The sequence below is a fragment of the Molothrus aeneus genome, chromosome 4, assembly GCF_037042795.1.
Source record: "Molothrus aeneus isolate 106 chromosome 4, BPBGC_Maene_1.0, whole genome shotgun sequence".
Taxonomy (NCBI): Eukaryota; Metazoa; Chordata; class Aves; order Passeriformes; family Icteridae; genus Molothrus; species Molothrus aeneus.
The window spans coordinates 60165972-60310150 of NC_089649.1; the positions used below are offsets into that span (position 1 = coordinate 60165972).

The 144179-nt window shown below is 38.8% G+C and overlaps 2 protein-coding genes and 1 long non-coding RNA gene across 4 annotated transcripts; 1 reads left to right on the top strand and 2 right to left on the bottom strand.

Annotated features, from left to right (window-relative positions):
* Positions 1–41698: 41698 nt before the first annotated feature.
* On the bottom strand, positions 41699–46940 carry LOC136555696 (uncharacterized). The gene is made up of 2 exons (XR_010783528.1): positions 46889–46940; positions 41699–43813 (listed from the first exon to the last, which is right to left on the bottom strand). It is a non-coding gene; the product is annotated as an uncharacterized lncRNA (long non-coding RNA).
* CLNK (cytokine dependent hematopoietic cell linker) lies at positions 43786–74380 on the top strand. Of its 2 annotated transcripts, XM_066549193.1 has the most exons (18): positions 43786–43876; positions 43999–44070; positions 45070–45119; positions 48447–48481; positions 50935–51097; positions 52795–52871; positions 53172–53217; positions 55391–55419; positions 55732–55751; positions 57185–57313; positions 60215–60242; positions 63049–63067; positions 64096–64159; positions 65280–65320; positions 67729–67862; positions 68179–68256; positions 68369–68524; positions 73813–74380. In XM_066549193.1, exons 3-18 carry the CDS (start codon positions 45095–45097, stop codon positions 73939–73941), a joined length of 1173 nt encoding a protein of 390 aa, XP_066405290.1. In that variant the 5' UTR covers positions 43786–43876; positions 43999–44070; positions 45070–45094; the 3' UTR covers positions 73942–74380. The 2 variants fall into 2 exon arrangements, with proteins under 2 accessions (XP_066405290.1, XP_066405289.1); XM_066549192.1 differs by lacking the exons at positions 43786–43876; positions 43999–44070; positions 45070–45119 and having other exon boundaries at positions 48410–48481.
* Positions 74381–75125: 745 nt separating this feature from the next.
* Positions 75126–87752, bottom strand: ZNF518B (zinc finger protein 518B). Its single transcript, XM_066548612.1, has 2 exons — positions 87621–87752; positions 75126–81104 (listed from the first exon to the last, which is right to left on the bottom strand). Exon 2 carries the CDS (start codon positions 80899–80901, stop codon positions 77677–77679), a length of 3225 nt encoding a protein of 1074 aa, XP_066404709.1. The 5' UTR covers positions 80902–81104; positions 87621–87752; the 3' UTR covers positions 75126–77676.
* Positions 87753–144179: the final 56427 nt, after the last annotated feature.

Consider the following 144179-nt stretch of genomic DNA (forward strand, 5'->3'; position numbering starts at 1 on the left):
CGCTTGGGGACACGGATCAGTGGTGAACACTACAGCTTTGGGTTAAAGGTTGTGCTTTACGATATTAGAGGTCTCTTCTAGCATTAAAAATTCTATGCTTCTATGAACAGTTTGCCACATGTCTTGAAAATAACCCGTTTAAACTTCTCTTTGAGCACAAAGGAAAGGTCAACAAACCACACTTGTGGTTCTCTCAAGCAGAGTGAGTGGCAACTGCAAGGCACAGATGAAGGCTGAGCATTAATTAGTTTGCCTAATTATCTCCATTATCTTCCTACCCCATGCTACTTTAGTCAGGACTAGATTTAGTCAGGACCAGGTTTAGTCAGGACTGCTTTCATGCCTGCTTTACCACATGGATGCTGGCTTGCCTGGGGGCTAAGGTGGAATCCCCTCTGCAGGGTGGCCTGAGGTGGGGGAAATTTGGGGCTGCTCCTGATTGTCATGAAAATAAGGTGGCCACAGGCAGGGCAGGGTGTCCAGCTGCTGCTTGTGGTCAGCACACACAGTGTGCAGGACTGAACTGGACGTGGCTCAGAGCAACCCCATCACTCCAGCTCCTGCTGAGTGGGGGGGGGCAGGCTAAGGTGGCCTCTGGGGGTCTCTCTTTTCACCCAAATTATGATTCAATAACATTGTCACTGAATGGTGATAAACAGTCTGGGACACTGCTCAACAGCACAGCAGAGAAGGTGGAGCCACAGCGTTGGTGTGGCCTTGGACGCAAGCTCAGGCAAAGCTCGTGGCAGGAGCTGATGGAGTGGGACAGTGTGTAATAACTCATACTTGACAAATGTTAGTAGTTAGATGCAAGCCTAAGGGAGCCTAATTCACATGTTAAGCTGCTTGGAAGAGTCTTCTTAAGCTGATACCTGAGGGCAGACCACAACAGAGAGCTGAGCAGGCTGGAGTCACTGCCTTGGCTTGCTGTTCACTGTGCTCATCAGCACTCAGAGATGCTTCTACATGGGCAGGGAATTGGGCAAAAAAAGTAAACAAGAGGCAGTGTGAATGGGAAAGGAAAAGGACCTATAAAATAGGAAAGTCTTTGATACTTGAAAGCAAAATTCAATGTTTTATCATTAGTTTTATAATATATTTAAGTATAAATCTGTTATTAATTTGATTAACAGTGGAACTTCTGTAAATATGAATCATTACTTCACAAGTTAATATTTGAAAGACATTTCACTGAATTGAAATTATTGGGGTTTTTTTCTTTTTACTGTTGAAAATTTGTCAAAGATATTAGAAAGAAGTGGTATTTGGCTCCTGCTGCTTACTGTGTGCAAGGACCTGCCAGGACCTCTCAGAAGGGGCATCACGTTCCCACCAGGCAGCTCCCACCTCTGGGGAGTTACCCAGGCTGTGTGCAGGAAGCTGCAAGGCCTTTCACATTAAACTTAGCTTTTCTAACTGAACCCTATAAACAAGGTCAGACCCAGCCAGGTGCATACATATAAGGTGCATGAGAGGACAGAGAAGGTTTCTGACTTCCTGTGGGCCATTTCAGCAGTTAAAATGTGTTAATACTGGTGGTTTGGGTGGTTAACATCTACCCCATTATTCTAGCAAGAGCTGCACTAACCCTCATGACCTCAAGCCCACTGGTTTCTTTTCCTTTTTGTTCTTCCTGATAGAAAGAGAGCAATTGATCATAAGTTTTGTACTATTATGGCTGGTTCTGCAGTAGTATTTATCTAGAAATCACCCAATCCAGGGCTCAGCTGACATCAGTGATGAAGCAGGTGCACTACATGAGCAAATATGCTTTGGCAAGATAAAGTGACATTTCAGCTAAAATTGTGATTCTGCAATAAAACCAGTTTCACGGGGTGGGGGGAAATCAACAAGGTCTATAAAGGCAGTGATAATTTTCAGCCTTCTTAAAGAGTGTTACAGATGGGGAAAAAAAAAAAATCTTACCTCAATCTCTATTCTGGTTTTACTTAACATGTAGAATGGATTTTAGGACTGAAGAGGCCTTAGCACTCCAGTCTGCATACATTGCTCTACTGTATTACAGTTTTATGATTTCTTTATGATTTATTATGAGTGCAATAACTGGCTTCACCTTTTAGTTTGGCGACTTCTCAACAGAAGAAAGAGATGAATTCTATAACGCTAATTATTTTATGGATAGCTCCTAAGAAGAGAATGTATTTTTCACCAAGGAAATTTGACAGTGATAGCTACATAACATAGTGAACACATAATTGTTTAATCCTGGCTTCAGATTGGAAGAGTTTTTTAACTATTCCTTCCATCCTGCTTGTCAAAAATTGGCACAAATTTCACAGATTTCCATTAGCCCTAGTTAGAATTAGTTTGTTTTGTAGCACATGACAGTTTTGTCACTTTTTTAAACTTTTCAGAGTTTTGCAGAGTTATAAGATTAGAAACTTTGGAAATATGTGACCTCAAAAGTTCAATAATTGTTTGATACCAGGAAACGTCTATTCCAAGCAGATCTGCTTCCCTTTGATATTAAAAAGGACGCATTTTTATTTACATTTCCCATTCCATTTTTGCATATAAGTCTAAAGAAAACCTATTACAACATAGAAGTAAAGCAGATGAAATTTAGATGCACCTGTGCTTTCATCATTATATAAAAATGTCTGAAAATTTTGCATGGCTCCCATTGCTGTAAATCAGCTCTGTGTCCCTAGAAATGGCTTAAATTAGATCAAATGAATTGGCTTTCCTTTTGATATATTCCAGAGACAAAACACAAAATGATGAGCTTATGGTGATTCCATCAAGAAGGTAGTTCCATTCTGATGGGTCTGCAATAGCAATTGACTCAGAACTAATTCTGAGATTCTCAATGCTCAAACTCCCTACCAATGGATACAAAGAGTAGAGTGCTCCTGCATGGCTAAAAGGCAATTTAATATATTTTTTAAAAATTTAATGAAACTATAAATGAACAAAACTTACTCAACAGAGTTAACATCCAAAAACCCAAATACCATGGTCTGGACATGCATTAAATACCTGGGTCTTCACAGTCCATTACTTGCTTCCATTAATTTACCTGTAAGGAGTTTTAATTAATTTCCAGAGGCGTTACAAATGCTATTACTTTCTCCCAGTAGAAACACGCATCTATCCTGACTGTTTTGAAATCTATGAATAAATAGAAATCACTCTAATCCTGCATGAACAGCTGAATCTCAGATACTCTTTTCTGAAGAATGACTCAACACATTGGACTAACAATTAAACTTAGGGTGCAATTAAAATTAGGATGAATTTATTATGCATTTTTTAAAGTTTTGATGTGCTTTCCAAGGATCTGTCCACATAGCTGTTCCAGAAGCTTCTTGTACACCATTAAGTAGTACAAAGTGCTGCAGATAAGCGAGGCCCCACTTGGCAAATAATGAATGTCATGTTACAATTATTTGTAGCTCCATGATACCTCAGCAATGCTATAGGATGAGTAATAGAGAAAGGAAGAACATGAAATGAGAGATGCAGAGATGCTACATACTAACTAAACCCAGAGTATCAAAGCTATCAGGTGGCAAAACTCAAACTTTTTATTGCCCTGTTCTTGACAGAAAACTGCCCTTAGAACTGGACTGTTCATGTGATAGCATCAGATATTTTAATTCAGTCTTTCTTATGAAAATGAAAAGCTTTTAATTTTCCAGTTTGGTCTATTGCAACATCTTCAGAAAAAATTTTATTAAGACTTCATTTAGACATTCTAAAACATCTATATGACTATAATATCATCAAAGATTTACTATGTAAATCCAGAGAACATTGCTTTATCTTTAGCAAACTGTAAGAACAGTTATGCATTGTATTCAGTTCATTCAATTTCAGAGACCCCCACAAATATACTGCAAGAAGGAAGAAGTGTTCCTTTGTCCCCTCACCTCCCACCTCTGCTTGCCTTGACAAGCAGGTTGATGTAAATTCAGGTCTAGTATTGATACACAGACCTTACTAAATATGTTTCCTACTCAACCATTTGGCAGTTTTGCCAAAAGCTGTGTTAGGAACATGCTGTCACTTACTTGAAGAAGGCCTATAATTTTGTTTTGAAAATGAGCTTGCGCTGCTTTATTTTTAAATTCAAGTATGAACTACTCTCAGATCAAGCATTAATAGGATAGAATAATTTAGGAACTCTGTGGCTAAACACAGCATTGATCACTGGATTGCTACTGACCTTATTCAAAAAACTGTCAGGGTATTCTTGGAAAAATTCCTTCCTGATGAACCTTTATAGGTATTTTAGAAGGGGGTATAAGTTAGCATATTACATACAAACCTTTCAGTACTTTGAAACGTCTACCTATTGTCATTATACTGCAAGGGTCCCACATTGCTAGAGTTTCATACCTCCTTGATGGTTCTTGTAGGCAGCTCCTCTAGGCACTGACTCTTCCTTGTCCTCACAGCAGCCAACTGACTCCAGTTCCCACCAATCCACTCTTTTATAGCACTCTTCTCATTGGCTACAGCTGTGGCCTGTTAACATCAGGCCTGCTCCTAATCTTTAGTAATTGGCTCAGCTGCAACTCTTTAGGGGGTAAGATTACTTTCTATACTACCTTTATTTACTTATATTCTATACTCCTACATCTACCAGCCATGAATTTGAGGTATCAGTTTATCATGGGGAGAGAGCTAAATCTCTACCCCTCAAAAAATCCGTATCAAATGCCATATGATAACCTGACCTTAGGCTCATCTATGCATCCCCTTATCACTCTAACATGGGTCTAGCCTATACCTACACCTGGATCCAGACCAGTTTATTTTTATCCATCATTGAAACTGGTATTTCCAGTATTTTTAATAGCTGTTTACTCTGTCAGTGTTTGTTTTCCACTATCACCTGCTCTCTAATGGAAATAATTTAAGCTTTAATCTTTTTGCCAGTCTGGGTTTTAGCACATGAAAGCACTGTCAGCTGTCAATTTTCTTAAGATAGGATTTAAAATAGAAAATAGCCAATATCAATATTTCTTTGTAAGAATAAGTTTACATTTAGGTCTGCCTTGCTTCTTCTACAAGTCCAGTGCATCAGCTTTGGCAAATATCACTGAAAATGAAGCAGCAGGATCAAAGAGTCCTGCACAGGTGGAGTCAGAGATGTGCACTCTGAGAACACAGTCATCTACCACTAAAGTCAGTGATTAAGCAGCAAATAGAGTTTCTGAGAAATTGGAATCAGCTTCCACTATTATCAGGTATGTTTTCTACAAAAAGTGATGGTAGGAAGGAATGTTCTCATGAGAACATTGTGTCACTAGCATGTAAGAAGCAAAAAAGCACTTTTTTTTTCCAGATATGAAAGCCAAAGTGAAAAAACAACCTTTAAGAATCTCCTATTTACTCAGATCAAGAGTTTTCCTTCTGGATTTACAATTTCCAGATGTTTCAGAATTATAATGCCAGCCTAAATTCTGATTTGACATCAAAAGGAGAGAAAAAGAATGAATAACAAGTTTCAAAGAGGAAGCAAAGGACAAAACCTGTTTATTGGAGGTTTATTATTTTATTATTATTTTAAAAATGTAAAAATGCATTTTTAAAAACAATTATTAAATGTCACACAGATGTCCCTGCATAAGTCACTTCTCCCAAAGCATTGATACTCCACACTCCCAGACGAAACCCTGAGTAAAATCACTCAATTATTTTATGTCTCCATTTAGGCAGCTACAAGGCTTGGGATAACAGGAGGTTTTCCAACCTCACAGCCCTTTGGTTATAAAATGTGCAATTGTTTAATTGGCTTGCTCACAATTACTACAAGTTTACGTGGTTCTGATCCTTTACAAAGTTATATCTGGACAAGTACAAAAGTTGCTTTATTATCTTTGGCCCAGCATGTGCACTCTGAGTCAAGGATGCCTGGAAAAGGGGGAAAGATACTCCTTTCTCAAGGGGAGCTGGGGGAAACCAATGGGAAAAAAGAGATACTCAGCACTTTAGTGGTATCCAGAGAGATTTCTTGAAAGAAAAACAATTAATCAATGTTTAACCAACATATACTAACTTTTAAGGACATAGATTAAGACACACACACATATATATATATATGTATGTATATATGTATACATTTTAAAATTTGCATAAATAAATTTCAGATCACTTAATTCAGTATTATCTTCTTTTACTTTTATAAGTGGCTCAGATTCTACCTTGGATTTTGACAAAAATAACAGAATTTAGGATCCTTAGTACAAACAAGTTTTTTAGTAAGCCTATCAGGGATAAAGCAATAATGATGTCTCGGAGCTACCAGGCCCTTTTAGTCAATACTCTACCACAAATTCTCTCAAGGCTTGTGTTTTTGTAGTCACAGCAAGTTGGCATCATCATTTTTTCCTTCTGTGCTCTGGCTTGACTTTGCCTCTCTCTAAATAAAAAGAAAAAAAACATTCCACCTAAATAGTTCCAACCTTAAAGTGATTATACATGTGCCTTTTTTTCCACTTGGAAAATTTTATCTCATAACTTCTGCAATCATAAGTTCAGGGCAGGGCCACATCCTCACTCAGCTAAGCCTTTTTAAGATTTATTAGCTTTCTACTAATAAGCATTGCATTTATTTCCTGTTTTTTAAAGTAGACTATTCTTTTCCTCACTTTGAGCTTTCTGTAAAGAAACTAGATTTTCCAACACCTTTTCTACCTCAGCATACTAGATGATCTTTAATGTCCCTTCCAAGCCAAACCATTCTGTGATTCTAGCATTCTAAAATAAATAAATAAATAAATAAATAAATAAATAAATAATGCTTGTATATTTCAAAATTACTTAATACTATGGCAAATATGATACATATAATTTTTAAGTTATCTTCAGAGTTTTTTGTTGGTATGAAGACATATTTATTGCAGTGCCAAAAATATCCTCTTTTTTCCCTGTGACAAATTATTTTATTCCTCTGCTTCCAGCAGGTGTCCAGGCAAGCTTAAAAACTAAAAAAATGGTAAAGATTGGCAGCTTCCCTCCTATTAAGTCCAACATATGGCTTTGCTTCTTCTGCCTTATAGGATGAAATTGGGTCTCCAATATCTGTGTGTCCCAAGCCCTAAGCACTTCATAGCACTTCTCCCCTTTTTATTCCTGTCAGAAGCAGGTAACTGATTCTTGTGAAACAGGATTTTTTTCTCCCAATTTAAAAGATGACAGATTCTCCCTCCAGCTGCTTTCCCTTTGAAACTGTTACACAAATTCTTTTCATTGATTTATATAACCTTCTAACTTTATATAACCTTCTAACTTTAACACTTGACCAAACTTAGTCAACTGCATGTTCTTATAGAGACTTATTCCCGACACAATTTTGTTTAGTTTAAATAACTCTTCTCTCCCTGTTACTTTCACTCCTAGTATGGAGAATCTCCTCCCAGACTTTGTTATACAAGCTATTCCTGTTTATTTTCATCAAATATAAATTTTGTTTACCTTCTCCTTACACTCTGCATTTCAATTTCTTATTTTCAGGTAAGATTCTAGAAAACATTCTTGCTCCCACTAACCAGCAACAAAATTTACATAAGGACCTTTTTTGGGAAATAATTTAATGAGAAAGAAGAAGTTGAGCATTGTAATTCTTTTGAATTTCTGAAGAAAACCAGACTTGATCACTCAAAAAGCAAGTAGATAACAATGGCAACACAAACACACCCACATCCACCTGGGGCCATATTTTGGCAAAGAACTGTCAATGATGGAGAAAAGTTATGAAAAGTTAATCTTCGGGACATTGTGATAAAAATTCACAGTGAAACTGAGAATTTTCCAGAATGATAAAGTAATAATACTCTGTTTTCTACAGCAAGGTGAGGATTTTTTAATCTTCTAGCCATAACCATGTAATCTGTTGTAAAGCAACATTCCAGATTTTTTCTTCCAAACAATGAAGACAAATGGACCTCTCCTAACAGACTCTTGTATGCCCAGTCTTCCTGTTTAACAAGCAACTAGTTATCTGCTTCACATTATTAGTAGTTAAATGGGAACTTAAATTTCCTGCTGAATAAGCAGCTATCAGGAAAAAAATTGTTATCCTATAGCCCATAGTTTGGAAGATAATATAATGTGCCTAAAACTTTTCAGTCATGGTGCAGCATTGCATTTCACTCATGGTGACATTTCAAGCAAACACAGAGAAGTGTCTGTCTTAAGATTGATCTGAGACCATAACCACAAACTCCAAGGCTCTGGATTTATTTTAGAAAAATGTTTATTAAAAAGTTAAATTTCCCTGTGATATTCAAATAGACTGAATGTGCAACTAATTCTTGCTCAGCCTGAGTCCCACTCAAGTAAAACTAAGTTTCTATGTAATCTTTCCAGATACTTCTTTCTCTCCTGAGTGGGGGATAAAGGTTGTTTCTATCCTTACCATTAATTTCATATAAACTTGAGCCATTTGGCACCTTTTTGGGTGAAGACACATCATGCTATTTAAAGTATTAACCTTTTTTAATCTACAGCTCTTTGAATTTGTTCTCTATCAAATTTTCAATTGGTTGTCCCCCTTAAGTCAGGTTGCCAACAAGAAATTATTCATTCTAGCACAGAAGCTCCTCAGCTGCAGGAATGCATAACTATAAGGCTGGCTAAAAAGATCCTCATTATTTTCTGACAACTCCTTAGGAACAGCTGTTTGAAAACACTGGAAAATAGGTTGCATTTGAATAATGTAGAGGTCCCTGTAAATGCAGCCTGATTCAAAGCAAAAGGAACAAAATGTCAAGGCTGGCTAATTTTAGTAGGGGTAAAACTGAATAGTTTTAAACTAATCTTTTCAGGTTTTCTGTTTCCAGCTCTGCCTAGATCCATCCTTCATCCTTGTTTTCCCTCTCCAAACCTTTATTTCTGCTTATCCCTGCCCTTCTATTTATAAAACACCAAGAGTAAACCCACTCTAACCTCAGCTCCAGCTCTATGCTCAAGCCCTCAGGCCACCCCTCATTTTCTTGTCCACCACAAAGCCCCAGAAGGGAGGATGCAGGAGGGGTTAGAACCTCTGCAGGCAATCCCACTGGCCTTCAAATCTGGACATTCAAAGCAACATTGCTAAACAAGGCCATTCTAGAGCTGAAGCACTTAGAAGAATTTTGGATGGGGTGTAAAAAAAAGCACACTCATTGTTTATTCCAGGAGTGTTTGAATTTTTTTTTAAGTATAGGCTTTATATGTTTTAGCTTTTTCTCTGAGGGTTAGAAACATAATTCCCATGTAAAGGAAAGCTGAATCTCACATAACCATGTGATCTGGGGGGCTGTGGCCTGTTAAAGACAAATAAAATGTGTTACAAGACTTACTCATGAGAACTGGCAGGAGTGAGTGCAATGATAGCATTTCAATCATCATAACAGAATGTTTGGAATCAAATATATAAAATCAGAATAAAATGTGACAAATACTTCTGCCAGTCTCAATTATATAAAAGTTTGTTTATATGCAGTGTACAAGCCAAATCTAAGTTGGCATAGTCCCTGTAAACCAGAATGAGGAAGAAAGCTCTAGACAAATATGAATAACGCTTTTTAAAAACAAAAGCTTATCTGAATCTCAACAAAAGTATTTCTCTTGAAGACATGATAACCATTACTTCTTATTTTATTTTCCCTATATAATGTATCCTTAGTGATTTTTTAGGAAGTTGTAGAAACAGATTTTTAAAGACAGAAGAATTAAGATGTAAAAATGAATTAGAATTGTGAGGCTTTGCTATGCTTCTTCTCATAATAAAAAACACAGTCACACCAGAAATTAATCATCACAAGCAATAACTTCTAAGAAATTGAGAATCACTGTCTTCTTGTCTATAAGATGTTGTTTTTCTTACAGTACTTAACACCATGGTGTCTTATGATGGTACACAACTAAGGAGCTTTCTTTTTTGGTGACTGTGCTTTTGGTGACTATTCCAGTTGAGAATCCCAACAAAATATATTACATTATGTGAAACAGATGTATCTGTTTTTTTTAAAATTCCAGCCACTCATAAAAATGATGATTTGAGTGCCCAGAACCATTGTTTGGAAAAAATATACTGAAAAAAATTGGTATTATCCAAATCAGTCCTTTGCATAAACACAGCAGTAGTGGAGCAAAGCACTTACTAGAAGGTAGCTTGTGATCAGCCTTCCTCCAGCAACACTGTTCATTGCTCTAAGTCAGTTCTCACCCTGCAGACTATTTCAGAGAAATCTTCATGCAACCATCTCTCTTAAAAAACCTGCTCTTTTCTAACCCTATTTCATTACTTTTCGGAATCATTCTATGTGCTATTTGAAGCAGCCATCTGCATTTAAATTATATATGTACTGGGAAAGTAAAATACTGCTCATTGGTGTGTGCTCCTGACATACATTCATAAACACAATTATTTGACACAATCATTCAATTCAAAGCATCAAAGTCCTAGAAAACATTTTCAATGTATTTGTCTCCTCAGTCACCTCATGATGTTCAGAAATTGCTGGTTTTTGTGAAGGGTTGGCTTTTGGTGGAGGGTACTAATGAGTTACACCCAGCCAGCAGGATGGACTATGTATACAATAAGAAGCATATGCCAAGATGAAAACTGCTTTAGTAACTGCCCAGAAGTGATATGAAGAACTAAATGTGTAAAAGAAATATGAATAACAAAAGAAAAAGCTGAAACCACATGTGAGACCTCAGCATAAAGAGACACTGACACACTTCCTATTCTGGTTTACTCTGAAGAACTAGTTCTCATTTGGTTTGCTAAACACTTTTGCTCTCATTTAATATGATGGTAGGTGTTTTTAGCATTTGCACTCCCATGTTAGAAAAGTGACCTTTTCTGTAGTATGCAGGGCAGCATTATATACTGGAGATTAAAATAATTTACAGATGCACCTTAACATATTAAATATATAATGCAAATGCAGAGAAATAATAAACATACAAAGTTCACCTGTAGATTTGCTTGCAAAATAATGAGTACATTGTAGAGAACTAGAGCCCTCAAGGGGTATTTCCTTGCATATTATGGGAACGTTATAGAAAAGTTAACATGGAAATGATTGTCTGTAGTACTAACAGTTCACAATAGACTCTGCTGACGACGGCTAATTAGAGGATCTGGCCATGAACAGCTATGGACCACATCCAGTGTTAGTAAGAGCAGTGCAAGCAATGTTGTATCTTCTCCGTTGTCCACAGATGAAAGATGTGAAAATGCAAAGGCAGTTCAAAGGAGGGCCAAAATAATGAATGAAAGTATAAGAAAAATAAACCCTATTATATGAGTCTTAAAGAGCTCAATTTATAAAATAAGTGCTTGATCATGAATACATGAAATAGTGGGAGGCCATTGAACCTTGCTGACAATGACATAACGAGATCCAATGACTAGAAATGGAAATTAGGCAACTGAACTTCAAAGTAGCTGAAATTTCACAAAAGATGACATTTCAGAGAAATTACACCGATTAAATAGTTCATCAACTTAGCTTTACTAACACCTTGAACCTGTAAAGTAAGATTAGATACATTTCTCCAGAACAGAATTACCTCATCTTTTGGAAGACATTTTTTGGCTTGTGATCATGGTTTGAAAGGAAGAATAAGACTGGAGAATCTTCCTGGGTTTGAACTCCTTGAATTGGATTATTATCAGGCATGTCTTTTATTTCTGAGCCCCAGGGAAACCAGGACCTGCAAGCACATCCCCCACAAGCTCTGTAGCACTGCATTAAGATAAGGATTAAAAATTTCATGCTTTTGGATTTTTCAAAATGCTTGTAAAGTATTGAAAATAGGTGTTTTGCCATGACACATTTTTTGGTTCAGTGTGGGGCAAAGGTTCTCACCCTCCAAAAGCAGCAGAGCTGAGCTATGGGGAAGGGTAAGACATAGAGAAGTATCACCCTCTAAGCCTCCCAATTAGTATATTTTGTAAATTAATTAATTAGTTAATCATGTAAGTTGATATAGGGAAATAAATTTACTCTCCAGTGAGGATGGCATAAACAATCATTTTCCACAATTTTATAACTTAAGAAGAGTAATTCTGCTTTCTCCATGTCATTTTCACTGCAGAAAAATCAATTCATTGTTACATGTAGTAAGCATTTATTTTCCAATTACCAAAGTCCTTGATCTTATGTATTATGCCTGATAAGCTGTAATATAAATATCAAACAAGTTCTCATGGACTACTGGTGTTTGACCTGATTAATTATATTAAATTAATTAAAAATAATGTAAAAATCTTAAATATTGCATTTAACATTTGGCCAGTCAGTGTAAACAAAAGGTGATACACAATACCTACATTCATATATATGCAAATATGATTAATTGCTTAAATAGAGCAATTTTACTAACAGAATCTTTCTTTTCCTGGTGCTACTAAAATATGATCAGATTTCTGTGTGTACTATTACTAATCTATTTCTTATAGTTTTTATATTCCTACTGCACTTAGAGAAAACCAAGAAAAATATTTTAATGATTTTCTGCCTTGGCCCAAATGACTCAGTTATTTCTCAGGTGGATACTAAGGATTATTATAATATTTTGCCCGTGTACACCTTTAAATGCATTTTAACCATGTGAGAATAATTTTCACCATTTCATGTAGAAAACTAGTATTCCAGCACTCAAAGTTTAAAGAAATTCTATGACAGAAAAATGGTGTTTATATATAGATACATTTTCTACTGGCAAAAAATAGCTGTATTTTGAAGATTTCTGCAAACTAAGCAGTCTCACAGATCTATAGGTGCTTAGATGACCTGAGCTGCAAGATTTCTGAGTGATTTCTAGATGACTCTTGCCAGCAGTTACTCTAAAAATTCCCTCCTTGCAGAGTTCTGCAGGGTCCTCCAACATCCTAAGTCCCAGCTCCACAGCAAAGGGTCTAGAAACAGGGAGATGTGACTTGTACTGAGTGGACTCCCAAAATTAATGGAAGTTTTCACCTGAATCCCTCATCAGTCAAATTTGGATAATAGCATGCCTTCACCTCCCAAGGGTGCTGTGAGGATTTATTAGATAATGTTTATCCAGTGCTCAAATACCACAGCAATCATGCCATAGGAAATCTGTCAAGTAAATACTCACTCTTCAAAGCAGGTTTCCAACAACATGACATAAAAAGATGAGGGACAAAGTTAAGAGCCAAGAAAGAATGAACTATTTCTGAGCAAATCCCACTCACTGAATGTATCTAGCAGGGCATCTTAATGTTTTGTTTTGGTTTTTTTGTTTGTTTTTAATCTAAACAAGAAATTAAATTGGGGAAAAGAGAATCCAAATAAGAATCCGAATAAATTTGCCCACACAAAAATTACAGCATATCTTAATTATGAGTACAGATGGAGCAACTTCCAGAAAACTTTTCTAAAGTTGAATATTTATACAATCTTTCAGAGATTAAAACACACAGTTAGATGTAGTTTACCATATATCTTTAATATCCTTCATGTACCACCATCCAGTGATGTGTTCTACTTTTTATGTAAATGAGAATCTATTTGCTAAGCTCTACAATTAATTCATTTTTATTTTTTTAACAAGCAGAAAGCTGAACTCTAGTTACCTGTTCCAGGAAATATGGCCAACCACAAAAAGATTAAATTTTTAAAAAGTACCTTACAAAAAAGATAAGCATATGCAGAGGTCTTCAAATTTTTCAGCTCAGTGTGAGTTTCTTCTAAATTCTCTATTTCTAAAATTAGCAAACTCACATTTGAACTTGTTCAATTCAAAGTAAAATTTTGACGTACTCAGTCCTGGGTCAGACACAAGTGTGAGATATGTTAATTTTTTTAAGAAAACATTCTAAAATTAAGTGGTAGTCATGCAAAAGGAAAGCAGTGCCCAGAAATCACTCTCAGCCATTGGTTTTTCTTTCTGAGCAGAGTATCAGCTAAGTGCCAATTCCAGTAGAAAGCAGCTGAATATAAGGGGATGTGTGCAGGAAACCAGTGAGAGATAATGGCTTCTCAACTAGACAGCTCAGCCCAAGAAGCCTTACAAAAGTGATGGTCTTGCCCACAGTATCTTGGCTTGGTTCCTGACTTGTGCTTCCTGCTGAGCCTTGAGCCAAAATTGGCTGAAGGTCTGTTGTGCCAGGGTGGACAGTGGCTTTGGGACAGGCAGCAAGTCCCACTTGACCCTTTTTGCAGCTGCATGTCACGTCAGAAGCCCAGTGCTCCTCAGGGTGGCAGAAAGTCACCCTAGGATCAGTGTGGTCCTCTGCACTGCACAGGTTAATGCAGGAGGAGAGCTGGGCATCCATGATGGACAGTGTAAAATCAGTGCTACCTTGGTGAAATATTGTGTTTATGTCTTCAGTACTTGATACTGAGGCACACAACATACAGGGGGGCTAATTTTAACTGTTTGAAACCCCTCCATATGCAAACGTTTCAGAGCAGGCACTAGAAGCAAAAAAAAAAAAAAAAAAAGAAATCATGCTTCTCATCTCTGGAATTTGGGAATTTGGAGTTCAGGTTGAGTCTATTTTATGAAAATTGAAAAGACTGAAAAGACATACTATGACATGTAAAGCCTGGGCAGTGTGATCGTGACTTTGAAACTCAGCAGAAAGAAAAGATACAGGAAAGCAACTGCCCCAACAACTCAGCCCCAACTTGTACCAATTAGAAACATGACACTAAATGTTATCTCACCATATCAGCTGAATTGGAAGAGGCAGAAATAAAGTAGGGGTTGAGTATTTTTTGAGGCAGAGGAATCAGGAGTGTTTAGCTGATCCTTTTGACAATCCCACATTAACACCAGGCACACCTGTGATAGGGGGGCATTCTGCTCCAAAAGCATGCTCATGGTGGTGGGAAACTTAGAAATATTTCACAAAGATATCTTTGGGTTTAATTGAAATGTACCATTGAACTTTTCCCCAACCTCAAACTTTCTTAGAGAGATATTCTTCCAATTTACACAAACTAATCTGAACATACTTACTCCACAAATGCATTGATGTCAGCAGCTTTTACCCAAACCCATATTTGATAACTCTGCAATTTAAACCCACAGGCTGAGTACAAAAAGCTACCTATGTTGAAAGTACCTAAGCTCATAATGATTTGTGCTGGTTTTAATTAGTATATTCTACAGGAAGCTGAATTGGAATAAAATATTAATAGATATTACTTTCATTGTTTAGCAGGCCTGATAGGTTTTTATTTCTTAAACAGTGCTGAAACTTCCATCTGATTTAAGTCACACTTCTTGACAGCACAGTATGCAAATTTCAAAGCTTGTGTCTCTGGGAAAACAAAATAAAATTAAACAAAGCCCATGCAAATGAGCATAATCAGCAATGAAAACTTGATTTGTTACCAGTCAAAACCTTTATCATTTTTTCAGTAAATTTTTGTACCTCACAGACTGACATTTTTTTGCTATATGCAAATATCACATTTCTAATCAACTTGGAGAAAAGGGGATAACTTCAATGGAAAGGAAACAAAAAATATTAATAAATTTGATCAAAGTATAGTGTCCTGGTGTAAAAATAGCAAAATTTATTCTGGTCAAGAAAAATAATACTGTACTGCAACCTCACCTGATCAGTAATTAAGCAAAGGCTCCCATAAGACTTCCCTGGAATAATGGTCTTTTAATTTAGCTTTGAAGAAGAATACATTTGGAATAAAAAGATATGCTCTAACCTCATTTATATTGACAGAGTTGATCTATTACTGTAGAGTCTGTGACCTTGGTAACACATAGACATTTTAGTATGGACATGATCTCCATTCAAAGAATTGCAGAGGCACATTGCACACGGAGCTTCCCCATTGGATACACCAGCCTTATTTATATTAGCATTTCATACAGGAGGTTCTGGCCTTGTAAGTGACACTGAGGAATGTATAAAAACAAAATTGAGAAGTCAGCAAATTGCCTTGTAAATAGAGGGGCATACTTTGCTTTTCAAGGCAGTATTATGAGCAAAAGTACTGTCTATAAGTACTGTCTATAAGTACTGTCTATAAAAGTACTGTCTATAAGGTGAGAACTGTCTATAAGTGATTGAAAAATAACCTTCCTAGAAATGTTTAATTACACTTCTGTAATGCTACAAGCACCTTCTTATTGCTTCAGGGAGGAGATGCTGAATAAACATGTTCCACATATACTAGAAATTCCTTTATGGATTTACCCATAAAATTATCCATAATCAAAACATAGCTTGGAAAAAAATTGGATGGACAAATGTTGTGGGTTTTTTTCACTGACCAAAACACAAGGACAATTTCTGTCAGACAGGATGTCATCTGTAGGGGCACAAGCATAAACAGTGTAGAAATAATAGGTCTTGCCCTGCTATTCACTAATTCCTTTCCTCAGCACAGGGTTTGTATGAACCCAGGTAAGACAGGAGGTTCCTGTTAAGCACTCATACTTTTAAATTTTCTTATAACCTTTCACTGAAACTGGAAAAACAAGTTTTCATTCCATTTATCTCAAAGCTGAGCTTATTCATCATCCAAATTTTGTTGTAAACACCGTCTTTTTGTGTTTGCCTTCCCATTATAATTGTATTGTTAGAAAACAAGTCCAGTGATTCTGGCATTGCATCCTGTGCTGGTGGCTGCCTGTAGTATTTAAGAATGTGAGGGATGTTCCCATGCTGTCATGACTAACATGGTAATTGACTAAACAGAAAAACAGAAGATGCAGAAATTAAATGAAGTAAATTGGAGATGTGAATGTAGGACATTTAATTCTTCATCCAAGAATAAAAGGGGGTAAACAGAAAAGAGAATGTCCTGTAATGCAGAAAAGACAATATTCTCCCAACCAGAAAAGGCAAAGTACAACCCATTCTTCTCTCTGACTCATAGAGAAAAATGATCTTTGCCTTTTTAATTCATGAAAGGGCACTTCTATTGGCCATATCAAGCCTCAGCTCTTCAGTATGGGAGGGCTGCAAGAGTGGCTCTACCAGGGACAGGAAGCCTCCTTTCCAGCACAGGGGAAATTGCAGGTCCAAGGCTGCCCAGCGTGCACTGAGCCTGTCTCCAGGCAGCCTGCAGCTCCACCAAGGCAGCCATGCAGATGGAAAGCTGGCAGGAGGTGAACCATGCTGTGTTTACATCTGTCCTGGGATGCTGCACTTTCAGAGGCACAAAGACACAGCCATTGAGTCCCTCCACTGTAAATGAGACATTTTCCCACAGTGAACAGCTTGGGTATTAAAGCAGTAATGTACCATTTACTAGGCAAAGTACTACTGATGTTAATTATAAAGCTAAAGCAACATTTTCTGAAGAAAAGAGACTTTGAGGGACTTTAAAATCTAACCATTTCAAGCCACTGAGAAATTTTCTAGGGAAGTAAGATTTTTCAAATTCCTCTCATTGAAACAGGAGGTCAGTTCTTGCACATTTTAGCTTTTGTCAATGTCTGTTCCTGGAATGCTGGTTACACAAAGAAATTGTGAGACTGGCCACTCCACAGCAGTAGCATTTACCTTATTGTTCAGCCATAAAAAGGCACATATTTGTCACAAACATTTTGCATTAAAGGTCATTCAGGAATCTTTGTTCACTCATAGCCAAATAATTGTTTTATAAATGGTACCTTTGTGAACTTTCTGAACTTAGTCTAACAAATTTTTGATTTCAAAAATTTCAAAACAAACTGTTTCAAGATGGCTGGGGTTTTTTCCCCCACTTTTTCTTCAGCTGAACTATTACTGGGTCCCAGTGTTAACAGAGTCTGCAAGCAGATGTAGATGAACTGAAATTATTTTTATCAACAATTAAAGCAAGTAAGTCTCAGCAAAAGAATACCACAGCCATGGAGTCATAAGCATAGCACAAAAACACTGTCCCTCAGAAACTGCCTCACAGCTCCAGAACTTTCTGTTCTGCAAAACATGAGCAAGAACAGACTTCTGGAACAAAACCAAAAGTCACGCTATTACTGCTTCAGCCAAAAAACAGACAAAAACCCTGACCTGAACACAAACCAAGCAGATGTGGAGGCATTTCTGCAATATACACCACAAAGGTCCATCCTGCAACAGACACTACTGGTGTCATCACTCCATCAAAATTCTTCCTAAGAATTCCTGTACCTACTCCTCCTCAGCAGGATGGTAAGGACTTCCCATAGTACAGCAATAAAAGGAAGAAGAAACTGAATTTGCAGTGGTGTTTTACAAAGGAAGCCATAGTGTGCATCTTCATTCTCTGAAGCAACAATTAATGAGAATAATAGGACTCATGTTGACTCCAGTTTATGCTAAACTGGCACTCTGCAGTTTTACAGACAATAATTATAAATTTGTTCATTTATCATAATGATGGTTCCATTCAATATTTTAATTACAATATTTTATTTATGCACAGAGCACTCAATGTTATGGTTTAAAATGTTTGCATTAAAAATCCCAAATAAAAATATAGCATGCTTTGCAAACACAGAAAAAATATCAATTGGTTTGTGGGTCACAGGCTGATTTATTGAGAATTGGAAATACCTATTCTATTTTTGACTGATTTCTTGAATGGAAAGCATATTTTCAGATAAAATACACTTTTTTTCCCTGAGAAATACAATAAGCCAGCATAAAAGCTATTGAAAGGGGGATAAGCTTACAACAGAGGTATTTGTATCATAAATTCTATCAGCAAGATTTTTTAGGGCTATACTGTTGGTGCCCCATGCATTCTAGTTTCTGGGCTCTCTAAAATGCTGCCAATGTTCTTGTGCTTGGACACCATTCCTGTACACTATAGACTGATGTTTTCAGGATATACATTTTTTCCCACAGCGACATTTTTTACAAAATGTTATTTTTAATATGAAAAAATATTCAATGAAGTATATCTTTAGAAACCTCATACATATTTCCTATTTACATATAGGTCTTATGTTTTAAAATACAAGGGAAAAACATTCTTCGTGTTCTCCAAAATAGTCTTATACATATGTAAAAAGGTTTACTGAAATCTCTTGAAACCGTGAGGTAAGAATAAGGACATTGTTCCCAAAATATTAATTTAGTTTTAAGGAATAGATAACCAAAATAGTCAAACATACCTTGAAATAATATGTAAGCTCTTTGAAAAGCTTTAGAAGTTGAGAAAATTTAAAATCAGGAGATATATTTTTCCCCCATTAAAATTAAGCAGCTGCCTGTTGAAACAGAATTTTTTTCTGTGTGTTAACATTTGAAATAGCTATTGCCACCCAGACAGAGCTGCTGAATATGGGTTAAGGCAGATGAGAATGAGAGAGCATGTTGTCTGTCTTAGTTCACTTTGAGATAGATTCTTAGAGAGGAAAGGATGAATATCTCACAGAGCTGATTGGTGCCAGGGCTGTTGTGGCCATCCACAGGAAACTCACCAAAACCCCACAGAATATTTGTCCACTTGCACCATTTCAACCTACCAGTGCCTCTGATCTTCAGACAGCTTTGTGGAGCATTTAGCAAAGCTGCAAAAATTTGTTTTACAGGGGAAACCACCTGGGCATTGTGCTAGCTTCAAACCCACACTCCGTGAAGGAAGAGCTCTGTGAGTTGCCTTTGATTCTTCCTATGATCTTCTGCTTTTGAAAGGTTTCTGCTGAAAAGTTTTATCCAAGGGATAAGCTTGTGTTCCATAGTCTGGTTTTGCTCCAGCAAATTTCTATCATATCTTGAAACCTGTGAATTTCATGGGATGAGGGTCCTAGGAATAGCCTGACACCTTGGGTGGTGGCTTTTGCCTTGAGCCTGCCTTGTTTAACAGTTTTCTTCTCAATTAAGAAAATCTATAGAGTCCCTATAAAGCAACTGTATTTTTTTTTTGCCTAATTCCACACACTGCATGTTTTTTCTGCATTACTAATTTCTGTTTCTGGGTGAAAGTTAGATATTATAATTGCATTACAAAGTTACACTTAATAAACCAATGCAAATAGTTTCCTTAATAACTGTCTTAACAGAGTGCTTTGGCAGCTTCTATTAGAGATATATTTTGTTACTGTGAAGCTTCTGGTTGCATTTCTGGCAAGATCAGGAATCAAATGAATGTGCTATTAAAATAAATTGAGCAACATGCTAATTATTGCCAGAAACGAATTAGTGAAGCCAGATTATGTTCATTTAAATCAGATAAATAAGTACTTCCTCCTACATGTAACTGCTTGTTGTTGCTGTAAAAGACAGCCTTTGAAAAAAATTTTGACAATGCATTTTGACAACGCCTTTTGACAATGCCTTTTGACAACTGCTTTTCATTTGCTGGTGAAATGACTATTTCAGTCTCTACCACTGTTTCCTGTTGTACCAAATACAATTGGCCTGGCGCTATAAAACGCTTCAAAATGAGATTGAGCAGCATAACAATTAAGCTTCCCAAAAATTCCCACACCTTAACTGTAGTCTCAAAACTGATTTTCTGAACCAGAAATATGGTAGTGTCTGTGGCAACTCCTACCCATTTCCATTAATCATTAATGTGAAAATACAGATGGCCAAATAAGCAAGAATACCCAGTGAAACGTTTACACGATGCCTCCCTAGTGTCAGTCTCAGCATGAAGATCTGGGCCCTGGAGGGCATTTTTAGCTATTTATAGGTTGAGTTAATGATATACAGAAGTGAAAACCAAATTCTTCAGTTCTTCCTTCAGAAGTACTTGACAAGGAGTCTGGCTATGATGTCAGTAGGATTTTCAAATCCAGTTTTCAAAGGTGTCTAAATGTTTTTAGAAGGCTATGTCCCGTTTTCAGTTTCAGAAGAAAGTTACTTGTTTGTTAACTCATATTTGGTTGTAAGAAAATGTATTTTTTTTTCTACATCAGCTCCATGTAGGTTTGGTTTTGGTTATTTCTTGTTGGGTTTGGGTTTGTTTGAGTTTTTAAAGAAAATGTAAATGTCCCGAAGAGCCTGTATATTTTTTTTCTAGGTCAAATAACAGTGGCAAAAATCCTTAAAGCACTAACAAGATATTAATAGAACAAACTTGCACTAGCTATCCAAATGAACAGACAGAGGCCTTCTCAGTTACAAAATGAAACATTTTAAAATGCTCAGCTCTTTAACATACTTGGTCACCCCAAGGATAATGCAGGTTCCTCTGATTTGCTCCAGTCTGATGTTTGGACAAATAACTCATGAAATTTCCTGCGGGGCCTTAAATTTGTTTGCACTGCACATCCCTCTTCTGAAAGTAAAAGCCCCAGGAAATCTGCTGCCTTTTGTGCAACAGAGCTAAACCAAAAGCAAAGCTACACATCTTCGCTTTTACCTGACTTTCATTTTGAAATTTCATTTAAGTAAGTATAATTGAAAGGTTTTGATTATTTTTTATTGTGTTTGGCAAGTAGTGCTTTGCTGAATTTTTAACTGTGCTTCATATGTTGACTAGTCAATTTTTCAGACACCACATAAAAGCTAATTCTCATTTTCTCATTACCCTCAGTTACGCTTTTTACAAACTCTTAGTGGCTTGGGGCCTTTTATTTTTCTTGCTTCTTTTTAAGTTGCATAGAAGCACTCCTTCTGAGCCTAGTTTATGGGAGATTGGATTTTTTTTGTTGTTGTTATTTTGACTAAGATGGTCCTTTAAGGACAGGGGCATGACTGGCATGTGCCCTGCTTCAGTTTGCTTGGCAAGGGGCCTCTGTACCACAGGGTTTTAGCCAAAAGAAACAGCCAATCTCCTTGACTCCTGCACAATGTGCTGCATGTCCTTGTGCTCCTGTGTTTGATGGGCAGTGGGAGAATGGCAGTGCAAAGCTCATCATGAAGAGCCAGCATTTTTCTTGTCTGCAAAAGACTTTGTGTTCCTGATGAAAAGCAGACATACAATTATAATTTCTTGTCATAACAGGCGTGGTTGGTAATTTTACTAGTCATATTTATTTCAAGGATTTTATTTCCAAAGGCCCCCACACCCACAGTAAAGGCAGACATCCAAATTCAGTAGGTGTAAACTGCCAGAAAAGTCACTTATCACAACACCTGTGTAGAGAAACTTAGAATAGTGTTACTTCTGCACTCTGACTGATTTCCAGCTTGATTAAGTTATAAGAAATAAGGAGTTATTTCTGTGATTCAGCTAAATAGGATTCTCAGTTGAATCTGCCAATGTATTCAAAGTTTTCTCCCTACTACATTTTTCATCCACCCTAATGACAACTTCAGTCTTTTAATATTCTCAAAGCAAGCTTTAGAAAAATAAAGGTCTTTTTCATGTGAGTTTTCTCTTTTGGTCCCCCTCTAACATAGACCTTGTATTTTAAGATCCAGTTTCCATCAAAATGCCTATAAATTTTCCAAAAAAGGGATTATTGGATAACTATGTAATTATTAAATTTATGGAAACACACTCACTTGCAATACTGTGAGCATTAACAGTTTACAGTTTGGCTCATGGTATCTTTGAATACTTTGAAATAGGTTCAACAAGTGCAAAGACACAAAGAAAATGTTGGCCAAACTGCTTCAAAAGCAATCACACATTCAATAGCAAATTTTCAGGTAGGTTTTTTCAGAATACAAAGGACTTTTCAGATGTTTGAAGCATAATGTTCAATATTTAAGGCAGGAAAAATAGCTTTCATTCTTGTAGTATCTGGCAACAGAAGTCAGCACTCTTTGGTGAACTTTTTTAAGAGAAGCTGTTTTGAGAAAAAATGCTGTTTCTTGCACATCTTCCAAAGTTTTAATCCTTTCTTAATTTTAAAATGGAATTAATGAATTCTTTTTCTCAGATATCCATCTGCTTTACCAACACTGTAATTCACATGTCATTATTGGCAACTTCCACTATCACAAACCCATTATTGTGATTCCAGAGAAAGAACAACCTGATCTAGAAATCTACCAAGAATACCAAAAACACAGAATAAATACAATCCATACAGAACAACAGCAGGAGAAAATTAACTGTAGAAAAATAAAACAGTTTGGTTCACTACCAATATGATTCAGCGACAGCTAAAACTGAGTTAAAGCATTTTAAAATAAACTGAATGTGCACACTCATGGGTGAATAGAAAGCTTAAGAATTTTTGTCTGTAAATGTAGGGCCAATTTAAAAAGAAAATGTAAAATAGGGTGAGGATAATAGAAAGCTCAGAAACAGTTGATATACATACAGTTCCAAGTCCCTGGCATTTTACAAGTTGCTGCACATTAGGAAAGCAGACAATAAGACTATTTTTTACTCTCACTGCAGTTATTAAGCTGAGAGAAAGTAATGGCAGTGGACAGTGATAGAGACAGAGTAAATGGAAAAGTTATAAATTCCATTTTTATGTCTAAATTATGTGACTACTGAGGCATCTATTAGGAAATATCAGGCAGAGACAAGCAGACAATTGGAAAATTGATTGAGTCATCAGCTTAAAAGTCTTGGCAATACAAGAGCTGACATCTCTGAAACAGCTTTTAGAATTCTAGATTTCTTCAACAAAATGGTAACGTCAAACTTTTGAAAACTCTGTGTGTGCGTTTGTGTGTTTGTGTATATACACAAGTATTGTAATTCCCTCTTTTGTGTCCAAGGAGTTTCACAGACCCATAGTGTTTAGATTTGGTTTTCAGAGATACTTTTCCAAATTTATGCTTGGTTTTTAAAATTTAAATTTCACTTTACAAATGCCAATAGAAATGAAGATCTGTACATACAAATTTCATTACTGACTGCACAGACAGTTATGATAGAACAATGTGTGCAATAAATGAAAATTTGTCCATGTACAAATGGAGATATCATTAAGGCCACTTTTAAAAACATGATCACAGTCATCATCATATCTTCAAACACCTGCAGATTAACACCTGCCAAAATTGAAGCATTTTCTCCTTAGAATAGAGGATCATTCAAGATAAGCCCTTTTCTAGTTTAGCAAAAATTCTTCTGAAAAAAAAAAGGTGCAAAAGTACTGAAAACAAATACATCTAGATTTTTAAGTCTCTAAATAAACAGTATGTCTATTTTTTCATCACAGACTCTTTTGAATATGTGCATTTCCCTGACTCAAGAATCATGAACAAGAAGTAAGTACTGTACCCAAATGTTTGCCAACCTCTCTTTGCCACGCAATATTTGGTTGTTATTGCATTCAACTATTGATTACTGATGTTAATTTTATGCTTCACTCATGCTAAGGGTTACATGGCATCAGTCACAGTCTTATCACATATCCTAATCTGTTACTGCCTTCTACTTTTTTCTGAAACTGCCATGTCCTACTTTATCTCCTGGTTCTCAAATCACCTCTCCAGGATGATTTCTGAAGGGTGACTTTAATTGCACTACACCTGCCTCTATATAAACTGAGTATAAACCTCTAAAGACTGAGTATATAAACCTCACCTGTCTTTGTAGGAGGGGATTTTAGGGTTTTTAAAGAAGCCCCATGCAAGTCATCCATTGAGGGGATGTGTGGGAGGAAGGGAAATCACAAACAAATTTCACACATGCCACTAAGGATCTTCCAATACCTGGGAAAAACAGATGTAGGACTCTAGACTCAGCTGTAGGGCACCTTTTTGCCCTACTCACCTCTAGCAGGGCAAAAAGGTGAGGCTTGATTTTGAAGCCAGTCAAAATACATTGAATGCATGACCAGACCCAAGCTCATATGGAGACTCAGTAGCACATCCTAGCAAGGACTGCAAGCTTTCCAAATCCCACTTGGATGTCCTTCACCGTGAAACACTGCCTCCCCCGGTGTTTCTTTTCAACTGGGGCCTTTGAACACAAAGTTTTTCAAAGCAGTTCCAGAGTCATATGTTAGTAGGTAGCTTCAGAATATATTTTTAATAATCTGGAGCCAATGGATTTTTTCCATGGGTAATAAGTGGACTTTAAAATTATTACTGTATCACTTTATCCCTAAAAATACTTCTCGTGTATAAGTATCCAAAATTAACAACTCATCTGGGAAATAGACTCAGTAACTTTTCACTTTCTTCATGTGTTTTTATTTTTTCTCTTGCATACTTCTCCAAATTTGTCTGCTTCTTGCAAAAATATTAAGACAGAAATGAGAGGCAAAGACTGAAAGCAACTTCTGTGTTTGTTTTAAGATATTTTTCCCAAAGGAGATATAACTGTCTAACAAGGTGACCCATCTTTCTTCTACTATGAGGCATCTTGTCTTTTACCCATAATGAGCACCTGAAATTCTGCTCAGGTTACCTCACTTTCACCACTTACACTGCTGTTGCAACACTGTGCCATGGATGCAATCCCTTTATCTTCATTTTAGGGTGGCTTGGCTTCTGGTAGCATCACAAAATTACTGTCCATTTGCTGCACTTAGCCATCCCCAACCTCTTCTCCTCTGTAGCAAACATCTAAAGCACACTGACTCATACCAGCTGTCTGGGAGCGTATGTGTTGCATCAGGATTCACCAGCACACACAGAAAGGAAATATTCAGCACTGAAATATATTCCCTTTGCTGCCAACCAATTCAGTTATAAGGAACAGAGCAATTCATATGCTGCCGGGAATGTGTGTTTTATTTCAAAACATGTCTCAGGTAATTGAGAGCAATTACTAAAATTGACAAAGGAAATAACTCCCCAAATCAGTCTTTTGTTTTAGATCCTTGTGTCTCAGACTTAAAAGCTTTACCTTCTTTCTCCTGTATATTTCTCATGCTCTACCCCTTGACTGTCTTTCCGCATTGACTCTTCTCCATGGGTTTTTCCATGTTTCCTTCAGTGCTCCCAAGTGATGGGAGCCCACCCCACAAGGCCTTCCTTTAAACACATTTAATTCCTTTAACAGATCCTCTGATTACTAACACAAAAATGTGATTTTGACACCTGGAAAGCTTTAATTTATTGTAATATTTAAGTGAACAAATCATAGCATGGTTGAGGTTGGAAAGTACCTCTGAAGTACCTCTGAAGTACCTCTGGAAAGTAACTCTGGTGGGTACCTCATCCAGCCTCCCTGCTCAAGCAGGATCAGCTAGAACAGCTTGTCTGGGCTTGTGTCCAGTTGAGTTCTAAATATCCTCATGGAAAGAGACTATAAGAAAACTGTGCCAATGTTTGACCACCCTCAGAACAAGGACATTTTTTCTTGCATTTAAACAGAATTTCCTGTATTTTAGTCTGTGTCCATTGCCTCTTGTTCTGTCACTGCACACTACAGAGTAAATCTTGGCTTCCTCTTTACTTCTTCCTGTCAGGTATTTATGAACACTGATAAGACGTTTCAAGCCTTCTCTTTTCCAGAGGGAACAGTACCAGCTCTCTCAGGCTGTCTTTGCATGAAAGATACTCTGGTCCTTTGATCATCATGATGGTTCTTTACTGGACCCACTCCAGCAAGTCCATCTGTTACCAGTTAGCCCCAAATGCCACACTCAGGGTGAGGCTGCACTGGTGCAGAGTCACCATCCTCAGCCTTGCTGGTAACACTGAGGATGCATCTTGCCTTCTTTACTGCTTCATGCTCAACATGGTGTCCACCAGGACCCCTGGGTTCTTCTCTGCCAAGCTGTGTTCCAGCCTCAGCAGAGATTGGTGAATGGAGCTGTTTCTTCCCATACACAGAAGTTTGAATTTCCTTTCTTGAGCTTTGTGAGTTTCCTCTCACGCCATTTCTCCATCCTGTCAAGGTGCCTCTGAATGACAGTACAAGAGAGTGCTGTATCAACAGCTCCTCCCAGTTTTCCATCTCCTGAAAGCTTGCTGAGGCTGCACTCTGTCACATGGGTCAGTAATGAAGATATTAAACAGTATTGGCCCCAGTATCAGCCCCTGGTGTACACCACTAGTGACTGGCCTCCAGCTGGAATTTCTGCCACTGATCACAATCCTTCAGACTTGGATATTCAGGCAGTTTTCAATAGATTCATACATGTATATGCACATTCTATTATGCTGTAGCTCTTTTTTCCTATTCTTGTCCCATTCTTCTATCATGTTAAAAAGGATGTTATCACATCCTGTACTTACTTTAATGTCCCTGACATTCCCAGAGTGGGGCTTGATAGAGCAATGCCTGTGACTGGTGTAGGAACTGTGCAGTTTGGGGAACAATAATTTTGCTTCAAGTATTGAATTTTGCTAATTTGCAGTTTTCTTCCAGGGGCAAAACCACATTTCACTTTTTTCATCTGCTGGCTTCAGGGAAGAGCTCAAATTCACAGGGAACATAAAGGAGGCCATGTAATTTCCTGCTTAAAGGTTTGCAAAACCCTGAGGTTTTGCATGTCACAGAGGCTACAACAGAAGATATACTTCAGAAGTTGTTATTTTTGGAGGCAGCAAGAGATCATAGTTTGGGGAGAGGGTGGGGTTACTGAAATCTTTTAAGGTATAACACTCTTTCATCCCAACTTGGATTCATCACACAGAATCACCTCACAACATTTCTACAGAGAACAGGGGACCTGCAGCTTCTGCCTACCACCCTAACAGGAATTATAAGGATCTGTGAAAAAGCCTTATTTTCTGTAAAAAAGCTCAGCATCTGCTTCATTTTCTCTTATGGTTATTTTTAGGCACCCCTGACACCAAGAAAATGTCACTGCAGAAACTTCCTACAGCTACCATGACTTGTAAAGAAACACTAATTCAGCTTAAACTAGACAGCTCACTATGGAGAGTAACATACCAACAGCAGCTCACTGCTTGATGAAAGCAATCTTGGAGGATTTACCTCCATGAGCAGGAAGGCTCTCAGTTCAAAAGCAGCTCTAGCAGATTCACCTTGACTGAAGTCCCTCTGGTAACTAAATTAAAGATATGGAGGCAGGTTTTATGCATGAGTTGAATTTCTGTGTGTGTAGGAGCACTGACATAAAACCTAGTACAAATTTGTGTTCTGGCAGGTCACAGGGTTACCAGCTGATCAACTGGTCAGCTCCTTACAGAAAAAAAAAAAAAAAAAAAAAGGTTAAAAAGTTTAAAAAGTTTGTGTACAATACCCAATAGCAGGTAATTCTATCTGAAAAATGATACCTATGCTGCACTTGCAGATATTTTTCTTCAGATGGGGAAAGGGAGTCTTGGGTTTAGCTAAATGAGGCTTAATTAATACTAATTTTTTGAGCTATTACAAAAAATACACTTAATTTTTAAGGAAGTTAGAGTTTCATGGGACACTGGACTTACAAACAAGAAGGGGCAAACACAATTTAGAAAATTAATAACCATTTCTGAGGTACTGACAGGTTTATATATATTTTGTAATAGATTTTATAGATGTCAAATATGTAACTAGACAGCTCTCTATCCTAGCTTACTCTTGTTTTTAAACTGTGATCCATGTGGGTCCCTTCCAACATAGGATATTCTATGATTCTATGACTGATCAGTGGCAGGACTCACCCAGTGCGGGTCTATAATTTTGAATGCTTAACAAAATCCAAAAGTATGGTCATGTGCTAATTTACACCATGACACACATTCTGTAAATACAGAAATGTATTAATCACTGAATGAACTACTGTAGATCCTTCAGCTGGCAGCAAAACACATGGCTGTGGACCTGCCCAGTATAACTTTGGTGGAAAAATCCCATATGTACAAAGTCACTTAGCATTTATCATATCAGAGTTACAGTCAGTAAAATAATACAAAATAAGTGATGCACATGTTTTCTATCATAAGAAAAATAAAAAGATACTCCCAAAACCTCTCAAAACCTTGCTGCAGTCAGTCCTCTGGTATAAAAAGCAAAGGCATAACCCATTATTCCTGATATTTTTAATTAAGACAACAAATGAAAATAATATCTCAAAAAGAACTTTCTTTGTGCATCATAAACAACATCAAAGAGCACAAGCAACCTTTGCTGTTCATTCTTCCACATACTCTTGCTCTTGCAGTGCAGTACAGAAATGGGGTTACCACAGGGTTTCTGGAACAGTGCACTCATCCTCCTTTCTGTTTTTTAACTTCATTTTCTCTCAAAGCTGACCAGAGGGAAAGAACACACAGCTGCAATTACTCTCTTCAAGGTCTAATAACAGCCATGCAATGCATCACTTTAAAATACATTTTTTAAATGAACAAGTTGCCCTCGAGCCTGAAGACTGGTGAAATCTCCCATGTTAGATCAAACCAGCACTTCTGGTGTCAGCCACAGCCCCTGCTGTGACTGCTCCTTTGAAGTGCTCACAGGTAGGGGCAGCTCAGCAGAGAATGCCCTGCTGTGCTAAACCAAGGAGCTTGAACCCAGAGACCTTATTTTCTGCTTGTTCTGGAAAAAAATCCTGCTGAGCTGCAGGCATATGAATTCAAATAGGAGGCCTATAGGTACATTAGAAATATTGCAATTGATTAAATGACATTTTGCATGGGAAAGGAGCTCAGATGTAAGCCAGAGTCTTTGTGTCTAAGTGAAACATAGCTATAAACCGAATTTCAACCTGTGTTTTAAAGCTGGTGGCTTACTTTTGCTGTGGGAGTGGGTTTTAACTACATCTGAGACTGAAGATGTGGCATCACCTGCCTCTAAAGTAGATACAGAGATGTCTCTCTGCATTCAGAAACAACTCTTCAAGTCAAGTTCCAGCTAAGCTACAGCAAATTTAAAGCCAGTGTTTTAAGACAGTGTATTTCTTTGTCTGCAGAGAGAAGCTTCAACCCCAGCTGTGAGTGCTTCAAAGGCACAGATTCCACAGCTGGTACTAGAGCTAGAATTAAGATGCCAGCTTCAACATATGCTAGATTTTATGATCCAAAGTTTTTCATCATCAGTTTTATCAATGTATACATTTTAATAAATTGGAAGACAGACATCTATAACACTAATTTGCAATTTTAAATACAGCTACACTCAAAAATATTATTTAGATGAAGGAGACATTTTAGAACTTGTGAATTATTTACATTTTTCAGAAGTTATCCTTTTCAAAGGATCAGACACATATACCTCCTGTAGTTTGGTAAGGTGCTGAAAGTAAGAAAGACTTGCCTTTATTAGCACATCTAGGTAGAACTTGCCTATGATCAGTCAAGGCATCTGAAATATTTATGCCATATACTGAGGAATGATTCCACATCCTAGCCAAGTACAATGTTCAAGCTGAAAAAAGGCCAGTGCTACTATATGGAAAGATGGCATTATTTCTCATAATTTGTTCTGAAATAACTAAAACACTTCAAGCACACAGCTTGGCATGTGAAGAGAGAGCCAAGAGTGAGAGTGCAGCTTTTGCCACCCTGTAAGAGTGGCAAAGCAGGTGAGAGCAGGCTCCTCATCACAGAGTCACTGTATCCGGGGAAGCTTGGCTCACACTGGGCTAGAGCACAGATTTCAGAATATTGCTTAAAAGAAATCCTGCTGATACATGCTTCAATAGTGCCTCCTAGATTAATCCACAGACACACCCCCCTCCCCTTTTCCCTGACCCACAGATAATGTGGTTCTGTCATTCTCCATCTCCTGAGTTCGGAGCCTAAAGAAAGGATGTAGAGGTGGGCAAGGGACACAATAGGAAAACTCCTGCTGGTCCATTGTCTACAGCCTCTATTGAGCCAATAGAACTGGAAAAGTATGTTAAGAACTGGCTTTTTGGAGGCTATCAATTCCATTTTTAGTCATGGCGTTTATTTCATCTGAATTGAAGCATGCTTTGAAGAGTTTGCCCTTTTATTTTTAATGAAAAATCTAAGTCAATATTTACAGCCTTACTGGCAAAAAGATATCTTAAAAAATCCTTAAGATTTTATTGGTGAAATAGCTTTATTTTGCCTTGTCTGAATTATTTCATACACAAAGCATTCTTGTGCATTTGGCTTTGTTTATGTGTTTCCTGTCCTTCAAAATGGAATGAAAAGGGACAAAAATGTAGAGAATGAGATGAAATCGGGAACAAAAGTGAAATTATACTGGAGGCAGCTCGAAGCTTCCTGAGAATCCTTTTTGCATACTCATTACATCTCCCATTTCCTCCCTCCTTCTCTAGGCAAGAGGGAACATTCCACTTTATTAGCCCACGATGAGAAGCAATACAATGTTTGCTATCTGGCCAGGCTGGAATTACTGTCAATTCAGCTGCTCTGTGCAAGAGACATTAAAGAGCATCTCTTACTGGGGTTTACATTTTGTCTGCAGCTATGAAGTTTTTCAGTCTTTTTAACAAGGGCAGTACAATGTCTTTGGAGGGATTATATGGTTGCCCTTTTCTTACTGCAACTTAAAGTACAATAGAGAAGCATTGAGTAACTATAGAGCTCTAATTAACTGGAGTGGCTCTGCTGATGTTATTAACCATGAGCATATAATTCAAGTGACTTCTGAATAGCCATAAAGCCCCAAGAGTGACATACAGCTCCATATTCACTTCATAACCATCTGTTATTATCAAAATTTGTTGGATTTTCCAGTTTATGGTGAAAGTTTTAAAATAATGCATCTCTGTGAGATGTTGGAAAATGCCAGACCATTTTCTAGATAGTCTGTGACTGGGGAATTAGGCAAAAATTATAATACATTTGTACAAAATATTAGTTTTTATTTTACTCTATCAAAGCAAATACATGCTTGTAATTCTTATTATCCTCTTTTTCCTCTCCAATGCAACATCCTTTTTTATTCTAATTCTTCATTCTGGGCAAGTTATGTACATCTGACATAACTGTAGCCTGCATTAGGGAGAAGTGGAAAACATACAATTCAAAGCCATTATGACTCTCCCTGCCCTGTGGTGCAGAGCTCAGCTTGTGAGAGTTGTCATAGCTCTATTAAGGTCAACATTCCAGCAACTGGTAGAGCATCTGATGCTCTTATGGTTTTGATCTGAACACACTCATTATTTCCTTCCCATCTGCTTTCCTTTACGTGCTAAACATTTCTGTTTCAATAACTATGTGCCTAGATTTTTACCTTTTAATTCACACAAGCACTTAAAAGTGGGACACAATCAGATCTAGGACTGGAGTTTGAGCCTAAAGTAACCAGACCTGATTACTTAGAGGTCTCTGAAAGGTGTTTGAGGTTAAGTGAATATCGCTGCTGCTATGGACAAAGAACCTCTGTTGGTCTGAGGCTGTATTATAATTATTACTGGAATCAGAGTTAGTGTAAAATTCTCAGAGAGTAAGCAGTGAGAAGATAGTTGTGTTGATGAATGACAGCAAGACCCATAGGGACGACAAATGTCACTCTACAAATGGATATGGTTTGTTGAGACACGGTAGTGTCTGGGGCAGAGGTAAGGAATTAAATGAGCATGAAGTGAATTAAATATCACGGTAAATTTTATTGGACTGGTAGATCTTGGATAAAAACTGTCCCAAGGGATGCAGAGCCAGGAGTCAAGGGAATTGATAGAACTGTCAGAGCAAGGGCTTTGCCAAGCAGTGACAGCCAGATTCAGCCCAGGGTCCAGATCAGACAAATTCATGGCAGTGAGGCAGGGGCAAGGCTAACATGGGAGGTCAGTTTGCTGGCCAGGGTTCTGACCTTGTCTGATGGGGGTAGGAAGGGTCAGACATAGCACCGTGGCTGCTGGGCAGGATCAAAATCATGCTGGAAATCCTTTGTGGGTTGAGGTCAATCAACAGGGTCCATGGACAGACATTGGCATGGCCTTGACTGAGATGGAGCCTGGAATTTCTGTGAATTCATTGTGTAGGTCCTGACAGCCCTTTTGGACTGAAATGGGATCCTGGGCCAGGGTGAATGGGGCTGGGCCAATGGCCCCAGGGTGGGCTGGTCAGAGCTGTAAGGACTATTAGTGTGCTCAGGGTCCTGCAGCAAATGATGAGTAGTGACAAGAGCCTCTGAACTACCTTTTGGCTTCAGAATTGGGGTTGAGGCTAAAGGCATAGATTTATGAGATAGCTTTAAACTGTGTCAGATAAACCCCCAGAATTAGGATGTGGGCTGACAACAGCAGTATGGTGGTTAGATCTATGAAAGGTTTCACTCAAGTACAGTTAAAGCTAAGTTCCACTCAGGGAATAAATAAATATAATAAAAGGCACAGTTTATTTCTAGATCAGTTTAGGCTAGGACAAGAGCTGTGAATTAATTTAGCTGCCTGATGAGTTGCACAGCAATGGCAAAAAAAGATAAATGAAGATAGATTTCTTGAGTTTTTTACTTCTGGGCATGAACAGGAATAAGTTGCAGATTGACCTAAAGCAAGGACAACGGGCTTACCTAATCTTCTTCCTTCAGAAAAATAGATGGGGTTTTGTGTATATGCCCATGGTCAATTTAGCATGGGCAAATACTGAACGTGGATCCCCTTCCAAAGAGGTTTTGGTTGTAATTGACATTATTGAGTGTTAGATTTTACTAATACTATGCTGGAAGCCGACACCAAAGTGTCAGCTTTAGCGAATCTGTACAACTAGATGGAAAATCATCCAGTCTTTCACAAGATTTTTCTGAAGCCACCCCTTTGGGCACATGATCACAGTAAGGTCAACTGGGTACAGGACCAGGGATCTTGGCCTCGAGAGTAAATCAGCTGGTATCATTTAGAACACCCTCAGGGACAAGCAGCAGAGTCTGCAGTTTTACTGTGCCAGTGGGTTAGCTGAAAGTAGGACATAGTATGACACATTATACAGACAGAAGAACCTCTGAGTCTGATGTGGTAATAGCCAAGGCAGAAGAGGATAAATGGTGCCTTCTTTTTGACTCTCCCAGATGTCTTTCCCTAGGTTTGGTCCCATATTGTAATGGGAGAAAAAATACCAACAATGGTAATTTTGGATGTATATTGAATGAAACTTTCATTTTTTGTAAATGGATTAAGTTTGACTTCAAAACACAGCATAACTCTTTTCAGCTTTCACCGAAGACATGGTGAAGCATCTTTTTTTCCTGCAGTGGAGCCTGTCAGTTCTCATTTGACTGACTTTCCCAGCTTAAGTTTTTATTTGCAGATATTTTTCACACACTTTCTTGACATTTAACCTTGCATGGACTGAAGTCCCAGGAAGCCAGGAGCTGGGGTAGCCAGCAGCATGAGCAGGTATCCAGCCGTGACTGCTGCAGCGTTTACACCTCCAGAGTGGGTCACAAATGTGGCCAAAAGTGAGGAGAGGGTTAGTCTAGGGTTAGTCAGGAACAGACACAACTTACAACGCAGGGCAGGTCAGGAACATGAGCTTTTATGCCAAGATGGATAATTGAGAGGGAGGAAGGGAGAAGTTTTCTGAAGAGGAGGACTTTTGTGTGTTTTCTATTTTCAGAGGCACTTAGCTACAGTCAGAGAAAAGCTACTCTTCTCAAACATGAGTGCTGACACTGAGTCAACAGCAGGTTAATTCAGCCATGTAATTTATATTTTAAGACCCCCAGTCTGACTGATATGAATGTTTAAATGAGTAAATATAATCTATTCAGCAAAGTCTCTCCACTTTCTCCCAAATGAAGCCTTTCTTATATTTGATTTTTCAGTGTGAGTTCTAGAGATTGCTAGATCAAGACATCAAAACATTATGAAATTTACATATAATTAATAAATACAGTTTTCCAGTCAGAAATCCCCTGCAGGAACCTCTGGCTTATGATTTGTTGTTCTCCCCAAAGAAATTTGTGTTTAGGAAATGCCAGCAGCTGTTTTCCTCAAAAAAAAAAAAAATGAAGTAATTTAAAAAATGAAAAATAATGAAATTAATTCTTTTTGTTTGTGTTTTGCTGATGGTTCAAAAACTCCATCAATATGCTTATAAAAAAAAAAAGAGACAGCTTTGAAGGTACTTTCTTGCTTTCATCTTTACTTGGAAGAATTACCACTATACTTACCTCTAATACAGCATGGAAGCCATTCCTGTGATAACACTCGGAGCAATCATTTTTATCCTCCCTTAAACTGGATTTCATTGGCAACCTGTAAATACAGTATGACACTGTTGGATGCACAGATACTAAGGATGTGGATATAGGTTTAGAGGCCAGTAGCTGTGCAGCGCTTCAGTGTACCCTGCTCTTTTCACTAGGCACATATTTCTCTCCAACCTTGGGCAGGGTAATTTTATTCTCCCTGGATACTAAGAGTCATATTTTAGGCTGTGTTCTGTGTCTGTGAGGGAGGGATCAAGGACTTACATTATTACATTTATATGCAGATTAGTCCACCTTGACTCAGATAGAGTGAAATTAAATTAAAAGCTGCTTACCTGCTAGCTCCTTCCTGATAGCAGGTAGCAAGGAAGAACAGAAATGGCATTTTCTTCAAGTTCTGCCTTGTTACTTGCCTGTCATATGCAGTAGGTAGGCTCAGGTTGTTTTATGTTTGCTGTGGTAGAGAAGCAGCAAGCCATCGACATAATGGGAATAAGGAGGGAGTTTTGATCCAGGCACTTACTCTAGGTCGATGTCTGCTGAAACAGTAAATTTGCCTGGGGCTGTGGGGCAGATTGCCAGACTCTGGCCTCTGGTATGTGCTAGAAAGATCTATACATGTAATGACAGCACCCCTGAGGTTCTCTGGCACCCATCCCCTGAGACACAGTATCATCTGCCTGGCTTCTTGTTTGCTCCCAGGATGTTGCTCATCCATGCAAGAGGGAGATAATAAACTCCTCTGACTACTGAGGCTGGGATTCCTGGGTATTCCCTAGGTGGGTGGAAATAGTGGAAAACTAGAAGGCTTTAACTTCCATTTTCACATGAAGCAGTCCCAAAAGGTCAGGCAGGTGGTAGCTCCAAGATTTCAAGGACTAGTGAGAGATTTAGGAAGTTAAATATTTTTCCCTCTGACTTCCCCAGGTGAATAGGGATTTGCACCCTTCATTACAAGATGCAGGGACAGAGATCAGTGATTTATTCTGCTGTACAAACTTAAAGAGTAAGAATAACTTGGTAGGTACCAACACAGAAAAAGTCTGAAAACTGTATTTCTTATGAGAGGGACAAAACAGAAAATAATTTAAAACATATATATGAATATTCAGAAAGACACACACTGTAGGTGTGAATTATCTTTAGATGGCATGTTTTCAAATTTTCTTTTTTTGTGTCTTCTGAGACTGCTTTTGTTACAAGGATCTTCATGAAAATTTAAACACATTTGTTGCCCATTCACACCTTTGCTCTTCATTCCAGAAGAAATCCTCTGTGATTTAGATGTGAAATATCTCAAGGGTTTGCACAGAAGACAGGGAATGCAAAAATTAGTGTAGTCATAGTGATGCAACCCTAAACCTCTACAAAGTGTTAATATCATCCCAAGAACAAATTCAGATGAAGCATTTTAATTCAGTGACTTCCATTTCTATGATCACAACCACCAGTTCTTCAAAAGCATCTTTTTTTTTTTTTTTACTGTTGTTATGTTACTATAAACCACTTTACATGCATAAAGAATTCCCTCAGTCATGTCTACTCAGTTTTGTATTTACCTGCTTGGACTGCTTGGACTGGAAAATGTGCAAACACTGTCCACATGATAGATTTGCTTCTTTTGTAGTCTTACTCATCTTCTCATAGAACACGTGATTTCCAATGAGTTTAGCAAAACTTACTGAGAGACAATTTTTATTCATTCTTAATAAGCATTTCTATTTCAATCCAGTGTTTGCCTAATCTCTCTGCTCTATGCTGTGCCATGGCAGAGCTGTTATTTTAGATAAGAAAGTGCTTGGCATAAGAAAGCACAGTAGTACAAACAGTAATTACAGGTACCCAGGCCTCCCAGCAGCATTCTTCCAAGTGCCAAATATCTGTGGTTACCTTTCAGGTACCCACAGCCCCTGTCCTGCCTGACAGCATCACTTCAGCCAGCCAGTCACTGCCTGACAATTCACCAGTAGTTCAGACTGTTGCACTAAAGCAGATGGGACTCAGTTTATTCTTGCAGAAAAATCCCTTTCTTTATTCACAAAGCTCCTATTTATAAGAAATATCAGAAGGCACTGTGTAGACCCAACTGGCTAACAATGACACTCAGTTCATTGGTTGGTAAATGGCCAGGGTACATGTCTGTCAAATCTCTCTGTATTTGGTTAGTTTGCGTATTTTGTACACTGATTCCCATGGAATAGATTTCTTGTTTATTACAGGTGCAAACAGTTTTCTTACCAGAATAGCTTGTTGTATTACCTGCTTTCATTCTTAAGATTTTTCTTAAAAAGATTTTTCTTAAAAAGATTTTTCTTAGCTAGCTGCACTTAGAAGAAGTAACAGGCCAGCTGGTAATTTAGCAGAGTAAGGCCCAATTTTATAAGACCTTTCTTGTATAATATCTCTATTTGTATGCAACATCAGACTATAGGAATATGACTAGGTTTGGGTTGTCCTGTGGTCCAGGAGTTTAACTGGATCATTCTTGTGAGTCCCTTCCAATATGCTGTGTATTCTTTAAAAGCAGGTTGGTCTCAAATGTATGGACTTGAGGTGAGAGATGCTGTGGCTAAGCAAGCCCACATTATTATTTAAGCAGAGATACTGCCTTGAGCAATGCATACCATTAGGGAAACATACAGGAAGGGTAAAGCAAGGAGGGGGCAGGCTCGTTGTTCTAAACACTTTATTCAGAGGCAAAGTTTTCATGACACACCTCCCCAAGAAATCTTTGCCATGTGGTTCAGATTATATTGCATTTGGCTTGAAATGACCCCTACTATTCCACTGCTGTGTGAATATGTTTTATCTTAATCAGCACAAAAGTTGTGGGAAGAAAACCATGCCAAACACTGAATCTTTTCCTGGCATTTCTTTGCAAGGCGTGGTGCCATGCACAACAACAAAGACCAAAATGTCAGTTTCAGAACAGCAATGGCCTAAAATGAGAAGTCTCTGTCAGTATTTGCAGTTGAGACTGAGTGAAATATTTTCCCCTCCTGGAAGATTGCAAGCTTTTGGCTTGAAGCATACCTTAGTAGAGCGTCAACTTTTACTTCAGCCACAGTGCTTACCATTTCTTCTCTTTTTCTCTCATCCAGTGCAAAGTTACCTGGCTAAGATTCATTGCAACACTTCCACATGAGATGATACTGTGTTACAAAAAAGTCTATTCTGTGCATCCTAGTTGTCAGCCTGAATACCTGTACTAACCAGTTGTCAGCCTGAATACTGTACTAACCAGTAGTAGAGAAGTGGCATTCATAACATTCACCAGGCACTTGGTTCCCTGATAAAGGTAGTTTCAATGTCTTCTACAGTTGTGTATGTGCAACTAGAGTGCTGCACCCAGTTCTGGAGCCCCCAGCACAGGAAGGACATTGACCTGCTGAGTGAGCCCAGGGGAGGGCACCAAGATGAGCAGAAGGATGGAGAACCTCTCCCACGAGGAAAGGCTGAGAGATTGGGATTGCTCAGCCTGGAGAAGAGAAGGCTTTGGGGTGGCCTAACTGCAGCCACCCAGTACCTGATGGAGCCTACAAGGAAAATGGAGACTCTTTACATGGGCATGTAGGAACAGGATGAGGGGAAATGGCTTCAAACTGAAGAGAGCAGGTTTAGATTTGATATTAGGAACAAATTTTTTAGTGTGAGTGTAGTGAGGCACTGAAATACATTATGTATTTGTGAATGCCCAATCCTGGAAGTGTTCAAGGTCAGGTTGGATGGGGTCCTGGGCTAGGGGAAGCTGTCCCTGCCCACAGCAGGTTGGCTGGAACTAGATAATCTTTAAGGTCCCTTCCAATCCAAGTGATTCTATGATCATATGATTCTTGCAAGGACTTGCTACTTTTGCAGCTTGTTACTGCAGTTTGGTACTACAGTGTCGTGTTTCTATTTGACATTTCTAAAATCTGAATTTAACCATTACAATAATTAATTGCTGTTCAAAATGCTTGTGTTTCTATGGGGTTCTCTGAACTGAGGACATGCAGATTGGTTTCTGTATTTACATATAGCATTTTAAAGGTTGCCAGGGAAACCTAGAGCACTCTTTTAGGAAAAAGAGAATAGAAATTAATTGTGCCAATCATAAATTCTAATTAGGTTTGCAAGTGGTCAGTTACATAATTTTGCTAACATAATAGAGCCTTTAATATTTATTATTATGTTCTTAGCATTTACTTTGGGTAAAAAGAACAGAACAAGTGTCCTCCAACATGGCACACTTAGAGGACTATAGTAGTTTAAGTGTGGTAATCAGAAGAGCATCTGTTTTACAGAGTATTTATTGTAAGTCACAATAGTGAGTACAATGTTGCCATGGATGATCTTAATGCTGATTCATAAAACTTACCTTTAAAAATCAAAATAACAGAAAAAGCTCCATTTTAGGGCAGTAGTTGGGATTATATAAAAGTGGATAAAAGTGGTCAGGCCTTTGTCTTGGACCTGGATGATATTTATATGCCAGTGTCAAAACTGTGATCCTGAACCCCCTGTGATCAGCTGAAACGTCAAATGGCTCTTCCCTCCTTTCCTGTAAGCCCTACCTGCTGCTGTGCCTGCAGCAGGCTGCCCCTGGCTGGGGAAAGATGGAAAGCAAATGAGGAAGCTTGTGGGTTGAGACAGACATGGTTTAGTAAGTGAAGGAAAGAAAAAGAAAAAGAAAAAAAAGCCTGAAACAAAACAAGTGGCGTGAAGGCAATCACTGAGCAGTGGCTGTCTTCCAAAAAGAAAAAAAAGCCTCACTTGTTGTTTTTTGTTGGTTGTTTTTTTGGGGTTTTTTTGCTGAGTACATGGTGTGCAGTGTGGGATATCCCTGGGGTTAGCTGGGGTCAGCTATGCCAGCTTTGTCTACTTCCAGCCTCTGTCCAGCCCCAGCCTGCTCACTGGGAGGGCAGAACAGGAAAAAGAGGAAGCCTTGATGCTGTGCAAGCACTGCTAACTACAGCCTGTTGTCAACACTGCTCTGGTCACAGATCCACAGTACAGCACCCAACAGACTGCTCTCAGCACAATTAACTCCATCCCAGCCAGAGCCTTTACAGCAAAAATTATCTGACATCCCTAGGGAGGTAACTGTGCCTCTCCAAAACTCTCATATTGTCCTTCTGCATGTAGTTGCAGCGTTCAGGAACAGGAATATTTGGGCTCACCTTTTGGGAGATCCAAGCCAGAGGATGATGACCACAGGGTATTCTGGTGAGAAGCCTTCATCACCTGCCCAGGCACTGTGCAGGAAACCTCTCCTCCTTCATCAGCACATAAGCAAACTGTAAGGGAAGATCCAAGGGGTGCAGGTGCCCAGCTGGGGCACAGGAGGCCACACTGGCTTCCTGCACCTCTTTTCTTTTCAGTGGAGGCCGATTATCTAAGCAAGACCCAGTAACAGTCACAGTACAAAGCTAAATACCTTCTCTGACTACTAGTCTATTTCATACAAAAGATGGTGGATAGCTAGCCTTCATTTTTCCTCACAGGAAAGTGTGTTTCCAATGCTCCCAGCTGTGTGCTGCAAGCACTGGCTGCACCTCCTCTGCAGCCTGAGCAGCCACCAAGACTGATTTCAGGCGGCTGCTCTTTGCTAGCTTGAGGCAGCTCCCTGTTCAGCAAGCTTGAGATTTCAGACCCTTTGAGGTGTCTTAAATTGACAGGCACCAGCCAAAGAAGTTCAATCCAAGATCTGAAAAAGACCTACAGCCCTCAGCATCTCAGGCCAGGCAGGATATATCAGGCACCCAAAACAGAAAGGCACACCTGTGTTCAGCCAACTTTGAAATCCAAGCTCATCTTCAAGAGTGCCCAATCAAGCCAGGTTCATAATCTCTCTTACTTGCAGGTATCATTTTCAAAAATGAACTTTCTTCTATGCACTTCCTTAGAAGTTCTTGACCATGTTAACTGTTGTTAGATTTAAACTATTTCAAAGTTACTTCTTCCCTCGTGACTGCAGTTTTGCTTAATCTGGTCCACAGCAGAGGTGGCTAAACCTAAACCTTAATAGCAACCCAAACCCTGCTTTGAAGTAAAAGCATCTACAGACATAGATGCAACCAGAAGACAAAATCAACAGCACTTTCAAACCAAGTGAAGGACCTTGTGATTGCCAAGTGCCCCACAGTCCAGTCACACTGACATGGGTGGTGCACATACCACCTTCAGTAGCTGTTTCAGGAAACAGGATCTGAATGAGAGCATCCCTTAATAGCCACCCTGGCAACAATTCATTTAGAAAATAGCTATAAGCCATGGATTGGTAAAATCAGAGTGTTAAATAGTATGATGCTTTTGTTGTTTTAAGTAGCCCATAAAATATAATTTGACCTCTTTTAATAGTAGGAATTGAAAAGCAAATATGAAATACAAATGTGATTTTCTCTCCACAGACCTGAGAGCTGCCTGTTTTTCAAACTGGGGACTGACCCCCTTTAGATGTCTACAGTCATGGAGCACAGAGATGCATGCTTCATGTTTTATTCCTTCTAGAAAAACTCCTTTTACCTTCAGATTGTTGTTTTATCTCCATTTTTCAGTTGCATCCACCTATTTTCCCTTGGTTTATGCATCCTTTGGACAAAGACTAATTTTACAATTGTGCCTCATCGGTCACAGGAGGACTGTTCTATGATAGGAGCTCTCAAATATATCTGCAAAACCAAATAAATATGCAAATGACTGTAAAAATAAGTAACAATAAAACCAAATAACCAAAATGATGTTTAAGCAAGTCTGGATATTTTGGGTCAGATTAGGCAATTTAAAGTCTGTCATGAAGAAGGATTTGACATGAATACAGTAGAGCCTTTGCAATGTAGCAACTGATTGAACAAAACATCAGGCAATATTTCAGTGTTACATGAAAAGTATTGCAGTCAGAGGAGAGCTAGTAAATATGATCACTACTTTTCTTCTTGTTGGTTCACTGTTGAAACAGAAGAAAAGAGAGACAATCAAAATAAGAGGAAATGGACTTTTGTCTCTTTTAATCATCTGTACTTAGCCAACTTTTATTCCTAACAAGTAAAATTTATTCTGGTAACAATCCCCTTAAATGCTGTGAAATAAATAAAGTTTCAAATGGAGCATCTTAAAATTTGCCTAATAACTTCATGGTTCTTGGAAATTATAAGATCTTTGAAACAAACACTTTTATACAATCAATTCATCATAAATTAAGCATAACATTGCAACAGAACAATAGAACAATCAAGATGAATTCAGTTGACTTTAATATAAATATAATTTCTATTTCTGTAGGTGTTCCATTACAATTGGTCAGCATTTAAATATGAGTCAATCATGGCCTAAAATGAAGTCTATCCTCACTTTTTTGCTCCAATATTTCTTCTGGCCATGCATAATGTAACTTGAATCTTGAGAGGAATGGGTATTGCTGCTCTGTCTATTCCTCTAGTCTGCACTATCAAAAACACACTAAGGATTTTGTATCTGGTGAGTCTGGTATGAGTATCATAAGTGGAAAAACTTATACAACATACCCAGGTGAACTAAATTCTACATTTTAAGTAAAAAGAGGGGAAATGGTCCTAAATTGCATTAAAGAAAATCCCACATTTTTGCAGGAGGAAACAATATTGCTGTAGTATTGACCAGAGAATAAAGAAAATTCTGTGAAGGAAAGATGCTTTGGCCCTATAATTAGACATGGGGATTTAAAAAATGGCATACCAATATTTTACAGCAAAAATGGTGAAAAATACTTCTTTTTAAGCAAGGTCAGGATTTTATTAACATAGAACATGCAGAAAGTCATAAATGTCCTCATGGCCTCAGCCAGGATAAGTTTCTGATAAATCCTGAGCCATGTATGTTACTATTCACCGTAACGTAACGTGTATGTAGTTCTGATGGACTCACAGAGATATCAGTAAAACCTCAGTGCTGCATCTCACACAAAGACAAAAACTACCAAACAGACCAAAGGAGCTCCCTGCTGCAGGTAAAGGAGAACCTGCAGAAGGTCACTCTGCAGGTGCATGTTGGGAAATTTGCCACAGGAAGGGGCAGGGAGGAATGAGGTAAATTCAAACACACAAAAATTTTGTTCACTGTATGTATAATACTCACGCAACAGCCTTTTGCATTTGTAATACAGACTGCCTTGGGGGAGCTGGAGGAAGAGTTTTGCAAGGAATGAAACTGTTCTTTTAAAAGACAAAAAATTATACATGAATGATAAAGAGCACTGAGATGACAGAATTCAGTTACCTGTTCATATTCCACATGCTCCAGAGACATATCACTGCAGTATAGATTTAACCACTTATCCAAAATTCTCTATAGCTATAGCAACTGCTAAAGCACACCTCTCCTGCTAAATCCACAGCTGAAAATAAACATATCTAGTCTTTCTTCTAAAATTTGCATCTTTGCATTTAAGCCCTTTAGTATTTCCACAATAAACTGTCTAACATGACATTTAAAAAGTTCATTAGCAATGTGTGCATTTAAATACTGATTAAAATGTGTGTGCGGGGGTGGTTTTTGTTTGGTTGTTTGTTTGATTGTTTGTTTCAAATAGGTTTTGGAGCATGTTTGTAAATAAAAACTGAGACCTGACTTGACAGCACTGATTATGGGATCTATGAATTTAAATGAGTTTGGGTAGGTCCAAAAGGACATGACCGCCTTTTCATTTGTAGGAATTATTTCTGAGATAAACCTAACTCTTTTTGCTGAAAACACTGAAATGTCCAGTAGTCAAAAGGTAAAAGTAGAAATCATCTCAGTTTTTGTTTCAAGGATTTGTAAATCAGTATTATTTCACTGAGTAAAATGAGGAGTTCTGTTTCTAAGAGAGGTTCAAGTACAATCAGAAGTAGAGAGGCCAAGAGAACTGAGCTCTGTTGTTTTGGTATCTACACCACTGGTGTTTAGCAACTATTTTACCAGCAATAGAGATCTTGGATATGTGCCCCTGGGTTTTAATTCCCATTCAGTTGAATTCAATAAGTACCCTATTCTAATGTAACCAAAACAGTGGATGCAGGAATTCAGTTTCCAGCTTTCCGTTCCCTCGGCAGGAAATCTTTGCTCTTTTTTCCAAATCACTGAAAAGAAAAAAAAAACAGGAAAATATTCAGAGAATGAAAATGTTTGAGATAGAGAAGAAGGTAATAATTTACATATGTGCATTGAAAAGTTTTGAAAATTAGTTTTGGAGCTCTGCTTGCTATTGCATTTCTTTCCCACTTACTGTTGCTCTCTAACAGCAAACTTTGTTCAATTCTGTCAGACCCAGCAGGAAAACAGTAGAATATCACCCAGCAGATTCAAACAGCAGGAAAACAGCTTTGCCAAAAAATAAGTAAGTAAATAAATTATTTTTTAAATCACTGATAAGTAATATAAATAAAAGTTTTATTGTAGATGTGTCCATGCTGTTATCACACACTCTAGTACACTCGTGTGGTTTACAGCTTGCTCCCTGAATAGGAAACCATTCAGCTTCACCCTGTGTTCAAAAGCTGCTGCTAATCTAAGTTATTTTGTAATTGTAAGAGTGGGCTAGTTGAAACTCTGAGATTTGTGGTGGTATTTCCCAAACTTTAGGCAATTCCAAGGGTGGATGCTTAGCTACAGCTAAAATGAGTGCGCATTAATGCAGTCTTAATGTGATCCCTGGCCAAATCTTCATTGCAAAATAGCTTTTGATGTTGCTTCTGAATACTAAGTACTGCTACTGCAATGGTCCACAAATGTTTCTGGGCAGGCTGATATAGAGCTACAGTCTGGGTAAATTCTAGGAACAGTCTAGCTACAGTCCAGTGGGTAAAGAGGGTCATGGTGAGAGAACCAACACCAGAGTAAGGCTTATGTGGTTCTTCCACACCCAGTATATCTCATATATTCTCCATGGCAGAGGAATAACAGGATGGAAGAATACCACATCAGGTCTAGGGAAGGTGTTATACTTATTTAGCAGAATGGGAAGGGAGCCATGTGGAGTGGCACAGCTGCATGTGGAAAGAGTTTTGGCTCTTATCTCCCTAAGGAAATTCATCCCTCCAATAATACACTGAATATGTAAAGCATCAATAAGGCTGTTACAATATTTATGTCTAAAATGAATGTTTGCAAAATGAGTAAAGCTCTCTGCAACAAACTTGGAGCTGTAAATGAACATAAAATGTAAGGTTTGACCCAAGATTGTTGAATTTCCAAATCTGCAAAGTCATTTCTCAAATGCACTTATTATCCTTGCAACTTTCACTCATTAATTTAAACTGGACTCTTTGAGAAGTTTCATAGAACAATGGAAATTTCTAATATTTAAGGGGATTTTTTTCTATTTTTCTGTATTTAGATCTTGCCCAAACATACATGAAGCAATGAATCCAAATAGACATCGGAAAGGTAAAATCCCTTCACTGCTGAAAAAGGAAGTACTGTAGTATATCTATGTAGCCTGTTTCTTACTCAGAGCCAGTAAAAGTCTGTGATAGATCTGAACATTTTAATATCATAAAAATTAAAATGAATTGGTAGGAAAAATGAAAAGTAATGGATATACACTTAGGGGATACCCACTAATGCAGACAACTAAAACATATTTACTTCCACTGTGCACCAAAAAATGTTTGGCTTCATGATGGTATACACTGCAAAAAGGCAGGAGTAAGTTATTCTCTTGATGCAGACTGAAAACATTAGCTTGGCTGATGGCTTCTAGAAAGAAACTGAGGGACCTTTCTCTTTTTCCTCTGCTGCTGCCTTTGAAGGTCTCTCCTCATTTTGCTGTTTACTGTTCCAAAACAACAAGACAATGATATAGGATCTCTAAATCTGTTTCTATGACAGATTATTGTCAGTAGCAAGCATGTGTTTAAACTACATTAATTTCAAAAGCAAATCACTTCATTTACTTAAATTCTTTGTCAATGACACTGCGGTTCACAACTGTAGCTGAGCCGAAACATTTAATGCAAAGCATATAAAATTATCTAACTAAAAAGTTAGATGGCACAACTAGCCAGATAAATTTATTTGATGTACCATATGTTTATAGTGCTATGTGAAGTTTGCTTAAATGCATTTAATATCCATATAATATAAAGATTTAGATTTAGGGCTGGAAAAAGCAGTTCTGGGAAAAAAAAAAACAGCAATCAATCATCTAACTGCAAATCTTTTATTGTTGTGGATAGCTGGCCTTAGCTGAAATGCCCACCATAACTGGTATTTATTCACATGCCTTTTTCATGTCTCTGAAGTGAAACCTGCCTAATCTTTTACTTGGTACTCTAATTAAACCTGTATTATTCAGGAAGCTTGTTTGTCTAGCCCCTCTAAATGCTTTAGGAAAATGCCTGCATACCTGAGCAGGACAAGGCTTTGCATCATAATTTTGGGCAAGACAGTAAAAAAGTGACTCTGAAAACGTCTACACAGTTCTTCCTCACAGCATTTCCAGCTTCAGGGTTTTTTCTACTGAAGTGGTTAGGATACGCCCTTGCAGGATCACAAAGTTTATTAAATCGCAGCCCACAATTCTTTATCATTTTCTGCCACTGGCTGAAACACCACAGTGACCTATAAAAAACCACCGTGCATTCATAGATTCAGAGAAGCCAATGGGAACAGATTTACCTTCTGCTTTCCCACTTAAAGTGTTATGATTTTGATGTTGGATTTTTGTGCACAAATTCCTAACCTGTCACCCTTTTAAATAAAACTTTTTTAGGTCACCATGAAAAGTCAAGTCAATAAAACACACTGTTTTATTCCATTGCAAATTAAAGAGAAGATATTTTTTTCCATTTTGTCCTTTGACATCAGGCATTCTCTGTCAACTGGCAGAAACACACCCACATGTATGCCACAGAAATATAACATCTTACTATTATAAGTGATAGTCTCTATCTATCAATTTCACAGGCAATGCAGCAAAGCAATGAAAAATTTCCAGACTGAATAAAACATGCTGAGTCCCTATAGCTTGAGGAGACTCTAGCCTGTGCCAGCTTTAAATCTTTAGCTTGCAGTGAAAAAAATTATGCCAGAAGGTCCAGCTGATTGCAGTTACCATCTTCATTATGAAAATTATATTCTTAAATAACAGGAAGAGTGATTTCTCACTGGTTTGCACTCCTCAGCTAGCACAGAGCAAATATTTAGGCAGTTACCTCACATAGAGGGCAGACACATGGAAAAGCAGCACCAGTGCTGTTCCCTTCACTGGCCCAGTGCAAAGGAGGCCTAAGAAGAAAGAGGCAGATGGAGTTCATCCCACCTTCAGTGATTCCTGCAGAACAGAAGAGATGATAAACTGACCAGGACATCAAATTGTAAAGTGATATTGGATAGCAATACATCACCCCACAGGCTTGTGTCAAACAGTCCCTTTTTAGCATTAAGCCATGAAATCCATGGGCAATAGCATTGATGTTTACCACTGTAACTCACTTTTTTATTGTTGAGGATAAATCAGCCAAGCTTGTTTTATGAACAGAAGTATAAAGGCTACAAATTAAGACACTGCCTTTTTTATTATCATACTGGTAACACCTTTAACTGGACTTACTTCTGATTAGCACCAATATAACTAAACAGAAAATCAGACAAGTAGCTTGCATGAATAAGTCTCCTTCCCTGTCACCCAGGAATGATCCTCTGAGCAGACATTAAAGTACTACATATATTGAATAAATGAGCATTCAATGCCATCTGCTGGGGTATACAAAAATATGCAATACCAGGCTCACAGGACCAGAGTGACAAATGCAAAAAGGGTGTTTAGGCAGAAACTTGCTTCTTCCAAAACACAGCTGTAAGGGACGGTTGTGGGATGCTGGCTGTCCTTAATACCCTTCAGCTATGGGGTACAACCCCTGGACAAGAAGTAGTTCTGGTTTTAACTCTCTCCTTAGCATAAAAGTGTTTCAGTGCACAATTATCCCTTTTTTCCTACGTATTACAACCTGTGGTAATTATTTGTTCTTGGTTGATCTTGATAGAAAGACTTTCATGCTCTGCTTTTGAAATCAGGTCATTATGTAGCCAGAGATTCAAGATTTGTGAGGTTACAGGCAGCCTAAGGATTGAAACAGTCCAGAATGAGAGCACATGCTGGGCAAGGTGATACCATGGCTGTTTTGCATTAAAGAGTCACTGGGTTAAATGTGTAAATCAGGCTAAGTGCAGAAGTTGGGAGTCTCTGTTCACCAGCTCTTTGGCCCTATAGCTCATGCACTCCTGGTTATACCATGAAACAGCTTCATGGGCAGACAAATACCACTGAGAACAGTTTATAGCCTGATAGCTGGAGTGTTCTCAGATTTGGGATTTTCCTCTGCTACAAAGAGAACAAAACATGTTTCTATTCACAGAGGGATTTCCAGGAGTCCCAGAGATCTCAAAGTTCTGCACCAAGAAGCAAAACTCAGGAGAGAGACAGGAGTTCAAGCACATCCTTTTTTGGGTGTTTTTGGTGGGCGGGCTTAGATGTGCTCATGATTGTGAATCCCATTTCCACACAGCTACTTCCTCATGCATTGTACAGGTCCACAAACTCCTGGGTGGACCCGCTTCATGTCCTTTTTTCCATATCTCTAAAATACTGCAAATAAATACTCTAAAAGCTGCAGTTGGCAGATATATATATTCTTTTATATAAGTTACTAGCTACTGTTATAATTTACAACAGAATGGGACCTGCTGACAGCTTTTCTCAATTTTATACAGAAAAGAGAACTATTCCGGCTAACACCTATAATTCTGTAAGTACCACATGGTTCTTCCTAAAATTTTACATTTCTTTCACTTCTTGATGAATGTTAATATCATCTTGGCTAAAATACTAACAAAAAATGCAATCATCACCGGTTTTTAATGCAAAATAAGGCATAAGAATTGTGAATTATAGATGAGAACTTTTACCTTTTTTTAGCGGGATCTAGACTGGAAAGTGACTCACTTGCCAATTCTCCATTAATGGGCTGAATCTAAAATACACCTCTATCATAAGATCAGGTAAAAATAACAGGAGTCAGGCTGAACAAGGATGTAAGTCATAAATCTCAAGATTAAATATGTAAGCAATACAAATGAAAACTGAAAAGCAAACAGAGAACATTTCAATATCTTTCCATTTGTATTTGAAATCTGGGTTTGAGTTTCAGTTCAGGCCTATAAGAGTGAAAATCCCTTTTAAATCACAAAAAGATGAAAATAAAACACAGGTCTATGTTTTAATAAGCAAGTTGGACAAACAAAGGATGACTAAAGTTTGATGCAATCAAAACTTTGCTTCAGATTTCACAGAATGATTAATAACAATCAGATGCTATATGGGATTAATACCAAATAGAAGGGAGAAACAGCACAGAGCGGAATGAGGAAAGAATGGTCAGGAAATTATTTACTTATGCTAAGACACTTAAAGAATTATTTAAGAAATTTCTGAGATATTAATTTATTCTCTTTGGGAATTCTCCAGAGTCCCGAGTTTCTAAAATTATGGAAAAGAACAGTGGTAATTACAATTTCTTCCAAGAAAGAAACCACATCCTGAGGATTTATTTGGACCTGGACTGATTATTAAACAAAGTCAATCTGAAAGCATCTTTTGGAAATAATAGGTCTGATTATGCAAATAATTGTTAATATCACATGAAGAACATCTCACCAATTCCTCAAACTAAAAGTAATTTCCTTTTCAGCAGAAATATGACTATGATAATGAGAAAGAAAACAGTAAATGTGATATATATTGATTTTTATTAGGCCTCTGTTATTTCCCAGAAGACATTCTCACAAGTACATGCCTGGTCTAGATGAAAATGATTTCATCAAATGAATGTTCTTGCACAACTGATTGAAAAAATAGCCACTCTCAGCCTAGCTGACAGTATTGCTATTGAACTGGCAAGAGTGGTGCAGAGAAGAGCCTGAAAACCCAGGTACCCTGCAAGGTCTGTCTAAGGTGTGGTGACATTTTTATGTACTGTCATAAAGACAAACCTCACCCTGCAATGTACTGTAAAGAACACTTCTGGAAGGTCTGCCTCGTGTTGTAACAAAGATGTGTACAACCTGGTGTGTGCTCACAGGAAAGTAACACTGGGGATATGAGATTCAAAGTCTCTTAAGTTGGTTGATGATCCAGGAAAGATTTAAAGTATATTTGCTTAGTGAGAAGAATAAAAAAGTATATAATTATAGGCATTAGTATAGTAAAGTTTGAAATAAAGTGGATAGTAATCAATTTATTTCATGTCCTTGGAGAGTAAAACAAATTGGCTTCAATTCTAGCACTCCAAGAGAAAAAGCATGAACTGAAAGGGCAGTTAACTAGAAGGGTAGAAGGGTAGAAGATACCTCAGGAAAATATTGATTCCCCATTAGTAATGAGAATAAAGCAAACATCAGGGAATAAATCTGAGAATAAAATAAATTTGAGAATAGAAGAGACATCAAAGAAGACCCAAGTGCATGGATGCACCTACGCTGTTGGTGACAAAATATGACTTCTAGAGGCATGGGGTATCCTGAGCTGCGATTCCTCAGCAGCAATATTGGCTCTGTACTGAAGGAAGCCAGCAGTTATGTTTCAGTGAGTAAACAGTGAAGATGAAGGGTGGAGCAGCACTCCAGAACACAACCTTGAGCAAACCTGTACAAGTGTAAAGACACATCCAGGGACATCCTGAGTCACTTTCAGCACCATATTTCCATGGACTCCACTGTTCAGTACATACCCACTATCACAATCAGTTGGACTGCACATTTGTTAGCACAAATTCCCCAAAACACTGTATGTTTTTATTTTGAAGTGTGACATTTATGATGATCTAGTTAATATATTCTTGCAAGTAACACATGTAAACAGTCAGTACAATAAAAATACCACACGGATAATATTATAATAAAAGATACACTTTCAAATGTCTGCAATGATCATAAATTAAACACTCTCATTATATTTTCAAGAGCAGAGAGGCAAAATTCAGACAGACATTTAAACTGCCTCCCAAATGGCTACTTCATGAATCTAAATTAAAAATTTAGGCACTCAAAACACTTCCTCAACTACTTTCCAACCTTTCAGTTTCCATCAGAAAATTTCCCATGCACCAAAATGCCTGGTTATGGCAATCATATATTTCCACACTGAAATCAATCTTGAACTTAAATTTATTTGTATTATCTGTATTTCTCCTCTTCTATCCAGAGTGAATACTTGACAATGAAGGGCAAGAGTGACTTCCAGCTTTCCTCTGAGCTATCTGAGGAGGAAGACAATATGTATGAGACTGTAAATTCTTCAGTGCTGGAGGCCATTCATTCTTTGAGAATCCTTCCTGCCAAACCTCTAGAAGAATCTGAATATGCAGGTAACATTTTCTGTCTGGGGAAACCGAGCAAAACTTAGAGTTGTAGGGGAGCAGTACAGACCTGGAGTTTCCTGTCCAGATTTTTTTTTAATTAAATGGTTCAATTGAAAAATAACACTGGTAGGTAGAAACATGGGAAGAGCTTTGTCTTCTTCTTCATATTCAACAGTTATCTTAATTTTAATTAGATTATGCTAAATTAATAATTACACATTGCTCTTTAATTTTAATATTACCTTCACGCGATAAATTCTATTATCCCATTTCACATGGAATGTGCAAAAAACTGGCTGATCAAACCCACAGCCATTTCAGAAAATCTCACTGCTATTTAAGCTTAGAAAACTTTAAGATGGAAAACATTAAAGAACACACCACACTTTCCTCCAGATGATAATGTAGTATCCTTTCTAAAGGAGTTCTCTGATGCTTTAAATAGCAGTAATAAGCAATTACTGTGAGTGTATTTCTCAAGCATTCTTAACTTTGTAAGGTAGCTGCATTAATCACCTTTTGGTTTACTAAAGATATTCTAAGTCACATTTAATGCCTAAACATACAGAACCAATTAATATCCCATTTATGGCAGTGAAATGTCATCCTAGCTGTGCATTGCACCAATCCAATGTAAACACTCGAGAGGTTTTAAACAGTTTTAGAAAATGGGGGGAGTCCTAGATGAGAAAGACTGGAAACCATAAACCAGACAGCTTGCTCCAGTTCACATAAACTCAGCAAACACATTTTCTACTCATTTTTGTGGGAGTTTGTTTGATGTCTAAACAAATGGATGGCTTTTAAAGTGAGTAAATTCATCAGTGTGTGAAAGGACCACAATCAGTCTGAACAACCAGATATTCTACATTATGTTCCAAGACTAATTTGTCCTTTTTATTTGGAAACCTGAAGTGAATTCCAAACACAGTTTTTATCTTGGTTAGTAGTAGAAACTTTCATTTAGAAGTCAGCATCTTTTGTTGTTTATGTAAGATTGTCCTGAACTAGCCAAAAGACATAGTTTTTGTTGTGTGATTTAAGGTAAAACACATTAAACAAAAAGCTGCTTTTTGCCTATGTATTATGCCCAGTAACTATAATGTGGCAAGATACAGGAGCGAAGAAAGGACTGAAAATATTTTTCAAAAGGGTAAATTCAATGCTAAAATTTTTGCCATCTCTTCTAGATAAATACAAGTGCCCTTGAGATGTAAAATTAATGACTGAAAAACACATGTTAGCATACAACTTAAGGATTTCCTTTTAATGGCCAGGGATGCAGTTTTTTTATTAAAAGCTAAAGTAAAAATTAAAATACTACCAAGAGAATAAAACCCCTACAACCCTCACAAAACCAGAACAACATGACAGCATTGCCAAGAGCAAAGGTTGCAATGAAAAACGAATTCGGTAATCTAACCATAGTTAAGGTCAAATGTCTGCCTTAACTGTTTACCAGCTTATGAAGGCTTTTATTTATAACCACAGTGGGGACATTAACCATAAAGCTATTACCAGGATCATGCTCGTGTTCTCAATAGAGCTGCTACAATGGTTGTTAAGTTCTGAAAAAAAAAAAAAAAAGCTATATAAATGATGAGACCTGACCTGAAAAACACATTTTGAACATTGAAACATCTCCTTCTTCAAACATTATATTACCGAATTACTCAGGCTTGATTTTTCTTCCTCTTTTGCAGATACACGGTGCTTAAGGCCTTCAGGTACCACTTCCCCAACGAGTGAGAGCCCATCTCAGCCGCCTCAACACTCAGCTGTAAGTAAAGATACTAAACCTTATTCACAAACAGATTTCCCCTTTTCTGTAATATCCCCCAAAGTGCAGTCTATTTAAAGTCTTAGCCACATCACATTCATGTGCACCAGGCAGCCCAAGTTCCTGTGAGCTGTTCCTGTTTCGCTTTGCACGGATGCCCTCGTCTCTTGCTTTCGCTCCTTGGCTGCTGGGCTTCTGCTGGGACTTAGAGGCATCCCAGCCAGGAGCAGCACCCTTTCTACTGGCCATAGCTTCTAGAATGATGGCTAACATCACATCTTTCTTTTGGTTTATTAACAGATTCACACATTTGATCCGGAGGGGAGAACAGTGCCAAATGTAAGAGGTATAATTTAAAAAAAATCCACCCATTTTTGCAAGCAGAAATAGTAATTTCTACTTCCATAATTACCTTTTGTACATAGGCAGAGATTACACATGATAGAATAGACACGGTTTTCAGAACAGCAGCTGCTTTCCAAAACAATCATCCTGCAAATTTTGCAATACTCTTTCAACTATCTAACACTGAAGTAATTATTTACAGAAGGAGATATATTTTATCTCAGGAGTTGTCTGCTCCTACAAGGGGAGAAAAAAAGGCCCTTCAGTTTAAAAACCAGATTTTCCTTTTTGCTATGTTGTAAGGATATAAGGGGCAGGGAGCCAATGTCTCCTGAACTTTTTCACCAAAAGCGTGCAAGATCCCCATTGGGCTTTACTTCTAATAACATAATTCTTTTTCACTCCCTATCCTTCTCAGGGTTTTTCCATTAATTTACTGTAAAACATAATCTAATAACCATTTTTAACTAGTAATACCAAATTTACCAATTCCCACTAGGGACTTACATCCTAGGGTGACTATTTACAAAGGCTTTTGGACAATGTTCTGACCTACTCAGAATATGCTAATGGTGGGGTACCTCACCTAGCATATTTTTTTCTCTGCTGCTTTACCTTTAACCCTAAATTTGCTTCAAAATCCTTTAATTTTGAGTCAAAAATGTACCTTTAATTTTTGTTCTGTTTCTTGTGGTGAAATGAGAGAAAGGCAATCTTATTCTTCAAGAGCCTAATGAAGTCTCCAAATATAGTCCTCTGATTGACAGTTTCACTCAGTTGTAGGATTGTTTTAAAAGTAGGTTTCTATACCCTTTTTTACATTTCATTTACTTTGGCTATAGCAGTACCTCATGAAGTCAGCTACTGAAGGATTAAATATATGATTGTCTTTGAAAAGAAATTGTATTTTTTTTATCTTCCCATTTTCAAATCTTTGAAGACAAGGTAATATGGTCAAAAAAATTGCAATTGCCAAGCCAAGAAAATGTGACCCTTTTGTGTTTGCTGTAACAACTGATTTTTAGAAAGTATTATGATTTGACCAGCCAGAAAAATAACTCAAAGAATTCCATGTAAAACAGCATTTGCTTCCCACCCCCCCTTATTTCACACTGTAATGCAAAATGTAGAGAGAAGTAATTCCTACAGATGATGAGAAAGTAAGCACTATATAGGTTGAAAATGAAAGATTAGATTGATTCTTGTGAGCAAATCCCCATGTAGCCTGGAAAAAAGCTGAAGTGAGATAAATTCGAGTAAGCAAGCTTCAAAATCTGCAGAAATCAGTAGGTAAGGGCAGTTTGCCAGTTTATCTAAAGCTTTGAATTCCACCAGGATTTAGTAGGTTGGATTTACATGTCTCCATGCGATGTGTGCTGGTGTTAACATGAACCAAAGCCAGTACAGGAAGGTAAATTAAACTTTGGTGTTTGAGAATGCAACTGATACAAATTTTTGGTACTTCTTGAGTGAACAGTGCTTATAGAGAACACTATTATTTTTACATAATAGTTACACTGTTTTTAAATATATCCGAACATTTTTTCATATGCCCAGTGCTATTAAGTGGCCTTGCCACAAGATGGCATAAATAGCACAGAAGACTTTTTTTTCAGCAGTATTTTCTAGACATGTTAAACATTTAAGGTATCATTATTTTATTCAGAGCAATTTGTTATGGTTTATTTGAAGGAGAGCTTGACATCTGTTGCATGTGCCTTGCATTATTTAGGATTTCAGCATGTAGAACTTAGAAAAATAATTTCAATATAGCAAAAATAAAGAATTTTTTTAGTAGTAAGATGTTAATTAAATAATAAGTCATATTTTGGTATATTTGAAAAAATAGAACTGATTTCATTGGTTTTCAGTATTTTTATAAATTTCTATACAAAAATAAAAACAGACAATAAATGCATCCCCAACTCAATAAGCATATATATATGCATATAAAGTCTCTGGAAAATATTTAAATTTACAATACCTGAACAAATATCACCCTCAAATGTTTCATTCTGAAAGCAAGAGCAGAGTTCTAGAGGTAGAGCCAGGGGAAGGCAAGGAATGGGGCTGGAATGCCCATAATAATAACAACAATACCAGAATAAAGCTGTAACTTCATTTGTGAATTACTGGGTAGCACTCTACTAATAATTATTTGTAATTATTCTTAGGAGGAAGAATGAAAATACATGGATACCAGGTAAGCAGAATCTCTCATCAATTCATTTTTTTACTGGTTATTTTGCCATTTAATAGATTTTTAAAAGCAGGCTGCCATTTTGCTAGCACTAGCCAAAGGAAAAGAGAACTCCTGTCTACATTACCTCACTTGCATTCACATGAGGATGTCTTTTATTCCTCAGTGATTTTAAAATACCATGTTATAGAATGATGTTCTGTGCTGTAGAGCACATAAACCCTTTGACTCTTAATCTAAATTCCCCACATTTCTCTCAGGTAAACTAAGGGGGGGAAGAAGCTTACAGAGATTTTTGTTTCCTTTCTTTTCCAGGAGCCAACACCTCCCCCACGGTAAGATCACATCAGAGATCTCTTACCTGTGCTCCCCGGGGAACTCAGCGCTAATGAATGCTCACATCCATTGTGCTGCTCATGGTAATGAGGTGGCTGAAAGTGAGCCAGCATCCTTTCCCTGCTGCCTCTCTTTGGACTTAACAGGCTCTGATATGGAATTAGGGAGAACAAAACAGGAGCTCTAAGCATTCATAGCAGGAGCTCAGGCCTGCATCTTCAAAACCAACTTGGCTGTGCCTACAGACAAGTCAAAAGCCTAGAAATATTGAATCTGGTTCAACCCAGGTATAAATTGCTGCGGAAAAAAAATATTCCACCAATTGTATTGGTGCCTTAGGCTCTGTTCACTGTGATAATATTGACTTCATTCTCACTTAAATCAATTTGCCTTCTTTTTTTTTTGCTACACATCTAAATCATGTATGGAAATAACTGGAATATTTCCATTACTCCCACAGAAGATAGACCAAGCCCTATTCCACAAATATATTTTTCTATGATATGCTCACAAATAAAAAATTAATCACTTCTCGATTTGGTCAAACTCAAATAATAACTGCTATAATTAAAAAATACTTTCAAAAGGTCATCTAGGAATGGTGGCAAGTTTATTCCTCCATGCCTACACTGACTGCCCTAAAAGATAAAAAGAATTTTAAAATATGATTAGCATTACATATTTAGATTTGACTCTAAAAAATATGAAATAGCATAAAAGGGCAGTAAAACTTCACAAATTCAAAACCATATTAGTGCAGGAATAAGAGCATTCTCAACCCAGTATTCTACAAAATTTCAAAAATTTGTTTCTGTTTGTATTACAGTAGCCAGAATGGTTCTTAATTCTCTCACTTGACTTAATTTGAGTATGCAGTGTGCAGACACACAAGGCTCCCTCCCCAGGAGCCCACCACTGAAGGCAGCTCTGCCAGGCACCTTGGATGCACCTCTCTGTGCTACAGCTTCCAGCTGGAGCTGGGCTGTGACTGCCTGCTCTCAGAGCACAGACAGGGCATGCCCACATCCCTCAGAAAACACCAGGCCCATGGCACCTTTGAGTTTTCTTTGGGATGAAGAACATTTTTTCCTCTATGTCTGAAACTGGATTGTGTTCAGTGGAGCATACACACAGCCATACCCACCTGGAAATATCCACACTGCAGAGCTGTACTTGGCACACAAGAGCACTAGTCAGTGGCACACAGCACAGAGCACTAATGTCTTGCAAATGTAGAATATTATCCAACATTGCTGTTGCTGTTGAAGGGCCCTGAAGAGCTCCTGGATTTGAGCTTGGCTCAGCACAAATACATGGAAATACTCTCAGAAAATTCCAGTCTCTTACTTCTAGAACTTGTGCTTAAAACACAGTCCCTGCACCTCCTCCTTTTTTCCCTAATAGCTCTTTAAGGTCTATTTGACTTCTCTAGGCCTCTGAAGATGCTGCCAAAGCAGTATCAGCCCCTTCCTCCAGAGCCAAGAATAAGCAGCCAGGTCTTACACAAGAGGAACACGCTCAGCCGAGATCCCACCTTTCCAATATCAGCCGAAGTCACAAGGTACTGTGCATTCCTCAGCTTCATTCCCTGAGAATCAAAACACTCTCCCTGCTCAAACCACAAAATTTTACTTCTGTCACACCTCTGCTTTTGCTTAAGAAAGTTATTCTTTAGACAGCTGTGAATAATTGAGAGAAGTGGTACTTAGTGTAATGTGACACTGGCATTTTTTTTTAAAAAAGAAATTACAAAATAATGGTACAGGAGTAGAAAAACAGACAAAACTTTCATGAACACTTTGTTTAAAATTTTTTTCTTTAATAATATTTAGAGGTCTTGCAACCACTTTTAAGTAAAAAAATGCTATTTACTCAGCACAGTTAGGGAATCAAGTGATGGGGAAACACACTGATTGCAGCAGAGATACAGAAACTCACTCCACATCCCAAAGACATTACACGCAGCAAAAGAAATGACTCATCTGTAGGCAGAAGTTTGGCTTCAGCCCATGGGACCAATGAATCCAAGCTAGAAATCACTTCTTGCCCTTTCCATTTTGCACTCCTCAGCCACACAAGACCCTTGGGCATTCAGCATCCTGACATGGCAGTGAGGAGGAGCCACCTGAAGCACTAAGACTCATGCCCAGCTGTATGACCCAGCACATGCTTGTGCCAGGTTAGGAGTCTGGGTGTTTTTTCCACACAACACATACCTGGTCAGATGAGCATGAACACACTCTGCTCACTGCCACACAAGCAGATGTGTGCCTGCTGTGTGACCAAAATTCACATTCATAACAGGGGACAGTGTTGGACTCATGCTGGGAACAGGAATGACACAAATCCAGGGGTTATGATGCTCAAATGACTCCTAGAGCAGCCAGAAGCTGTGTCAATCTTGTCCATCCTCCCTTAAATTATTTCAATTTCAGCTCATCAGGATGGAATTTTGCTTCATTTTACAGAGGTCACTTCAAATCCTTTGGGTAGAAAATAAGCTTACAAATCAAGAAAATAATCTTTGGCTTAAAGTATGTATTTAATGAGTGAGCTCTAATTATGGGTCATTGAGGTTGTGTTTTTTTCCTGAATGGTGCTTAAATTTTTTCATGGCTTAGGTTCCAAAATATGTTGTTTGCTAAGACATTTTATTAATATGAAGTAGCTTCATATTCAGATGCAAGACCTGACAGAGCTGCAAAGTTCCAAATCTCACAACTGATCTCCTCCCTTGATAGGGCAGCACAGATTGAAAGCTTTTTGATAAATGTTATAATCCATGCTGTCAGCAGATATCAGTGTGCAGAGCACTTTGATTTAAAAGGTCCTATTATAAAGCCAAATTCTGTAATATAAATACATGTCATGGCTATTGTACTAGGGGTTTTTATTACATGAGTAAAACAGAAGTAGAACAGAATAAGACAACACAATATCTGGGGACGGCACTTGACAAATTTGCTGCAAGCACTTCACTCAAAATATTTCTCACCCATCCTCAGTCCACTTACAGCTTTGTAAGGAGAAAACAGACCCATGAGCTGCAGAGGGAAGCAGTATGGCACCACAGCTTACAGTCCTTTTTCTAGACTGAAAGCAAAGCTGTCCAACCATAGATGTGACTTAGGAGTGCAAGTCTTGTTTTCCAATAAAATTTGGAAGACTTATAAAATTTAACACATCATTATTTATACACTCAAAAAAATAGCTTTATTAAAAAATAGGGAAGTGCAAGATCCTGGAATGTGTATTAGAAGCTCTGATGTGATTGAAACTTCTATATGCCTGTGGTAAGCAGGCCATGCAAGGGCCATGTCCCTTGGAGGTGGAGGCCAGCCCTGCAAGCACATCTTTAATGTCATGGAACTTTACCACACACCCAGAGTCCTGAATATGAGCTTTCACACACTAAGTAATGGCCCTGGAGACCAAGCTAACAAATTGAAGAAACTAACACAAAAACAACTATCCAAAGCAAAAGAGTTCCTCTCCTTTCTCCTAGCCTTCTTGAATAATACAGATAATTTCCAAATTTCTTGCCTTAGGCCTCCATGCTGATTGATGTTTTCAACACAGACATGAGGAAGAGAGCCCTTGTCACTGTTGAAAAATAGCTCTCAGGTTTTCCTATACCAGATCTTCATTTTGCCTTCTGACTGATTTAGCAAAATACCTCACTGTCATATTTTTTTCAGTCCAGGAGACAGGCTAAACAGGGACTAAATCTCAGAGCCTTCCAAAAACTACTAGATGCTTTTTCACACCTTATGTTGCTAAATAGCTTGTAAAATCTGGTACCCTGTCTCTTTTATTAGGAGATGCAAGCTACTAAAAGCTGCCATAAGCTTTCAGCATAACCAAAACATCTAACAAAATTTGTCAGACTCAATACCTTGTCCATTTTTTTGGAAGGAGAATATTTCCTTCCCAGGAAAGGATGATACTTCTGTTGATCAGGCATATCAGGAGAAGGCAGAAAAATACCTTAACACCTATTTAAGCAGGGCCATGAGGAACATTCTCCACCCATCTTTCCCTGTTTTGCACCTCCTTTCCTCTACACTCTCAATTTCAGCTCTGTGAATGTTTCATTTTTTAAATTCTTCAGTCTTTACAGAACTTCCATTTATAGCTGACTCTAACATGTGTAATAAGACTTTTTGGCATGAGATGAAAAGTGTTGAAGCTGATACTCCTCTTTTTCCCCTCCTTCCAGTATAAATCCTTAACAAAGTTGTCTTTTGCCATAATGAATTCAGTGGATGCTATTGTTTTTTTTAAGGAGGCCCAAGATAATTCTCCTGATAATAATTCATGTAAAAAATAACCAGCCTCTGAACTTCTCTAGCAGTAGCAAAATCCTTCCCTTGTCAAGATGTAATCATCACTGATGATGTACTCAAAATGATTTTTATTTTATCATAATTAAATGTTTTGTTCATTATTCTTTCTTTTCCAGACATTCTTCTGTTAGGAAATCAAATACAGTAAGTATTCATCTTTGTATGTAGTAGGACCATAAAAGCCAAACACATTCCATGGCTATGTATGTATATGTAATAGCATTTGAGCCTATTAGGTTAAAAAACCTGTAAGAGTCATATTAGCTTTGTGTCATAAAGTGTCCATCTTTAATGTGTGTTGCAGTTTCAATACTGTTACTTCCTGAATGGGGTCATTTTCTGAATTTGTTTGCAGAAATAAAAACACAGGTACAGTACAAAGCTCCCTGTCCAACTATTCACAGAAAGATCTCTTGTAACTGCCTGATGGGGATGCCTGTGAAGAGGGAGATACTCTCCTTCAGACAAAAAGAGAATCCACATACATTTTCACAAGCAGTGAAAATCTTACAATTTTCACTGAAATTATAAGATCAATAGAGGAGAGTAACAGCATTAATGTAATATAAATACTTGAAATATAAGATGACCCATTTCAATATGAAACAAGAATGGACAAATTTTAAATCCAGTTTTAACAGTGCCTGCTATCCCCCAGCTCCCTTTGGCCTCCCTTTCTCCACTCACTTTCTACTCAGACCAATGAAGTAAAGAAGAGGTTTTTTAGCAATAAAGGAGTTTAGTTATGACAAGTGGTTTCCCATAAAACTTATTAAGAGATACAGCCCCTACAATCATGCAGAGTGTTGAAGGATGTTTGTAAAATTTTGAAAGAGGTTATCACTTATAGTTTTTTGTGTTTCTTACTGAATGTTTTAGTACCTGCACTAATGTGTTCCTTCTGAATTGGTTTTATTTTTTCTCTCATTAAAGGGAACAGAAGAAAGGAATCTATAGTAGTTAATCCCAATTGTTTCCTTCCACAGCAGGTTGAAGCACAAATCTGCAGACTTGTCTAACTCTTAAATCCATTGAGTTTTCCTTTCCCACAGCTCTGACTGGGAGGCTGCCCCAAACCTCACCCCTCTTGGTTAGAAGCTTTAGTTTGAAAGATGGTGACAAAAACATGGTTTGATAGCAACATTGTAATCAACACTTACTGCTTAAAAAAATTATATATTGGCAAGAAAGACACCATTTAAAAAAAAAAATCTTTTTCTTCTCCTGGATGCTGCCTCATTACAAACCAAATATGAAAACACTCTCAAGAAAAATAAGTATCTTACATCTGTAATTAATATTTCTGGCTGAATGCTGTACAGCTGCACAAATACTTCAGCTCTTAACAGACTCTTAGTTTGGTTATATCTTAAGGAGAAATATTGTGTGTCTCATGAGATGGAAAAGATAAAATTTCATTTTGGTCAGTTCCCACTCCTATAGATACAAAGGCCTAGACAGTTTCAGTGTGACCTGGAGAAGACAGAGTGTGCCCTTGTCAGGGTTTCAAACACCAAAAAGCAGGTTTGAGAGAAGGACTGCCCCTCACCACAACCCAGACAGGCTGCAGAAAAGGGTACTGAGGGGCCTCTTGAAATTGGAAAGGACAAAGGCAAAATGCTACCTGAGAATGAACTAAAGCCTCTGCTCAGCTCAGAAGGACCTGGGGACCAAAGGCTGAACATGAGCCACTGGTGGATCCTAGAAAGCCATAAAGGCCAAGAGCATCTCAAGCTGTGTCAACAGAAGCATTGCCAAGAGAACAAGGGAAGGGACAATTCCCTTTTACTCATCACTCACTAGACAACACCTGCAGTACTGCTCAAGGCTGGAGCTGGCAGAGCAGAGAGGGTCAGCACAGGGTCTCCAGGACATGCAGCACCTGCCCTGTGAAATGAGTCTGGTGGGACTGGGCTCCCCTGCCTGGAGAGGGGACAGCCCTGGGGGAACCCAACAGCTGCTGAGAGATGTTTGTCAAAAAGGCAGAGCACGGTGCACCACAGAGTGCACAGTGGAAGTACAAGAGGCAACAGTCTTGAAATGATGAAGGTTTCAATCAGAAATAGGGAAAAATTAATTATGAGGGTATTGAAAGAGGTTTCCCAGAGAGGCTGTGAAATCTGCATTCAGGGAGGTTTGCAAGACCTGGCTAAAGCTCTGAGACCCCAGGGCTCATCTCACAGTTCTCTGTGCTTTAGGCAGATGCTTGGGCTAGGACCTGCCCAGGTCTTGTCCAGCCTGAATAAGACTTGAAACTTCTAAGTAACAGGTAAACATTATTGGGGAAGTAACTTATAAGGAAGGCTCAAAATGCAATATCTACCAAAAAAACTTATTTTTCTCTTTAATATTTATGCATTATAGTCTTAGATGCATCAAATTAACAAAATTATTGATATTACCATCATTTTAATCTGTGAATCAAAATAATAAAGAAATACAGTGAAAGTTTTAGGAGCCAAACTCCAATCTTTAGAAACCTGTCATTCTTAATTTTAACAAAATGTGCTGGATTAAGACTCTCCACACAGTGATTTTGAATGAAATATCTGCCATGACACTAAAATAATTGTACTGTCAGTTAAGGAGCCTGAAAAGAAGTGACTGATTTTAATCTCTATGTCTCTTCAGTCAACCATAATCAATCTCAATTTAATACAAGATCAAGGAAGGAAAACCATATTGTAAGTTAAATTTATACACAGTAATCATCATGAAATGGTGGTCTTTGCAGAAAACCACATGTTCACTTACACTCCTAAAAAGTATAATTCTCATTGTTGCTAGCAGACTGAAGTCAGTATTCAGCCCAGGTTTTTGACAAAGTTATCAGGTATTAATGATTGAATGTCTATAAATTACTTAAAACTGGTGGATAGTTGGGTCTGTTGGAGTAAATTCAAGTTACAAATCCAAAGAAAAATATTTACTATGTTATCATTTTATACAGGCACCTGGAAGAGAGCAAGGTCAGTATTCAATAATATGATAATAATTTGTTGTCTTTCCTTTATATTCCAAAACTAAAATATTCTATCATCAAAATTCTAACTGAAACAAGAGACATCCCCCAGGTACACATCTGCTAAGAATGGAGAGAGTTAGAGTCCTCAACAGTTGCTGATGAGCAGCAGAAAAAAGGAAACTTAACTTGGCCTTAGCTACAGCTATTTGGGGAGCCAGGGTAACACATTTTTCCTAAGCAAATGTCTTGAGGTTTTGGGGAAAATAAGAGTGTTGGTGCCTAAAAACCCTCCAAAAGAGATCTGCACAGAGGACATCACCCTTCTGACAATCTTGCTGCTCTACCATTATTTGAGGGTGAGAATTTTGAAATAAAGTTTTTTAAAAGATTTAGGCTTTTAAAGCTAAATTTTTTCTTTTAAAATTTGAAACCTCCAATGTTTTAAAAACATGTCAATTCTTAGATGTACATATAGCTTTGAAAAAAGGGTTCAAACCACTCACTGTGTCCACGTGCACAAAGGTCCATGACAAACAATATTACTCCAAAATACTTTGAAGATAAATACAGGTTACATGGCTTTCATGCTGTTTATACTTTGTGTTAATAAGTTCATCATTTCCTCTGGCTTTTCCTTTTGTGGATTAAGGCACCATTTCCTGATTTTCAGCAAGAAATAGTATCGACTGCATTAATAAATTCAATGCCTATCCTGTCTTATAAAAAGGATTTATGAACTCTCCACATACTTCTTGTTCAACATTTTACATTATTTACTATTATGTGAAGCCATTTTTGGCATCAGCAAACTCTGTAATGTCCCCCACGTAACATTCAGTACTAGTCCAAATGTTTCCCACTGAAATCATTAGCTGACTCATTCAAGTCAGACTGATTACAGCCCTTTAAGGTTTTCTGTTGAACTGCCTCACCCTCATGTATGAATTTACTTAATTTATTTCACAGTAGTTGCTAGATGCTGTCAGTTAGACAAAAGAGGAAATACTGACTTCTTATCCTTTTTACTAACAGTTACAAGTTTGGGGAAGAAACCTGAAGTACTTTTTCAAGCACAATATCATCCTCCTGAAGCCAGGTAGGAATAGAAGAATTTCATGAGTTGTACTGGATGCTTCAAGGACTAACCATTCTGCCCTAGAAAATTGTACTTCACTATGCAATAACAGCAAAATGATACCACTTTCTGATGCCATGCAGTGATGTGTTTTGCCCTGATGTATGACAAGAACATCTTTGGGAATTGCTTTCAAGCCTTTGTAATTGCACAGCCAATTTTTATCTTTAATAGCATGCTGCTGTATTACATTTCTGCTGCTATTTCTGTGATAGGGTGTTAAATATATTGTATAAAGAAGATCTGCTATCTCCAGCCTCAGAATTTCCTCTCCCCCTCATTTTCTATTTTTATTTACAAAGGATACACACCTGGCTTTCCAAAGGCTGATTATTCTTCCACAGAAATCTTCCATAGATAGACCTACTTTGTTTATCTAACCTATACAAATCTTTCCTTTCTAAATGTCCGTAATCTCTTTTCTACTGAAATATGCAACAAAACCCAAAAATATAGGAGACAGCATAGGAAGTATATGAATGATTTAACATCCTTCCTAGACAAATACAGAATCTCTCATGTAACGTTGTTTACAATAATGGCATTTCTCTGGGATAAAATTATTGTATGGAGGAAATACGACCACATTTGTGACCCCTAGTATTCTCTTTCTTCTTATGCTTCTGTTGTGAGAAGTTATTTGGTCCATATTTCTACCAGTGTAACACAACAAAATACTAACTGGCCAGCCACTCAGGAGCAGTCTAGAAAATCAGAACAGGCAGGGAAGAACTGCCCCCTGGGTCTTCCTACAGAGGCACTGGGAACATCAGCTGAAATTAGCAGTGAACAAAAGCAACTGTGCTTTACTACACATGCAGTGTATCCTTTTATGAAGACTAAAAAACCCCAAAACTCTATGCAATTTGAAATAGTGGCTCATGAAAATAAGGGAAATCTGCCAAAAGACACTAACTACAAAATTACCACCCAAAACCTGGGAAGGCCCAAAGCTGCCATCAGTAAGAGAAAGGGGTATTCTTGGGAAGCACAGCTATGCATTACTCTCTAATTTGACTCTTACACTGCCACTATAAGAAATATTTTTCTGACATTACTTTTATTCATTGCTTTTTCCTAGCCCTCAATGTACACGGAGCTCTAAAAACATTTGCAGATCAGGTAAGAACCAGAGATTACTTTGAAAGCCAAACTAAACATGGAAAAATAAGAGTAAGAAACAGATTCAGGTTGCTATGTTTGTATGTCTGCACTGAGGATTTTCAATGCACTTCCTACTGTCCTTGACTATATAGCATACTTTTACTCTCCTGTAACTGCTTCTGCAAATGTTCTTTTTTATCAAAATACAAACCCCTAAGCTGTGCCAAGAACCTATGAGTGCTTAACACGAACTTATGGTAAAAGCAAATACCACCAGGAAGAACATATGGACTGCATTATGTGTTCAGATCAAGTAGGATTCAAACTAACTTTGGTCACTGCCAGGCTAACCAAGCCCACCTCCCCCAGCTTTGCTTCACAGGCCCCAGCTCCCACATTCTGGGGGGGCTCCCTCCATTGAGCCACTTCCTTCTTGTGCTGGGGTGCAATTGCACACACTCTCCTCTGGACAGCTACTAAAAACCCTTCTTTACAGAATCCATAAAGCTCATCTAGGTCTCTGATTGCTGCTGCCACTGCAGACACTTCCTACCATTCTTACCAGGGCTTTTGCTCCTTTAGGCTCTCTGGGACAGCAGAGTATCCTTTTTCCTCTGTCAATTCCTTGCCCTCCTGAAGCAACAAGGGGAGAACAAACAAGTAGCCTTTCCCCTGCTACCCTATAATTGCCTTTAAAGTCTATATTTGTCTTAAAGAATACTGTAAGAACAAATATTAATTTTATTAAATCTTATTTCTTGACAAGGTGTTGTTAGCTCCATCTCAGCCAGACTTGGTCCATAAGCATTGCAAGAGAATTTTAATTTTACCCTTCTTGTCCCACACCTTAAGACACACCAGAAAAAAAAAATTGCAAAAAATACACAGCACAGGTCCACAAAGCAACTCTGGTCCTAGCAGTGGGGTCTCTAGAAAAAAAATTCTGGGGATGCCAGCCACTAAAAATGCAATGCAAACAAAAATGCTAAAATCATGATCCAATAAGCTGAACAGTAAGAATATGTCACATCTTGACAAGTCAAAGTGATTGCAGAAACAAAAGGCTGATGTCTGGTACCAGGCCCTTTGAACAGTGGTTTCATTACTGAACAGACTGACTGCCTGCTGCAGATCATGGCTCTTTGTCTACTGCTATCAGTGATCTTGTTTTAAAAACAAAAGTAATGCAGTTATAAATCAGAACACAGTACAAATATGAATGGAACAGTGAAAGGCAGTGCAAACCACTTCCCCTCTTAAAAGAAAGTCTTCCTAGTAAAATTTAATATTGTTATATGCTACACACCAGCATAACAACAATAAACTGATAAAGCATGAATAGATAAAGCACAATGAAATACCACCCTGACAAACAGCACTGTCTCTGGTGACAGTAACCAGAAGGAAAAGATGGAAGCCATTGATAAACACATTTTTCTCATTTACTTTTAAAATGGACACTGGATCATTTCTTCTGTCAGTACTGCATAAAAACACAAAACTGTTTTCTGTTATACAGCAGAACATGGTGGTTTTTATCTTCAATTAACAATTTTCCCCATGCCACATATCTGGAAATTGCATTTGATCTTTACATTGAAAGGAAGCCCTTGCTTTTCTCAGGGTGTTTCTGCATGCTCAGAGTCAGCCCAAGCCTCCTGTATTACATGACTTCTTGTGTTCCTGACCCAACCCCTGCATTTCCTTAGCTCCACAGGGACCTGGGTAGCTGGGTCTATCTTGTAAAGACAGCAAATCACATTTGCTGTGGGAGAAGGATTTCAGCTACTCCAGACTCCTGTGCCAGCAGCACTACATGGAGCAGGCACACGCAGCCAAAGACCAACAGCTTCTCCTTAATGCGAGAGCAACCTCAGCCCTTGGTCCTGAATTTGTTAACTCAAACAAGTCACAGAGAAAACTGAAATTCAGCAGCACAGCAGAACTTCTGAATCATTTGAGGTTTCAACAGCTTGGTAGAAACAATCCTCGCTGGAATAATGAGAGGCTTTAATATGATCCAATGTAACAGCAACTGGGATCCAACACAAATAAAAGGACTGAAAAGGTGAAAGTATAACAGAATGAACCATTATCATTGTCCCATATTTAGTATTTTATTTATCATTTGCTGTTTTATCTACAGTTTATTATTTTGCTATGTCCACAATAGCCTGTCAGATTGAAGTCAATTAAAAGCCATCAGGAATCTTATGTGTTAAATCTCTGGAGGCATTAATCTGAAATCATTGATGCTGCATTAGCATAAGACCATTCTTAACAGACAGCTCTAAATTTTAAATGTTAATACCACAATATTCTAAATTAAAAGTACTCTTCTCAAAATTACTAAGTAAAACATAGTGTAAAATTAAATTATAGCTTCTAAGAATGCAACCTTTTTCCTTCTGAATTTACTTTTACAGGTTCCACATTAAGTGTAGATAATTTGACAGTGAAGAAGCCACCACCTCCTACATCATACGCAGCATGCAAAAACAAATCAAAACATTTGCTTGTAGAACAGGAAATGCAATCTCTTACCAAACCCACTGAAAAGGTAAAGACCAGCTTTGCTACATAAAAATACAAGTTTTTAGGAAACAGGATTAACATTATATGGCACCACCCCTTATCCCCTCTGAAAGTTGTGGGTGTTCAGCACCATTGAGAAAGTCCATTATGAGCTCTTGAAACCATGGATAAGAATTTAAATGTCTAATTTGATTAACACTTCCTAACAGGACTTCTCAATATAGATGCATCACCATTATATACTGTGCTGCATGTGCTTTAAATGCAGATTAGATACAATCTGGTTTTTCTTCTGCTTGTTGTTAATTTCTATACACTGATTATGCTATCTTAAAATTAAGGATTTAAACAAATGTGAGTGGTATGTTGGAGAATATGATCGCCATAAAGCAGAGAAGATCCTGTTACAGAAAAACACTGTAAGTACCATTTATCTCAACATATGGGATGTGAACTCTTGGGGGAAAATTTCTGTAAGCTGTCCACAATGAACTAACCATACAATCTATAATTTAAATCTGTATCATTCAGGATGAGACATTCTTGGTTAGAGATTGTTCAAAGAAATCAAAGGCTGAACCATACGTGTTGGTTGTTTATTATGGAAGAAGAGTGTACAACATTAAAGTACGGTTCCTGGAAGAAAGCCAACAATACGCCTTGGGAACAGGGCTCAGAGGAGAGTGTGTAAGTAAAATCCCATCTCCTGTTACAGCCCATGGCTTTTATGTTAGACTTCACAAGTTCTCAATACTAAATATTAGTTACAAACTCTCCCACATAACAAACTTGCTGTTTCATTAAAGTTTCTTTTACAATAGTTTCTTTTACAATAGTTTCTCTTACCCTAATTTTAAGTGTCTCAAAATTTAAGCAGCTTCAACATAATTTAATACCAAATTTTGCATACCATGCTCAAATTCAGATTTTAATGAATTTAAAAATATCCTGAGTTCTTACAATACTTCTACCTACTGTAAGTAACACCTGCAAAGTAAAAAGGAAAGAGAAGCTCTACCTTTTCTGGTATACATATTATTTTAGCATATTTTTAAACTTGTGATAATTTAAGCAGGCATTTTCAAATATATACAGCTCCACATAATCTGACAGCAGGACCTGGTGCTATGAAGCAATAGGATAACAATTGTAATGGATATTCAGAAGCAATAAAATCATGTGGGTCTCCCTAGCAATCAGTCTTTCAGATATGGTAAATTTCAATTAGAAAATCCCTTTAGATGAGAAAAGCTTCTTTACATAATTAAATTCAATTATAGTCATGATAAAAGTCTAATTCTTATTCTACATATATGGTTAAATGATAAACACTGTATCTGCAAGTCTTTCACACAAGAAAAAAATCATTAAAACTGAAAGTCAACTCTATAAAATGTGATACTTGCAAAACAAAACAAAAGAACCAAACAAAAAAATATTTAAAAAAAGACAAACACACAACGTAAAACTTAAAGAATGCTCAGCTGCAGAACAAAAAAGCAAAGCAACAAACTCCTATGGGTTATTAGCTATGTAAATCACTAACAGAAATCCAACTCAGGTGAACCAGCAAGAACTCTGCAGCTGAATCTTTAATTATATCCTTTTCATGCATGTCAACACTTTTCAGAACTTGTCTTTTGTATAGTTAGACTTTAAAAAGCCTGAAATCACAAGTGACCCAAGATGATTTAAGGCATTTGATGGGTCCAAAGTTTATATTAGAATTTTTATTAGAAAACATGGGATAGGATTCATAAGCTTTCACAAGAGGAACAATGTTTACTAGCAAGTTGTTCTTCAGGGACATTTGCTTAATGATAAAGGGGGAAAAATCCTTCATTATGCAGGCACAGTGAAACAGTTTGGAAGCTGGAAGGCTGCACAAATCAAGACCTGTACTGCATCATCCTGGTGCTGCTGTAGGACAATCAGTATTCTGTAAAGCACTGGCTGCATTTCTGAACTGAAACTCCCAGATAATTTCCTGGAATTTTAGTATGACTTAGGAGAAAGCAAGTTTAGTTTTCCACGTTCTGACATTGTTTAGTCTTCCTGTAATGGCTCTAATACAAACAGGGCTCAGAATAGACACAATGACAGAAATAAGGCATGCTACAGCATAATGTAGTATACGTGTATTCTCACTGGAGAATACAGACACAGAACTAAATTTTCATTAGGTTAACAGCTTTAGCAATTAAAGTAACCGGAAAATTACTTGAACAGTACATGAACAATTTTTACTGAACTAAAAGGAAGGAGAACACAATCCCTCCCATCTCAGGAAATACCAAAATATATTACTTTGTTGTTTGTTCCAACTTCTGCACAGACAGTACATATCTTAAACAGTGGGTCTGGACTGACTAGTCAAATTGCAAAGTACAGCTCCAAAATAAGGATTCCAAGCATCTAGTCAACAACACACAGTGCATCCAAGACTTGGATCTGCCAGGCCAAATCTGTAATCATGACTGCCTACCTTATGCCTTCTTCTTTGAGGATTCTTTCTCTTTAACTCAAATCTTCCCCTGGATCAAGCACAACAGAAAAAATCAGAAGCACTTTGCTGGTCAACTGTGTTGTGCCAGGGAATCACAAACATGGCAATCTTCCTCTCCTACGTATTATTCTCAGCAGTAGACGTGAAAATAGAACAGGGCACAAAGCATATATGCAATAATGAACAATCAGTGGCACCAACATTGCTCAGAAGAGCTTCTTCCATCTCTGGCAGTCTCATAGGGTTCCCCAAAAGGGCTCTTTCTTGAAAACTCTCACCTCAATTTTCCCACATCTAAGGGGTTTTTTTCCAAAGAAAGTGACAACACTTTGTAAGGCTGTGAATTACAGAAGATTGCTGTCTATAATTTTTAGTACCCATTAAAAAGCTTTCCAGAGCACTTTGCTTTGCCCCTCTGCAGGGATACCTTTTGTTACACCACATTTTGCAGCGCAGCCAGACCTTCCTGCTCCATCTAGATTAGCTGAATATTCCCTCTTCACCAGCCAATGAGAAAGAAAACTACACACCAACAAACATGTGCAGACCTATTATATTTTTCCACAGTTGGTGATTTTATTCAGAGGTTTGGTCTTGCAGTGTTTTCACTTTTTAATTAGTCTATTTTCATCCATTAAAAACACATTTTTCCTCACACATAAATATAATTATTCAAAGTTTTCCATATCTTATTGCAACTTTTGATTTTTACTATACAGCCTACAAGTTGTTAACATATTGTATCACCAAATAAGATTTTAACTTAACAGTTATTTTTCAAAATGTATTTCATTTAACTCTCACGAGTGCTTTTATCATTAGTTCCCATGTAGCCCTGTAAGGTCGTAAGGAGGGAAAAAAGGGATTGATCATCAGATTTTTATGGTAAAAGTAACTGAAGTTCCATGCAGCCAAATTAGTATCAAACTCAAATATAAGAAATTGAAGGATGGAAAAAAGAAAATAATTTAATCTCTTAGTGGAGCTACATCTTTTGCTAGCTATTTAGCCACAGATGTTCACACCTACATATTTAATATACCATATTGAGCTTTCTAAAGGCCAAATTACATAAAGCTATAAAGATCAGATCCCCAAATGACACATACATGGAATTCAGGAATTTACATTCAAAACTCAGCACCCTTTACTTGGCTGTTGCCTTCCTCTACTCCAGACAATTTCACTATTAAAGATCCAGAGATCCCTGTAACACTGGCTTTTTTCATCTGCATAGTTCTTTTGAAAATGATGAAATACAAACCTTGCTCATATTTAAAGCTGATCATGACACAGAGTTTACATATTTTTCTTATCTCCTTTTCAAAACTAGATCTGCCACATGCAAAATACATGGTTTTAGCATGTCTGTAGTATCAGTCTCAACTCCCAATGCAGTGAAAAATATGTAAAAATGAAAGATAGAAGTAGGCTTCTCTTCAGCTTGGTGCCTGCTTTACACAGAAGTTTAGAGCAGAGCCTGATGTGTATCTCTGGATCTCCCTGTTCCAGCCACAGATACTTTCTCCATCCTCACCACTGCATTTGCAGATTACCTTTCATCTTCAAACTCTAAGTCACAGCAGTCACACCATTTTGCTCCATTCATTTCCATGTGAGACAAAAGGATTAGGTGCACCCACCTTCAGCAGCCACCAAACTGGCCTGGCTCATCCCAGCAGATCAGGGAGCACTTCCACATTGCCTCCCAGTGACAGTGTTATGTCAACAGTTACTGCCAGGAAAGGCAGCACAACAAACAGCCAGCACCTTCAACTGAGAGAGGTTTACAAGATAAGCATCTTGTCCACAGCTTAAATGACAGCTCAGGGATGAAAGGTCTTATTCAGGATGTGCAACATAGCACAGAGTTACACCACCTCCCCAACACGATTCAGAGCTACACCTTACACAAGCAACACTTGAGACCCTACTCCCATCTCCCCAGAACAGTCTGAGACCTGCAGATAGGAAATTCCTACAACAGCAGAGATGGGCTGAGTCTCTTCACACAGCGAAAAGAAACAAATCAAATACTGAATTTTCTTCATCTTTATGTCTTTAGGTGTCTTTACACTAACAAAATGTGGAGTTCCATTAGAAGAGCTGAGGACATAAAAATTCTGAGACATTTTTTGCCCATTACTAAAGAGCTTGAAAAATTATCAATGTGGCATTAACCTAGTGAAGCCTAATTAAATTTCCAAAGCAGATGAACTATCATTGTAGACTTTTTGACTTCCCAACCAGCAGAAAACATTCAAAAACAGGAAAAGAACTGGTGCTGTAAGTGTTAATTTAGAACAAAAATAGTATGGATTACTTTCATAAGGCATGAAATACAGGCCACAGTTTTGCCTCTGTTTTCAGTTGCAAGAGTGACTTTGAACATAAGCAAGGCAAAACAGCAAAGTAAAACAAATGCATAAGTGTAAAAATTATCAAAACAAAACTTGAAAAAATTACCATACTAGCTTTGAGATCAAACAATTTTCATCTTAATACAGGAACAGTTTGCCCAAATCACATCCTTAATCAGATTCTCTTGTTATAAACTAAGTGTCAATCAGGTGGGGGTGAGAGACGCTACCATGAGACACCACCAAGTGTACAATGAAGAGCCATGCTTACAGCAAATGTTATGTAAATAGGTGATAAGTATTAATGTCAAAGTAAGCTTTCATTACTGTGTGCAGTTCTGGTGGTTTAATACCAGTAAGTACAAAGACTAGCTCAAGAGGAAAACACTGATATGATGAGAACTTTGTGGTGTGAACAGAAGTGTGTCAGAACTACTTAAACTGAAGGACTGCTAATCATTGGAATCGGATTCTTCCACTAGGGCAGATGAGAATAAACACCTTGTGTAGCTTTCTCTTGCTGTTTGATCAGGTCAGCAACCTTGAACCAGACCTTTATCACTTGAGGAGTTGCCTGGAGAATGTCATTTTTTGAGCGTGAGAGAGCATGATGCTTCTTGTTCCATTCTTCAAAGGGATTCTATAGCAACTGTCTCAATAAACTGAATGGGAAAACAGAGTGTACATTTAATAAGGTACATTGAAACTTGCAGTGTAAAATATCATGTACTGCTAATTAAGTGTAACTTGTGGCAGGAAAAAAACTAGTAACAATTTATAGTTGCTCCATAATTTCAACATCTATCATCACATCTGGCATCACAACCTTTTATAGGTGATACTGCATTATCAGGGCTTAGACATGCTTCCTTTCCCTAAGGTGCTAGTTGCTTTGTCCTGCACATGACAGAGACACAAAAAAGAAATATGAGGATCAAAATATGGTGCTTTTCTTTTTAGAATTGCTTTCATCTAATCATAATTCCATACAAAATGTTAATTTGTAATATTTTTAATACTGTCATTTGCAAGTCTTTTACTGTTATAGATTAAACCATCTAGCACTTCACTTTCAGTCACTGATTACTATCTTTCACCTCCCCCCCCAGAAATTTAATTCCGTGGAAGAGATCATTGACTTCTACAGATCCGTTCCCATAACGCTCATTGACGGAAAGGATCAGTCAGGAAACCACAGAGAACAATGCTACCTCACACATCCATTCAAGGCATGCTGATATGGACAACGCTACCTCACACATCCATTCAAGGCAGGCTGACCTTTGCTGCCTCGTTGTCGCTGATTCATCTGCACTGATATAAATAGAACACTTCTTGAAACGTCTCAAAAATCAGATTCGCCTCTTGAGCAAGGAGCTCCCCATAATATAATGAAGCATTCTACAGATCTACTCCATTTTTTGATTGTTGCATTTTCACTTTGAGGATACAAGCAAAGAATATGTCAACATATTAATTCACAGGAAGGCGTTGAGACCGACTCCTGATACCTTGACAATGACTGACCAATTTGCTTATCTTGCACTCTGTCTTCTAACTTCAAATGAAAATGAAACTTGCCCTTGCTTACCTAAATGTCACTTAAACTCTGCTAAGTAGCAAAACCTAATAAAGTATACCACAGTCATTAAATAAATATTCTTGCTTTTAAAAATACACATGAAACACTGCGTGTCACAGTTCTCACTGTCTAACAATTTCATGTGGCGTGCATATGTTTGCTCAACAACAAGCTGTGCTCAGCTGCCACTGAAGTTAGTGTCAGTTGATGCTTACAGGCACTGGAGATTTTAAAGATAGCTGTAATTATGTGAATTCTATTATTCAACGAGCACTTACTCTTCAGCTTAAGTAGCAGAAACTTGTATGCCATACCTGAGCCTTCAAACAGTTACATGGTAGAACCATTATGGAAACAGTCACTTTGAATTCATACCATATGCAAATGTAGAGATAAAAATCTTAAGTAGAAAGAGTAGATGTACTTGAAACCCAGCAAGAAAACATGCTCTAGTGTATATGAGCAAAGAACATGAGAATGTGATTATTTTTCCAGAAAAAAATACATAAATATTTATTCATACAATTTGAGTTTTGGAAGCCTACCTAAATTCTGTATGTATATGAAGGCAAACTACAGTTCCATATGTACATGAAGGGATTTTTCTGCACAGCATCGATAACCTTCCTAACAACACTAGAAGTTTGACTAGGTTATTGTAATATACCAAAAAAGGTATATTACAACAACCTAGTTACTTTAGAACCTCGGTTACTTTACCCTTATAGAATATGAAAAAGAAGAACAAAACCACTCAAGCCCAAAACCACAACATTCCAACCCAATTTATGATGTACTATGTAGTGGTACAAACTAGCTCTAAAAAAATTCAGCAGTTGATTGTTATTTTCTTTCAACCTTTTTATTTCTCAATGCTGAGTCAAAAGGGAAGAAAACATCCACTGTAAATTATTTCTCTCAAACTGATGACACTGTTAAACTTGAAGGAAATTATTCTGACATAATTTTATCTAATAAAAGTAACAAAACAGAAGCCGCTAAAATAGAGTTTAGCAGAGTTCATAACAAAAAGGATGACATAATCTGCTTCAAGAATTTCATAACCACAATACAATTTAACTTACAAAAGGTTTTCATGTTGAAACAAAAAAAAATCGAAATTAAAAACCATAAAAACCCCAAGGTTTAACAATTTAGATAACAGATTATGGCAGTGACATACAGAGCTTTGTAGATGTTTACTAAAGTAAACAGTAAACTTGCTTACAGAAGACAAGCATTACTAGTGTACTTAAACCACCCAGAATCCACCAAGCTGAGAAGCAACACTTTCTCCATTTCCCCCAGTACAGTTTTCATGAGCAATGTTCTGATTTTGCCAGTGACAACTCTTACAAAGCAAATTCAAAAATATTTATTTGGTAGCTTCTACAGAAACAAAGTTAATTCAACCAGTAACCTGTATTGAAGGAATCAAAACAAAGGAGGAATGCTAACCATGGGGTTTTTCATGTTAACCATTTCAGTATTCATTTTATATGTTATGCTATAATTTTAAAATGGAAACTATTTTCACCATTGAAAATGCAAATAGCACTGTTAGGTTTGGCATCAAAGCATATGAAGTGGGGAAAAAAAACCCTCTAGTGTACCCATCTAAAAAAATATAATTCCATTTGAATACAAAATGAGAACTGTCATTTCCTTATTATTGATGAAACAGGAAAAACAAAGTTTGTTCTGTGGAATAGTTTAGTCTGATACAAATGATACAAAAATTTTCCATGTGTACACGATGAAAAGATCTGACTTAAAGCACCAGCTATCGGAAGGATTTTAACACTGTATTGCAAAATTATGGGAAAGCAATAAGTGGTTTTGAAAGTAAACCTCAGTCAGATGTAGTTTTAAAATATTTACATTCTAATGTAGATATGATAAATATTTTATCAAAAGAATGTATAATCTGCTGGAGTATATAAAAAAATATTCCCAGCTAAACTGTTTACAAAAATGCACCATCAGTGAAAAGAGTTAGGGACTACCAGTTTACCAGAGAAGTCCCAGTTCAAACATAGAACACACATCCAGCATTAGAGTCAGTATTGATTTTCATATTTCTAAAACTGTAACACATTATTTTAATTGTAAGTATGTGCTTCAATATACTTCATTCTATATGATTCTAAAATTATTTAAAATTGACAAGATGAAGAGAAACATCCACAGCTCACATACAGAAACAGTAACTTCAGTGTCATCCATCCCTCTTTTTTACTAAAAAGCTGTCATTTGGCCCTGATTTAGAGAAGTGTTTAAGCAACTGAGCAATGTTTACACTGCACTGAAGTCAGTACGCATCAGACATAATCTGTAACTAGGCACATGCTTGTATGAATTTGAGGCCTACAAAAAATAAATTGTAACAACATCTAAATTCTTAAATACGATGAAAGATTGCACTGAAAATTGGTTCAACACTGTCATGTAAAAGCTGTGCAATGTGGCTTTTCAGTTTGAAAATTCTTCAACAAGCTCCCTAGTAAATCAGCTCACCAACTAGAGTTCTAACCAAATACCAAGTCTGTAAATGCTTCTATCACGCACAAGGTGGTACAGAGTTTATGTTTGGCTAATACTATTTTAGAACAGCCTTGAGGCCATTTAGAGAAGTGCTTTTCACTATCAGCCCTAAGCCTGCAGGTATTTCTGGCTTGATGGCACAGAATCCTCATATTGTTCTGCTCCCTCTCATCTACACAATACAGTCTAGGTAAAGACTCAGTACTAAACAAAATTAAATTTCTTTGTGCTATCTGACCTAGCAGGAGTAACTGATTCCATAGATTTTTTTCATTTACACCCTTGTACCGCCTCTGAAGTCAGCAGAAGTGTTTTTATTTCACTGAAACACAGCACTTGCATTTAAATTTTACTTTTTATGTGTAGTGCTTAATTTGCCACTAAAACCTATTACTTACACTTGCTGTCCATGGAGGACCAAAAGTGCATTTCCATACAGATGTGCTCGATCTTTGAAACACCATGCTGTAATAAAGCAAACTAAATCCTGTTAAATTTACAAAGATCTCATCATCTAAGATTTTAATCCATACAGACCTAGCACAAACCACGTACAGCACAGTATCCTAAGGTAACTAGAAAGATGTTTGCATAGCAAATCTTCTTCAAATTTTTCCTATGGAACAGATGAAGCTGACCTCCAATACAAATTTCAATCACAAGAGTGCAAAGTGGTGCTTAATCCTCACTATCAGCTTCTCTATCTCTCCGTACCTCTACTCTCTTATTCACTTTGCTAACAGCAGAGGACTTTTGGCAAAATAAAGCAGTTATTTCCATCCTCCATTTCAAGCAAGTTAGTGTCACTCATTAAAAGCAAGAGGGGAAACCTCCCCTAGGCTCTCACTTAACGTTTTTTTGCTTGAAGAGAAAGAACATCCCATCCCTTGGTTGCCTCTATTAAGTGCCTCTGTCCATGACTTATCCATTCTTCTTGGTCCATATATACTCTCCCACAAAACCAACACTTAAAGAGACACCTAAGTGCTTCAGCTGGTGAAGTTTCCACCACTTGGTAGTTGTTTTTGTGGGTCTTTTTTAGCTTCATTTTTAGCATACTCCGCTTTTTTGCCTGGTTTCCTGTCTCAGCATTCTGAAGAGTAAGACGCTTTCGATAACGTTTGACACCAAGACAACTACTTGTCCTTTCTGACAGAACTACTTTCAGGACTTGACCTTTATACTTGTTGATAGTCTTCATGACATTAATTATCTCTGGTGAATCAACATCAGGATGGTTTAATACCACAACTGGCTGATTACGGCGAGGGCATTTTATCAACTGATTCGTTTTCAGAGGAAGAAGTCGAAGACGTCTTGCTGTCAACAGGTATGACATATCAGAACTTGAAGTGGTTTCTGACTGAGCTCTTGTTTTCCTCTTAGGAAGTTCTCTGAAGCTTGTTTGTCTTGCCTTATTTTTGGGACTTTTTGAATAGGGCTTGCTTTGCTTGCTCACATCACTGCTTTTCTGAAATGATGCACTAGTTTGCTTGCTGTTATTTTTAGCACTTGCCTCTCGCTTTGGTCTTTGCCTGAGTGATATAGTTTGGGACTCAGCACTTGGTTCACCCTGATTAGGCAAACATGGGAAATTACTGCTGAGTGCCTCAGAAACACTGACGGGGACCGGGCGAGGCAGAAACATTTCATTGCGATGCACGGGAGCTGATGTTTCACCCCTGTTCTCTATTCCATATGAGCTTTGACTGCTAGTAGCATCCAGTACTCTCAGCATTGTCCCTTTAGGGATAAACACTGGGGTAGCAACATGGGAATTTTTAGTTATCCTGTTTTTAGAAGTTCTTGCAAATGTAAAGAGCTGATCTTCACTGTGTTCTTCACTAACCACACTTCTTCCACCATGTGCTTCAGACGAAGTTGCAGGTTGTTCCACTTCAGTGGCACAATCAGCTCCCTCACAGCTTCCTGAACTTTCTTGAGGCAAAAGCAACTTCTTACTAGAAGACTGACATCTCAAGGGCACAGATTTCATGTTAGGTTCAGCAGCAGACATGAGTTGAGCAATCTTTCTACACAGCAATGTTGCTGATTTCTTCCTGCGTGTTGTGTCATCCCATCTGACATCCTCTGGAACATTTTCAGTCCCAGAGCTAAGAGAAAATACCGATGAAATAACAGGTCCTTCAAAAGGACTGCCTTTATTTTCCACCTTCTGTAGTTCAAGTGATTCCAGAAGATGACTACTCTTTTGGCTTGTGGTTTCAGTTCTCTTTACTTTGCTTAAGCCAGATGTTATATCCTCAAAAGCTGGAGTTTTAGTAATGTGGAAGTTTTTTCCTCCTTCAGAAGATGTAATAAATTTTTTATCAAAACCCTTTCCAGCTATATGTGCTTCAGTAGAGCTGACTGGTAGACTCCTATGTTCTTTGTCAACCCTCTTCACAGACAATGTATCCTTTTCTTTATGGACAGCAGAAAAACTTTTGCCCTCCTGAGCAGCTTCTACTGAAACATTCTTGGAATTTTTACCTTCGGAAACGGAAGCGTATTTTGGACGGTATGTATCTTTGCCTTCTTCATAACAGTACAGATCACTATGCAAGTTATTTTTTCCATCTACTTTCCCCCTTGAGGATTTAAGATCACTTTTTTTTTCAGCACTGTTCTTCACCAGAGATTGAGAACAAAGTTCTATAACACCTGAATGGACATCAATACCTTTCACCAAATGAAAGCATAATTTTGATGTATCTTCCCTCTGTACAGATACAGAGCTATAGCCTGAGAGCTGAGAATCAGAAGAACAAAAACATTCAGAATTCTTGCCATATGTACTATCCAAATTAAGCTGGTTACTAACACTGGATAATTTGTTTACATTCACTTCCATAGTTAGTAACTCATTTTGACCAACAGAAGACGTTTTCTTTACTTCTTCAGATTGTTCTATACCTTGATTCTCAAGTTCCTCTTCTGCACAGTTCACGGGTTTGTAAGCTGCTTCTTTCATAGGAATTAGTTTAAGAACCAGTTGCTGTGTTCCATTCACTATTTTTAGCTCTACTATCTGAGCTAAACAGTTGGAAGGAACTACAAGTTCAGATGGTGCAATTACTGTTAAAGGCATCCCAGGTTGTAAAGGCTCTGTTTTTGGAGAATAAACCTCAACCTCCACACTTTGATTCTCACATACACTCATTTCAGATGGCTCCAATATTGTCTTATCCTGGACTGATGAAGTGTTTATGCTACATTCTACATTTTGAGATGAGCAGACTGTTTTAGTTGCTTTACTTGGAATCTCACAAACCGTATTTGAAGACAAATTTGAATGTTCATTTTGGAAAGGAATTTTATTGTATTTCTGCTTTTTACATAAAGTGCTTTGACTCTGCTTCTTTTGCTTGTGGTTCATGAGAGTATTTGACAGGCGTTTTCTGGGTGTTTCATGTACTCTTCTTGTATGTTTAACTATATAGTCATGTCTAACAGCACCATATTCACAGTACTCACACTGATACGGAAAGGTCCCAGTGTGCTTCACCAAATGTCTCTGGAATTCTCCTTTGGTGTAGGATACATAACTACAGTGGGAACAAAGAAACTTAATTTCTTCATGTTGCCCTACGTGCTTTTTATACTGTAAAGGATCCTTTGTTGAAAATCTGCATTTATCACAGTAGTATTTGCCTGGCAGAAAATTTTTTACTTTAAATGTTTTCTGGGTTTTACTTGGGGTTTTTCTTTCACGTTTTTCATAGTCTGCAGCATTGGCACCTTCAGGAACAAAATCGAAAGCTGGTGGTTTAATATGACTGCACTTCTTGCAGATGAAATTTCTGTCTTCAGTCCACTCGAGCTTCTTATGCTTCTCTATATCTTGCATTGAAATTTTCTGAACATTTCTGCACTTTATACAGCTTATCAGTGACAACTTATTGTTCTCAGCCTCAGTTCCTTGGTAACAGCAGTTTTGGTCATCTGCCCCTTTTGATAGATTTATTTTATCATCAGATTGCTTTGGGGATGTAGTTAAAGAATTATTTTTATCATTAATTTGGCCAGAGTACAATCTTGGTAAAATTTCCCTCATTTTTTTCAACTGCATTTCAGATGAAGGAACTCTGCATCATTTTCATTAAACACAACATCAACAGATAGAATGTTTCCTTGGTATTAGTCCTGTGTATAATTTCTTATCAATCAATGATTCAGGCTACCAATCTGCAGAATACAAGCTTTGGAAGAAATGATGTTCAAGCAACTGCATCCATATTATATTCCACGTTCTTAGTCGATCAGCTTGCAGCACTGAAGAATAAAAAGCAGAATATTAAGTCAATTAAGATTCAATGATCACTGAAATACAATGAACTAATAATTGAACTATTAGTGGACTACACCTGAATTACAGAGTGCAAGTTTACTCTCAATATACCACTGATTGTATTCTGTATATACAACCAATAACTCTAAAACATACCAAATCAAATAATCCTTTAACATTTGCTCTCATTCAAAACATTCACAAATTTGTGTAATTACCTGCTATGCAGCAAAACCTGAAGAGTTTATGGTATTTCTCCCATGACATGAAAAATTTTACACTTAAGAAACATATTTATAAGCCAAACAAGATACTTGATAACAGAACTGAGCAGCAGAGTATGATTTCAGTTCATATAAAGCCTTCAACTCAGGACAAGATATCATGAAACATGTACCTTCCATTCATATGTGAATAGCAGGGAAACAGAATGTGACTAGGATGATTACTAGAAACACAGAACTACTAGTCTGTTTTTAAATAAAAGAATTTTTAAGCTAGCATGGAAATTCCTGACATACAGAAGGAAGTTCTTTTCTAATCAGTGCCAATGTTTCAGATACAAACAGTCTTGAGCACTCATTTGTAACAAGATGTGATTTATGCTTCACATGTTCTCAAAGCAATGAAGTCAAAACAATCTGTGACTGCAAAATTAATTACTTTTTCTTCTATTAATATTACAGTGTAATCACTTCTATATATGTGGACAATCATATAAATAATTCACTTCATCCTAATAAAACAGAATGTCAATCAAGCAAAATAAACAATGCAACATAAGGCAGAGGGAGATCAGTAATATCACTGTAAAACACCAAATTAACACATGCAATATGTTTGGCCCACAGGTTCCAGCACTCTGTCTCTCTACTATATTTAACAGGAAGAAGATCTCAGCCTTTAAGCTTTTGGCAAGACTATGAAACTACTATTATTTAGAAAATAAACAATCAAATTAGGCTTTTGAAACATACATGAAGTCCAATCAACACCTTTTTTATTTAACATCATTAGTTATACTGTTGCACACGCTTGCAATCACGAACAGACTCAATTGCATGAGGTTACTTGTTTTCCAATACACCCTACAAAAGGCTTGTGCTCCTGAAGTCCAGATCCTCACCAAGTGTACCTACAGAGATCAGGGCCTGATTGGACTCCAAAAGCACAGTGCTGAGTTCACTTAAGCATATGGTAATCAAGAGTTCACAATAATCATATGGTAATCAAGAAATTAAACTACAGTACTGGAAAGACATTGAGGTGCCTGAGCGATTCCAGAGAAGGGCAACAGAGCTGGTGAAAGGTCTAGAGAGCAAATCTTACAAGGGGTGGCTGAGGGAGCTGGGGGTTTTGAAAAGGGGGCTCAGGGGAGACCTTACTGTTCTCTGTAACTACCTGAAAGGAGGCTGTGGCTGGGTGGGTGTCAGCCTCTTCTCCCAGGTAAAAAGTGACAGGAAGAGAGGAAACTGCCTCAAGTTGCACCAGAGCACATTTAGATTGAATATTAAGAAAAATTTTTCATTGAAAGGGTTGTCAATAATTGGAACGGGTTCCCTATGGAACTGGTAGAATTACCTCCTGGGGATGAAGTTAACATCCCTGGGGATATTAAAGACATGTAAAGTGGGCACTCAAGGATATGGTTTAGTGATTAGCTTGGCAGTGCTGGGTTACAGGTTGGACTTGATGATCTTGTAGGTCTTTTCCAGCCTAAATAATTCTGTGATCTCCCCAGTGGCTTGACAGGACTAAATACCTGATCCAAGAAGGTTTTCCTGCATCTTATGTGCTCACAACCCAGAAAGCAACCACACTATGGCATCAAAAGCAGCGTAGCCAGCACTTTGAGGGAGGCAATTCTCCCATTCTGCTCTCATGAAACCTCACCTGAACTGCAGCTGCCTCCAGCTTTGGGGCCCCCAACACAAGGAAGATGTTCAATGCCTCTCCTCTGGACCCATTCAAAGCTTATCACAGGGCTGAAGCACTTCTCCCACAAGGACAGGCTGAGAGTTGGGGTTGTTCAGCCTAAAGAGGTGGCTTCACAGAGACCTTATAGCACCTTCAAGTACTGAAAGGGGGCTTCCAAGAAGGCTGGAGAGGGACTTTTCACAAGGGCATTCAGTGATAGGACAAGGGGGAATGGCTTCAAGCTGAAGAAAGGTAGACTTAAGTTAGATATTAGGAAGAAATTCATTACTGTGAGGGTGGTGAGGCACTGGAACAGGCTGTGCAGAGAAGCTGTGGATGCCCCATCCCTGGCAGTGTTCAAAGCCAAGCTGGATGGAGCCTTGAGCAATCTGGTCTAGTGGAAAGCATTCTTTCTCATGGCAGGAGGTTGAACTAGGTCTCTTCCAACACAACCCACTCAGTGATTCCATGATCTTCCTTATACTCCATCAATATCCATAAGTGCTGTATCAATGCTGCCCTAAATACAGGGCTCTTCAAAGTGTTCTGATGTAGTCACAATCAGCAAAACTAAGTTAGAAAACTGGTTAGGGACAACATAACAAGCTTTTCACTCTTAAGCAGATGGATGGGTGTACACTAAAACTCCTTAGTGGGTAGCTCTAGAACTGTAGTAATCTCGTCTCATTGCAATGCAGACAGCTGTGATAATACAATTAATAAAACAAATCAATGGCAGCCTTGCAGGAAGGAGGAAAGTATACCTGATTGCTGTATCATGATCTGGAGAATTTTCTTCAAGCAATTCTAGCGTGGACAACATTATGTGCTCTATTACCCTGATTCTAAAGAAGACTGAAAAGCAAAATGTTTGTGGTAGTTCAGATGGAACATCCTTCCCTGGCTAGTACCACTTTCTAGACTTAAGACTAACCTGCTGACACACGAGTGTGGTGGTAGGCCTATGTTCAGGACATCCACTGTTTTGTTTCAGGAGAAAGATGATAAGAGATCTTGATAAGCTCAAGAACCAGACCAAAGATGCTTTATGCATTTCTATACAGCTTTAAGGAAGAAGTAACATGGCATTTGAAAGGAAATGGGGAAGCTATATCAGTATTTGCCTTCTTCTGTTGTTAACATCTATCCATTAATACTGAAACTGCCCTCCATGTGAACTAACTGAAAAGCAAAGTATAGAGAATTTATGCCATCAACATCCTTGATCACAAAAAAAAAAAAAAAAGTATAAACCCAGAGAATTTTCTTGTATTTTTTAAACTCAGTAGATTTCACTTTATGGGAGAACATGAAAAAGAACCCACAACCTTTAAAGGGCAAGAAAGTACAAGAAACAAGGTCCAACATTTTCAGAAGACTTCAATTTAACAGCTCTGGGCTTCTCAATCCAAGACTATGCCAGAAAAATTTAATAGAGGTAATTCAAAGAACAGCTTTGTGCCCTCCCAATCTCTTGCCCACCCCATGGCTACTCAATAGAGTGGGGGGGGAAAGAAAACCTTGACATTGTGCAAACATTGTTCAGCAACAACCAAAACACCAGTCTGTTATCAAGACTGTTTTAGCCACAGCACTGTACAGGCTGCTTTCAAGAAATTTAACTCCATCCCAGCTAGACCCAGTAAAAGGTAAAGAACTGAATAACCAGCTGATGTTGAAGTAACATCTCTGCTGTCTTCCTAGCTAGTTTTTTAACCATGTACCCTGAACACTGACCAGTTAATAACAAAGGTTTTGATACAAACAGCTCAAATTTATACTTATTTTGGATAAAACAAGTCCAAAATTATATTGTAATTTCATGCCTGTATTAAAAAAAAAAAATTCAGAAAGCCAAGATCATCAATGTACACAGGGAGGCGAACATTACATAAATTCACTCCATACCACTGGGGAAGATGGGGAGGGGGAGGAATTCCCCTAAAGATTTGTTTTGGTATTTGAAGGATTGGCAGAAACATGCTTCAGAAGATTTAATTAAAAGATAATCGATTTTATAATCATATGCAGTGCACATAGACCAACCCAAAAAATATCATTAAAGGAGGACCTCAAAGTCTACAAAGAGTCTCAATAGCAAACATGGGAATGGGATGGATGAAAAATGAAATGAGAGACACTAAGAGTGTCAAAGTCAATTCCAGTTACTGTCTTCACAGGAATGAATTCAGAAAAATAAAAAAATATATTAAGAAATACAACTAAGTACCCAAATTAGGAAACATTAAAAAAAATAGAGAATCTAGTTTGGAGAGGAAAAAAAAACAAAGCACATGGAAAAAAGACATCACAAGAAAGATAAACCAAATTTTCCCATTCACTCCTCCAGAACACCTGCAACTCAGTGACATGAAAAGGTCAGCATTCAATGAAACAAACATTTCCACCTTTCACACGACAGTATCATATCTTGAACTTTGCTGCTCAAGACACAAGAGACTAAGAGATGCACAGAAATGAAAAGGCATTCCAAACTCTGGATATCCCAGCTACATAAAGGTTAAAAAACAAAGATGCATTGAAACAAAGGAAAATAGGACGAAACATCCTCTGCAGCCTGACTATGCCAAATTCAACCAGTACAAGGGTTTTTGCACTGCAGTAGGTTACAAACCACTGATGTGGCCACTGTCAGACTGGAAATTTCTATTTACTTCAAATACATAAAAAATTTGTTCATCATTTCAAAGAAGAATATGTACATTCCAAGGCTTTAGGTTCCTTTAGTGCAAACTACATGCTGCTATCAATGAAAAGGGTGTGATGAGCAGGATGCATTTAGCCTATGTGAACAAATAAATGAGCCCTTACTTCAGCAAAGCACACACCTCTCATGCACAAAGATCACAGACTGCAGCCAATAATCAGGGTGTGCTTTGGTACTGAAAAGCCCATATAAGTCATCCCTAAGAAAAACAAGTTTAAACAGAATTGGAAGACACTGTGCATCACTGCATCAGGAGGATGCAGTGTATAAAATTTGAGCCACTGTGAAAAATGTCAATCTCTATGCATGCTTAAAATTACCCTGCCTGTATTTTGCAATTATATAAATATATACATATATATATATATATATATATATACACTGACTGTTTAACATAACTACCTCTGTTCAGCAGAGTTAACTGTTCTACTGACCCAACTACACAGCTGCCAATTACCAGTCATTAATTTTAGGCCTAATGACTGGGAGAGAGCCAAAGTGCTTCACTCAAGGATTACATATTGCATTAATTAAAATAATTAATTTTGTATTAAAAACAAACAATTCAAATGAACCAAAGAAATTTCGTCTACAAGTATTTCTTCTTAAAAAGCCATTTTGTCTCACAGTAACAGCTCATCACACAGTCGTAACAGTTCTTGGTTTTCAGCTGAAATTCACATGAGGTTTTTCAAAGCAAAATGAATGAAGAATGACAATGCAGACAATTAAGAAAAGCAAGGACCATGCACCAAGTTTTCAGAGCTCATTTTTATTAAAAAATATACAGTTCTTTCACTCTACAGAAAAAAATCAATTACACTTAAAATGTTTATTACTTACAAAGTCATGCAAAACACCGATTGAAAGGAAATCACTATTTTTTGAATGCATAAGTGAAAAATTGTCCAATCTACTAACGTTTTTTGGCATTGTATGGATGCAGGTACATGTATGTACCATGCAGCATTCTACTGAAATGGAGGTTGCTTCCCTGCGGCTCTAGGAACAAGGCCTAGCTTAATTTGTATCTGAAAGAGACACATTTCTGTCATATCATTCAACTGCTTGGTGGTCTTCCTGCAAAAAGCTACACAAGGCATTACCAAATAACTACTGTATCAAAAGCAGTATTCTAGAGTGCTCCGAGACGTTTATAGAGTTGTTTATCATTACATGCATGATCTTTTTTTTTAAATCTGTGCTGTTCATTTCATCATTTCACACAATTTACAATGATTTTCAAAGTCTTTCTGCATATCCAGAGCATACCGACTAGTATAAAGCATTACCCTACTCTTGAGCTCTAAGGCCTGTAGGAAATACAGCAAGGAAGTATGGCACTGAAGAAAATGGGAGAAGAGGGGGAAGAGTGCCATTAAAAGCACATATCCCTCCATACCCTCATCTCAAAGCACTCATGTAGATGTTAAAATTGATTTCCACAGATTTAATTCCTGATAAAATTAGCCACATACTGTTTGTACGTGCAAGAAAAGAGCCTTGACTGTAACCACCTACTGCAGTAACAATGCACAACAGACTGCTAGAAAAATCCTGTAAAACACCACTAGTCTTCTTAACTATAAAGCAGACTTTTTAAATTAAATGTACATTGCAGGACATTTTGGCTACATATACGATAACACTGGATTATTAATTTAGAAGAAAATCGGCTTATACACCTAAATTACTTGAAGTGTCCAATGTAACACTTTTCAATGATAGACTGTCTTGCAACAAAATTCAACATGGGATTCAATTAAGCCAATCTTATGCCCAAACACTCAAAAGAACCTTATCTGCACACAAAACACAGGACGTTTCTATTTTGATCATGAAAACATTTACTAACCCGAGAGCTCCTTTTCTTCAGGATGACCAAGACGACAAACCTGGACAACAGCTTTAGTCCAGACGAGTCCAAAGCGGCCTGATGGCGTCCACGAGACAGCAAGCACCAAAAACCTCCTTTTCTTGGGCATCCAGCCCACCCACGCACCAGCGCTGCCGGCTCTCCGCGGAAGGGCGGCCTCCCCCGGCCGCTGCCTGTCCGAGGCGGCCCGAGGAGCGCGGCGCCGCGGGGGATGCGGAGCGGGGCGGGCGCTGCGCGGGCCCGAGCGCAACCTCCGCCCGCCGCCGCCGCCGCGCACTGCCGCCGCCGGCCCGCAGGGGGCAGCACCGCGCGCCGCGCCCGCTCCGGCCCCGCGGCCCCGCGCAGGGAGGGCGGCGGGAGCCGCGGGCCCGGGGCCTTACCTGGCTCGGAGCGGGACGGATGGGGATGGAGGAAGGGCAGCGTCCCTGGGCGCTGACCCCGCCAGCCGCCGCCGCCGCTGCCGTTGTCTCCGGACACAGGAGGAGCGCAGCGCCGCCCCGCGTCCCGCGCGGCCGCTGCCGCCCCGCCCTGCGGCGCTCATTCCAGCAGGGAGGGCGAGCGAGCCCCCCGCCGCCGGCCCGGCCCGGCCCCCGCCCGCGCGGCGGCGGAACTGACCTCAGCGCGCCCCGCCCGCCGCGCGTAGAGCTCTACCGAGCCCGGCACCTGCCCGCCGCCCGGCCCTGCGGCACCGGCGCTGCCCCGCCGAGAGCACAGCCCGGGGAGCCCGCGCTGCGCCCCGTGAGGGGATGCCCGGTCGGGTTGGCGCCCGCTGGCCACGCTGACACAACAGGCCAAAGGATGCGCCGTTGTTCCCAATAAAACCTCTCTACCTCCCTTCGATCCCGTTGGGTTTCGCTAGGGTATGGTGTGGGCACACATTTCATGGGCATCACTCAGTAAAGTACTGCAATGACGTGGTTGTGTATTTTCATATCCTTCCTATGGAATCCAGGTGTCTTTTGAAATTAAGTGTTCTTAGCAAAATTTGAAGGGAGAAAAAGAGGGTTTAATTGACTGCGTATTGCCCTATAAAGTACCTTTGATGTCACTGCATTATCAAATCACTGCACTTTAAAAACAAACCATGTCTAACACAGTCTTGCCAGATGAGGTCTTTGGAATTAAGCTTTTTCGTACGTGTCTTCAGAGTTGAACCCTGTTGCTGTGACACATTTTCCAATCTGTTCTCTACTGGAATGATTTGAGAGTGCTTGATCTTGTCTAGGCATGGACATACATCCTCAGGGATCTTGGATTTTGGGATAGGCTCTTCAGATCACAAAAAAAGAAAAGGGAAAGCTATATACCGGGAAGTGTGGGGAGAAAGAATCCTCTCAATTGTAATTGCTTTAGTTACAAAATGAGATCTTGCCTTCAAGAGTGTTACATCTTTTGATTAGCCGTGTAAGAAAGCATTCTCAATCCCAGTTTGGAACACTGTCGTTTACTGAGTATCTTTAAACTTGTGAAGAAAGTTTTCTGGCTAATAGAGCCTGTTGGGATTTCTAGAAAACTGTAATGGCCTAAGACCAAGTGTCTTGGCATGAATAGCTGGTGGAGTGTGTGTGGTCCTTGTAGCATAGAGATGATGGGTGCTCTGCTGGATCAATCCAACATACAATGGACCTGCTCAACATACAAGTGACTTGAAAAGGGAGCTGGGCACTCAGGTGACAGCCTTCTGATCATACCAAGCTATTGAGGGACCTGAGGACAAAAACCGACTCAAGATCTGGGAAGGACATTGTGCAGCTGAATAACTAGACATAAAATGGCAGATTAGATTTTGGATAGATAAAGGTGATGCACAGTGAAGAAAAACATCCTGACTTCAAATAAAAAATCAACTCTAAGCTGACTAGTACTGTGCAGGAGCAAAATCTTGGCCTTAGAAAAGGTTTTTGTGAAAATCTCACTTCAGTGCTTAATCGAGTTGATAAAAATAAGCCTTATGCTGAGATTTGAAAGAAAGCAGAGAACAAAGCAGATTAATGCTGCTGTGTAAATTCACAGTTAAACACATTTTAAAAGCTCTTTGAGTTTTTAAGTTGCCTCAGCTCAGGAAAGACAGAATAGTAGTGGAAAAGGTTCAGTGAAAGGTAAAAAGGATGATCAAAAGTACTTTACTCTCAACTTCACAAAAGAAAGGAAGCTAAGGAAGCTTCTATCAAAAAAAAAAAAAGAAAATTGATAAAACAAAGGGCTAAAAATCATGAGTGATCACTGAAATTTTGAGCAGTTACAGAGTTACAGTTGCAAGTTGTGTGTGTAGATCCCATGAAAGCCACCAGGGACCATTTGCAATTATTGACTGGTGTCAGCTATTCTGCAAAGGTGATTATGCACTGTTATGAAAGTTTACTTCCCTAACTGTTAAATCAATCAGTCTTTGTAATACGAACATGTATTCACTTTGTTGCCATGTATTAGTTCACATAATACAGTGAAATGGAATGAGATAGTGGAATTTTACTGGAGACTTTGAGTTTGTTCATACTCAAGTAAAACAAACTAAAGGACAGCCCAGCCCTGGAAATAAGGACTTTGCTTCTTGGAAGCATAGAACTGTCCATGAAAGATAAAGGACACCCATGGACAACCCAGATAAAGCCAGAATTCTAGTCACTCTAATATGTCTTTGAAACCCTTCCAGTGTCATCTGGCAAAACTGACCCCAGGGACATCTGGACCAATAGACAAGCAGCCAGAATGCTGCAAGAACACAGTTGCCTGGCAAAATTTTACAATTAGAAATCAGTAGTGCGGGTCCTAGTCATTAGTCAAATCATGTTCTACTGGAGTGGTTGAAGGGTGTAGGAACCATGTGTAAAACCACATTCAGGGTGACCCAGTTTGGCTGGGACACCTCATGCATGTGAACAAATATTTACTCTTGTAATTCTATACTTTGTTTCCTGGCCTCTCTTGGTCAGCACCAATTGTTGCAAATTTTCATAAAAGTGAACTAACTACACATAGCAGATCGGTTTTTTCAAAAACAGAAAAATTAGGAACATTCCTAAAATACAAGATTATAATATTTTATACAATAATTCAAGAAGTAGTTTGCTAGCCAACAGGTTTTCCCACCTCATCTGTCTGTATCTGAGAAAGTTCAGACTGCAATAAATATACTTCATACCAGTAAAATGGAATCAGTTATCTGATACTCAACATTAATTAAGCACTTCTACCTCTCTTTCTAAGATATGTGTAGCTACCCAGCTCTGAGGTTAGAATGACAATTTCCTCTAACAAATGCAAATAGAGTATTCAGTATTTAAATAAGGCCAAACAATGTCATCCAGGAAAAGCCTTGTTATAGAATGCTCCAGAGACAATTTGCATCTTCCTCAGTGTTTTACAGCTACATAAATTCAGTCTCTCTCCTGTGTTTTCTAACCTCTAATCGTTCAAAGCCACTCAATTTCGTGTCCGTGCTGAATGCTCTCTTCTTTGCAGACACGAGCTGGACCCGATCAGATCAGATCAGATCAGATCATAGTTCTTCTTTCTCACTTAGGTTCCAGCCCTGAGTCGACTTAGAACACCAAGCAGAGAGTAATTCCCTGCAGTTTCTGCCTTATCTGTCCCCTTTGGTTTGCCATGTGCAAGCCATCTTTGGTGACCTCTGAATTCCCGGCTCTTGCCTGGTCTTTTCCTCAATTTGTCCTGTGATTCAGCCACCCGCAGTGCTAGTTAGGTGTTCCTGGGCCATCCTGCTGAGGCTGCAAAGGGAGGGCCAGCTCTTGGTAAGGCCAAGACTTGTTACCCAAATAGGAAATGCTGATGGCAGTGCTGCTAATTGACAAACAGAAGCAGCATCCAAGCAAGAAGCCTTCTTAACTTCCTGCATCCTTTGCAGCATTGCTGTCCATGAAATTGGTCCTGTCACCAGGAATTCACCACAGCTCCTCAGTTGACTCTGCTTGTCCTGTTGCCATCCTGCATTCCTTTCCATCCCCTAACAAAATTATCTGATATAAAGTGCTTATTGTTGCTTGTGGATCCATAAGAACCACAGATAGACAGAATCACATAATCATAGAATGGGAGGAACCACACTGGGTCATCTGGTCCAATCTCTGTGCTCAAGCAGGGCCATCCCAGAGCACATGACACAGGGTCATGTCCAGATGGTTCTTGAAGATCTCCAATGAGGGAGGCTTCACAACCTCTGTGTTCCAGAATCTCTTCCACTGCTCAGTCCTGCACAGTAAAGTTCTTCCTCAATATTCCTGTGCATTAATTTCTCTCCATTGCCTCTTGTCCTGTTGCTTGGCACCACAGGGAAGAGCCTGGTTCCATCCTCTTCATGAAGCCTCTCTTCAGATACTTACAGATATTGGTGAGATCTCAGTTGTCTCTTCTTGAGACTGAACAAGCCCAGCTCCTTCAGCTTTGAAGCTCAACAACAAAACTATAAAACAGCCATGTTTAGAGAAGGTTCACAAAAAAAAGAAAATAAAGAGGATGAATAAATGAGCTACAAGATGAATCAGGTGCTCTAGGTACTTCTCTTGGAACAGTTTTGCTTTGTGTGTTACTAAATTCACAAGCCCTTCTGTCACTGAAAATGTTGTCATAAATCAAACTCTCTAACAATATTATTAGTACTAGACTGAAGGCATTACTTTATTACAGCACTGGATGCATGCCAGTTCTTTCCCTGAACATGCATAAGCACTATCAAGACTTTTCACTATTTATACATTTTAGCAAACAAAGAAATTAATGTTCATTGGCTGTAATTTGTATAGTTCTCTTCATTATTTTTCTGTCTTCTATTGGTTGCTGATTGATTTGTTTCTTCTCATGATAATTCGCCCATATTTTCAGGTTTTTTATTATCTTTTTTCCAGGTAAAGAAGGTTTCAGTACAATTGCTGAATTGTCTTTGTTAGTTTCGTCTCTATCTCAGGGTTCTGCAAAATGTCCTTGTGGTTCATCAATTCTGCATTCCTAGTGTCCAGTTCCAGCAATGTATCTCTTGCCCAGGTCTGAGATCACTGAACCATATCAAGGTTGATTACAGCTCTTTTAGTGAAACTTTAGGTTTCAGTAATTTTCCCCAACCATGTTCCCACCAGAGCAGCTAGTGGCAAACCTTGTTGTGTGAATCAATGCATAGAGGTAACCACAGTGATCACTAAGCTGAAGTGCAAAGAGTGGATTTATTTCAGTACCTTGCTAACAACACTGGGTGGCAGAGACACAGGCTCTGCCAGGCTTAGCTCATCCTAGGAAAGAGGGGCACATGGGGACAGGGGCTCTGTCAGCCTCAGTTCATCCTAGGAAAGAGAGGCACATGGGGACAGGGGCTCTGTCAGCCTCAGTTCATCCTAGGAAAGAGGGGCACATGGGGACAGGGGCTCTGTCAGCCTCAGTTCATCCTAGGAAAGAGGGGCACATGGGGACAGGGGCTTTGTCAGCCTCAGTTCATCCTAGGAAAGAGAGGCACATGGGGACAGGGGCTCTGTCAGCCTCAGTTCATCCTAGGAAAGAGGGGCACATGGGGACAGGGGCTTTGTCAGCCTCAGTTCATCCTAGGAAAGAGAGGCACATGGGGACAGGGGCTCTGTCAGCCTCAGTTCATCCTAGGAAAGAGGGGCACATGGGGACAGGGGCTCTGTCAGCCTCAGTTCATCCTAGGAAAGAGGGGCACATGGGGACAGGGGCTTTGTCAGCCTCAGTTCATCCTAGGAAAGAGGGGCACATGGGGACAGGGGCTCTGTCAGCCTCAGTTCATCCTAGGAAAGAGGGGCACATGGGGACAGGGGCTCTGTCAGCCTCAGTTCATCCTAGGAAAGAGGGGCACATGGGGACAGGGGCTCTGTCAGCCTCAGTTCATCCTAGGAAAGAGGCACATGGGGACAGGGGCTTTGTCAGCCTCAGTTCATCCTAGGAAAGAGGCACATGAGGACACAGGCTCTGTCAGCCTCAGTTCATCCTAGGAAAGAGGGGCACATGGGGACAGGGGCTCTGTCAGCCTCAGTTCAGCCACGAGGATGGACAGGGGCTCACTGCCTGCCCCGTGTATCAAAGGGCTTCACACATGCTCAGTTTATCCCAAGGCTGTGCTTCCATGATCTCCCTCTCCCAGCAGGAGTCTCAAGTATGTGTATGAGTGTGTTATCCCTACACAGCACTCCTTCTTACTCAAAACAGGTAAACAACACTAGGCATAATAAATGGAGTTTTCCCACACTGACATCCTGAGCAGAACTATTCCCTCCTCACCAAATCTTCCAATTTTAACCCCTTCCTCCCAGCAGCTGCTAAATGCTGGCTACAGTGGCATATAACAGAGTGGAAAATTAGACTTCTTATGATTCATTGAAACAATTAATTATAAAAATGAGTTAAAACAATTGGAAAAATTTTAGGAAAGTTATATAATTTCCAACACTCCCCCCAGAAAAGTAAAAAAAAAACAATGTGCTGGAAAACCAGAAGTGATAACTCAAGTTGAAAATGAAGAAGGGCACTTTTTTAGACAAACAGAATTTCTGTCTGAGCCACTGTAGCACCATTACAGTACATAACAGCTTCTCCTGTCCCCTTTCAGGACACTGATAAAACTGTAGCCAAGTGGATATGGGTTTTTTTCACTCTATAGGCTGCAATAATGCAATAATATAGTCTACTAAACTCAGGGAATGCAGTTTGTATGGCTAAACTTTGTTAAGTGCAATATTTTGGCTTCCAGGGTAAAAATATACTACTAAGAATCCAGAGTACTTAAAAAAGAGAAATACAATCTTTGTTTTCCCAAACACAATGACAGTACTCAGGATTTCAAACAGCAAGAGCAGAAGTTTCAGTTCTTGCAATTCCCAGCCCCGCATACTGCAGGCTTGGACTTTGAAGGAATCGGCCGAGTTGTTGCTTTGCGGTTCTGTGGCTGTTCTTGGTGCTGCTTGCTACGTTCCCTCTTCAAAGTGCGTAGAACACATGACGCATTCTAGACGTTTCTTTAGGCACAGGTCGCTGCGGGTGAGCAGATCTCTCCCTCCGGCCGCTGTGCTGGGCGTTAGGGCCGTGCCAGAGGCTCCGGGGCAGGGCTCGGGTTTCGGGTTTCGGGTTTCGGGTTTCGGGTTTCGCACGGCGCTGCCGTCCGCGGGCTCGGCTCGCGGGGCTCTGCTGCCCTCCAGCGGCCGCCGCCCCGCTCCGCACCCGGGGCCCGGCCTGCCCGAGGGACTCAATCCCGCCTGGAGCGCCGAGGGGCAGGGAGCGCGCACCCCTGGAGCTGTTCGGTCCTCTTCCGCCGCCACATTCCTGCTGTTTCCACCTACGTCCCCGCTTGTGGTGACCTCACCACCGCACAGACGGGATCTCCTCTCCCCCCCGAGCGCGCACGCCGGCACAGCCTCGCCCCCGTGTTCCAGCTACGTGGCAGCGCCGCTGCTGCCTCTCGCCAGGCACAACTCGCTGGGATGGCATGGCATGGCACGGCATGGCACGGCACGGCACGGCACGGCATGGCACAGCATGGCACGGCACGGCACGGCACGGCACGGCATGGCATGGCGTGGCATGGCATGGTGTGGCATGGAATGGCGTGGCATGGCACGGCGTGGCGTGGCGTGGCGTGGCGTGGCATGGCATGGCGTGGTGTGGCATGGCATGGCGTGGCATGGCGTGGTGTGGCATGGCATGGCATGGTGTGGCATGGAATGGTGTGGCATGGCGTGGCATGGAATGGCATGGCATGGCACGGCATGGCATGGCATGGCGTGGCATGGCACGGCGTGGCATGGCACGGCGTGGTGTGGCGTGGCGTGGCGTGGCGTGGCGTGGCGTGGCATGGCATGGCACGGCGTGGCATGGCGTGGCATGGGCCGCTAGCCAGTTCTGCGGGGCGGCTGCTTGGACTGAGCTAGTGGCCGCTCCAGCAAGTAGCCTGGTTTTACAGTCTTACAGGAAACACTCTCATGTAGACCTCAGTTCGTTTATCAAATTGTTTGATTTGGGAAATAGATTTCAGGGGTGAAGGCTGTGGGCTGTGCAATCATATAAGCCTAGAGGAGGGGCTTGACAGCTGGCCTGCAAGCAAAGCTGAGTTAATAGAAGAAATAACAATTGATGATTTTCGAGTGTTCCATAGCAAGGAAGAAGACAAGGCTGTCAGCATGGAAATAGATAGATACATTAGAAAAGATACATGAAAATTTTTGTAAGCTAGACTACGTGCATAAGTAGATATGTATATGTGCCTTATTAAATTTCTGTAAAACTTTTGCCAGTTATATTGACGTTAATTGCTTTGCACCAATGAATAGAATAAATTATTGTGATGTAGTTAATTACTTAAGATCACGCTTTGTTATGAGTATATAAGCTGGAGAACATGCAGAATAAAAAAGTTTTTTCTTCTTGGACCCTGATCACGTGTGTATGTAACAGTGACATTCTTGATCCTTTGGGAACTCAGCAGATGAAAGTCAAGCTGAAGAAGAGAAGAGCCAGCTCAGAGTGTGGTCAGGGCAGAAACTGGAACAAGGTTCTGAACTACTGGAGACTGGAACTTCTGCAGTGGCTTTTCAGCAGACAGGAGTCTGTGAGCAGTCTTTAATTTGGGGGTACCTTGGATACTTTTTTGAAGGACACCTTTTGAGACCCTCAAAGGTGAGCTAGAGACCCTCCTGGCACCATGTTCCCTGCTGGTGGCTGAGCTAAGAAAAGCCCTTGGGTAAGGGCCTGGGGGCTGCAGCCATCAGCAGCACATCTCCAGTGGCAGCCCCCAGGAAGGAAGACAATGGGCAGTGGTGACCATTCCTTACAGCTGCCTAAAAGAGAATGGGGAGGAAATATGGAGTGAGCAAAAGCAAAAGTTAATATTCAATCAGTTAGATTAAAAACACGCCCAGTTACAAGTCAACAGTTCTCCCTCATCATTTATTTTTGTGGTTCACAGCTATTCGTTAAAAAGTATTTGAAACTACCTAGGGATAGAATAACAGTTTTCAGCAGGCAGTAAAATGTGTTCATGGTATGCTGTGTCCTGTAAACCAATACAGCAGGAGAAATCTGAAATTGAGTCTTGCATTTTACACAGAAATTAGAAAAATAGTGCTTAGCCAAATACCATTAAAAAGTCATAATACTCTTTTCAGACCTTTCAGATTTCAAATTTCATTGCCTTAGATTTCTCTAGGTATTGCAACTATTATAAGAGTATTTTCAGATAACTACCCATTCTGTGAAATTTTGTTTTGCCATCTATGACAAAATTTGAGACAGGTAGAAGATTTTCCCTCTTAAATATCTACATAATTAAACCCTGTTAAAGATATAGAGGTCTTAAAGGACATTCCTTTATTTAAAAGAATTTTATTATGTGACTTTTTCTAAAAGGATCTTAGTTTGATTTAAAAAAAAGAAAAAATGGTAATGATGCAAATCCAGACTGCTCAATGAGTGACGTTTTCTTTAGAATAATGAGGAAGAGAAAAATATTATTTGGGGGCCAGTTTTGGTTTTGCTTTTCTCCAATAATTCAGAAATCCAAAACATCATTATCACTTGTGTTTTACTTTTGTATCTATGGATTTTAATTCCTGAAGAAGTAAAGGCGAAGAATTAGTAGAAGGAAATGGTTTTTAATCTTTGTCAAAGTTCTAAAATTAGTAAATATATGTTTCAGTCAAGCATGAGAACAGTATCTGCTTTTGGCTGCTCAAGATCCCAAAGCACTGGAGCTGCTCTGCCAACACAAAGACCATGAATAGCATGAGACCTGCTTTATGAAATATCAGCCTTCAATACAACCCTGTGTCACGATGTGGTATCAAAACTGCCTCGTTTTGGATCAAAATCACATTTAAGGGGTGTCTTTTAATTTTTTAATTCATTTTCTTCAATTTGTCTTAAAAAGAGATGAGAAGATTAACAGTTTTTATTAGCTTCTGGTTTACATTTTTTCTTGCACCTGTAGATACTGTGAAATGTTTCTGACATCTGATAGTTAAGCGTGCCAATGGTGTACCTGTGCAATTTAAGAGAACAATGGAGTTTTTTGGACAGTCTTCCAGCAAGCCTATTACTAGGAAAGTTATTTCCCAGTTTATCATTTGAAGCAAAAGAACCTAAATTTTAGAAAATGCTGCAGAGTCACAAATTTTCCATACTTAAGACATCAGGTTTTTAAGATTCCTGATGCTATGGCAGCCTTAGCAATAAATGCATTTTAAATATCCCTTTGATGAGTCACAAAGTGTCTATTGAACTCTCTTTGTGGTGAACTACCATTTCATTTCCATTCAAAGAGTTCCATTGCTTTTTTTACATCAATCATTCTCTCTCCAATCTAATATTAAGGAAGAAAGAGGTAATGTTTCACATTTGTACAATCACAAAAAAAATCTTACCGAATTCCTTGATCTTCTGACACAGTCATAAGCATAGAGAGAGGAATCATTGCATCACATTACCAAGCAGCTCCAAAACAGACCCTCAAAAACCTTGGGTGCTCACATATCTGAAAAACAACTTTGTAAGCATCAGGTACAGCACACTGAATACTATGAACTCAGGATTATAATCTCTGTTGTTTATCAGAAAAAAGATCTAATAAAAAGTCACACTTACTTTACATACACTACATCTGTGGATATTTCTATATTTCTATTTTACATGTACTCAGAAGAGAAAGATGGTAATAAATAACTTGAGGTGAGGCTTAAAAATAAGCCTCTTTATTATAACCACTTTTAACCCCACATACCTCTAGTCTCTTCTCTTGGGATCTTTAGACCACTTTAGTTCTGTACACAATCCAAAAGGCCAGAGATACCTGGTGGTCTGTGGGAGCTTACACAAGTAATTGGGGAGGTCCCAGGCTTCACCATTTAGCTGCCTGTGACTGGTTTGATGGCATCAGTCTGGACAGTTCAGAGAACAGCTCTGGAGAAGAACTGTGTTGGAAGAACTGTGCTGGCTGAATATTAGACACCTGGGGGCTTCTCTTTGAGGACTGATACACCTCATTTCTTCTGCAGCTTTTACAGGCCACATTGGAAGGAAGTAGATACAAACAGCTTATGGCGGGGGAAAACTTACGTATACATGTATACTGAATTTTTTTTTTTTTATATACACATGTTCAGTCTTGTAATCACCACTGAAAAAATATGCACTGTTGTAGAAAGGATTTCTATTTTTAAATAAAAGTCAGTTAATTTACTTTGAACAGATAATGGATGTAGGTAATCTTTTGAATACACCTAATGAGATTATTTGGCTTTTTGAAGTCAATTTTCTGTCTCGACAGGCATCCTTAGTGATATTTTTAGTTGCAGTAAATAATTTCATAAAATAATGATGTTTTCAGGAGGGAATTTAGTCAAGCTAGAAGTCGAAGACTAGAATACATTTCTTAGCAACTGCAGATTGGCATTTTTTTAAAGAGAGTACAGTCTTCATCTCCATTTCTGGAAACTATTCCACGTAAAGGGAACCAGCACAGTAGAATTCCAATGGAAACACTCCTTAGGCTGTTACTTTACTGTAGTGCATTTTAATTTGCATTATTATTGCTAAAATATGGCCTGGAGTTAAAAATTATTAAATTTACGAAGTCCTTAAAATTAACTATTTTTCTGCATAAAATCTTGAGTTTAGACTTGTAGCTTTAAACAGCCATTTTATTCTAGAAGCAAATTAATATTCTGTTTTCATGTTATTAATGAGAGTTTCTGAGAGTCCTGCTTGAGAAAATGGCCCCAAGACCCCATCTACCTCTTCAAAAGAACTTAAAAACTTGCCCAATCTACACCACTGACCTATTTAGTAACACAGAATGCTGCATGGATTGCTAGTGCCCTTAACTATATTTCGGCAAAACTAAAATTAAGAAGTGCAAATGGCTCCACTTTTCCACTGTAATGCAATTTTACCAATATTAAATTTACTTAATTCATATTCCTAATTTTTTGTAACAAATGTTTATCAAGAGACTTCATAACACAATTAGAAATATCATGAGGTCTGTGTTCAATTCTGTGTTTAAAAGTCAGTCATCAACTGGCCAAAACAAAATATGGATGTATGCTCCATTCTTTTTATACTCAGAGGTGTATTCGTTTCTCACTGTCATCTTTATTCCAAGTTTCAAAGGCAGAATTCAAAATCCACTACAGCTGATGGAGGTATTTCCACTGATTTTCGCAAGGCTTTGGTCAAGCCCCAGATGTCAATGAACAAGCTGAAATTCACAGAATCTCCTTGTTTACAGAAGTGATGAAGGAGGTCAAAATCCTCATTTAATCTCACTGTGGGGGATAGGCCACTGATGAAAGAGCACACTAGCAAAAGGCAGATTTTGAAGAGACAGACCTGAAACAACTTGCTGTGCAAGTGCCATTTAATTACCTTAGTTCTCTGATCTTAATTCCTCTTGATACAACCTGTTACAGACAGAACATTTCAGAATAAACATGAGGCTATTTCTGCTCCCTGTCTTTGTTTTCAATTACCTTTGATGTTGGCATAATGGCTGAATGTACATGATGTTGTAGAGAGCAGTGGGGAGCTTGAAGAGAGTTTTACCCCATGGGTGAGACTATGTGGCCCTGTCAGACCACCCAGGGAAATCCTTGACTCCAGCTGTTTCCCTCTGCCCAAAAGCCCAATGTTTTTTATTGCCCTTTCCTCTCATGGACATCCTTCTAGGTTTGAAATCAGCAGCAATTGAACTGTCTCCACTTTTTCTTATTAACCCAACATGTACATATCTTTCTTAAAAGTGCATAGTCAGGTGGATTATTGCATAGGTTGTGTAAAACTAGGTGACTTTTAAAAGACACCACCAGTGTTGACTCTGCTAGCGGCCACATCTGTCAATCATCGTTTAATGAATCTGTTCAGAGGGTGAGTCTGAGCCTCCATGTACAGAGGAGGAGACCCCAAACTGCAGGATAAGCACAGCTGACAATATGAAACAGGCATTGCATGGCAGGCACACCAGTTCTGAAATGTGGAATAAAAAGGATGAAAAGTCAAGCTCTTACCTTTGCGCACCATTTCTAAGAGAAACCATAATCTCACAAGTTCACAAACATAGATGGGACTTCAGGTGAGAGACCTCCTGTGGGAAACCAGCGTGGCTTTCTTGTCTCTAAATCAGTGGCCATTTACATCAGCTCTCAGTCCAGGAAGGTAACCCAAAACTTGGGAGAGTCAATTCCTCTGAGGAATTTGTTTCTGTACTATGGGTCAGTATAGAAGCCTCATGTGGTTCTAGTTGACATTCATCTCCAGGAAAGTTATTATAACATTTGCAAATAGAAGAAGGTATGTTTAGTGGCATATTCATAATCCCAGCATAATCTTCAATTAACACTCTCTTTCATGAGGAAAAGACCAAAAATTCCCAAGGTCTCTTGTCCCTCCTGGCAGCACACACACACACAAATTCTTCTATTGCAAAAATATCTGTCAGCACAAAAGAAGAAACTATTCTTGTCAGTGTCAGTTACCAAATGTGTTTAGAATTCAGGGTAATTTATTCTAATGATTTTCCTAAGAACCTATACAAACTGTTTAAATTTCTATTTGTTGTCATCAGCTGTTATACCAGATAGGGTCTAGACATATACAGGATAGGGTCTGCTGATTTTAGCAACTGAGTGCTTGGATGCAAAATGAGCAGACTCACTGAAGCAGATGAATAAGCCTCTACAGAACACCCACAACATTACAATATTTTCCTCCATGCTACTGCAAGAACACAAAGAAGAAAAACAAACTCAAATTGAATATTTGACAATATTAAACAATACTAATTCTCTTGTGATAGTCTGAATCAGAATTCTAAGTGGCCTGAAAGCCTGAAAACAGTTAAATGGAAAAAATATACTTGTTTAATAGTACTGTGCACCTTCACTGGAGTACTGCAAGTAGAGAAATTATATATGGTCATCAAAAAATTAAATCAGTTCAAAAGCCTTTTTGCTACCTCTTTAGCATATAATTGCACAGACAATCTGAATCAGTCTGTTGACTCTTATCCACAACCTCAGGACAGGAAATGTCTGCCATTTTCTTCTCTTCTCCCTTTGAAATACCATGTGTTGTGCCTTCAAAATTGTTGATAGCCTTTTTCCCCAGAGCAGTTTCTTTAATGAATGTTTAGTTCTATCACCAAGCAGTTAATGGTGAATTTTTGGTCAGAACAGAAGTTGTTCTTCATGGAAGAAGACAGGGCAAAAAGGGAAAAAGCCTTGTTGCAGTTTCCAGCTCTGTGGCACTGACAGAAGAGTTTTTGCACATCCATATGCTTAAGGTGTTAATGCACAAGATAGGCAATGACAGCAGAATTAGTGTCAATACAGCATGTTATACAGGTCTGTGAACCCTGCATTGCCCCAGATTCCTGAATCTAAAAAAAATATTGCAGCATGACCAAGTGCAGGTTGTGAGATGACAACGAAAGTTTTGTAAAAAGCAGGACTCTAGAAAATAAGGAAATTTCATACCTAGTAGATTCCACATGGAATATGCATACTACTGAAGGAAAAGTAGTTATGAAGCATTTTCAGTGATGAAAGCAAAGTGGAAACAGAATAAATGATGATAGATCTAAATTTACAAAAAAAATACTGATGGAAATCTCTTTAAGGAAAAAAGTATAAGGACATTTTATTCTTAAAAAAGAACTGCATATTGTCTAAGGTAGAAATCTTAGGACTGTCTTGTGTGATGAAAACTTGGTTGAATTAAAATATGTCTCTGCATAAAAAGAGGGGATATTAACCTTTCCTATTCAAATTAGGCCTTTGAAGAAGAATTTAAATTGAGTAGTAGCCTGGAAGCTTTGTTTACATCAATATATATGTATTTCCAACATGTAAAGCACGCAGCAACTGAAAATTATCTGAACCAAAACAAGATTTTCAAAATCATCGCTGAATTATTTGGAACAAAGGCCATGAGTATTGGGAACAAAACCAAGAGTGAGAAAAATATTAAATCACATAGGAAAAACTTCTATGTAAAATAACAGCTTCTCTGACTGCTACTGGAATTGAAAACTTTATTACAATATCAACTAGGTGGTCAAGTGCTCAGGTCATAAAAAGAAATCAAATGCTAGAAATGACAAAGAAGGGAATAGAGAACACAACAGGAAACTTTTTTTTTCACTATATGAACCCCATGTGCCTGCACCTTGGCTATTCTGAGATGTAATCTGGGAGCTAGAATGGGTTCAGAGAAGGACAGCAGGGATGATAAAAGTCTGGACCAGCTCTGTGAGGAGTAAGTGCCAGCATGAGAAAGGAACTGTTGAGAAGGGAATACAGTGGAGGCCTCTGCAGCCATTAGCAACACAGAGAATAAAGGGAGACCAATTGTGTTTTACAATTCAAGAGACAGCAGTATTACTCTCAAATAAAGCAAGCAGGCAGCAGGTGCAGAAGAAATAACAGGAGGTGACCTTCCACACAATGAGTAAATAAGATATAAAAACTCTCAAGATAGGGTTGTTCAATGCAAAAGTGTATTGGGATTCAATAAGTGGTTGAGCAAATGCAAGAAGAAATATCCACAGGTAACTAAGTTAAGGGCATCACTCTCTGAAATACCACTACATGATCACTGGGTTTTGTATTGTGCACCAAACATCTGCTGTTGTTTGCTACAGATTGGTGGGTTAGAAGGACCATTGGCTTAATATGTCATTTTTATACTCTTAAGTTGCTGTAGTTTTGTGCTTCTTTCTTAACAAATTTTATCTGTATTGTGCATTAGATTGACACACAATGCAAATTATCTTCCACCTGTCAAAGAGGACAGGAGCATCAGAGAGCTGTTGCTAGGGATCTGTAAACTAGAATTAAATAATAAGTTAATGATCGTGATTTTACCATCAAAACCAGCAACAAGCACTTCCTACATAAAGGCAGATTTGTTGCCACACAAGCAGAAGGAATATTAAAAAGTGATATAACAAGATTGCCACTTAGAAATCCAAAGGCATTTGTAGTGCTTTAGCATATGGGAATTTAAGTTACCCATTGATACTTGGCTCAGATTTCAGAAAACAGCATAACTACTTTATAAATGTAACATAATATGAATATTTAGCATATCTTTTTTTATATTATCCCTTTTAAAACCAATTTATAGTCCATGAGAACTGATCAAAAGCTTGGGACACTTTTAAGGTTCAGCAAGGTAGAAGCTTAGAGACAAGTTCATTAACTAAGCACAGAAATGAGCAGCACTGTAAGTACTCTAGGAAAGTAAGCTATGAATAAAGTGAGAAAAGCTCAGTGAGGTCTGTCCAAAAAAATCTTTCCGAAGTAGCAGCAGAATGACCAATGACTGAAAACAGTTAATCCAAACCTCTCTGTCCTTTAAAGGTGCTTCAAGAACCCCTACAAAGACTAGTGATACTGCAACATGATCAGCCCAGAAAACTCACTCCTTTGGTTTTACTGGGATTAAAGTGTGTCCTTCAAGTATTAGTGTTTCTCTATATCTTCAATAATTGCATTCAGTTTCTTGGCTGAACTAGTTTAGGGGAGAATTTACTGCTCATAGAGCCTGTCAGTGCTGCTCAGCAATCCTGCAGTGATTGCTCCTCAGGACAATTACGCTGCCTTTGCAGGGCTGTGGGGGCAGTAGCTGGGGGATGATGGATGTGGGCTGTATATACTCAAAGGCTGATATAACCTACTGAGACTCAACATCTTGGGCTTCTTCTAATATTAACAGTCAGAGCTGGGGTCCTTTAGAAAGAGGTTCAGGATGAATTTCTCTCTGGAGTGCTTATCTCTCTGCACTGACTGTGCAGGGAGCTGGGGCACTGGGCTTGCTATGCTAATATTGAGCTTTGGGACACCCTTGCCCTTTGAAGATCTGTCACTGTGTGCCAGAAGCCTGTTGGATTTCCCAGTAACATCACAAAGCCCCTGAGAGTGCCAGAGGGGCCAAGAGCAGAGGCTCCAGCTTGGCTGGAAACACAAACCACAGAAGGTCAATGACTCATGGGTGCAGGAATGCAGCCTTGGGAGCTGGGAAGAGCTGGTTTGAGGAGCTAGGCAGGGCTGGCTGGGGGAGCAGGGAATTGCAAAGAGAGCAGAGATGTCATTTCTGTATGTAAACCATCCTGTACATAGTGAAAACACAAGATAACAGGCAAGTGTAGATAACAGACACAGTCCCTACTGGGGGACAAAGGAGGAGCAGAAATTGCTCCAGCACCCTCTCTTCCAGTTAAAGAGGAGTAAAGTCTGAGCAATGTCACTGCTCCGTCATTGCTACCATCTCCCTCACCTTCTGTAATGAAGGAACACTTTCTGATTTGCCCCCCCTTCCTTTTGCTCCCATGATCCAGCAGTTCAATGTAAAGATTTTTCCTTTATCAAATCCTCAGGTTAAGTAAATTAGTACATTGAAGAGCAGTGTGAAAATCTCTGTTTTCTGCTTCTACTTTCCTACAGGGCAGTGTGATTTATTACCCCAGTGATTTATTATCAAACCTATGTGAAATTGAGTGCAAGAGTTGTGATGATGTGCATACATTGGAAATGTTTAACAGTTTAGAAGTGAAATTAAAATTATGAGATGGCAAAGTGAACTGTGAAGATACCTGTTATATGAGAGAAACTAAGAACCAATGGCTCAATTAATGTCACTAGTTTTTCCATAGTGTTTAAAAAAATCACACTTGAACACACACAAAAAGTTATTTCCAGAGTAGATAACTGAATTCTACCTATTTAATGTACAGTACTTAGCAATGACTGCTGACCTGTAGAACTGTCTCTTTATCCCTTCATAGATGGAATAGGACATCCCATTGCTAAGTGGACTAGATTTTGTCCACTAAAAGGCTTCATGTGTTTCAGGAAAAGTCTTCCAGATGGAGTAAAGTAAATCTTATTTCCTCCTGTATGGCTATTCTGACATTAGAGCAAAATATTCACTTTTTGAACCATGACGCAGTTCAAGAGCTTTAGTAGCTAAAGTCTCAGAAATTCATGCACTACCTCCTTTGCAGCTGCCATCATAATTTCTGTAGTTACCTTCTTCATCAGGCGCTCTGCCTGATTTACACCTTGGAGCTTGCTGCATTTGAAATTATATTGTTATTGCCTCACCTTTGAAAGATAGAATCTGGAGTTCAGTCATCACAATGCAAATATCACCTCAAAGTAAGGGCCTCCTACATTGTTTGTTCTCAGCCAGGTTCCAGTGATGCCCTGCCTGCATGAATCTCATTTGCATCTTTGTATTAAGGATGCCTGTCAAATACACAAATTTCATAGCTCACCAGGTACAGGCTGGGGAATGTTTACTTTTTATTAATAACCAACATAATAGAACAATAAAGTGCAGGATGTATCTGAATAAATGGGCTCTGTTGAAAGGGGTGAGAAAGTCCTTAGTTTAGGGGAGAAGTGTCACACCAATCTCCGAGGATGTCAGAGATGGAGAACTTCCAGAAAGGGACCAATAATTTTTTTTTTTCTGATAAATGTAACCTCTGACATAAAACCTGGATGAAGAGAGGGGTTCCTGATTGTGTGGGCCAGCTTAGAGACTTTATGGGGTTTTTTTGTTTTTACTTTTTGGTATGAAAATATAAAAGAACAATTTATTTTTTCACTGATGTCATTTATAAGACTACTCATAACTGTGTAGCTGTCCTAGGTGTTTGTGAAGTTGTAAACAAATACTTTCCACACCACTTATCTTAATCTAAATTAAGTGAAACAGGATATCAGCCTTTGGATAATATTACACAACTTTTGGCCTTAAAAGTAGGAAAGTGAAATTTTCAATGAGGACATTTTGTCCCAGCAAGTTGTTTTGGGATATTCAGCTGGTAATATGTTTTTCCACAAAAGCTGCTCAAATCAGTTTGAGATCTAGAATCATATGAGTCAAGAAAGATGTAACACACTGAGGACTGTGCCTGACACCCAGCAGTCCCCAGGGTATTTTAAGCAATTGTCACTTCTTCATACAGCTTGGCACACTTTTTTCATTAATTGTTAGAAAGCATTAGGAATTCCTCTCATGCTTTCTATCCAGTAATCATTATTACAGTCATTACCAAGTTAATTGCACTAAGCAGTCATGATTTTAATACTTTTCCTGTCACCTGTTTAAAAGAAGTGCATATAAGCATTAAATAATACAGCTACTTAGTAACAGCATTGGAAATGGAATTCAGACATCTAATGGAATTATACTACTCTCTAAGCTCACGATGTTAAAACACAACAAAAAGCAAAATAGGAAATTGGAATGAAGGCAAAAAACTTGTTCTAATTAAGGAACAGTTCTTACAGCTCAAGTTACGCTAAAGGCATACAAAAATATATCAAGATATATGGTATATAGATATGGTATATAGAAGATTAAACTTCCCACTGCATCTTATTTTAGCTGGAACTAAAAACTGAACTAAGCATATAACCTAAAGAACAGAGCATATGCCTCAAACAGGGGTATATAAAAGAAAGATAATGGACAAAAGAAAAGAGAAAAGAACTGTGTTAAATTGAAATGACAGTTGCCTCACATTTCTTAATGTTGAATGAACTACTTCAGAACAAAAACAAAATCTAAGAAACATTATTGTTCAGGTGCTCTTATCATGTTTAGCCTTTTTTTGTGTAGATGAGAGAAATGACTTCTTGAAAAGAGACAGTTAAATAGGACAAAATCCATCAAATGCTTTATATTGAAGAAAAAGCACCAAAGTTCCAGTAGTTCATAAGAAGAATACAGTAATACATTATAAACTGCATGCTAATCATAGGAAAAATATTTGAAAGGATGAAGGTTATATCCAGTCAATACACAGCCAAATCCCCCTGGGTTTTACCTTGTATTTTGAATAGCATAAATAAAATTACACAAATATTATAATTTGAAAAACAGCAGGAGAAATGGTGCAGAGTGGTAGTGGGCCAGGAGGATGCTCCGTACCTGCACCTCTACCTATGTCCTCCTTCCACTCCAGGCAGTTTGGAGGACAGTGGCAGTCTGAACCCATACTTTTTGTTGTCTGTCTTCTCCTGTTTTCCTGGTTTTCCTGCTGCTCTGGTGATGCTGCCCAGCCCTACTCCATCAGCTCCCAGGGCAGGGCTGAGCATTGTGGGGTGAGATGCAGTGCACTGAGTGTTAACAGAATCACTGAACCATTTTGTTATGGCTCCAGCTGTGCTCCTTGCTAAAAGTTTCCTGCCAGCAATACACTGCAATAGTGAAGGCTACAAATGTATTGCAGCTGTCAGCCAGCTGTAAATAACAACCAGTTGCATTCAACGTGTCAGACCAGTGCAAGAATAGAGCCTGAGGAATCTATTTTATTTGGAGGAGAACCAAACCTTAGCCATAGTTCTGTCCAAGTGATTAAACTGAAGCTGCAGTGCACTTGAAAAAGAATTTAGGATTTCTATTAAATAAAGATTGAGTACTGAAAACCTTCTTGATGAGGACAAAATGTCAAATTAATGTACATTTGCAGTCAGGACACAGCTGCGGAAAGTTACCTCAATTTAAGTCACTGATTGAGGTGTGGGAAGTAAAACAGTGATTTCAGTTACTTCCTCTAAGAGGAAACTGGAATGAGAAGTCAGTATAGCAAGTCATTTGTTTACTCCCCAACTCCACCAAACATGGCTCAAGCATGAGGCAAAATTTGCAGTTAATTATAGATGATTGAAACAGTGAAAAACAAATCTAAAAGTAATGCCAAACGAAGCAGAAACAGAACACAGCATTTGGGGAGGTGGTCAAGAAGATCCAGTTAAGCATCACAACTCAAGTGGCAGCTGTAGCAGAGATCGGTAGGTCTGTGGAGGCCACAGATGTCACACTGAAGGGAGGTTGTTCCTTTGCCCAGAGACTTGCAGATACTTCATATTGGTAAGAGTTCTTGACAAAGCAACACAACTTTTAAGATATTGAATGATGTTTATAGTGATTATAAAATGTAAATTGTAGAGGCTGATATTAGATTATTCTAACATTTATAAGATTTATATCATGCCTGAGCTACTTCTTTGTTACTTCTGGCAGGAAATGGCCTTGTCCTGGCAGCAGCAGGATGGGATGCATTAACAGCTGTTCTGGAGCCTGCTAAAATAACAGCAAAGATTTTCAGATGCAATAGCTGTCCTTCAGTTACTCTAATAATGCTTTATTAAAATGCCAGCTGGAAACAGCAACCATCTCCTTTGTTGCCAAATAATTACCAGCTTTAATAAAGATGGCAAGTTAAAAACTTGGATGGGCATTTCTGGCTAATATCTATACCTAAATATCAATTTCTTCTATCAAAAGAGGGCAAAGTCAAGGTAGAAGTTAGAGTAACACCTATAAAACCTTCATGTTTTATAGGTTAAGTCCTTCATGAATGTGTCTACACTACAATTTAGTTTTTCATTTGATAAATACTGAATTCCTTCCCTTGTTGGCACATTTGAACTTTGATGAAATGGAGATTTTGTGTAGAAATAATTCAATAACTTAGCAGAGGTGCCATTTTAACCTTAATGGAAAACAGAAAGTTAAATGGGTCTATTTCATTCTGAGCTTTGACAAGAATTAAAATAAATGTTCTTCCTTTCTGTAAAACTTGCTTGGAGAAGTGCCATCAAATCAAATCTTTCTACATCATTCTTTACCAATAAATAAACATTTTCAGTATTTAATGCAGTTGACAAACAAGACCAGTTCCTCCAAACTGGGACCTACCCTCAGCCCATCTGGAACCCATTCTAGTTCTGTCTTCTGGACAGCTATTGATTAGCCATTTCTTAAAACAGCACCATTTACAAGACAGTAATGATCAAAATTTTTGTGAATGATCAAAATTTTTATGTGAAAATCATTTCACATGAGGTTAAATGTTTACATGAACTGATTTTTCAGAGTTATCCAGGATAAATTTGTCCTTATTTTCTTGGGCATGGCTGTTAGCCTAATTCTTTTTCTATAATGCCCCAACTCTTCTGGAATCTACAACACTCAGAGGACTTGTTACACTGCAACACTCAGCAAAAATGCTGTAAAATTGTCCAGGATTTCAATTTATTCAAGGACAGTATTTTAGTTCACAGTTATACCTATGAATTCACAAAACACAAATAGTGAGATTAACATGCTACTGAACAGTGAAAGATAATCTCTGTCTGACCTAAATCACTTCAGAATAGTAGAATTTATTAGTACAATGTGAGTCTTTCCTTTTACATGACTTACATCCTGTTTTCAAGTCCAGACTAGTCAGGGTGTCTGTATAGCCTTTGAAATCTAATCCTTGTCTTTTCATAGGACTGTGGATGGATTTGGCTAGAAAACTCAATGATAAGATATTGTTGTAGTGGTTGTAGTGCAATTTTATTCTGAAAAAACACCAAAATTTTTGGCCTAATATTCCTCCTCCTGTGGATCCTGTTTGACAGCCAAAATTTATGAATTACAATGAGCCTTGTCAATATTGTGTTTAATTCAAATATTTCATTAATTAAGGGGAATTTTGTTCAGATAATGGGAGGGATGTGAAAGCTAGATCCCTTGTTAGACTGCTTTTTAAACTATTTTCTTGCAAGTCTCAAGGCAATGAACCGATGCCTCCTGGATGTCATTTTAATATCTATTTTCAGCACAGAAATGAAACCTGAATTGCATATATTAGTATCAGGAAGAGTCATAAATGTTGAAGCTGTGGGAAACAAAAATACCAAATTTGAGACCCACCAGCTGGTTTTACTACAGACAACGTTGCAGCCTAGTTCAGAGCTATTTTCTAAAGGCTCAGCCTGCTATTCCTGTAAATGAAAATAACTTACACACTGAACTTTATAGCAGATTTCTTGTAAATTGTCTGAATAATAATCACTCTTGGGACAATATTTCTGCTTTTATTATCCTTGTGTGCTATGGGTGGATTTCTCAGCATTTCAGTTCTCGTATTTCTGTGGTTGTTTACTTACCTTCCCTTTAGCAGAAAGGGAATGATCATATGCTGTGGCCTTAATATGACACAGAAAGAGCATGTTTCAAAAACCACTCACATAATCTTTGTGGAGAACTCACACATGCTGCTACAAGGCACAGAAAGCTGGTTTATTGCTGAATGTCAATAGAGTGGCAGAAGAACAGAAAAGAATCACAAGCAGCTCAGCCCTCTCCTACATCCTCCTGCATTATTTTGCCATGCCATAGCCAGGTAGCTGACCCACCTGAGTAGCTCTGGAAGACTAATTGGCAGGATGACTTTCACAGACCTTGACTGTGCAGATGCTGCAATCAACTGGAAGAACATCTGAAATACTTGAACATTTAGGTGCATATAAGATGTTATTGTAGTGCAACAATCAATCTTAAGTCAAGAGGTGGTCTGCCCTGTGAGGTGGTCTCCTCTTTCCATTGCATCTCCTGAGGTGAAGCCAATTTCATGCAGGGCAGCCTCACTTGCCAAAGCCTGCAGTCCCACCCTCCTGGTCAGCATTTGCATCCCTTGGCCACCACTGCCTCTGGATCAAGACTGAGCTGCCCTGTGTGTCCCTTGGCTGTATCATGCATGACCATGGTTTGGGTGGTAAAGCCTGATCAGGGGGGATTGCTGGCTGCTGAAGGCACATAACTGCTGAAATGCCATCTCAGTGCATCTTGTGCCTGTGTTCAAAATGGCAATTGTTTTAGTGTCAGTATTGCATAAAGGATGTGGCTTAGAGCAGAGTGCAAAGCTCCCCAAAATGCGGGGTGAAAAAGCACAAGAGGAAACAATGCTCTGTCAAATTATTCTAGCTTTTTCAGATAATAATTAAAATTTTTATTGATCCTCTGCCCTTGTGAGACCCCTAAACACTGACCACAATTTCTTAAAATTACGTATCTGTCTTTTTGTATCCTTTTCAAACTTCAGAATTATCTGTCAGTCCCTCCAGGAGCCTCAGAGCATCAGGACTTGCCATTTAAGAAGTACTACTGTCCAGAGACCACAGAGGAAAAGGTGCCCCAGGTGTGCCCAACACTGGCAATGAGCAGCTCAGAGCAGTGCAGGTAGCTCACACACATGGATGGCAACACTGGGCAAGCAGTGTCTGAAAAATGAGCTCTTCACTCTGCAGCAGGGCACTGTCAGCCTAGTGCAACGGGGCATGGGCACCGTGGTTGCTGATGCTTGGTACCAGAGTGAAACCCTGAAACAGGGCTCATGTGTGTATGAGGTGATTATTCACTTTCTCTCCTAGGACACTTAGGGCTGAGACAGCATCAGGCATTTAGTATAGACAGCTGTAAGCCTGCATTTTAGTGTGCTATACAAAATTATAAGTTTCTTTTGCCATTTCTCTGGCAACCACTTCAATTATGCAGGGAAAACTGCCTTGGCATCTTGAGTGTGAGGGTTGTTAATTTTACAGAACAATCCTTTAAATGGGAAGAAATTAAATATAAATGCATAATGCTGGATCTACTGCACCTACCTGAAAATGTACACTAATATCCATGGCAATTATTCTTGAAAAAAGAATTGGTTAGTTTCAGGGTTTAAAATATTTATAGTAACCCATGCAAATTTAAAGCAGGCTGTACAATCCCTTCATTGGGACTCTATGCACAGGTATCCTGGCAACTGTTTACCTCTCTTATGGACTTGACTTGGTGATGCACTTGAGCAAATCACTTCATTGCTGGTCCTATGTCACCCCCAAGAATATCTGAACTGTTTTTAGATAGATACCACCAGAAAAAGGAGCAATGTGTAAGAAGGTGACAGGTATCTTAATGCAGAAAACACCCCATCAAGAAACCATACATCCTTCTAGGAATTACTGATTAGAGTCCCTCAGAGACAACTAATTCTATGCACCAAAACATATCTCCAAATCTCAAGTTGAAAGTCTCAGAAATAACTCATGCAGGTAATAATTATTCTGCATATGGTGGAGATTTGACCAACTAAAACAATACAGTGAAAAAAATCCCATCAAAATACAGAAAATGCTATGTAGAAAATTTTCTTTTGTATAATTTCTATTCTCTTCATGACAGAAACATATTGTACCACCAAGTGTCAAATGGGGATAAAAAGACTGAACTCCTCCAAATTGCTTTAGGGTATCTTTCAAAAATTAAAAATGCGTGCAGTTTTGTAATTTCTGATCACACCACAATACACAGGGAAGTAAAGACATGAATTAATCTACCCATGAAATTCAATAACACATGTTTACATGCTCAAGAATGAGACTCATGGAAACAAACAGTAAATATATGCTTAGAAAATAATTATAGCTACTGTTGTTTTGACTGACAATGAAATCAGTCTTGCAGTCACCTACTGTTCTTACTCAAGCAGGAAAAAGTAAAATTGCCGATAAACTGGCTTACACAGAGTAATGTTAGAAACAGTAGTAAATAAGCAAATGGGAGAAAATACTGAATCCATTACATAGAGATGAAAACCCTCAACAGACATTACAGAGAGAGATATATACATACAGTTATTATATAGAGAGATATTGATGACCAGATATATCACTTTATGGGTATGGAGAGATATATATGCACTTAAATAAGCCACCCTTCCCAACTGGTTACTGTTTAAAATAAATGTGTAAAATTGTTAAGAAATCAGTGTTCTTAGAAAACTGAAAGTACTAAGAATGTGAGACAGGGAAAATTAGGATAAGTGTGAAAATATTTCTAGGGCTGTATGAAGAAAGCTTATAGAATGAGTTAAAAAGTTTAACATAATAACTGTGGGTGGGGTTTTTATATCTCTCTGAGAAATTATACTACTGTGATACTTGTACCAAATTCAAGTGCAAGATTGACAGCTATAATGCTAATCATTAAAAAAGTTAAGCTTCTGGTTTGTACATTTAAAGAATGTTAGATATTATGACCAATAAAGACATAAAAGACGATTGTTATTTGAAGGCTGAGATTCAGAAAAATAAAATAGTCTGGAAAAAAAATTGAATCAAATCAAACCTCTTTAGCAAATAGAGAATTCATACATAATCACATCTACTCTCTCAGATATAACCCATAGAAAAGGGATTTGCTTATGAAGAGTATCACATTTTGCAACTTATTCATAGCTGGAACAGAGGATGCATAAAATGGAGTGTGACAGAATGCCAGAACATGTCACAACAATGGCAAACCTACAGTTGGACCATCAAGCCTGCTTGAGACAGGCATAGAGACAGGCACATGTGATCCAACTCTAACCTTGGAGCTCTGTGGTTCTCTAATCTAACAGCTGCCCATAACAAAAAGGACGTGACATAACTCTGCTTCTTTGGCAGCTCAGTAATTCAACTTGCTCCTAAAGTTAGATTTTTAATGATTAACAATATTTTTTGGCACTTCTGGTCCCTAAAATACCATTCTTGTTTTGCTGAACTAACAAAACAGTGGCTACCCAATAAATCAGACCAGTGACATGCAGTATTGCTCTATAAATCAGCAGTTTTGTTCCTGGATTATCCTGGAGGCATCTGCAAAAGACACTAAAGAGAAAATAAACACATTTTCAGGCTTAAATTGCCTTCAAATAATTCTCAGGTACTGGAAGAAAATATTTATAGGCTTGTTAATTGAAAATGGTGCTGATGTTAGAAGGAGATTTCACCATAAGACTTATCTCTGAAGGACTGAATGAAAACTGGAAAGAGGGATTGCAGTGTTCTGTACACCCTTAGAGACATTACACTAGTTTGATGTTAAAGTTGTCATGGGCTACACTACAGGGTACCACATCTCCAAAACAAGCAATAGATTCTTCATGGACACCATCTGTCCTGAATACAACCATTGACTGCAGTAAGCAGGTGGCAATTATAGCTGTGGGATTAATTACTGTGACAGCTGTGGCCATATTCCTCTTCCAGTTAATGCTATTCTATACAGAAAAGATACATTTTTTTGCGTGCTATAATGTTTAATTTGAGGGATGCCTGGGGAGTCCAAACACATATGCTTTGAATTCAGTCATTTTTGGACCTGGGGCTACTAGATAAATTGTATCCTACTCCACATTGCTCCTGTATAATGACATGAATCGGGAGTCTGGACAACTCATTAGGGCACAGATGAGCTACATTTAAAGTATTGAAGAAAGAACTTGAACTTGTATTACTTCCTAGTCTTTGCTTAGAAATATTTGGATTTTTCCATGTATGCAGTTAGGGCTACTTAGGAAGACAAGAGCTGCTGTTGTAGCAATATCCCTTTCTGCTCATCTGTTATAACAGAAACTGTCTTGGTGACTGTTGATTATCCCAGGATGGGTACTGCTCATGATTTACAAGCCAGTTCTTGTAAATTCTGTCTCTCAAACTGGGTTTTTACAACCCAATGACTGTAAGCTGCAGCCACATTGTAGTGTTTGCAAAATGCCTTGCTCCAAGCAAGCATGCAGGAACAGGAAGTGCACAAACTGGTCTTCAATTCTTCACTTTGTATCTCACACTTGTCATCTGTGTGCCACCACCAGTTGAGATTTTGTTAGCTGGTATCAGGAATGAAAAGTACTGTGGGCAACCCAAGTGACTACACTGACTGAATGAGTTCCCTTCCATTTTTGCATGGGAGATACCTGGGATCTCCAGAGATGAAAAATTACAACATGAAAAAGACAGAGTCAGAAACTCTGAGCTTTTTGAAGAACACCTATCTCCACTGAAGTTGTCTTTTGCCCTTCCAGAGTTGTGCTCAAAACATGAAACTCAGATAATGGTGTCATGAAAGAAAGAAGTGGCAGTGGCTGACAGATTTCAGTTATGAAATATTCTCCATTGAAAATATACACAGCCTTCTTGTGCAGCTTTTATCTTAGAATTATCAACCCTAATATAATTAATGCCCAAAGCACTAAATAATCTGTCATACCTATTTTGTACGGCAATGTAAAACCCCTTTCCCAGTGGGTCAGTATGCAGGATTCTTGCCACATAACCATTTTTTCCCCATGTAAACCAAAAGCATTTTCCTCCCAGTGCTGATCACTGATTTCATATCAAATAAATTGTAATGCCCACCCTAGCAGTGGGTTTCTGGACAGGCACTAAAAGAGGGCACAAATGAATGACCGTGCTTGTGACTGGCCAACTGCTCCTTTCCTAAGCATTAGGTCCACCTAGTTTATTATTTTCAGGATCAGGGAGGAATTATTCTCATCCACTCTCTTCCTGCTCTAGCAGACTGGCCAAAAATTAAATCAATATTTCATCTCCCAGGAAGAAAGCAGGGATAGAAAGGTGAGGTTTGGTCTTGTTACTGCAGTGTTACTACAGTGCTGATGCTTTGCAGAAGGTAAAAGAGCCCTCAAGGCTGTGACTGACTTCATGAGATACTTGGAAATTCCACTGTAATTCATTGGATTGTAGGATTTCAGGCCTTTCTGCTGTCTGTCACTAGTCTGCTATAGCAGTGGTCTCTGTAGGGCTAATTTCCCTCCAACACCCCTTGAAAACTTGCCTCTGTTATGTGTTATTTTTAAGGAAATAAAAAACTGTAATGCAGGAAGAACCTAATGAAGATTGAAGATTGTGACCTTTACCGGGCCTAGTGTCACTTATTCTGTTTTTAAATTTTAGATTTTTCTTGATCTAGATAGGATGAGAATGCACTTATAATTAATTGTGGACATCAACAGACAAGAATATAAGAAATTCCAGTGACTGGATGTTTTTTTCCCAAGTAATGCAGAGCTTCAAAAACTAACTGCTGTATAACAAAAGGAAAGTTTGATTTGTCTACAGAGCAAAGAATGTCTGCCACAATTATTTCTATCAAATAATTGCAGACTGCTATTTTTTCAAGCAAATACTGTGACTAGTGAACTAGAGCAATTGCAATTATGTTTGAGAAAAGCTCTATTACCTAACAATTTTGTGGACAGTTTGTTCTACCTCTTCACTATTTGTCTCCACCCATAAGCATGATACAAATTATAGTTTCAAAGCCACAAAAACAGACAATCTTTAATTTCACACTGTGTACCAGTTTATATAATCTAGCAAATCTTCCATGTCTATAAATAAAAATGCTCTGAAAAGGTAAAGAAGGGGAAGCCATGTCTTCCTTGCCTCATTCTGGGAATGTTTGGCACTGGAGACCTTTTGTCTGTCCTTTTCTCAAAACATAATTTTTTCTTTTTCCAAATAGTCAATGACTGTTTACATGGTTCAGAGAATTTGTAATTATTGTGGCAGAAAAAGACAATAATCTGATTCAAGAATGAAAATATGTGTGAAGGTGTTAGCACACAATTCAGGCATTTTATTCCATTCATTCTTGTATAACTAGCCAAAAACCTATTCTTTTAAAGCCATTGTACATCTTTAAGAAGAAAAATAATTACAACTACATGTCCAATGTTAAAAAATACCCGTCATATCTCTATAAGAAATTTTATTATTGTGATCAGACATCTGCATTTAATACAAACAGATATTTTTCATTTCTATCCAGCTTTCCTTCTATTATTGACAGCATTTTCAAAAATCAGGATTATTTTAAGATGCTTCAAAAGCCTAATGGTTAAATCGTCTTACCCACCCTAACAGATTAATGTCAGCTAAAGGGACTAGCATGATACCAGCATTGATTCAAAAGCCACTTTTTTCCTGGGGTAGACTTGGGTAGACTTCCCTGGCTTAAGCATCCTGACAAACAGCCAAGAACCCGCTTCCTTTCTCTCCTTTCAGGCAAGGCATAGAGGGACCCAGCACAGAAACTAAAGAGAATCTTTCTGAAGTATCTTCATGACAAGGAAATGTGCCTCTGCTTTTGTGCCACCTTCCTTCTTATTTTAAATACCTCCTCTCTTCACCTGGGAAGTTCCTACAAGAGTTCAGAGGCAGAAAACAGATCTCCTTTTAACCTCCCCTTCCCCAGCTCTTCTTCTTCTTCTTCTTCTTCTTCTTCTTCTTCTTCTTCTTCTTCTTCTTCTTCTTCTTCTTCTTCTTCTTCTTTGTCTTCTTCTTCTTCGTCTTCTTCTTCCTCTTCTTCGTCTTCTTCTTCTTCGTCTTCTTCTTCTTCTCCTTCTTCTTCTTCTTCCTCTTCTTCTTCGTCTTCTTCATCTTCGTCTTCTTCTTCTCAGGTCCTTCTTTGTGTTTGCTTTGTAGTGGAACACTGACCTTCCAGGAAGACTTGTATCCGCCAGACCCTGAGTATAAGACCTTACCCTTTCATTCTGTGCTCTGAATTTCATGCCAGCTCTAGCTGTACAGTGGTCAAGGTTGTTTAGTTCTTCCTTTTTGTAATTCTGGCCCTCTTGTGTTTTGACAAAGCATCCAAGTTCAATGCAACCAGGAATTTTCATTTTTAAGCTTTTACTGAGTCAGATTCACAAGGGAAGATCTCAAACATGAGCAGTCCTAGGAATGATGCTCAAGGAGCTAGCTCCCTTGGCCACTGCTGCATGTCCTGATACATTCCTTTGCAACACAGCCCACTGTTCCCTCCTTTCTCACCAGTTCCCCATCCATTCTCACACCAGTTCCCATCTGTGATGACCCACCCACAAGGGGAAGGAAGCACCTGATCCACCCTGTGACTTAAAGCCAGTTTCTCTGGGTCTCTACACCATCTTCTATGCCTGAGTTAGTTCTTCTCCATATAGTGTCTTTGGGATGCAGGAAGGCTACTGGGAGAATTCTTGATTAATAAAACCTGACAGCATCAATCCATCTAAAATTTAAGGGCTTCTACAGAAATGTCAAGCACATTTCACAAAAGAATGATAATGTAGTGTTTACAGAAAGCCATATGAGATACATATCTTTGCCTTTCTCTAGAAAACTGGGAAGAGCTATCAGGACAGCCTGGTGCCATCTATTCTGGTATATCTATATTGTATTTTACCCTAATTTCCAGGTAGTTTTATGTCTTCATAATTATTCTTAAAATATGCACAAATTATTTATGTACTCCATGTGCTTCAAAATTTATGCACTTACTCCTGTTGCAGTAATTGTCCTAATTTGTTTGTTTTCTCAAGCTTCAAACCAAGGATGGTTTTCTGAATTAGTAGACATTTTAGTGTTTCAAGAAATCTCCTCAACACAAGCACAGCAGAGCACGCAAACAAAAATTATCAGCTAAATTTTAGTATATTTGTTTTAGCATCCTTCAGGTCAATTAAGGAATAAAACTGATTAGGCTTGAAAGGATTTCTTTTGATCCACATTCATCATGGCTGGTGCACACCACCCACGAGGCTGAGGGGAGGCAATATCAAATGTGACATGCAAAAGCAAAAGAAAACATTCATTATACAGCTAGATAACAGGCAATAAAGCAGACATTTGAGTTTCTTTGCCCCTTTGAGTATGCCAGAACCTGCCTTTTTGCTTCTCAACATGGAATAAAGACCCAAGAGATTCCAGGAGATTCCAGGCTGCAGGGCACTGAGTTGACGCTCTGTTCTTCTCTGCAAGATCCAGTCAGGGCTGTATGAATCTCAAGAAGGGCTCTAACATTTTCTCTTGACATCATCAAAGACCCTAGTCATTCTGTGGCCAAGAGGAAATCCAGATTTAAACCTCTAAGACTCCACAAGCACAGAGTCGTGGTAGTGTGCGGGTTCTGGCTGAGATGAATTGCCTGTACAGCACAAGGCCTTCTCTCTCTCACACTCCCTCCAGCGAGGAGGCTGGGGATGGGCAAGGGTTTGGGAGAGGATACAACCAGGATATCTGACCCCAGCTCACCCCAACTGATCCCAGGAACATTCCAGAACATCTGATGCCATGCTCAGCAATGTGAGGTGGTGAGTTTTCTATCTAAGGGGTTGTTGCTCAGGGGCTGCATCAGCAGCAGTCAGTTGGTGGGAAGTGATTGCTTTTGCATCACTTTGGGTTATTCGGTTTGGTTTTGCTTTTTTTTTTTTTTCTTTAATCCTTTCCCTTTTTTTTAACCCTTTACTTATTATACTGTAGTTTATCTCAAAGCATGACTTTTCTCATTTCTCCATGTCAGTTCTTTCTTCTATTCCACTGAGAGCTGTGAGCAAGCAGCTCTGTGAGGCTGAGCTGCCATTCAGGGTGAGCCCATGGCAATCTTTCCTGGCACCCAACACAGGGCACTAAGTGTTCATAAGAATAACAGATTTGATCAGAGCATGGTAGAGGAAACTAATTCTATATCTATTTAGCAGTGGCTGGTTACAATATTCAGTTACTTGTTCTTGACACTGATTTGTTTGTTCCCTTACGTCCTCCATACCACATTCCATGTCTTGCTGTACATCAAATTAGAGAGTGTGTGGAGCTGGTTTTGGCTTTTGCAGTTTGCTGTGCTGTGTATCATTTGTTCACTAGCTATGAGAGCAATCTGGTACTTGGGCCTAGCCCGGCAGTCACCCCTGTACCTTGGGCACCATCTCATGAAAATAATAAGCAACTAAACCTTTTCCCTTTTTTAATTTGAGAGTTAATTTATGGTCGAGATGAAGAATGGCACCTTCCCTATCTGCAGTGAGATGATTTCTGCCTTGTTACAATGGCTCCTCAGTCCCTTCAGCATCCTTGGGTAAACAGAATGCACATACTGGTGTGTCTCAAGAACCTGTTCTGACTTTTCCAAGATACACCTATTTAGGAGTTTCACACAGGAACACATCCTGAAGCAGTATGGTTATGGGTAGCAAGGTGTATGGGAGAATGTGGGTAAATGCTTGGAATGGTTTTCACCTCTGAGAATGGGGCACTTCTCCCCAAGGTGGAAGGATGGAGAAATCTGATGTGCACACTGGGGAGAATTAATCTTGGGTGAGATAAGCCATGATTTGAATTACATGGTGCCATTGCTGTATGATGCCCCTGCTGTATGAGACTGTACGTCACCATTAACAGCAAAATATCTTCATGTTAAAACACCTGGTTTGGTCTAAAATGAGCAGCAAGCAAACAGTGCATCAAAGAGTGGAGTCTACCTACAGGACCTGGCTTTTGAACACTCTTTAAGCCAAACTGACTCCATGTCTGAGCCATCAGAGCAGTGTTGTGTTTAGGGTGTCTCACCTGTGCCACAGTAAGAGCTCAGTGCAGCGGTGGGAACAGGCTAGCACCGGTGTGGAGCGAGGCAGCACTGCTGGTACTCATCAGTCACTGCGTGCACACTCCTCTAAGAACAAACAGCCAAACCCAGACAAATAAAAGAACACAGTCACAAACCTAATTCTCATATTTTCAAAAACCAGATCAGCCTGATGACCCCATATGCCCAAAAGGAAGGCCACACCACTACCTGTCCGTAAGGAAAATCCATCTGGATCAAGAAGATATGCTTGTTTATATAATAAATGAGTTTACATTGATTACACAGCTCTGCCCTTCTGCCCCTCTGTCCCACTTTTGCTCACAAGCCCATGCTGTAATCCCACACTGTCTGTCTGATCAGACCAAACTAATGACACTCTGGGCTGGTAGGAGAAGCACAATACATATTCTCTCATACACACAGAGTCTAACCGTGTGTTTACAGATGGGTTGATTTTTTCACAGCAGTAAGAGCATGCACTAAGTACCTTATGTTTTCTGCATTTATATAATGAGAAAAAAAGATTTAAAAAATAATTCTGGAATGGAGAAAAGTGAAGATGTTAAATACATCCCAATTCACACAATTCTTTTGAGTTGAAGCTGCATACTCCTAACTGAGAGTGAGCTCCCTATTTTACCCAGTATAAAGTCAGACTGATTGTTCACAATTACTGTCATCTAGCAAACAGCATATACTGCTCTGGGAATGCCACTCATCAGGCTGGGAAAGACAGGATTTTATAATTATATTACAGCAACTAGAAAAGAAAATATTTCATTGCATATTTACTTCTTTAATAGACATGACACATATATTATAAACTATTTATAATCAATTTATTTTATATACATATACATATTAGATTTGGGCTCTTCCACATTCACAGCTGTGTACAATGTTGACTTTCACATCTGTTGATAAAATTCCTATTTGTTTCTAAATAAAACATATAAATAGTTTTCATCCAATTTAATTTTCATTTAGTGCTGATTTATGAGGCACATTGCAGGTACAAGCATGGTAACATGGGAATGCTGCAGCTAAATCAGAGTGTATTATTTCAATTTGTGATGGTAAAGTAAGAACCACGTGCAAGTCGTGTTTGAACATGATAAGAACAGGAACAAACATTCAGTCTGTGTTTTGCTGGGGATTATCAGCATTTTAATATTATGTGGTAGGCAAACCACTATAATGGAAGTGAGAACAGATGGGGAGAACACTAATGCTTTCCTAGACTGCAGAACACAACTGGATATTCAGCTGTCACCAGACTCCACCATCCATGTACGATCTTGCATTCAGCTGATAGGAAAAGTGATGAAAGACAATATTTTAATAAATTAAAATTACATCATTCATGCTGCAAGTGAGGACCATCATCCCCCTTAATAAGTCCATGTCGTCAGCTATGAGATTCAGGTACAATGGAATCAATGGACAAGAAACACAAAAGGCCTTCACACAAACTTAGAGGTATTTTAAATACAGGGGAGAGAAAGATCTCTCAGCTCCTTTTCTGGAACACTAATAGAAAAAAAAAAAGTCAAACTTTTGATTAAAATATATTACCAAAGCCACAGCTGTGCTGGAGGATATTTATTCTGAAATTTGTTCTTAACAACTGCACTTGCATTCCCAACTGCTATCTCAACAGCGCAAGATATGTCACCCTATATATAAAAAGGGTTGCTTGGGTGTGCAGTGTAATAAAAACAAAATATATCCTGTATCTTAAAAACTATAGCAATATGTAACCAGATTTCTCAGAAAGTGTCTTTCAAAGCCTGGCAGTTAGGCTCATAAAAGAGACCAGAGTCAGAGTTGGAGCCAGCCCTGACAAGCTTGCAGTCCTACAGGTGGCCATAGGTCAGACAGGGAGAAGCCAGTCAGAGATTCAAGCCTTTATACCAGCCCCTTGTTAAGGAAGTGGTTGTGTGTGAAGTTATACAGGGTCTGACAGCTTCCCAGAAATATGTCATGAAAGTATGATACCCTTTATGAAAGCTTTGAACCTCTGATGGCAGGTCTGGCTCTAAAAATACAATGTGGGAAAAGTCCTGCAGAGAGGAATAAAGGAAGAAAACAATCTGAAGAAAAGACTGGAGCCATTGCTGGAGCAAGGGGAGCAAGGTAAGAGGGGAGATCAGACTGCTGAACGAGATGAAGCTACAAAGACCTTCAAGACAAAGACGAGGCTTTTAAAGTGATTGAGGAAACAGGGGAAAAGGAGAAACAGTGGCAGATGCTGGAGAGTGTTGTATTTTGAGTGAGGGGGAGTTAAGAGAGACACTTCCCAGTGAGACTGCAAGGAAAGAAGTTATACAAGGGAGGAAAGATGCCCAAAGGGCTGTGGGTATGGTTAAAATGTATTTAACTGAGAGGAGGGGAGGAACAGAAAGACTTTCACAGCCAAGCCAGGATGTAGAGGAGGGAGGAGCTTCCTTCAGTCAGGAGTCTGAGTGGCAGCATGGAGCAGTTGTCAACAGCGACAGATTAAAGGCAGCAGCGAGAGGATTAAGGGCAAGGAATAAGAAGCTTGGTGGCACTCGTGTGTTACACCTGAGCTGCCAGGGAGCCATTCACTGCCGTGCCAGGGACGTTCTGCATCACAGCACAGGACACACAGCACAAGGACAGGAGTGGATTCATGAGTCCCCAGTGAAAACCTAATAGCTGGAATAGCTTGAGAAACTCGCCAGGATTAACACATGAAGTGAGTTGAGCTCTGTACCACAAACTCTTTCCTTCAGAACATTTGCTCTCTCTGGCCCATGCTGTGGACCAGCTCTGTGGACTGCCTGCATTCTTCCCAGGTACCTTCAGTTTTCGTTCACCTCTGGCAAGCATCCTTTTCAGAGCGTAAAACAGTTCCTGCAGTTTATATTTAAAGCAAGCACATGTGTGCACAGTCTTCACTATTGACTAGGAAAATGGAGATTGCTCTATGTTAGACTCCTGTATCTAAGATTTTTGAGCCTTCAAAGTCTTGTCACTCCATACAGCTTCAGCATATTTGATCTACCAGTTTCTTCTCTTACAGTTTTTGATTTTGCAAAATTAACATGAATATTTTCACCTCAAGACTTTTTTGACTTGTGTTTTTGTATTAATTGAATTTCAGTCTAAGGAACACAAAAGCTTTTTTCAAAAAATATACCAAGAATAATGTTAATAATTTTGCTGTGATCCAGCTCCCACTTTTCCTGGTTTATTTTCACCTAGGGTCTCTGACATAAGCAAGATAGATTTTGTTTCCTAAAATGAGTCATTTATTTTCCTTATAATTGAAAATGGATCAGACACTCAACAGTTATATAGGAAGAAAAGTTATGTGCACCACATCTTTCATATTAAATATTAAGAAAGTGTGAGTTACAACAAAGTTCATTAACTATTTTAAAAATTTGAATGCATATAGTAGGAAATCTTATTATAGGATATTCCAATAAGGCATGTTTTATTAGCTAATAACTAAAAAGAAATAATTTGTTAAAAATAGATAAATGAACAGAATCAAAAAGTCAGAAAGAGAATTAAGCAAACTTGTTCCTCATTCAGAGACATACAATTAGCAACATTTCCATGCCTTAATCTGCCCTGTGGAGGGGTGCTTTTAAGACATGCAGTATATAACTAGGCATTAGTCAATATAATCCTAATATTTGTCCCCACAATCAGGCTTAAAAATAAAATAGTCCCATTCTTTTCAGAATAACTTGGAAACCTGAATTAATTTATAATTAACAAGCAGTGTAATATAGGGAAACACACTTGATATAGCTGTCATTATTCTCTTCGTTATGAACAAAGGCTAAACTGACACTTCTCCCATTCCACTCTCCAAATATCAGGCACCCAGAGGTTAATGGCTGGCAGTAACAGCCCTTGTTGAGGGGAGCAGTCTCATACCTACCTGCTAACAGCACCCAATACAAGAGTTCTCATGACCTTTGGATTGCATTAGGAGTCAAAATGTTTGTGTCAGCAATTTACATAAAAGTATAGCAGATTTTAATTCCTGTGCCAGAAAGAGAGATGGGTTGAAAGTGAGGATAATGCCAGACAGGGAGAATAATGTCAGATGAATACCTCTGTCGTTTCTGTCCTACTAGAAAGAGTGGAACACCAGCTACCAGGCATTGTCCCTACCCAGCATGGACCAGGCAGCTTCACACTTTGCATTTAGATTAGCAGCTGCAACAAAAACCTCTTCAAGCAAGTCTGGAGCTACCATTTCCACAAAGGGTGCAAAAAGCCCACGTACCAATAATAGAATATAATGTCATTCTAATAACAGACATTTTAAAATGCAGCCAGCTTAGTAGAGAAGGCCAACTACTTATAAACATAGTAAAAATTGTCTGTATTGCCTGTATGTTCTGTAAGGAAGAACAGTTAACAGCAGTTTTTGAGAAATTGTTTCAGAGTACACCTCTGCTGCTTCTTCACTCCTGGAAACCAGGTGTACACTCCTGGGGATACCAGGAATACCCCTGGGAACAGTGTCACAGACATACAAACTCACCAGTTTTGTTTGGTAAGAAGGACAAAAAATCCTAAAACTCAGCCTAGGATCCCAGGAGACAAGATGAGATTGGCAAGTGAATGAGCATCAGTTTAAAAAAAATCAAATCTACTGGAATGTCTCCATGTCTCAGTAAAAAGGGATACAGACAAAGACTATAAATATTTTATATGTAATTGGCTCTACATTTTAACAGTGACTGCAGTGATTGCTGAATCTTGTCATTCTGAACAAGGACTGTCCCTGCAGACAGGCACTGATTAATGATACACCCTCTGAAAGTTGAGCCACAGAGACCTTCAGACTTCAAGAACATTTTAAAATGAATTTATGTGTCCTTCCTAGTTCACTGAGCTCACTGTTCCATTGTGTCACATTTGCTTACAAGAGAAGACTTGAGACCATAACTGGCTGACATTTTTCCTGTTTTCTTGTGGCACATTGACATAACATTTGGAAAAAAATTGTGATTTTGAGCAAAAAAAATTATTAAGTGGAAGTGGTAACTCTGATCATACATGAAGAAAAATCTATGCCCCCTGGAGAACTGTATGTCTTTGCCATTGCCATTTATGCTTCTATTTACAGTCCCCATTTTTTACCTGATCTCATTATCAGTGTATCACAGTGGTACTCTATTAATGAGACTAAAATATATCCTCATCAAGAGGGTGAGTCAGACTTTAATGTGTTTTTGAGAGAGATCCCCACAGCCAGATCATTTCCATTGTCTAGGAATATTTATAAATGACTGACAAACTCCTCCCATGTCTTCACTGACTTAACATGGTCCAAAGCACAGATGATGGTGAGTTCTGAAATCCTGATCTTCTCAAAAAGCGTTCAAGGTCACTGTTAGGGATGAGCATTGGAAATTAGGGTCTCTGCCACAGAGTCACAGATAACATGACTCGAGCCTATTAAATTTGTGTCAAGTAGATATAAGCAGAAGTATAGTATGTTGTCCAACTGCTATTTTCACTTCTTTAAAGTTTTCATTTTTACCATTTTTAGGCATAATCCCTATAAAGTAAAACTCCCAAGAAATCCATGTACTTTTGTTACCAGATCAGGTCAGTCTGACTGGACACTCTGTCCATCTCCAGGAGCAAAGGAAGCAAAATTATGATACTTCAAGCAGAAACTCTTGTGCTGGAGACATTTCTTCCCTTGGCAAGCAAGATAAGCATAGAATCCCACAGGAAGTATCAGGTTTCTGCTGAGCATACCGTAAAAAGGCTTTACTGCTTAGACATTTTAAGGTAGATATATCAGGTTACAGAGGCTATGGGTTCTCAGCACTTTCTTGTCTTGTGTGGGAGTTCTGCCACTGGAAAATCCCCTTCAGTTCTAGAGACAAATCTCTCCCTCCTCATCCGGCATGTGGTCAACCCTGACACTCTAAATGATGGGAAACATGAGTCTTGTCTCCCTATCTTCTGACAGATTAAATAGATAAGAACAACAATAAAATAGGTGGCAGAGACCAGCGAGATTGTCAGGAGGTTGTAATTTCTATAACCAAGTAAAAGAGAGAATATGGCATCAACAAGGTGGTTACTGAACAAGCCTGACTCTTCCCTGTAATTTCAGCTGGGGATGTGCTGCATGTCCCACCTCTGTCCCAGGCACTCCCAGGCAGGTGATCAATGAATAGAGCTGGAGGATAAGATAAGAGCTTTGCCATGCACTATGGAGGCTGCAACCACAGATCCAACATCCAATAGAAAATGAGTTTCAAAAAGATTATGACAAGGAGGAGGGGGAGGTGTGATACTATCTAAAAAACAAGACTAAATACAATAAACAGGCTTCGTGCAGAAAGCCGAGTGGAGCAGCTCCTGCTGTGGAGGCTCTATCCGGGCTCCTGACACTAGGTGTCATTGGCACTGCACCTCCTGGGCACCGGGGCCAGCTCCCGCGGCACGGCTGCCCTGGTGCCTCGCTGGCAGGGGCCTCTCATCGCAATGCTTGGGAATAGAAACCTTCTGTTCTTGTTGCTGGAAATACTTCTGCTCTTTTCTTCAGCCTGTCTTTAGTACTAATTTTTCAGATGCAGACTGATGCATAAAGAGAGAGGGTCGGTCATGGAGGGAGGCTCAATTCCTTGAGCCACAAGGGATATACATGCTGCAATTCTGCCCTTACATTATGTTGAGATATATTTATACATATACATATACATATACATATACATATACATATACATATACATATACCCCTTGCATTATGTTGAGATATATATGTGGTGGTGTTCACAGGGGTCCCAGGACAAGGGAAGAGATGAGAATCTTGACTCCATGTTTCAGAAGGCTGATTTATTATTTTATTATTTGTATTATATTAAAACTATGCTAAAAGAATAGAAGAAAGCATTTCATCAGAAGGCTAGCTAAGAATAGAAAAGAATGAAATGATAATAAAATCTTGTGACTGACCAGAGAGTCTGAGACAGCTGGACTGTGATTGGCCATTAATTAAAAACAACCACATGAGACCAATCAAAGATGCACCTGTTGCATTCCACAGCAGCAGATAATTATTGCTTACATTTTGTTTCTGAGGCCTCTCAGCTTCTCAGGAGAAAAATCCTAGCAGAAGGATTTTTCATAAAATATGTCCGTGACATATATACATACATATACATATAGATATACATATGCACCCTGCATACATACATACATATATATATATATATATATACACACACATACACAAGGTGCATGTGGGCAAGTATCTCTGCCTGTTCACATCACAGGCAGGAAGGCTGGAAGGGCCTCCCATTGCTCCAGTTCCACTTGTGCTGCTGTTGGTGCTGCTGGAGAAGCACAGGGCAGCATCCCCTCACACTCAGCATGCTTTGCATTTTTCTCTGAGAGTGATGAAAGACCTCCTTCAGTTACAGCAGCATTTTGGTCATATGCAGGGTTACACCTTTATCTTCCTCCAGCAAGGTGCAAAGGAAATTCTCCTGTCTTCTCTCATACTGACCCAGATGTAGCCAGGGGGGTTGGAAATAGTGTATTAAGGTTACATCATCAAAAACACTGGTGAATTAAAAATAAAAAACAGTCCTACACAGCTGGAAGGTGGATGAATGTTAAAGAGAGGAAAAAAATTAAATTAATGAGTATCCAATTTACCTAGTACCTTCCCAATAATGTTTTTCTAAGAAGGTAGAAAAAAGTGATGTGTAGATGAATAGAGAACTACTATCTCCAGGAAATATTTGCACTGAATCCTCAAGGACCAGAGGTTGTAATTTACTCCAATACGGAGAATTTATATATTTAGAAAATCTGGTCTTACAAACCATAGAAGGGGAGGGGAGGAGGATGTTGAGAGCAGCTTTCAATTCACAAGGTGCTCTGAGATCCAGCTCCATGCTCGTGTGTTTGCCTTAGTTTTGGACAGCCTGGCACATACTTCTGCTAGCACAAGAATAGAGTGCCACAAGTCCTTAGTTCCCCTGTGCCTTTATCCCTCTGTGTGAATCAGGGAGAACACAACTCCTTTTTCACCTTTGTCTCTGTCTCCATCTGTCTGAGCCTCTCACTGTCGGTGTGTGGTATCCAAAGCTGCTGATCAGGGTTTCTCCTCACAGCGATGACACAGATAGATAGTCAAAATCATTAGAGTGCTCAGTTAAATCTCCATGAGTGGTTTCAGAGGTTCAGGACTGCCATCTGCAGTTTTTAGCTGCAGTTTTAGCTGTTTTCAAGGATTAGGTTTTTCATAAATCAGATGTCACCAGAAGCTATTGTTCTTAGGGACCACTGAACCACTTGTAAGTTGTCCATCATCTGCTTAACAGGCATAATCTGCCACATATCTCCATTTTCAAATAAATTGTATAGAGAAACAAAGGAGGCATTCTTCAGTTGTAACAGCGGATTTTTCCATTTTGCCTCTAGATAGTTTTCCCTAAAATTGTGACAATCTCATTATGCTCTAGCTGATTTTTTCAGGACTCCTTCTTTTACTAATTTATTAATGTTCCTTGATTTACAAGCAGCACAGCAGAACAGTATTTTGGCAGCATCTCAAACTATATCTTTAGTTTCATGATGTTTATTTTTATTCTCAAAATAATCCTTATGCCATAGTGTACCTTTTTGTGTAACATTAAATATTTCCTAAAAAGGATTTTTTTCCTTTTGGTTCAATGATGCAAACCCATGATGTTGACACATATAAGGATGGACTACATTAACTTTGCCAGATCTGAAGTGCTGGCAGTGTTCCTCACTCATTTCTGTAGCTAAGTGAAGGGATCTAGTAAACTTCTCCTCTCCAGCCTCACTACCTATTCCTAGAAAGGTACAAGAGCAATCATCATGGGACTTTTTTCTTCACAGGAATGAATCAGCTTAACCAACAGGATTTGTTTTCATATACTCTGATTTGCTGTAGAGATTCTGGCTTGCTAGAACAAAATGTCATGGTAACACAGTTGAACAAACACTCATATTTCCCCCAGTCCTAAACAAGAAACATTGTGAGCTTTCTTCTTCTTCCTTCAGAGAGGCCAAATAATTCACCTTCCATGCAAGCCAACAGGCTGCATTTCCTGCATTTCCTGCACTTCCTGCACTTCAGGTGTGGTTCCTGAGAGTGGAACACTCAACCCCTGCAGTGCTGCAGGGAACATGACTGACCTGTCCTGAACACAGGAAGAAATCTTATGTTTCCAGCCTGCTGTGCTTTGCTGCCAGGAGTACAAGATAGCTACATGCCTACTCAGGAGTGCCTACAGAAGCTATGGCTCCTGCAGAAAAGCCCTAGCCCAGAACACTGAGGGAAAACCTGTTCCCTCAAATTTACAATGACCTCGTGGCAGAATTGCTGCTTCCCAAACTGCTCACTCAGTTCTGTGTTCTTGGCACTTGCCTGGTTCAGACACACTTCATGTTCTTGAATCATCTGCATGTCTCAGCATCCTTGCTCACAGGCAGACAGTTCTGCTGGGCTGAAGTTAATATTGCATGACTCCTTTTTGAAGGGGAAAAAAAAAAACAGAGAAAAACCCACCTTTCTCCTTTTATATTTAGACTATGGCACAGTTTCAGATGATCCTGGACTCATTTCTGCATCAACTGACACTTGCCATTAATCTCACAGATCTGTGAGGGAAACAGTTCTTAAAAATTAAAAAAACTCTGTATCTCTGGTAGAAATGCCCTGGAAGTAAGATGAAACCAAAGTCAGAAGCGAGAGCGGCTTCTCCCTGGTGCCTGCTTGCCTGTCAGCATCGCCTCTGCCCACTCCCACAGAGAAGTCAGGCTTTCTGATATGTGGGAGGCTTCTCAGATGGTGTCTGTCTAAATGAAAAACCAAATAATGCTGTTACGCAGCATGTAGAGGTGTTTTGTTTTGGTCCTTTTCCAATAATTCTGCCTAAAAAATTATGCATTCACAGTCAGAATATACCTTAAATAAATGCTCCTTTAACAATGACTCATCTTTCTTTGAAAACATGAAACCTGCTGTTTGCCTTCACTTAGGAAACTAAACATGCATGCCATCAAGTACAGGGACATGCACGACAGGTGGCCTTATTGGTCCCCATTGAAATCAAAAGATCCCTTTCAGAAAGGGAAACGGAATCTTGCGAGCCCAAAAAGAAAAGCTTACAAACACATGGGAAAGGAGATAGGATCAAATTAAATTATATTGAAAAACACCCAGCAAATCGGGAGACTTAGTGGCTTCAAAAAATGGTCTGTGAAGAAATGAGCTGCAATGCAAAGGACCAAAATATGCCAAAACTAAATTCACAGATGTTGCAAAAGCAGGGGAAAAAGTCAAGGAGGAAGACACAACTCTAAGGGGAAGATATGACGGATTTGAGATGGATACTTAAAAAAAAAAAAAAAGAAAAAAATCTTCCCCAAAGTCAAAGCCATCAAAAGTCATGGCATGTCATCAAGGGCAGGGACATGCACCAAAGATTCCCCTATTGGTCCCCATTGAAATCGCAAGATTCCATTTCCTGTCCCAAGAGGAAATGAAATTTCCCTTCGGGAAGGGAAATGGGATCTTGCGAACCCCAAAAGAAAGGCTTACAAACACTCTGGAAAGGAGATAGGATCAAATGAAATACAATTGAAAAAAAACCAAAAATACCCCGAAAATCGGGAGAGTTAGTGTCTTCAAGAAATGGTCTGTGAGGAAATGAGCTGCAGTGCAAAGGAACAAAACATGCCAAAACTAAATTCACAGATGTTGCAAAAGCAGGGGAAAAAGTCAAGGAGGAAGACACAACTCTAAGGGGAAGATATGAGGGACATGGCATGGATACTTAAAAAAACCAAAAAACAAACAAAAAAAAAAAAAAAACCAAGAAAAATCTTCCCCAAAGTCAAAGCCATCAAATGCAGGCCATATGCCATCAAGCGCAGGCACATGCAGCAAAGCTTGCCAAAATTGATCCCCGCTGAAGGCCAAAACAGAAAAGAAGGACTTCCAAACACTCTGGAAGGGAGATACCATCAAAGGAATTGCAATTGGAGGAGAAAAGAAAAATTGGGAAATTTAGTGACTACAAGAAAATGGACCAGGATTATATCAGGTGCAGTGCAAATGAACAAAAGATGCCAAAACTAAGCTGACAGATGTTGGGGAGTAGGGGAAAAAGTCAAGGAGGAAGATACAACTTGAAGGGGAAGATATGAGGGACATGGCATGGATACTTAAAAAAAAAATCTTTCCCAAAGTCAAAGCCATCAAATAAAGTTTGTTTTGCTTAGAAAGTTTTCTAAGTGCTGATGCAGTGATCCAACATACCCAATTTTCAGTGTATTTCACCAGGTTCAGGCCACCTCTCTCATTTGAAGCACTACCATCTGTAGTGTAAGGATCACTGCTGGAGGGGAGTATTCCATGCTGGATCTAACAGCCCAGGAGGGGAGTCTGCACATCTGTGTCTCTTGCCCAACCAGGAGTGAGGCTGAGATGTGCTCCCGGTTTGTGCAGAGCACACATATGTGATATATTTCCTTATATTCTTGGCCAGACACACAGAGGGCAAATACACAGAGCACTCACATGAACAGTGAGAACCCACAGGAAATCTGTTTCTTCCCCCTTTCTTTTGAAGACTCTCTCTTCTTCTCTCAAGGCTCTTTCTCATCTAGCAAACCACAGCACTGGTAACTGTCACAACTACACAGTGTCCGTGCACAATTTGAAAAGCAACCAAAATGAGTGTCCCTCAAGGAAAGGCCCCAGGATAAACTCAACAGCCTTCTGTTGGCCTGCCAAAACCAAACAGCATCAACACAGCTCCATACTGAAGGCTGCTTTGTTAGGCACTGCGTAGGAGACTTGGTGTGAAAGTGATGGTTAGCTATTAAGTGAGGGTTACTGGAGGAATTACAGGTGCAAAGAGTGTTACAGAGGACAGGAATGCTGACAAAATGTAGTGAGAAGAGTATAGAAAGAGTACACCAGGCTTTAGAACTCAGGTGTTATTAGTTCCATCATTAGTGTTATAAGTTTTTTCTGCCAAGACTTTGGTGTAGAAAGATGTCTTCTTTTCCCTAAAGAGACTAGGACCTCAATCTTGCCATTTAAGGAAACTTCTAATGTCAGAATTTCCACTTCAGTATTAAAAAGGGATCTGTACTTGTGTTGTCTGAGCTGGAGTGCCTCAGGTAAAGGCAGATAAAAAGAGCATGATGGATGGACAAGCTTGTCTAAAGTGAGCCTTGCTTTGTTGCTTGTAATATTCAAATACTGAACTCTGTACTGAAGTTACTAATAGACACGGGAGTGTTGCTGTAGGACTTCTGGCAAACAATTGCAAATCCAAATTTCAAAGGTTCTTTGGTACATATAAAAAAAAAGGATAATTTAATATGAGTTTATCTAAAGTATTTCTTCTGTGTGCACATAAAGCATTCTGTACTAAGATCAAAGTTGTGTGCTGTGTCATGATTACAAGTTCCTGTTTCTGCACTGCTGTGAAAGAGCAGCAACAATCCTGTACACAGAGTTTTGCTAGGAACAGTTAGGATGTTTTTTTGAAATTGCTAAGATGCCAGTTATGAAACTACATTTATGGAAAAAAAAAAAAAGAAACAAATAGAAGGAGGCTTGCAAAGCTCAGGAAGATGTGCTTATTAGTCAGTACTTATTCACGCACTGACTAATGTGAAATGTCACTTGTACAGAAATCCACGTGTCTCCACAGCCTGCAGCAGTGGCCCACAGGTGGTCCCCAGACAGTTACAGACTTCCCTGAGATCAGAAATATTCTGTTTAAGCTATCTTGATATTTTTTACAAAGCACAGTTCAAAATTATAGCTCAGCCTTCCCTAGGGTGTTGTGTCACTTTCCTGAACTCTTTGGGAATTTGCTGTCTGTGCTCCTTGCTTTCTTCTTGTCCCATTTCTTGCCAGCATGAGGGAGCAGAGGAGACAACAGATACAAACCAGACAATTGTGTCCTTGGGCTCCTACAACACTGACTGGTGTTTAAGCTGGAATCTCATGGTTTGGAGGCAAGAGGAACCAGAAGTGCTAAGTAAGAAGATACCTCAGACTGATAATGAAACTTTGAAAAGGCAAAGATGATCCTTGGAAGTTTTAACTGCAGTGTTACAAGCAGAAACAGGAAAATATCAACGTTCTTGTGTGAAGCATTTCTTCTCTGGGGTAATGCATCTCATTCCAATCACTCACTCTTGAGACATAAACTGAAAAATGACCAGGATGACCCTGAATTTGGAGACTCCATCACATATGAGTGGTTTGACTTATTTAATCCATCCAAGCAGAACTGAGAATTTTATATGATCATTGATTGCAAATACATCATTGCATTATTATGAAAAGAAAATTCTGCCAAAGTGAGAGAATAATTTGTCACTAATTATAGGTTCATAATAAACAGCTTTAGGGTAGAAAACTGTGGAGGAAAAAAAGCTCTGAATAATAGTAAACTGAGCTTGTGAAACAGTCCTCCAGATGCAATAGAGGGTACAAAAATGATGTGAGGGCACAGCGAGGCCAGGTGAGAGATCCCCAGGGGGTTCACCAGGGCTCCCTGGAGCAGCTGGGGACACCAGGCCAGCCTCAGCCCTGGGCATCTGTCACCTCCCAGGGGATGGGAACAGCCCAAGATCAGGCCAAGCCTTCAGCCCATGGGGGGGCCTCACTCAGGGGATCCTGTGCCTGGGCAAAGAACACTGGACCCAGCATCACTGGGGCTGGGATGGGCATTCCTAAATAAGGGCTGAAATGGCATCCTGGACAGTGTGGGGATGGTCCCCAAGGGGCTGAGAAGGGACTGTCAGGCCTCTTGTTATCCCCCTCCCAGGGCTCCTGTGAAAAGAAAAGCCACAACTGTTATTAAATTGGAGTACTCGTTGTATCATGTCTATAACAGTAAAGGACAATAACTGATACAGGATCACTTCCAGTCCTATATTCCCATGTTGTATGATGCAGTGGGGCAGAAAAAAGGACTCCCACAGTCAATTCTTCCCAAAATCAATAGAATGAACTCACTGGATCAGACACCTAAAAAAAAGCAGTCTAAAAGATGGTGCCCAAATGGCATTCTATTTTCTGCTTTCAGAATGAGTCACTCAGATGAAAAAGGCAGATTGTAAGCCTTTGTTGGTGCTGGGTACAGTTCTAGACTACACCTCCAAGACACAGAGCACAGTCAGAGATGAGGTGTAATATCTGCAGCCTCTCCCTAGAGCTTTCAAATTCTGCTGATCTCCTTGATGCAGCAGAGCAGTCATCTTCTCTTGACTCAACTCTAAACCTGCCTCTGGACATTAAGGTCTGAGCACTCAGTGATCTGTCAATAGATTTCCCAAGAGCACAAATGATGCTACATCAGCACAGCCCCTGTCTGGAAGGCATCCAAAGTTCCATTATCACAAGAAAGCCTTCCTTGGTAGAGTTCACTCACCCACTGGAACAGGAGGGCCCTTGCTACTCCTCACCTGATGTGTTTGTTTTTGACTATATTCTTCAGGTAAATAATAGGTATCAGAAAGGGGGCAGGAAATCTACAGGCTAGTGAAATCCTGTGAAAATATTAATGAAAAATTCATGAGCTGAACATCCTGAAGGGGCCACATGGTGGCTCATAGAACTGTTTGCTCAGTGTTACATATATTCTACAGCTCTACTCTTTGCAAATTTTAACCAGAGACTCAAAAATATTGGTCATGGTGACTCTAGAGGTTCACAGAACATGTGAAAGCTGTGGCTAGCAAAACCCCCTCTGTTAAGCACACTTCTACTCTCCTGTAACAGGATCTGGTTCTTTAAAGACACAGTACAGCAGCACATTTGGCTTTGGCAGGGTTGTCACTGTCTTCCTGGTGCTGAGTGCTGCAAAGCTTGATGTTCTAAATAATGGCTTTTATGCACTGGAGGTCATGGCTGTTCTTGTATTAAGAAAACCAGCATCTGAATGATTTAACAATTTCATCTGCCAGAAATGTTTTTAGATCATAAAACCTCAACGTTCCTGAAATAGCAACAGAAAAACAGACAAACAAACAAACACCACAAACCCAAAGCTTTTAGCACATAATTTACTGTGGTATCTTGGGGCTCATAAAGTGAGTGATTGTAAAAGTGTTTTAAATGAGGACTGGTTGCCCTAGATTAAGAGTGTTACATTAAATTTGGATGTGCTGCCAGAGTAACTTGGATTGAAGAGGAGGGGGAATAATGCACTTTTAGCTGCTTTCCTTTATGCGTGTAAAAGCTGGGTAGCACATAAGGATGCAAGAACACAGGTTTCCAGAAAAAACCAACAGTGATGCAAAGCAAGGTGAAAATTCATCCTCTGAATAATTTAGTCTTGCTATTAAAGCAACAAGAGTGAATTTACTCTAAATTCCTGAAATGTTTGTGTTGTGATCCTGTGTCACAAGTCTCTAAGTGCCCTCTGGACATCCTCCATTTAAGCAAGTTCACTGAAACTAGGCTTTGACCATTCAAAACTGGATGCAATATTACATAGGTATTGATAAACATTTATTTATAACTCAGATGTGGTGATCAGCCTTTTAAGAACATCTGGTGTTATTTATAATACCTTTCTGAATTAAATGGCCTGAATGAACAAGGTATGTACCTCTGCATGTTTTTGTCTCTGCATGCAATTAATGCATGGTTTGTTGAAGGGTGAAGAGTGTTCTGGTAGAATCTGGGGTCTGTTTGGCTTAACTAGAGTTGCACTCTCTGACCCGGTACTGCCTAGGGAGGATGGGACCAGACCATCTCCAAAGGTCACTTAATCATGTTTTTATCCAACATGCAAACCTTTTTATTATCAAATAACTATTGTAAATCAGAGAAGGATGCAGATCAGGCCCTCAGTCAGCACCATGGAAATCTTTGATGCAGTTGTGTATTTGGGGCCATTGCAGCCCACTGCTGACTCTCTCTGCCAGCCCAGGTAAGCTCTGCCAGCCCAGCAAGAGTCACTCCAGGTTCATAAAGGCTTCTGAATGACACGTGACACTGCCTTCTTTCATGGTTGCTTGTGGTCTCTACAGCATGACAATATTTCTTGACAGCTTACTTTATATTATAATTCTCTGCATTTAGGAAAAGCCTTTCATCAGTGGATCTCACAGAGCTGTACAAGTGATAGATTTTTTTTATAGTCTGTTTATATAAAAACAGATTTCATGTTCTGACTCCCCTATTTTACTTGGTAGTCAAAGCTATTTCTTTTTTAATAAGTATGTCTCACTTAACTGCCTCTCATCAGCAGGATTTTAAATGGAGTGAATGTGTGAATTTCTGTCTGCTTTTTCTCTGGAGGAAGTTGTCAGGAGCAGAGTAAATGATATTCATATGGGCCAAGAAACAACACAGGATCACTCACCACCTAGATTTTCTAAGCAGGGACCAGGCAAGAACCAAAGGGTAAAACCCAAAACTTTTTTTCTCTGAAAAATAATTAATTAAACCTGTTGGGAAAAAAAGAAAACAACCCCCTACAAAGGAACTACAGTTCAATCTACTGTGGTTTTTAGAGGATGCTGAAGCATAAACATGTGAGGAGGCATTATTGGCAGATCTATGTCCTTTGTTAATATATTTAATTCCATTGATCTAACTCTTGAAATCAGCAGACCAATTTTTTATTAATTCTGGCTTAAAATAATTGTTACCATTATTATAGTGTGTTTCTCTCAGCAACAAGTGATTCTGCACAGTTCTTTTATGACAGAAGTGAAGAATTGACTGAGAACAGGAAGAGCTCTGTGTCACAAATTCAATTATTTTTAGAATTTTGCGTTTTTAATAAAGACTGTCACTTAATTGTCATCTATCAAACAGGCCCCCAGGACAATCTAATGTCCCCACTAGTAAATGCTGTTAAGGCTCCTGTCTAAGGACAGGCCTGACAACCTGTTAACATTAACAATCATGCCAAAATCATCAGCAAAATCAGGAAGTTCTCTTACTAAAAACTAAAAATTCTTTTTTGTATGCTAACATGAGTAATCCAAAAAATGTGTATGCCTAGAGTAATTCACAGATATGTTACCTCACAGGTAAACTGTTTCAAAAGTTATTTTCCGCCACTTAAAATTATTTTGTAGCCCAAAGATGTCCACAGATTGTACAACAGTCAATAGATGACTTGATAGAACAGTCTAATATCTCCTTATGGTGTTTCCATTATATACACAGATATTGCAGATGATGACATTGGTGCAACACCACAGAGATTTAGGTTTTAAGTTCTATTTAAAGGCCTGATTCTCTATTGTTTCAGTGGAAAGAAGGCAATTTAAACAGGATTTAGACATTTAATTTCCTTAAGGATGTAAGCGTTTGTTTTCTATAGTAGATAGATCACCATCGTTTTCCTGACAGTTCAGTGCTGATGATTTTAGCTTTTTGTTCTTTAGGCTCTGTAAAAGCTGATCATTATATATGATGCAGAAATTGTAGGATAAATTTGGATCATTATCAGCTATATTTAGCAATCCACTTCCAAAGCATAAATAACTTCACCATTGGAAAAACAATTCCATCATAATGTCTGCACACAGACAAAATAGAGCTAAGAAGGCCGTATGAAATTTCCTGGCAGGATTTGATTTTTGTTCTGCCACTTTGTATTGCATTTTTTACATGGGCATTAAAGCATTCTGAAATAGGGAAAGAAAAAAAAAAAAAAGTGTTCTTTTTGTCCTGCCTGGCAACTATTAAATTGGTAGATCTTGGAACTTCATGGACCTAAAGTTGTGGAACATGGGCTTTAGAACCATTGGAATTAGAACTATATCCTATTCAATGGGAAGAATTTCTTGGAACTTAACACATTGAATAGCCCGACTGTAGTAATTTAATAAATTGGTTACAAATGGAGTTAATCTAATCTCATTTAAGGAGCTTCTCTGTTAAGAAGCTCTGATTCCCCTTTCAGTGGGGTCATTTTGGCAGACTCTACTTAAAATCAAGCTCAGAGAAGCATGGAAAACAAAGGTCTCTGAAGGCTACTTAAATAGTTTGGAATCAGATTTTCACTACGTGGAATATGATACTAACCTGTCTACAGCTCAGTTCAAGTCTGTCCTCATAAATGTTGCACAACTGAGAGCTCCCTTCGCTAGATTAAGCAATCTCCCATGTAAATGAACATTGTGGTGGTTTACACAGTGGAGATGAGACAGTTCCTCTTCCAGAGTAAAGCTTTGGGTTTACAACTTTTTGTGGACACAGTCACATCTTCTGATGCAAATCCTTCTTCACCATTTCAGAAGTTCCCTGTAGTTTGATGAATTATTCTCTGACACTACTGCTTTTTTTGAAGTCTTTTGCCTCTTTTTTGTTCGTCTTGCCTACCAGGCTTCTTTTTAATTTGCATATGTTAGTCTTTGTCTGCCTCATTTGCTTAATTAACAGTATGGTTCTGCTCTATTAATGAGAACAAAATCTAACTTCTAAAGAGCTTGTTGATGTAGAATGGAGAAACTGTGTTATGATTTTAATTCTTGGAAAGTAATATATTCTCCAGCACAGGATTAATATTAACGTTAGAAGGAAGGAACTTCTCATGCCCCAAGACATAAGAAATATTCCCTGTGCTCTTAACTATGTTATAGGAACCATAACTGTATATAAGCTGCCATTAGAAGGCAGAAGATCAACACTTTCACATGTGAATGCCTCGAGGTAATTACTTTAAGCTGTTTCTATTGTAGGTCTCATTTTTATGGTGGAGCCACATGCACACCATACCCTCCCTTAATGGGGATGTGGAAATGTGAGTGTGTTCACAACAGCTGAAAATGAGGCAGCCTTGTTTTGAGGCCTAAATGGCATTCCTTAACATGCTCAGCTTTGACAAGTTTAGTTTGGATTCAAGCTGTTAGAAACCAGAGCACAGCGAATCCAAGCAAGTACAGGAATAGCATGGGAAAGCCACTGCATCCAGAGGGCTGTGTCCTCCCGTGGGCAGGTCACATGGCAGACAAAATTATTCTGCCTCTTACCAGTGGCATTAGTGGTATGCTACAGGGGCCAGAGGCTGGGTCACCAGCAAAACGTGACAACTATAAATGGAGTGGCTGAATATCAGCTGCAAAAACAGCATGTAGGAAAGAGCACCAGGACCCAAAATAAAATGCTGATGTGAAAAATCAGCATCTCCCATATAAGGCATCAAGAGCTTTATTAAATGAAGAATAATGTCTAACCCTCAGGGGTATCCCAGGTACATAAGTGACTGCTGGAAGTCATCGAATTTTTTAAAAGTTTGTTTGGTCATAATGCTTTAATTTTATTTTTTTTAATAGTTAAAATCTTTGTATGATGAGAAACTTCATTTTTATCCGTCTCCAGTATACTCTCACATTTCTCTTCGTGTTGATAACAGCACTGTAACCAAATAATACAGCCTTTCTTGACAGATCAAATCAACAATAAGCATTTAGAAAGGAATAGGTTTTGTTTGTAGCTGTGTCTCACTAAAAGTCAGTGTATAATCTGCCTCTGGGAAGAACAAAAGCTTTCCTGGTTTAGAAGCTTTGAAATCCTTTTGTTGTTGGGAGCAACACAGGTATGGATTCTGTGCATGGCAGCAGACGTGGGAACACTGCTGACAGCAGAGTATCTACAGCACAGCAGTCCTCGTGACAAATGTTCCTTACCTGACAACTGTTGTTTTGTAATCCCAAATAGGGTAAAGATCCTTTTAGATGCCCCCTAAGCTTTAACTGGTCGACACTTTTGGTAATTGCAAATTGCCTCATTTAATTTGGTTTAGGCTGTTGTGAAATAGGGAGGTATAAGTATATATGGCTTCCCAAGGCTCCATTACACCTGTTTCAGGTAGGATCATTTTCGATTGAGTAAAACAGAGTACTCCACAACCCAGATAATGATGCAGACAGCAGTCAAAGCTTTGTGCTCAAAGACACACCATGTTCAGGTAATATTTCTCACGGGGAAGTTTGCATGTCCTCCCAGGTGGTGAATACCTTATGTCTTTAACCAGGAAAACAATTGCTTTTCTTCTTATTTAAGGCAATTATAGAGAGTATTCTAATGTAATAACATCTTAAGTGTTATCTTTGTAAGTGACTGCATTCAGCGAAGGAATTCGACTGGAAGTTAGCCTGAGGCAAAGAATTCCATGGGTTAATTATGCAACATTCCTTCTATCTCTTCTAAATCAATTGCCTCTTGATTTCAATGTCTGTCCCCTTAAGAGGGTGAGAAGGATCTAATTACCTCCCTCTGGACCACTTGTTACTGCCTATCCCTGTGAAATTCACTTTTATGAGCCTGTGCTGTATTTGCAATTTAACTGGATCAAAACTGCTTCCTTCCCCCCACTTGTTAATTATTTTGTCATCGCCTCAGATTATTTCTTATACGTTTCCTGACAAGATGTCCTGAACAGAATGCAGCATTACTGGCAAAAGTGCAGAATGGGCTGATATAACAGGGCTTTGTGTTTGTGGGTTCCCCCCACCCCCTCAAATTTACATATAATTTTCCTTTCTTCTTTGCACTGAGGGTACTAGAAAAACAAATTTTTTCGATGGTACTGACAAGAACTACTTTTGCCAAAGCAGGATTTCGTTTAATAACATCATATCCTTGTATTACTAGCTCCAGCTAAAGATGAATTGATTCAAACATAAAAAGGGATGTAGCTTCTGGAGAAGAGGGACTAACATTTTGATATCTGCATTTTAACATCTGTTAAACGCAGTGTTTCAGCCCATCTGAGAATAACATTATACATCTTGGAGAAGAGCACAGAAATTAAAGGTCCATAGATACTCCTCAGCCTAAAGTGCCAAGACCCTTTGCTTGGTATTGGCTTTTGAGGGCTCCCACAGCTCTTTCCAAAACACAGAGAGAGAGGGCTTCTGCAACCATTCCTTATTGCTGGGGCATGTGAAGTGCACGTGTGGTTACTATTCCAATTGTCTTATATCCAAGCTTTTCCTCAGATTTTCCCTTGTCTCTCTGACAAAGCTAAGAACCTGTAAAAATGAGAAATAACCAAGGTTTAGCTCTGTAACAGCTGAAGCTGATCTAAAACTGTATTGCTGATTTTGCAGTATTCTTGCACTCATATAACAGTCCTGTGAAACAGGCCAATACTCATTTAATTGAAAACCAACCTGGCAACTCTTCCATTTGGCTTGGCCCAGTTCAGGTCTCGGATCTAGGAATGGAAACACGGGAATGCCAGTATCTGGGCAAGGGACCCTGGAATAAGGGGTAGCCTGGGGAAATGATTGCAGCAGCCCAGAACTACATTATTTTAAACGGGAGGGAATTTGATCTTCACCATCTGGAACAAATTCTGATCCTACAAATGTCAGTGGAAACAGAATTTTGTACGAAATCTCAGTATGTTTGCATTTTTGTATATTGAATTATCATGTTGTCATAGTATTTTTATGAAGATAGTAACTCAAGCTATTGTATATTTTAGCTTTCAGTGTATTTCAGTATACCAGGGTCAGAAAATATTCATCACAGTTTGTCTTTTATCATTGAATTGATGATCAGCATTCCGACACTGACTCCACACAAATCTGGTTAGAATTAAAACTAAGCATTAGGTTTTAAAACATAGTATTTATAGTCTTGATATTTGTAATAAATAGCATTAAATATATTTAATTCCTAAATAACCTACATATCCACAATTGGTGCATTATGAAATGCCATAATAGCAGCATCTGTGGATGTTTAAGATTAATTCTCATTTCAAACTCCTTGCACCATTTCTGTTTGACTATCTGGGGGCAGATTTCACCATTTAGACTTCAAAACAGGGAGAAACAAAAGCTGCAGCCTTGGAGAAAAAAAAATCAAAAACCAACAAACCACAGCATAAAGACGTATTTTACCTAAATTCCTTTTAGAAAAGCTGATGGCTACTCAGCATCAGACAGAACTTGTATATAAATGCAATGCTATGCTAAGTGATGTGGAAATTCCAAAAGACTGTGAAACACTTTCTAAGGAGCTGTTAACACGTGCCTCAGGCTATACTGCTGAGTTGCAAATTTAAGGGGCGTGTTTTCATCAGTATTCACGTCACCTCTTAGCAAAGAAGGGTAAAATTAAAAAAAAAATATGAAAAGTTGCTAAGAATTTTAGAAATTCGACGTGCGGAGCAGTGCAACAGCATAAACTTTGATTTTTCATCACTTTCTTAGCTACTGCTCTGAAATGCAGCTGTAAGTACACACACCTTCACAGAAATTTCTATTTTCTTCTGGCCCAGAGCCTTAGGAATAACATTAGTATTCAACTCTCAATATGTGAACACCTTTGATATCACTGCCTAATGGTCAATACCTACAGGCCTGGAGAAAGGAGCCTTCGGAATAGAAATCAATCACTACATGTTTCACAAGCCATGCGTGTATCTGCAAAATGGTATCCTCTGGGTAAAGTACAAGAAGTAAACAATAACATTTGAGCATTCTCTGAAGCAACCTCTGTATGATGTCCAGGACATCACTATGTAATTACAGCTATGAAGATGAAGCACTCTTGAAAAAGATGCAGAGAAATCGGGTTTTCCAAATAACCGATAAATGCCTTCATTCATGCCCAGTGCCAGGCCAAGGATTGCAGAATTTTTTCATCTCCTCAGATACATCAATGCCAAGTGGCATAGCAGAGATATCCCAACTCAGTCACTCAAGAGAAGAGCTGTAGGACATCTGGGACCAGTAACTTCTTCAAGTATTGTTAATAAATCTGCAGCCAAGTATGAGCTGGCTGTGGTTCCCCAGGAGGGCGAGCACTTGCTACTTGAGCTTGCTGAAGATCTCTGTTCCAAAAAACCTCAAGACCTAAAGTACAAGGACAACTGTGGAAACAAGAAAAAACTGCTAAGACTTGCTAAGAAAGTAATTAAAAACTAAATCAAATATTTACTAAGGGAAAAGTAACAATTCATTGATTCAATTCCCTTCTATAGTCTGAAGAATGGACACTTCAAGAGTACCACATTTTATTGGGAAGATCCAGATTTGGATTTCTCATCTCTTAAATACTTGAGGCACCTATAAAAAACGGAAAAAAAATCTTCTGAAACTGACTTTGGATTTTTTACAGGAGTTTCTACAGGCACACTTGCTACTTCCAAGCCACAGCCATTATTTGGCTATTTATGGGAACCTAGTGAATATGATATTTATAATGCATCACCTACATAATTTCAAGTAAATATCAAATCTATATTGAAAATCTTAAGATGTGAGCAGAGGTCAGTTTAAAAAAATGCTTTAAAAAACTACAAAGGCAACCCTTACAAGGAGGGAAAGTATCTTCAATGAACTAATGTAGTTGCAAAAATGTAAACATGATTCTGGGCATGTAAGAAGATATAATACAGCTTTGGGGCACAAAAAACCCCAAACTTATGGGCAATGTAGACTGCTTTGTCTTTAGCATGAAATATTGACATAATAAATACATAAAGATTCATG

Excerpts from the sequence above, each read along its gene's own strand:
- CLNK (XM_066549192.1), top strand. The coding sequence starts at position 48,410 with ATGGGACCTGCTGACAGCTTTTCTCAATTTTATACAGAAAAGAGAACT. Across the intron at positions 57,314-60,214 it reads ATATCAGCCGAAGTCACAAG|ACATTCTTCTGTTAGGAAAT; the intron begins GTACTGTGCATT and ends TTTCTTTTCCAG. Across the intron at positions 67,863-68,178 it reads TTACCAAACCCACTGAAAAG|GATTTAAACAAATGTGAGTG; the intron begins GTAAAGACCAGC and ends CTTAAAATTAAG.
- ZNF518B (XM_066548612.1), bottom strand. The coding sequence starts at position 80,901 with ATGCAGTTGAAAAAAATGAGGGAAATTTTACCAAGATTGTACTCTGGC.